The sequence below is a fragment of the Epinephelus fuscoguttatus genome, linkage group LG11, assembly GCF_011397635.1.
Source record: "Epinephelus fuscoguttatus linkage group LG11, E.fuscoguttatus.final_Chr_v1".
NCBI classification, from domain to species: Eukaryota; Metazoa; Chordata; class Actinopteri; order Perciformes; family Serranidae; genus Epinephelus; species Epinephelus fuscoguttatus.
Window position 1 is genome coordinate 10548168 of NC_064762.1, and position 144179 is coordinate 10692346.

General features: G+C 41.0%; 3 protein-coding genes across 5 annotated transcripts; 2 read left to right on the forward strand and 1 right to left on the reverse strand.

The window, feature by feature from the left end:
• The first annotated feature begins 2548 nt into the window (after positions 1–2548).
• Positions 2549–53901, forward strand: itpkb (inositol-trisphosphate 3-kinase B). Of its 2 annotated transcripts, none has more exons than XM_049589955.1 (12): positions 2549–3022; positions 14500–14695; positions 15172–15334; positions 16297–16581; positions 18854–19816; positions 40504–40603; positions 41435–41472; positions 41601–41776; positions 42790–42994; positions 45516–45617; positions 46209–46280; positions 48108–53901. In XM_049589955.1, exons 2-12 carry the CDS (start codon positions 14649–14651, stop codon positions 48315–48317), a joined length of 2361 nt encoding a protein of 786 aa, XP_049445912.1. In that variant the 5' UTR covers positions 2549–3022; positions 14500–14648; the 3' UTR covers positions 48318–53901. The 2 variants fall into 2 exon arrangements, with proteins under 2 accessions (XP_049445912.1, XP_049445910.1); XM_049589953.1 differs by having other exon boundaries at positions 15169–15334; positions 48108–53900.
• A 2010-nt stretch (positions 53902–55911) lies between these two features.
• coq8aa (coenzyme Q8A, genome duplicate a) lies at positions 55912–87716 on the forward strand. 2 transcript variants are annotated; one of them, XM_049589625.1, is made up of 17 exons: positions 55912–56262; positions 61977–62076; positions 64121–64203; positions 64341–64600; positions 64698–64875; positions 67075–67141; positions 74588–74653; positions 75680–75808; positions 79723–79808; positions 79906–80046; positions 80395–80476; positions 80577–80670; positions 81930–82071; positions 82380–82487; positions 82629–82694; positions 83873–83959; positions 84834–87716. In XM_049589625.1, exons 2-17 carry the CDS (start codon positions 61983–61985, stop codon positions 85128–85130), a joined length of 1980 nt encoding a protein of 659 aa, XP_049445582.1. In that variant the 5' UTR covers positions 55912–56262; positions 61977–61982; the 3' UTR covers positions 85131–87716. The 2 variants fall into 2 exon arrangements, with proteins under 2 accessions (XP_049445582.1, XP_049445581.1); XM_049589624.1 differs by having other exon boundaries at positions 55913–56262; positions 74588–74662.
• Positions 87717–97172: 9456 nt separating this feature from the next.
• stum (stum, mechanosensory transduction mediator homolog) lies at positions 97173–137986 on the reverse strand. The gene is made up of 3 exons (XM_049589621.1): positions 137064–137986; positions 110416–110598; positions 97173–101473 (listed from the first exon to the last, which is right to left on the reverse strand). Exons 1-3 carry the CDS (start codon positions 137272–137274, stop codon positions 101439–101441), a joined length of 429 nt encoding a protein of 142 aa, XP_049445578.1. The 5' UTR covers positions 137275–137986; the 3' UTR covers positions 97173–101438.
• Positions 137987–144179: the final 6193 nt, after the last annotated feature.

A 144179-nucleotide genomic window follows, 5' to 3' on the forward strand; every position in this document is an offset into this window, starting at 1 on the left:
TTTTCCCTGAACCTAACCAAGAAAAGACAAACTTCTTCCAACAGCTCACAAAGAGCACTACAGGCATGAGAAAAATATGTAGGCCTATTTTTGATTTTGGGGTGAACTATCCCATTAAGTAAGCAGAGAAGACTGCAACCGGTTTTATTTTGAGGAAACCTTCAGTAGGACTTTAAGGGAAATCTTAACTTAGGGGTATTTTGTGCAACTAATTTTCAAGTCTTTAACTAGGACTAAAATGAATCTTAATTTAAGGTCTTTTGTGCTATTGATGTTGTCTTGAGGAAACCTTAACCAAGACTTTAAGGAGAATCTTAACTTAAGATGTTTTGTGCAACCAATGTTATCTTGAGGAAATCTTAACAATGACTTTAAAGAAAACCTTAACTCAAGGTGTTTTGTCCTTAAGTAAGACCTAAAAAAAAAAATCTTAACTTAAGATGTTTTGTGCAACTGATGTTATCTTGAGGAAACCTTAACTAGGACTTTAAGGGAACTCTTAACTTAAGGATGTTTGTGCAACCAATTTTCTAGTCCTAAACTAGGCCTTTAAGGAAAAACTTAACTTAAGGTGTTTTGTGCAACCCATTTTATCTTGGTGTATTGTGCAACCTTTGTTATCTTGAGGAAACCTTAACTAGGACTTTAAGTAAAATCTTAACTTAAGGTCTTTTGTGCTACTGATGTTGTCTTGAGGAAACCTTAACCAGGACTTTGAGGAAAAGCTTGGCTCAAGTAGACTTTAAGGAAAATCTTACCTTAAGGTGTTTTGTGCAACTGATGTTATCTTGAGGAAATCTTAACAATGACTTTAAAGAAAACCTTAACTCAAGGTGTTTTGTCCTTAAGTAAGACCTAAAAAAAATCTTAACTTAAGGTGTTTTGTGCAACCGATGTTATCTTGAGGAAAGCTTAACTAGGACTTTAAGGGAACTCTTAACTTAAGGTTATTTTGTGCAACCAATTCTCTAGCCCTAAACCAGGGCTTTAAGGAAAATCTTAACCTAAATTGTTTTGTGCAACCGATTGTATCTCGGTGTTTTGTGCAACCTTTGTTGTCTTGAGGAAACCCAAACTAGAACTTTAAGGAAAATCTTTACTCAAGATCTTTTGTGCTACTGTTGTTATCTTGAGGAAACCTTAACTAGGATTTTAAGGAAAAATCTTAACTTAAAGTCTTTTGTGCTACCAATGTTATCTTGAGGAAACATTAACCTGGATTTTAAGGAAAATCTTAACTTAAGGTCTTTTGTGCAACTGATTTTATCTCGGTGTCTTGTGCAACTGATTTTATCTCTTTTGTGCAACCTTTGTTATCTTGAGGAAACCTCAACTTAGACTTTAATGAAAATCTTAACTTAAAGTCTTTTGTGCTACCGATGTTATCTTGAGGAAACATTAACCTGGATTTTAAGAAAAATCTTAAGGTAAGGTGTTTTTTGCAACCAATTATATCTTGGTGTTTTGTGCAACCTTTGTTATCTTGAGGAAACTTTAACCAGGACTTTAAGAAAAATCTTCACTTAATTGTGAGTAGTAGTAAAAAAAAAGAAAAAAAGAGAAAGAGAGACTCACAATTATGTGTGCATTATTTTTTATTTTTATTTATTTATTTATTTATTTTTTGGTCGTTGGGTAATGTTATTTACCTATTTTTTCATTTATTTTGGTTACTTTGGGGGTATTTGTGTATATGTATTTTAAGTTATGAAAGGTTATATTTTGACCATGCCACGTGGGTGAAAGATAACTAAAACGAAATATTGTGTCAAGTTATTTAAATAACAGGATGGGTATTGCAGAAATGTTGTATACTGTATTGGCACAATAAAGTATAAAAAAAAAAATAAAAAAAAATCTTCACTTGAGGTCTTTTGTGCAACCGATTTTATCTTGGTGGTTTGGGCAACTGATTTTATTTCGGTGTTTTGCGCAACCTTTATCTTGAGGACACCTTAACTTGGACTTTAAGGAAAATCTTAATGTAAGGTGTTTTGTGCAACCAATTTTATCTTGGTATTTTGTGCAGCTGATTTTATCTCGGTGTTTTGCGCAATCTTCGTTATCTTGAGGAAACCTTAACCAGGACTCTAAGAAAAATCTTAACATAAGGTGTTTTTTGCAACCAATTATATCTTGGTATTTTGTGCAACCTTCGTTATCTTGAGGAAACCTTAACCAGGACTCTAAGAAAAATCTTAACATAAGGTGTTTTTTGCAACCAATTATATCTTGGTATTTTGTGCAACCTTTATCTTGAGGAAACTTTAACCAGGACTTTAAGGAAAGTCTTAACTTAAGGTGTTTTGTGCAAACGGCCCCTGTTCATGAGCAGCTGATGTAATATTTCACTTTACCAACTGACTTGTTCCTTCTTATTGAGATACCTCGCGCGCTCGTGCACGCATAACTTATGAGGGCTTCCCCGCGCTGCACGTGCGTGTACAAACTGGAGAGCACGAGAGAGAGAGAGAGAGAGAGAGAGAGAGAGAGAGAGAGAGAGAGGGGGGAGGCAGTCTTCTTCTTCTTCTTGGTGTCGCTTCCGGCTTCAGACTCGGAGACAAACAGCGCTTTACTACGAGCTGAGAGGAGCCGAGCAGCAGCAGCGGCATGACAACACAAACTGACTCTGTGGACTGAGAGCTCACTGTCACAGGAGGAATTCACCGCTCGGTACCAAACCCTCTGAAGTTTCTCTCAGATATCCACAGACAAAACATCTGTAGAGGAGAAAGACATTTTGAAATCTTCTTCTTCTGTGGAGGAGGATTTTTTTGGGGTGAAAAGGTGAAGACCGGCGGCAGCGTCGAACAAGCTCGTCTGTGGAAGAAACCAAAAACACAACACAGGAGGAGTAGAGAAGTTTTGACTGCTGCTGCACAGAGAGCCGTGTCTTTGTGCGAAGAAGAAGAAGAAGAAGAAGAAGAAGAAGAAGAGTCATCCTCGGTTTATAGCTGCTGGGATCTGTCTGTAGTATCAGCCAGACCAATAAAAGTGTCCCGGAGCAGCCTTGGAGAGGACGGTAAGATAACACAGGGCCTGCTGCTGTCAGCTCTCAGCACATTATTCAGGTTATTACACTTTAATACCAACACCTGTGGTGCAGATGGAGAGGGTACAGTGAAAGCTGACACAATTATAGGCCTAGTAATGTATTCAGTGAGTGGGGAGAGGAGAAAATCAAACTATTTGAGTGGTTTTAAAACAATTTTATGTTTATTCTTAATTAAAAATATATAATTAGAGCTTTAAAGAGTATTTAGTCTTACTGGGTCTTGAGTTTTGTGATTACAGATGCACTCTTTTCAAATTACAGCTGCTTTTCCAGTGATATACAACACTAAATAATACTGTATACTACTTTTTAGCCACAGTATTACATAGATAAAGGTGGAGTTGGACAGGATTTAATGGCATCTGAATCCTTAATTGAAGCCACTTGTCAAAGCCGGATCATTGAAACACCTTACAGTAAATCAATTTAGCTTTCAACAACTGTATGTTACAATAGTTACAATACAGTTATTATAAAATATCAACATCCAAATTTTTATTTTTTTTTTTACTTTACTCGTGAAAAGACAGCTGCAGCACACATTTGTCAGACTCTTGTTTGATTTATTAGTTATTTTACCAGCTTGCAACCACATCCAAAATGGGTCCTGCCATAGGAACCAACCGCATGCATCAAATTTGACTGTGGTTTATTTCTGGGGCTGCAACTAATGATTATTTTTGCATTAATCGATGCAGTATTTGGCTTATAAAATGTCAGTGACACATGGTCAGCACATTTTTTAAAATATCTTACACAGAGAAATTCAATTAACGTTGACATCAAATCCTCCAACTGAAAAAGCTGCAACTGTCAATTCAAAAATAAATAAATAAAAAATAATATTTCACTGAATAATTTCTGTCAATTGACTAATTGTTGATGCTCTAGTTTAATTTTGTACAGGTCCCCCTCAAGTAGAGCTGCAATGATTAAATGATTAGTTGTCAGATATTGAATTAATCACCAATTAATTTGATAACCCATGTAAGCTTCTTAAATGTGAATATTTTCTGTTTTTTTCCTCTGGGTTGTGGACAAAACAAGACATTTGAGGACATCATCTCGGGCTGTGGGAATCACTGATTGACATTTTTCACCATTTCTGACATTTTATAGACCAAACAACTTGTATATAAAAAATAATTGACAGTTAAAGTAATCATTAGTTGCAGCCCACTTGAGGCTCTTTACCTTCTGGGAACCAGTAACCTTTAACTGTGGTTCTCTGCTTTAAGTATCCCATCTGCTAGCAGTTGGGTGGTGGCGCTATGTTAATTTAACATTGCAGTATTGATTGTGATATAGTAAAGTTTCCAGACATTCCATTGAGCAGATAGGGATTAAATAATACCTACGAATGTGTGTTTTTTGGCTGACAACGTTACATCACATTTGTGCAAAAAAATCATTTAAATTCAGTATTATCATAAATTAATCCTGCTCATTGATGTATAACTTTGCCCACAATGATCTAATACACTAATACAGAGATATAAATGAATGACTGCTCACAAGATAAAGAATATACTGGGGACACCCTCATAAGTGTCCCTTGGAGGAAGTTAACGTTACCTTTTTTTAACACCTCTGCTGTCTGAACAAGACGAGAGAGATGTATTTGATAGACATTAGACGTGTTGAAATATTTGCACCTCCTCAGCACAGAATATTCACAAAACAATGCCATTAACATCGGTTAAGTTACCTGCCAGTAGAGCTGTATCTAAAGAAAATATAAATGGTATGTCAAGAAAAAAAGGACTAATGTGAAGTGCATTTCAGAACATGACAGTCTGATATAGGCTGGCAGTCTGAAAAGCATCTGAGGCACTTTGATTATAGATAAAAATCCATATCAGTAGAGTTCTTGTGCTTAAAAATCAAAGTGCCTCTGATTGTTTTATTCATATATAGGCAAAATAAAACGTATTCAACAATTTGTCAGATTAGAACGTTATCTATGAGCTGCTCAAAATTTAAAAACTGAAATATAACTTGTCAAACTATGAAGCCTTTTGGGGAAATAAAAAATATTTTATATTATGATAATTTAAACTAATATATCTGAAAACTCTTCCCAGACCTCCTTGCAGAGTGTCACTGACCCCACTTTGAGAGTCTCTGTAAGCAGTGTGGCAACTTATCTGACGGCAGACAAAATAAAAATCATCTCTTTGTGTTATGTTGTCATATTGCCCCGCCATCTGCTTATGTAAATGTTAAGAAACAATCAGCATCAGCATCTTTGAAACTTTTTCTCAGCTGAGTTGCTCCGAGCGTACTGTACGTAGGTTTAATGCCCACTTGTGTGGGCGGGTGGACAGTTTGTATACTCATGCAGTCCCACTCAACCTGACATTAGGCTGCGCTCAAACACAGACAGCATTTACATGTGCTGTTATATCAGAAACAACACAACCAGTGTTTGCTGTTTAAATTTTAGATTTATTTATTTTGAATTACCAGTACGGAGTCATGGTCAGAGCTGTGGTTTGCTTCATCATCCTGCTTCATGCCTGTTGTTAATTAGCACTAATGTATCTTAAAGTGTTTGGAGTGTCAACATCATGGATACAGTGCTGACACATGTCTGTTTGGACAGTATTATCTGTGAGGGAGACGGAGACATGTGGGTGTCAGAGTGGGTTGGAGGAGACAAAATATGCAATGTGGTTCTGCTTTTTGCTGAATGTTTTCTCCCTGCATTTGTTTCTAAGCTGGTTAGAGCACAGTGGACGTTCTCTATGAAAGTATGTTCCTCCTCCTCCTTTAAGTGCATCTGATGGCATTTGCAGATGAGAAAGTCTGTGACCCGACCACCATGTTAAAAACAGTTGAGCTAAAACTAAGCCCACCCACAACTTTCTAATTTTACAGCTGATATTACACAGAAATAGGTTTATGAAAACATTTGAGGAGAGAATGCAGTAACAGAATCTTGTTTCATATTTGATCAGCGCTGCCTGGTTTGACAGTTTGACCACAGGTCACGAGCTGTGATTGACATGATTGACAGCTGCGTTAGAGGCTCCTCTGCATTGATGGGTTGTTTTTCTGAGATGCACTATGAGGTGGAGGAGGCAGAGGAGCATGATTTGTTCACAGACAATCTATCTCATGTATATCGATGGTAGTTTCGGTTAATTTTGCTTTGGATTGACCGACTCCCAGAAAGGTGCAGGGATGACGTTTAATTGTTGGTTTAACATGGACGATAGTGTCGCCCTGGTTCCCTCATTGAAAAGCCAACTGGATTTTTCTATTTGATTTTAGGTTATTGCTGAAAATAAGTTCTGTGGCAAACAAACATTTGTCACAGGGCAAGATAATCTTCATAAATGAACTTTTAAGATTTTTGAAGAGTGGATGCAGTCACAATCCAACCACACCACAGTTGTGTGATGTCACCAACAAGACTGTAAATTCATATTTGGCATGATGACACTCTGTTGTCTCTTTTAGCCTCTTGTTAGCAACGTTCTTTTTTAGGAAACGTAAAAGCTTCAGAATTCATAAGTGGGGTATTTACTTACATATTTTATGTCATAGAACAAAACGTGAAAATCTCTTAAGGCACCTAACCAAAAATCCATTGACCTCGAGACAAGGGAACCACAAGCGCAAAAAATGCAAACTCATTTCTGGGTTTTAGGGCACCTGCACCACTCTATTAAAGCAGCTGTGCGGAACTTTACGTTTTCGTTGATTATTGTGCCCCCCTTGGTCGAAGTGGTATGACACCCACAGCTTGGTGTCGTAAAATCTGGAGTGCAACCGGCAATTACAGCATGCATTTGTTTTGGAGAGCGAGAGGAAAATCAGAAATGTTCTGGTGTAGCTCTGAATTTCTTATAAACTGAGGACAACTGCCTGCTGTATATTTGTGTTCATGGTCACAGTCACAGATAATTTTGTGGCGTTTGTTGTAACGTTACTAGACAAAAGCGGTTCACATCAGCTAACGTTACATTTAGCTTGCTTATAACTTCCATGTCGTCATATTGAAGTGAAACAACGTCTAAGTAGTTGCGGTATAGTCTCTAAATAAAAACAAAAATTACATACCTGTCGATTAGGAAAAGGGCCAACTCGGGATCAGTTTTAAAACCTTTCAAATCTCTCAGCTCTCTCCACTTGGTGAATGCCCGACCGAGGTTTGCACGTGTTTGGGCTCGAGCCCTATCACTGTCCCGTTTAGCCTTCTTCTGTTCTTTTTCTTTTAGATGGTGCTCCTTCTTTATCCGCCATGACATCGAAAGTACAACCAAGTCCTTATAGATACATCTGGTAAAACTGTTATGTGTTCAGCAATGCCCGTTGCGTACCGCTTACTCGAAGAACACTCTCTGTAAACACGGCTCTTCTTCTTCTCTCAATTTATTGGCGGATCGCAAACAACTTCCAGGTGCATAGCACCACCTACTGTACAAGAGTGTGCAACATCATGTCATTTAGCCTGTTTCTTAAATCCTACTCGTAAACACGGCTCCTTCTTCTTCTGTGGTTTAATGGCTGCGGGCCGCTGCGGGCGTGCAGACTTACTTCCGCATCCGAGTGCCGTATTCTGGTTTGCTGACTTCCGCTGTGTCTGACCTGAGCGAGGCTACGCTAAATAGCCATATAGAGAAAGGCTTTTTTGTCGCTGTTGGGTTCAAATAAATATGCGGATCTTCAAGGGGGGGGTACGAACTAGGGACAGTTTTATAAATGGTAAAAAGTTCCGCACAGCTGCTTTAACCAGTAACTAACTGGTTAATTTTAAATAAAAAAACACAAAATGATGTGAAATGCAAGAGGCCTTTCCTTCTATCCTGGTGCTCCATTGACGTAGTTAGCTTTAGTGCCACATTTCAAAGCGCCAACCATTTAGAGATAGTGAAAATTTAATGTTCTGTGATGAAACGTCTTGCCTGTTATTTTACTTTCTGTTGGCTTTCCTTACAAAAGGCCTGCTATTTGTGTTGACGTGTGGAAAAGTAGTGCCCCCTACCCATCTTTTGGTCTCCACTGGGTAGCTAACATTACTCTATATACAGACTCTACATTCAGTGAGTCATAGAGCGGAAGAGCCCTGGTTTCCGGTTGCAGGCTGTTTGTAGTCCGCGTGATATTGACCAATCACGTTTGAGTCGGCTGCAGTTGTTGCCAGGTTAAATGGTCTGTGCGGTGAACTAACGAGGTGGAACATAATTGGCGTCACTGCAAACTCTGAATCCATCGCAATGGTTCAGCATATTTACTTATATATAAACAGAAGTCAGAAACGGAAATTCGCCTCCTCCGCCCAAATCAAACCGGAATGCCAAAAAATCGGGGGTCTGCCCCCAGAGGCTGTATCGCCGTCTGCCGGAAGTCAGACGCCAATTACAGCTGATGGGTTCCGAGAATGGCTAACATTAGCCTGACTGCTCTGCCAGGCCCCCAGAAAGCAGCTCCAGTTTTCCTAGTGGCCACTCGCAGTATTGCAGAAAAAAAAATCCCCTCTGCTGCCCAAAAACCACTTTCCCTATAGACCACCATTATAAATAGACATCTATAAAACTGTTGACAGGAAACCTCAAAGTGCAAACAAGGTTAAATATAACTTTCTATTCTAAATTCTATGGTGGTTTATTCACACATATTCAGTGGGCCGCACACCACGGAAGTAAACCCGGAAGGTAGAAACTTTTTTAGCGTACGTATAGGTGCCATCTTGGTGTCCCAAATCTAATTATTATTAAATCTGTGGATAGTTAGCTGCAACGCACATTCAGAGGTTACTGCTGCTGGTAACGCCATCCCACCACCTGGACACTGTTGCCATCCTCCAATCTCCATCAAGCATTACCACCAGTAGCTGTGCTGACAATGCTAACAGTGCTAAAGGAGGTTTGCTGCTCAAAATGGAATTGCTTACTCATCGGTGTGACCTGGGGGAACCCAGATGGTGGGCACACATTAATCAGTTAGCAGACTGACAGAAAATGATTTGACAATTACTTTTGAAGGACATTTAATTATTTTTTTCTGGTTTTAGGGTGTTTTGGTTGCTTGTTTTATCAAGTTACTTTTAATACCTAAAGTCGATATTCCTGATCATACTTACTTACTTTTACTTAAGTGACATTTTCAGTGCAGGATTTTTAGTTGTAATAATGTTTTCACAGTGTTGCATATGTACTTTTACTTAAGAAAAAGATCTGAATACTTCCTCGAGCTTTGCTATTGTTTCAGGTTTTTACCAACTGTAGCTTCAAGGCCTTTTCTCTTTGTGAAGATATTTAAATGCTCCATCAACGACAGCTAAGAGTCGAATCAGCCGAGGCTTTAAAATGTTCTTTGTTGTACTTTTTCATACTTTCATATGTGATGAAACTTTGATGGTCCCTGTGGAGGAACTGGACATTTTGGCGAGCTCTAAATTCAGACAAGTCGAGCTGGAGCTGTTGTCTAGTGCAGCGAGAGAAGAAAAAAAAGTCTTTGGATGCAGCTAACCATGCTCAACGGTGTGAAAATGTTTCCCGCTGCCCAGTGCTGCTTCATTACAACAACTGAGCCGTTTCACTGAAAGTAAATCCACTACTTCTGCATGAAGGATTCAGAACAGACTGCTGAACCAAAATAGCCTGTAAACACCTCTCTTTCCCTCCTCGTTCCTCTGTCTCTCACAGAGCTCCCTCGGTCCCTGTCCTGCTCTGTGTCTCCTTCCTCCCTCTTTATCTGCTCTCGGGGTGAATCGTGCTGTTTTCACTGAAGCTTAGAGAACATTAGCGGATAGATAGAAGTGATTATACGGTGTGAAAAAAAAGCTGCACTGGTGGTTAGTAAACTACCCGAGAGACAAGCCATTAAGTTTGTTTCCTGCCTCACTCGAACTGCGTCACTCCCCAACAAGGAAACCCCATGTTTACCTCGTAGTTCACGACCTGATGTCTTAACTTATCTGGAATCAAAACACATCCCAGGGCAGTTTTGGCAGCTCAGCACATGATAATAATGTCGGTATGCTTGAATGAGCCCCAGAACTGAACCGAAAAGGATTTGTTTTCTAGATGTTGGAGCTTGAGTTTAGATTTGCTGGCAGCTCTGTGGGACAGAAGTGATAACATGGTGTGAAACAATATACAAAGTGTGTCTGTACTCTGCAGCACACGTCTCAGTGCACTGCCATCGTCCTGGCATGTTTTACTGAGAGGAAAAATGACTCGATGTGTACTCTAATTTTTCATCCATTCCTGTGTGAGATGATCACTTGGCATTTTAAATTTCATGAGGATGATTTGCCCGCAGTCCAGACTTGTTATTCACAGCTCTGCACACCAGTAATGACTGTCTTGCTGGTGCTTATCTCACGTTATACAAAGCAGCCAGCCAACTCCGGATCATCACTCATCTGTCTGAATCAAATACAAGGAGCTGGACATCACTGCTGTTTTCAAAGCTGAAAAACATTTTTGGTCTGTCTAAGCTGAAACTCAATCCAGCATTGGGAAACTGGACGTTTCTGCAAATGTTGCGCAGTTTGACCGCTAAACGTCAAGCACCAGTTGGCATCTCACGCACAGTGAAGCTTATTTGCATAGCTTATTTCAGTTGTCACTGACAGGACTCGATACTACAACCTGTTGCTCTTGTTTAGAGTGTGAACCTAACCACATAAAGCACTTAAACTATTATCGATAAATGTCTTCGGCTGTGCTGTGAAGTGAGTGCTGGAAGTCTTAAACGTGTACTCGTGAAAGAACAGTTCCTCCCATAAAAATAATCAAGTAAAAGTGAAAATTATCATTCGAGAAACCTGCTCAAGAAAAAGCAAAAAAGTACATGGTCAGTAAATTACTCAGAGTACAAGTCGCTTTCTGTTTCAATATTTATAGGTGGTGCAGGCCTGTGCAAAATAATGCAACAAACTGCACTTGATGATAAAAATTGATGACACTTTTTATTTAATGGAGCAGGTAGGTCAATCAAACAAATCGGGATAACCTATACAATAGAAATATCTCCCACTCTGCATCTCTTCCTCTCCATGTTTCTCCTCTTTATCATAACATTACATTACACTTTCACCTACAGTATGTGCAATGACAGTGTGTTTCTGGACATTAGAAGAGGGATTTTCAGGAGGCATAGCGATCACTTCAGAATGAAACTGTTGTCTTTTTTAGATTTTAGTACATAGGGTTGCGGCATGGTGGTGAAGTAGTTAGCATTGGTGCCTCCTGATTTTAACCCAGGGTGGGGGAGCCCTTCTGTGTGGAGTTTGCATGTTCTCCCCGTGTCAGTGTGGGTTTCCTCCAGGTACTCCAGCTTCCTTCCACAGTCCAAAGACATGCAGGTTAATTGGTGACTCTAAACTGTCCGTAGGTGTGAATGTGAGTGTGAATGGTTGTCTGTCTCTATGTGTCAGCCCTGTGATAGTCTGGTGACCTGTCCAGGGTGAACCCTGCCTCTTGCCCAGTGTCAGCTGGGATAGGCTCCCTAACAGGATAAGTGTTTACAGCTGAAACCCTCTGCAGTGGAGGTGCTCCTCATACACTCTTTTCCCTCAATCTGAAGGTACAAATGGCAAATGCAGTGAAATAACAAGTAGATCACAAAATATATTTTCGTGAAGAGCAGAAGTACAATTTTAAAAAAGGAGTATGCCTCGAACATGAGCTTTTTACTCATGTGTGTTGCTTGAAATGAGGTTCTATCCACCGGTGGTAGTGAATGGAGCCAATGTGCGTCCATCTAATGCACCTAAAGAATGGATCAGTTTGCCTTCTGATTGTGAACACTGTGTTCTCTTAAAGCCAACCTGAAGAACTTCCTTTTTACTCAAGCATTCTCTTCAGTGACCACACCGTTCTTGAACATTATGTTTGTTTTTCTATGTCTGTATGTGTGCTGGACGTCTCTGTTTATTTGCACATTTTTGCTGTTTTGTTTATATGTAAAGCACTCTGAGCTGCTTAGTGCTGCACAGATGATTTTGAATTGAATTTCACTCTGCAAATATCTGATTTTTGACTATTTCACCCTGCAGCAGTCTTGATTCAGGAGCGGAAATGAAATGTTTCTAACAAGAGCGCCAGATCATTGTAGTATTGTAGTGCTTGAGACAAGTCTCAAGACCACTTTTTGAAGGTCATTTTTACTCAGCCTTCTCTGGGACTCAGACAAAGTGCACTCTGGATTATATCTGAAAACCGATCAAGGCTGAAACTGCATTTATATAACTAAACTGCCTGTGCATCGTTGATTTATGTAATATCATAACTGTGAATTGATGTTTTACATCAGTGTTACAAATGTAACCAATAACATGACTCATTTCTATTTGGAAATTTTAGTTACTATTAAAGGCGGTCATATGTACAGCATATGGCCACTGAAGAGAAGAAGAAAGAGGAATCATTTGTTTTCTGCGGATGTTTTTAAGGGAATGTGGATCTTTTAGATCAATTTGAGGAGAGCTTATGGTCTGCATGTTCCACACTCGTAACTGTAGTGTGTCCTGCAGTGTGGACTTGCGCTGCTTTTCCTGAAATCAAACTTAACAAGTTGATTGTAAATCAAATGCACCTAAGAAACAGTCACATTATTTTGACTGCTCTTTTACCTCTCCTTAGTGGCATTTAGTGGTGTGGATCACAGATTGCGACAAGCTGAGACCTCTCCCATGTGCCAAGTGTGAACTCCCGGTTAGAATTCCTTCAGTGTTTATTCTTCAGGAGGTTTTTACCAGGAGACGAATTATCCTCGGAGGTCTCTTTCTCTCCAAATAAGCCGATTAGGTGATTTAAACCGGTAGAAACACTGACGAAAGCAGTTTCATGTTACGAAATCAGTGATTCTCTGATGCCGTTCAGCTCGTCGTAAATGTACCGCTAGCCCTGAACCTGCTAATGTGCGCTCACCTTTTTTCTTCGATAACTTAAGATCGAGACGTTTGGAAGTAGTCTCTTCCTCTCCAAAACAAATAGACCTGGGCTCTCAGTTATAAAACACTGTGTAGGATCCATACAAGAAATGTACGTATGGACAAATGCCAAAAATAGCGTGTGCCAAAAAATATTCAGCAATTTCTACAATCAAGCTTCCACCTTACCGTCTGTGTCGCCAGTTTCCTGTCTAAGCAAGTTTTGCGTGGGAAGTGGCCTGCGCTTCTTTTAGGCCTCGTTTTGTGCGTACACAATAGTTATAAATGAGAACCCAGACTGCCCATCACACTGGGACTGCTAGCTGTGGTGACCAAATTGAAAATGTGAAAATGCAAATGGCCCTGTGTTTGGTTTGTCCATTCTGGGCTACTGTAGATAGAAACGGCTCATTGTAAGGTTATGAAAACACGATGATTCTTATTTTCAGGTGATCATATAATAAAGAAAACCTTTAAGACATCTGCCTAATTTACAAAATAAAGATATTCAAACATATGAGCATAGCTCTCCTGTGGTTACATTTCTTGAACCAATCTTTATAAATCGTACCACAACACCAAAAGAAATAGTAAACAAGCTGCCTGTCTTTGGAGTAAAAGGAGAAGTGCTTATTCAGTGACTCTGCACATCTTTATCTGCTTCGAGGGGCCGTTGTCTTTTCTCCATGTTTTGCCCCACTCTCTACCTTTCCCTCTCTGTCTGTGTTTCACTCTGCTGCCACTTTTTATCTGTATTTGCCTCTCTCTTTCTTTACCTCCTGCCCTTTCTCATTCTCCCTCTCGGCATGCTTCTCTGTATCTCCATCTTTTTTGCCCTTTTCCATGTGCCTCCCTCATTTTCTCCTCGAAAGAATGTTACCTTCAAGTTACTTTATTTTTAGACCGAAGCAGATTTCAAACAAACAGTGTGGTGCTGCAGCAGGATCGAGTGGAGCAAAAGTGTTGTCACAGTTTGGTCGGGCTGAACTTTATGTTTCGACTCCTTTTAGAACAAAGATGAGGAAAGCAAGAGCATGAAAAGGTTCATATGGTTAAATATGTAAAAGAGGTTTACTGGTGCGGCTTAGTTGGAGAGGAGGGTTGTACTAATGTAGTAAAACAGCTGTTTGATTCAAATAAGCATTGTAAAAATCTCGGCTTCTATGAAACATTAACAGGAGAAAAGGCAAATTATTTCCAGTGAGTGAAACACGTCCCTTCCTAATTTACTTCCAATATTAATCTCCATCTCTTTCTCTGTCTGTCTGTCCTCCTTTCACTTTCTCTTTTTTAATCCCAGTAGGAACAATGATATCTTTTATTTTGAGTTAACCACAGGACTACATGAATAATCTTCTTTGTCCATGACGCAGTTAGGGATGGCTTTCCAGGACTGGAAAATTGATTTTCCAGTGTCTGTCCTTTTTGAAAAAGGGCTGTTATTTAGTTTTCTCTTTGAAAAGAATGTTTCTCATTCTGATAGTCACCCGTGTTAGCACGTAGAGAGGTTAGACACAGCAAAATGAACTTTCTCGACTTTCTTATTTTGTAGTGGCCGAGGCAGATTCTGCAGCGGAGTGGAGCTGCTGACTGAATGCAAAGGAAACACTGAAAGCCGTTCTCCAGACCTCCCTGCAGCTTCAGGGGAGATTGTCAGATGTGTACCCAGCACTCAAAGCCCCTGGCCTGGCCGCGGCGGGGATGGCAGCCTCTGCCCTGAACCTGAACGGCCTTGGAGTCATGAACAGGTGTGTTCTGTTTTTTACAGTGTGTACCTTACTTTGGCTTTTATGTGTAAAGACTGCACCACTTTCTTGGAGAGTTGTAGAGGAAATGCCTACTTCAAACATGTTTGGTCAGCTGAGAACCTGTTAGACTGGATGGGAGAGATAACTTTTTATTTAAATCACATTACAGAACAATTTTTAAGCTGCCCTGCTGCCCAACATGTTAACGATTGGCATGAAAATATTGTATATATAATCACTTTCCAATCCTAATGCTTAGACGTTGTTTTATTGGGTGATACTAACATTATTTCAATTTTTTAACATATAACCAACTAACATTATGATATTTTTGTGTGTATTTGTTTCTGTAAAGAGGAAACAAAATGTTGTATTACTGTGAAAGCCTGGAAACACACAAACCAACCTCTCCTCTCCTCTCGTCTTATCTCCTCTCCGCTCCTCTCCTCTCCTCTCCTCTCCTCTCCTTGCAGCAGTAACCAGTTTCACACCCAGCAAGGCTCCTCTAGTACCACCTCTCGAACTAGAACCAGTCCAGTTGGTCGACCCGTGCTGCCGGTTCCAGATCGGAGCACCTACTGTCAGTTACTTGGTGGGGGAGCACCAGGCGGAGGTCTCTACAGCCCAACCAGCCCGAAGGTAAAAACACTCAAATAACTTGATAAAATAAGAAAAAAAAACCCTGGCAGTATTAAAAGAATAGTTCACCCAAGAAATGATAATTTGTATATCAGTTACTCATTCGGTGTTATGCTGGACTTGTGAAGAAAACTTTGTTTTTCTTGCATGCCTGTGCGGTGAATGAAGAATCCAAAAACAGAGAACATTCTTGATGAATTGAAGTCATTGGGGTCCACGTTAAATAACAGCAAAACTGTATCAAAACGAACTCTCACACAGGTCATGCAGTATAATCGAAGTCTCATTTATCCAGTCATATGCTCAATACTTCCCAAGCAGACAACTCCTTCTGACGGGGAACTGACTAGAAGTGAAACTTATCTATCCTCTCTTCAAAGCCAGACTCCATTGACAAAAACAATAATTCTACCTCACTGAACACAGGGGAGCTGCTGGCCTACCACTGCCTGGATCAGTTTTTTTGTTTGTGTTATTGTGTGACTTCGGTGAATCCGAATGAACCCTTTACAACCCCAAAGTCACACAATGACACAAACAAACTATAGATCAAGGCAGCAATAGACCAGCTCCTGTGTTCAGTGAGGTAGAATTTACTGTTTTCTCAATGGAGTCTGGCTTTGAAGAGAGCGTAGATTAAATTTCACTTTTAGTTCAGGGCTGTCTGTTTGGAAAGTACTGAGCATACATACTGGATAAATGAGACTTGGATTATAATACGTGTATATGATTCAACTGTTGTTAAACGCGGTTGACAAGGACTTCAGTTCATCAAGAATTTTCTCTGTTTTTGGATTCTTGGTTTGTCGTGGAGGAATGTTGTTTTCTTTATGAATTCAACGCAGCACAAAGTGATTTACAAATGGATATTACGGGGGGTTAGGTTTTCCTTTACATAAATTGATACTAATGAGTCCCTTTTGGAGCACCCCTAATCCCGTCTTGTGTGTCTCCTCTCCTAGACGAGCCCCCGCGCCCTGGGTCGGACCTTTGTCTTCCCCTCTTCGTCCTCGCTCTCCCTCAGCCCCACCCCTCGTGCTCGCTCCCCCTCCCCACGAAGCCCGGAGCTCTTGGGAGTCAATGTGGGCCAGCGGGTCCGACGACTGAGCTCTCCCGGCTGTGAGGAGAGAGGGGAAGGAGAAGGGCAGGAGGAGAGGGGAGGAGAGACGGGAGGAGGAGAGAGGCGAGAGGACAGGAGACGCCAGGCGCAGCTGCTGCAGATACACAGAGAGCTGCAGAACGTTGAGGTGATGTTACATGTGCCTCTCTTATTTTTCTATTTAACTTTATCTGTGTCTTCCTCTGTGTCATTTCTGTGTTCTTCGCTACATCTTCCCATCTCTGTCTTTATCTAGGAATGCAGTAGTTGAGTAGTGATCCAAAAGTACTACATTTACTCAAGCTTTGAAAGCTCAGCAGAACAAAAGAAAAGAGCGTCAACCACATGAGTGTTTGGACTAAGGTCCCCACATGATTGGATTTCCTATTCGTTTTGATGGAGCATCTATTAGATTAGGGATATTTCAATAACAGTACCAAATTTGCTTGAATATGAAAGAGATTCTGAGAGAAGTAAGGCTGTAAATTGTATAAAGAAATATTTTGAAATAGAACAAATTCAGAACAGGATTAGAGTTGAATGTTTTGGATTGATGCTCATACAGTGTTCAGCATTTAGCTGTGACCAGTAGCTCTATAGGTCACTTTGTTAGTTGGTTGGTCTGTCCACAAGAATATCCCCACCACCAGGTCCCCTTTCATAACTCATAAACTGAGTGTCATAGGGACACATCATTGGACCTGTGACAGATGTTTGTTAGGTTGTGTGTGTAAATGCATGAACACATGCATGTGCCTATGTGGTCGCAGCTATAGTGCTTGTTCTTTTGTTTCTACGATAAAAAACATGGACTATATAAAAATGATGGACGTAGCTACCGTAAAGTCACCCATTAGCACGTGGACTCCTGTTTTGAAGCCTCCAGTTTGGCATTTTGGCCGTCAACATCTTGAATTTTTGAAGCCAAAGGTGTCCAAGAGGTGTGGAGGAGTGAGGGGTGGATCTGACTGAGAAGCTGAGGACACTCTTTTTTCGGACAGCATTTCACTCAAAGCAGTCTGCCCTTAGTTATGTGGAACTTTAAAATGTAAATAGTGAGTTAAATAAAAATTCACCCCCTTTGCAGCTGTCATGAACGAGGAAATTAGCTATAGAGACCGAAACTTTTTTTTTGTGCCAGGCTGCAAACATGTTTATTTCTGCTGATAATTTGGGCATTTTAACAAGCCGCAACCTCCCAGGCTGAGTAATGAAGCCCACGCTCAAGTGCCAAAAACTGCAATTCCTCTAGTGGCCACTAGAGGCTGGCTCAAAAATAAGCTCAGTCCACATAGACCTGCCTGAGTTGTTTACAGCCTGGTACTAAAAAATGGTTTTGGTCTTTTAAGCTAATTTAAGCATTCATAGCAACTGACAAACCAAGATAGCTGTAATTCCAAACTTGAGGAATTAGAACGAGTGTCCACAAACCAATGGGTGATGTCATGGTAGGTACGTCCATAATATTATACAATCTATGCATTAGCTTCAGTGTTCAGCCTCGGAGGTTACTGCTTTGATTTTATATTTTGTCTTAAAGAATGTTTCATACTTCCTCCAATTCATTTCCAGTTGGATTTTCCTACTATCATCATCCATCATGCCTTAACTTTTGTTTTTCCCTTGGACTGAATCTTAAGTGGTATATCGTAGGCAGCTAGACTTGCTTGAGAACTCCAGAATGAGTCGAAGGGCATTCTTCCCAAATTGTTTAGCAACATGTTGGTGAAAATCGTCAGTCATCCAGGTCATGGTAATCTTAAGTGCTATATCGTAGGCAACTGGACTCGCTTGAAGCAAGTAAGCAAGTCCAGTTGCCTACGATATAGCACTTAAGATTACCATGACCTGGATGACTGACAGTCTTCACCCTTGGTCTGAGTATGCATTCGTTAAACTAATGATAGACCCAAATGTAATCTTCAGGGTTTAGTATCAATACAAACTGCTTAGAATGTAAATCTGGTGATTGATATATAGTATAGTGTAATGCAATGCTGTGCTATCTCCATAAATTTGAGTAAGATTTTACATAAGCAGTTTATTTGTTTAATTTTAGCTCCATGTTTGTACTCTTTATTGTATTTAGTTGAGAGTCAACCCACATTTGTACTGCAGACTGCAGACAGTCACACATTAAATGTGTAGCCTGCCAACTCATTTTTCAGTTTAGTCTGTTTAATGCCAAATATGGGAAAACTCTAGGAGCTCATTTCTTTTTCATTTTCTTAGTATTGGTTGTACACTATGATGATGAGTTGCTCTTGTTTTGTCTTGTTGGTTAATCTGTCAATAGTGCACCTGTGAAATGATAAGCACCTAACCCAAATAAGAACAAATGCACCCAACGTGTTTTCAGTTAGACAAAGGAAACCAAACTGTAGCTGCATTTAGACTCTCATTTTCTCTGTCTCTTCCAGGTCAGGGGAAAAGTGGGAATTTTCGAGGCCCACATATCCGGAATTCGTGCCCAAGTGCTTAACACTGAGCTCCAACGCAGCCCTCGGTCTCCAAGACGAGCGACTAGCCAAACCCCGTCCTCTCCCAGCCAACAAAACGCAGGCCTTGAATGCCCGATGACCCACCCGCAAGAAAGTAAAGTTCCCTGTGTTGTCCAAAATGGAAGAGAAAGGGAGGAGGACACAATGGAAGAAGAAAGGAGAGAAAGAGGAAAGAAAGACGATGAGGACAGTGATACTAAAACAAACACAGACAAGACACTCATTGGTCAAAATGGTCGGCATACAGAAATAATGCAAACTCCCTGTTTAGATGGACCGTTTGTTGCTCAGGGTTCCCTTGAGACATTAAACCCAGATGCAACAACAGATGGAGAGAAAAAAGAGGGAGAAAGACTGAGAGAAAAAGACAGAGGGGAGGTAGAAAACAAACAAATGTTGGGAGATGAAAGACAACGGACACAGAGGGATGTGAGAGATGAGACAACGGACTGGTCTTGTCCTGAGATGCTGACAGAGGCAAACAGGTCAGAGGTTAACCCAGAGACCGATGCTTTACCTCGGGCACAAAACAGTGAGAGCGCCCCGTGCTTACAGGACATCACCGATCACACCTCCAACCACTCGCCCTCCATGCCTCCCTCCATCCCTGCTGTCATAATAACTGACCACGGTTTGGAAAGCCAGCCTCAAACTTCTGAAGTTCCTGGCTCAGACCAGGGACTAGGCTGCCACCCTAGCCCCAGTTCTAGCCCTGTCCCGGGTCCAAACTCCAACCGCTCCCTCAGGAAGCTGTCGTCCTCCTCTGCCTCCTCGGCTGGGTTCTCCTCATCTTGGGAAGAGTCGGAGGAGGATATTTCCAGTGACACAGAGAAAGGAGATCAGCTTCTCAATCCTGCAGTCCTCACGTCTCAACAGAGAGCGGTAAGTAGAGCCAAGTGAGGGTGTATCTGCTTGTGTGTGCATGTATCCACAACCTACTTGTAATTCTGTAGACCTTTTGTAGTTTCGAGTGGTGATGACCTTTGGAAACTGCATGGGATTGCCAAATATTACTCACGTGGGGAAAGTCAGAGAAATAGATTATCCAGCAAAGGAATATCTCAGAATGTTATAAATTTTCAATTTACACGAATACACCAAATGTCTTTGCCATGTGACAATGGCATTGTTGGTCTTTTGGATGGCCCACCACTTTTTTCTAGACTGAATTATTTCAACAACTATCTGATGGATTGCCATAAAGTTTTCTGTAGACATTCATGTTCTCCTGAGGAGGAATTGACTGACTTAAGTGATTCTCTGACTTTTCCTCTTGCACCGCCAGATGGGCAAACATTTTACTTAACTTTTGAAATACCTCAACATCTGCTACATAAATTGGATTGTTGGAGATGAGCACAAAAATGGGCACAGTACTAATTAGCCAATGTTAGCATGCTAACATGCTAAACTATTTATAGTTATGCAGCAGACCTTAAGCCGTAGCCTATGCCGTTGTGAGCATTTATACTTGTGCGGTGGTGTGTCTGTGTCACTCTGCAGTTACACCTCCTCCGAAACACTAGTTGGCAGCAGAGGTTTCTGTGAAGTGCTGTAAAGTTTAGTTGATTCAAAACACACATTAAACACACATTAAACATGGCTTAATAGAGACAATTTCAAACACAAGTACACAAATCAGCTTCACTATAACTCACAGCATTCACAGACAAACACTTGTCTTTATCTGGACACATTTTCCCCACAAATACAACATGCTAATGTTATTAGCACAAGCCTATGGCATTTTACATTGTGTAAATTAGCCTAGCGGCTAATGATCTTTTCCTCTTCTTATTTAAAACCAGGGACAACAGCAACATTTAACAAAGTTAACGGTACATGATTACAAAAGATGATAAACATGGTACTTCATGAACATCAGCATGTTGTCACTGTAGGCATGTTAGCATGCTGGTGCTAGCATTTAGCTCAAAGAATAATTTCGCCTAAGTGCAGGCTCACAGCGAAGCTAGCATTTCTATAGATTCTTATGCTGCGTGTCCACCGCGTGGTTTGACACAGTTCTGCTCAACTCGACTTGTCCTTTTTTGGTTTTTCATTGGCAAATGTTGTGGATGGTACCTGCTACTTTTTTTGGAATAACCTCCGCTGAGGTTCCTAGCGCGCTGAGCCGATTCTAGAAGGTGGAGTTAAAACACTGCAGACCAGTGGCTGGTCAGAGAGAACTGTCACTAGTGCGATACTAGACATCAGCCAAGCTACCATCAATAGAGACTTTACAACAAAGTGCAGATGTCCCTCTGTTTAGTTGCGGATGAAAAGATCTAGCAAGTGTAGAGGTAAAGATGATGTCACGGCAGTTTTATGTGACGTCACTATTTTTAAATTTTATTCAATTATTCTCAGGGATAGTTCACATTGATCATCATCCCTGTGTGTGCCAGTAGTCAAAAAGCAAATTTTCAACTGTTGTCTCTCTGCCTAATGTTGATGGACGATGTTGAATTGGCAGTTGACTGTGACAGTCAGCTAAGAATCCCGCCTACATAGAGCTGGAGCCTATCCCAGCTGACTGTGAGTGAGAGGCAGGGTACACCCCGTACAGGTTGCCAGACTATCACAGGGCTGACACATAGAGACAGACAAGCTCTCACGCTCACATTCACACCTACAGACAATTGAAAGTCATCTATTAGCTAACCTGCATGTCTTTGGACTGTGGGAGGAAGCTGGAGAACCTGGAGAGCATATAAACACCACACAGATTCTGCAGTAGAAAACAAAATCAAGTACTGGTGCTAAAAATGAGTTGAGTCAAGCTGAACCATGCAGTGGAAATTATGCATCATTCTTGTTTCCTATTCACTGCATCAATTAATTTTATTAGATCATAGTTTTCAGTTGGCGCAATGTGAAGTTTGGTTTTGACCATTTTTCTCAGCAGGATATGGTTTGATAGTTTTCAATAATCTGAAGAGTTTGACAAAGGTCATGTATACTGAAAACCTAACTGGTGCAGAACTGGTGATTTTGCAACTAATCTGGCCAGATCTGGGAGAGGGTTTGTCTCGATGTGGGTCTCTGTTGTGCCTCAGAGTGTGTGTGTGTCAGTGTGTGTTTGAATGTGCCTGTGCATGTTGCTGGGTGCTCCTCTGTCAAATTGGCTGGAGCTCTCTGCCTGAGTAATGGTTGACATTCACAGTAACAAAGCTAGCTCTGTGCCCCGACCTGTGTTTGTGTGTGTGTGTGTGTGTGTGTGTAGGGGTGTATTTAGTGTGGGTAATGTGAGGGTGTGTGTGTGTGTGTGTGTGTGTGAGAGAGAGAAAGAGCACGGGTGATAGAAAAAGGAAAAGCAAGAGAATTTGCCAGTCACACACACTTAGGCTTTGCCTGCATTTTGGATGCCGTTCAAAGAGGAGGCTGAGGCCTGTTTGGGTCTGTGTGTGTGCGTAGGTGGGTGGGTGGATGTGTTTTTATTTGTAGCCAGGATGAGTTCGCGGGGCCATTTCACTTCTGCTTTGAAACACGATTTAAACAAGGATTGTATAACTGATTTTACCAGGGTTTCTTAAACAATGTGTCACTGCCAGTCCCTTAAGTTTCCCTTTTTAGGAGCTCTTTTTGACTTTGTGGCTTGAAGGTCTCATCTAACGCTCATTCCAGCTTCATAGTTGTATTCTGGGTTTCTACTAGAACATGTTTAAACACTTTAATGTTCAAAAACCACCTTATTTTTCTCATGTGGTTTGTCTGAATACACCTGTTATCTGTCTGAAACCCTCAATTTTTCTCTTTATCGGCTGTTTCACTGTAATTACATTGCAAGGCAACAGCTTGGGTCCATGTTTACTTCCTATCAGCTGATGTCATTCACATACACTGCAAAACATACCATACAAGAAATACAGAAACACCCTTTTATGTTCATGTTTCAAATGGTTTGTGTAGACCAAGTCACCGTGACGTCAAGCTAACAACAGCAATTACTGCCGGGTAGAAAAGTGGGAGATGATTACATTTGCAGAGATATGTAAAATTGGCAAACTTCTTGATTCCTGTTTTTAATTTTTAGCCGGAAAGATAAAGATATATAGTTAAGTATTGTGGTCCAACCTATCTGACATTTATGCTGTGACTATTTTGTGTACTTGTTGCTATGCTATCATCCTTGATAAACCAAATCTACTGGTCTGGAAGCAAAGCCATGTACTAATGTGGACAGAGGCCACAGCAAAGTGTGTTTTAGCCACTTAAAAATCAATATCAGTGTAAGGGCACGCTACATTTCAATATTTGCTTTGCTGTACCTGACACACTAACCAATGGATGCCGCCGTAGATGCAGCAGAACACTGAGTAAATGTGTCTGGTGGTCTGAATATAACAGCTTCAATTCCCTAGGTAAAACAGTGATAATACTCTAAATAAAGCGTACACTTCAGCTGATAGTGATTTTATTATGGTAGGCCTTTTAGGTGACTATAAACTAACTAAATGAGGCAGCGTCTGCTCAGCAGCATTTGATTTTATGTACATGATGCAAGGACTTTCTACCTAGCTACAAGTTATTAATGATATTAATAATGATAATGCATTTTATTTATAGGCGCCTTTCAAACAGCGATATATCGATAGATCATGAAATTAAACAATTCTGTAATATACAGTAAAATTAATTTAATAAAATGACAGAAATCGTAATCATTGCAAGTCTCAATTTGTGTGTCAGACCGAATATGCTAGCTTGAAAAGGTGTGTTTTCAGCCAGGATTTGAAAGTGGAAAGGGAGTCAATATAGTAAACATTATAAATAAATATTGCGATTCTATCTATAGTATAGTTGTGACATCACAAAGTCACAGAAATCCTAACAGCTCGTTTAAAGACACAGTTTCTAAATACGAACTTTGTGCATTTCTCTGTGGACTGAGCATTCTGATACTTTTCCAGTGTTTATATAGCACCTATACCTGTTTTATTTTTCAGAAGATGTGGAAATCTGACTTTTCATAATATGGGATCTTTAAGCAGTTGTATATGATGTTGTATATTATCTTTAGCACAAAGCAGTGTCCCCCATGTGAGTGTACAAGACTAATCATACAAGCATTTGAATACTTATCACCCTGCAATCAATACATCTACATGTTTCCATACCAGGTTTTTCCATGATTGCTTTCATTATGAGAGGCAGCAGCAACAGATTTTTTTTAATATTCTTGTCATTGTGCAGTTTTCTTGCATATTTAATCGAATGACCCCTCCCTAAACCAATGTCCTTGTTGTCCCAGGTGACACGGATTACAAAGCATTTGTTTAAATGGATTTGGCTGATGGATTTGAATACTGTTTGTATTGCTCTTTGCATATTTCCGGTCATTGTTTTTTGCTTAATCCAGTCAAAGAAAGAGGCAGAAGCCCCAGCTGGAGGTTAACAGGCAGCTGACTCAAGGACGACGCTTCATAGCTGCTAGTAAAAGTCTGGGTTTCCCCCCAGCAGCACAGAGATGTCAAACATGCGGGTTATTCTTGTTCTTGTCTGCAGCCTGTCACAGCTCCTGATCCGTAGTTTTAAGGATGTATGTATGTATGCAGGAGTGCGAATGTGCAGAAACACATAAAGCGTGTGTGGGAGGTGTGTAGGAAAGAGGAGAGGGACAGAGAGAAGAGGAGTGATACTGAGAGAGGAAGAACAGAGTGAGACTGGCAGAGACAAAAGAAAGAGAGTGTGAGAGGAAAAGCTGTACAGTATTTACTGCATATTAGCCATGTCGTCTTGACATGAAGGGAAACATGTCTCTTTTTCTCATGGCTATTTATTGCAGGAGTGAGCTGACTTTATTTGGCATTTAACATTGAGCACAACACTTTGAGGACATTATTCAAACTCTGGGACAGTTAAACATGTTCTGGGAAATGCAAAGATGTATAGCTCTGGTGTATACACGCCAAGGGTGCAGAGAAAGATGGATGCATGCTTGGTGAAAAATATAAAGATAAGACTAGTGCTCTGTGCTGAAGGCATTCATCACAGTTACAGGTTTACATCTTGGATTAAAGAGCTCTGCGTTTTTACCCTGACAACTGAGTTCACCCTCCATTCAGTGGTTTTAATTATTGAATGCCCCTTCGTGTGATTCTCCCAACTAAGCATGACATCTTCATTTTTTGTGTAAACATATCTATTAAGCTTTGGTCATCAGCTTTGGATACATCAATTCATTTTCTGAAGAGAGTACACGCTTAACTGGTAGAGGCTGGAATCTGAACAGAGCCTTATATAGACGCTGCTTGGCTGATCTTTTGACTGTCGGGCATCTCTCCAAGGTTAGAAGGCACATACTGCCAGTGTGTTTTCCTAGTTTGAGTAAATTGGCAGCGAAAGGACACCTGCAAAAGATTGGCATCTGTGGGTTTTGTTACTTGTACAAAATTTCAGTTGAGTTCTGGGGAATGAAAGGAGACGGATCTGCCAGCAGCATCTTGTTTTTTACCTTTAAGCATCAGCTGCACACCCATCAGAGTAGTTTTGATGAAACCTCAGAGAGATACATGGAAATGCAAAACACTTGGAAATTGGCTTTTGTAATAAGATATTCAATATTTGACTACAAAATGATCATATCCTCAAAACAGCTGGTCAGATGGCATTACAACTGAAGGTTATGTGTGTAAACAGAAGATGGCCCGACTTAATGTACAAGTGTACTTCCTAATAAAACTGAAATACCTATTTCATTAGTTCAACAATTAGTCAATGAGTCAATCATTATCGTCAGATTAAGATTAAAGGGGAACACAGCCTAAATTAGGAACTTCAGTATGTTATTTCCATGGTCAGGAAAAGTTAAATCAGTATTTGGGAACAAAAGTACTCTCTTTTAAAGCCAGAAACCAGAAAAGTCTCAAATTTGTGATGTCTGGGAGTCTGGAGCTGCTCTATAGACAATGAATGGAGAGAGTGAATGATTTTGTTGACCTGTAGATGGTTTGTTTTCTTTATTATATCCAAATGAGCTTTAAGAATTCTCAGTTCTGAAACAAAATGTACCCATATACTTGGAACATTTCCCTGGGTGCTCTCAGTATCATCTATAACATCTTTTACCATTCATTGCCTGTGGAGCAGCTCCAGACTTTATACAATATTACATCACAAATTTGAGTTTTAGCACTCTTGTTTTTGGGTTTTCTGAGAGTTTCTTATTATTGTTAATATTTTTGGACCGTTTTAGACCATAGGAATAACATCTATAACTTTTGAAAATGGGTGTAGTTCTCCTTCAATCTCCAACTATTTTTTTTCATTACCTTAATGATCAACATTTCCAGGCTCCTGCCTCTCAAACAGTGTTGAGTAACTTTACTTTTAATTGTAATTACAAGATTACTGCCATTACAAAGTAACTTGTTAGGTTACAGCTTTACCTAATTAGAGAAGTAACACGTTAGAGTTCTTTTGCAATACCAAAAATGAAACCCTATTTGCAGTACCTAGCAGTTGTTGGTTATATTGTCCAGAGAGCACAAAGCTTAATGAACCTGTGAATGTACTGAAATGTCAAAAAGGAAATATCTTTACATGTAGTTTCTTTATTAATCAGAAACAAAATAAAACTCACCAAAAGTGACTAAGCAAACTTGGTTAGACACCGTTCCAGCAATCATCAGCTTTGGTTCGGTTAAAATAAACCTTTAATTCACTGAGTTAGATGTAAAAAATATGTTGGCTCTACTGCTGTTTTACAGACCATTGATTGAGCAAAATAAAATGACAAAATTTGCCCCTGTCTGACAGCAGACATATAGGCACAGCTGACCTCTAAATAACAGATTTATTATTTTTAAATGTAAATAAGTGATAACTTTAAATGCAAAATTAACATGTTACATTACTTGTTGGAGCAAAGAAGTAATCTGAGTACTCAAACATGTTTCTTTTTAACACATAACTTCAAACACTGCTTTAAAGTATGACGGTTTACAGCTAGTTTCTGTTTTATGTCAAAATAATAACGTTTTAGTTTTGAAGTCTTCAGCTTTGGCCTTGAGTCATTGTTACTGGCTTCTTGTTTTTTTACATTCTATAGCTGTTAAAAGGGGTGTCAAACAAACGGCCTGTTGGCCAGAACCGGCCCACCAGTGGGTCCAGTCTGGCGCACTAGATGACTAAGAGGTGCCAGGTTTCAGGAGCAAATTAAACAAGTAGTAATAGTGTTGCCTTCTTCATGCTTCAGTTCAGAAGAATCTTTATCAGGAATTGTCTGGATAAATGCACGTGTAATGACAGTGAGAAGACGACTGACTGAAAGTGGGTAAACAGAGACACACTGTTGAAGTTGCACTTATTTTTCTTAAGACATCTCAGGCTGTTCGTCTGTTTTATAAAAGGATGAACATCTACAGAATGTACTTGTAATTCTTTACACAAAAAACTGGAAGATATTGGAGCTGATGGTTATTGTGTGATGGTTTTATTGGTCCGGCCCATCTGAGATCAAATTGGGTTGTATGTGGCCCATGAATTAAAATGAGTTTGACCCCACTGACAATCAGTAGATTAATTGATTGTTGCAAGATCATTTTCTTTACTCCACAACGACAGCTTTGATTGGTATTTATATATAAATTTGTGGTCAAAACTGAGTGGGAGCTGCACTTAAACCTACACAGAAAACCCCACAATCATGTTTCAACTTTTCAGAGAGACTGATGACTGAAAGCTAGCGGAGCAGAAGCTACAGTAGAACGGAAGTGGGGCAGGACTCACTATAAATGATGCAGAAGGTGTGGTGTTCCTCGTGCTGTCTGCACTGTAACTAAAGCTTGAGATGCATCACAGTTTTTGAGACATCTCGATGCACCTATGGTCCTTAAGAATAAGCATCCATTGTATAAACAGATTTGTCTTTTGGAATGCAGACTGCACCCTTACCATGAATGACATGCTCCCTTACTGTATGCTAACAGCGACACACCCTCTTTGCACACTGCATAGTTGAATTCTTCAGAACAACACAACACTGTATACACACAGATACACACTTTCTCTACTGTAACTAATGTCACACTGACTCACATCCCTTTTTTCATGACCGTTTGAAATGCGGCCACACACTGACCCGAACGTTAATCTTCACCTGCACTTGTTTATCCAGCCGTGAGTCTGAGCTCGTCTCTAATACCAAAAAAAGAGTTTCTGCAGTGGACTCAACGAAAACTCATTTTTATGTCCTGAACTGTAACTCAAGTGGGTCGGCACAAAATATCAGCACACACACATGCACACACACACACACACACACACACACACACACACTGTGTTTGCACTGCAGTGGAAAATCTTCTCTACCACGGCGGCCGGTCGCCTAGCAACCCTGTGACGTCAAACCGAGTTTCCCTCTCACAGCTGTATGTGTGTGTGTGTGGCAGAGAGTCTGTAAGTTTATGGGTGTGTGTCCAACTCTTGTGTGTGCGTGTGTGTGTTGCAGAGTGCCTATTTGGTTTACTGTGAGAGGGGAAACACCGGTCAATTCTCCATTTGGTGTTTCTGTGTGAGAGGGCATGCATGTGTGTGTGTTCATGCCCCCCTAACCCCTCCTTGTCCATGGAGGAGTCGGGTCGGCCTGCAGTTAGTGAAGCTGACATTTCGGGTGAAAGAGTATTGAGTCTGGGATCCAGTGCAGAAGTGAAGTGTGGTTTCACATGGTTTTAGGGCTGTCAGAGACGCACTGGGGAAACCCTGCTGAATACAAGAATACACGTGTTTGTGCAGAAAAAGGGATGTAAAGTACGCCTTGCAGACCAAGTGTCATGGCTTTATTAATAGAACTTGTTGAGACTTTTTGGCTAATGTCTGTGCCTTTTTTAAGTATGATTTAAAAGTTGCATATTAAAGCACTCATATTGCTGTAACCTACCATTATGAAGTAAAAGCTGATTGCACGGTGTAATAGCTTTACAGTAATGACACCAGCAGGTTTCAGATTGGTTCCCTGTAAGCTTTGCTTTGACTCTGCAGTTCTGCCTGCTCCAGGCACTGAGTACAATCTCCCATTTTTCCGCCATTCACCTATCTTTGTTTATTGCTGTGCGTAAATGCTTAAAGGTCAGTGTGTTGACATGTATAATTGAAGCAGGGGCTGGACCAGGCTCAGATTTATGACTGTTAAATCAGATTTGGCTATTCAGTATTTGACTAATTGTTCCATCTTTGCATATAGAGTTTGAGAGTTAACCCCCTTTTACACAGCCTCCCCAAGGTGCGAATGTCACGCTATTACTCTGTTTCGCCGCTCTGTATAAAAGGTTGAGTTGTGGAATGGGGGACAGAGTTGTCTCGCCTTTAAGCCAGCATCGGATGTAGTAACCGTGCTAAAGGGATGTCTGTATAAACAGGACAGCCGGTTGGACGGAATCATGGGTGGCACAGATGTGATGTTTTCATGACGTGTTATGTGTGCGATCCACTGCGGGAGATTTTTAAAGTAGCTGATAGCAGTTAGCAGCTAACTCAAAGAAGAAGGACGAGATCAACCACCAAATAACAGAGGCGATAAATGATTGTTGTTAGCATGTTATGCATTCTGTTTATATGAAAAGTGTTATATGAATAAAATTTGATGATTCAGGGTGTCAGCATAAAAAAAGTTAGCCCTCCAAGCTAATGCGTGCTACCTACACTAAGGATGGATCAGAAATGTGCAGCAACAGTTTTTGCCGACGCTAGATATCAAACAAAAGCAAGAGACTGTGCCGTATTAAGTTGCTGTGAGCTATAAATACAACGCTTCTAGGCAGAAGGAGGAAGACAGTGTTATTCCAGAGCCTGAACAGTCAAAGCCTCTCTTCCTCCAAACAGCTGCCTCAGACTCACCCTGTGTCTGACTCCACAGCTACCTGTACAGGAGGGCAGCATGAAAGTGAAGAGCGTTCACTCTGCAGCTAAATCTGGGGACCAAAATGTCGCTGGAGGTACACTGCTCACTGACACCCCCCCCCCCAAAAAAAACCAAACAAAAACAACCGAACAAAACAGACTGTTCAACTTGAAGGGGGTCCCTGACTGATGGTTTGAATCTTCGACTTCCAGGGGACAGCCTTTGTTGAAACCCAGATATTAATGTGATTGTTTGCTGGGCTCTAACGGAAAAAAGAGGGCGATCCCTTTCTCTTGTGAAAGTGGCGGTGCCAAAAAAAACCAAAACATTTTGCAGAGTTGAAAAGTTCTTTGTTTCCACTTCAGCATGACCATGTTTATGTAGCCAGATCCTGCTTGTTAGTGAGCAAGAGAAGAAACCCCCAAAACAATTCAGTTAATTTAATTTAGAGAATTTAGAGTGCTCTCAGAGTTGCGGCGAGATCTAAACTCCGATATGCTCTTTAATGTTCCATAGCGACCTCAATTTGGAAACAACTCTCGCTTATCAGACTACAGTATTTAGTTACAACATAACTGAACGGCCACATCACAAACATCTAAACCCTTTTTTCCTTTAGCTGTCCCTTTTCTCGCCTTTAGCTGACACTTTTGCAAAGCTGTTTTTCCACTGGCCGGCCTTGTTGCTAAGAAATTTGTCATGCACTCTTCAAGCATCTTTTGCACATTGTTTAGACTGCATCGCGCTCCCTGCAGTGTAATTTTGTCTGTGTGCGTATGTGTGTGTGTGTGTGTGTGTGTGCCTCACAAGTCTAAACTTTGCAGACTCAGACAGTTGCAATATTTGTATCTGCAAGGGGACCTTGTGGTGAGCGATATCAGGCTTGTTGTTTCCTCAGCGCTCCTCCGTTGAAAACATCAGCACGCATCAGTGTTTCCCCTGCTTCTTTTACACATTTGTAATCCAGAGTCACCCTTTGCCCCAAGTTTTTTTTAAACCATTCTCACCACTCTGCCTCGTGTCGTTCCTCTGTGCATGCAAATGAGTGATATCTGGTTGCCCTATTTTACCATTAGTGGAAAGAAAAACATCTTTATCTGTGCATATTGATTGCGGCAACACCCCTTCTCACTACTCCAAGTGATACTTTCTGAAATAACTTGTCTTGTGCAAAGTGCACGATAAAATGTATCTGCAGATGTTGAAAACCATGATGCACATTTAGAGAAGATAATAATCAAGGGGGCCAAAAGAAACTCTTTGCCTCAGTGCTTCTTTTTTCCTCCGTGCTCTTTCTGTTGTTTACAGAGGGCAAGGCCTTCTTTTTTTTTTTCTTTCTTTCTTTTGTTTGTAGTCAGCGGCGGATGTGGAAAATACTGCCGCTGAGGCAAGCGGCAACCCCCCCACTTCCTGTCTGCAAGAAGTTCCTTCTCTTACTGTTTCCTCTCTCTCTCTCTCTCTCTCTCTCTCTCTCTCTCTCTCTCTCTCTCTCTCTCTCTGTCTCTCCTCTCTCAATGGAAACTTTACTGTTTTCCTGCTCCCCTCCTGTCATCCAGCTGGTCTGGGGACAGAGATAGGAGAGACATGGAGACCGCCGGACACCAGTGAGTCAGAAAAAAAAGAGACTTTGAGGGAGGTCTTGAATTGTTTTTGTTTGCTCATTTAAGCAAAGCAAGCAAAAGGTTATACATCTGCCACATTTCATTCCAAGTGGAAACACAATGTGCCACAAAACGCATTAGCTATGAACGCTGTGTAGATAGTGTGAAGATAAAAAAATTAGATGCAAGTAAGCACAGCTGAAACAGACACATGAAATAAATAATGAATGTGAAGAAGTGGGGATAGAGAAAAGAGGTCCTGCACTGTTAATAGCATTGTGAATAACATTGTTAAAATCTGCTTTAAGGTTAAGATTTAAGACGGGACAGGACCGGTTTTTGCAATCAACATATTCTCCAGAAAGTCACAACTATTTTAGCTTCTACTGGACAATTTCTTGCAGGCGAATTTTCTCTTTTGCAGTCGTAACCGGTATTCAAAATCTTTTATTCCTTCTGCTATGCGTCTTTTTAAATTCTCTGTAAATTTTTGTTTTTATAGTTTTTATTTCTTTTTTTTTATTTCTTTATTTTATTTTTAGATTTTATTTATTGTATTCTTTTTGTTTTTTATTTTAATTTTTTATTGTTTTTTATCTCTTCTATGATAATCTGTCCATTAACGTTTATTATTTATAGATTCCTTTTTTCCACTGAACTCCCTGGCATACTTTTTTATTCTGTTTTTTTATTTTATTACTTATTTATATTTGTGTTATGTTATAGTAAAAGGCACATACTGTTCAAACAAATTGCCCCTGGTGGGATTTATAAAGTTGTTTGAATCTGAATCTAAATGTCTCATTTATTGCTGAAATTTTTATTTTCATTTTGATCCTTATGCCTGATGGTATGAAGTATGAAATAAAATAAATTCAGCAATAAGTGGGACAGTGTGAGGGAGCTCTTCTCTTTGTCTTAAAGATTGCAGCTCCTCTGATGCACCTGTCACATGTTCAGGTGTGCAGAGATTTTTTCAAAATAAAAAGAAGACGGAATAAAACTGGATGATAGTGGGGATGATAGTGTTGGAGCACACTTAACCTAATTGGGTTGGTTGGAATAAATCCGTACTTCACACAGTTAGATGTAAAATTAAGCTGGCTTTATAAATGCTAAAATTACTGCTAATTTCAATGGGGTCTGGCAGTGGCAGAACAGGCTGTGATATAACCACTTAGGGCATTTGTGCAATGTCAGTATATGTCTACTAACAAGCTTAAATTGTTATTATAAGTGTCTGACAACATTATGGAAAGGATCCCTACAGAGACAGACCTTTTTTGTTAAAGAGTAAGATTCAAATAAATAGTAATTTAATCATTGTAAAATACACTTTATTCAAAGTCAACAGAAATGATATAAAACTCACAGAGGCCATCTTGGTACATCTTTCCACTGTTCCAACAATCAACTCTGGTTTGGTTGAAATAAACCCTTAATTCACACAGTTAGATGTTAAAATATGCTGGCTCGATACGTGCTAAAATTACTGTGTATTTAAATGGCGTCTGGTGGGTATTGTGAAAGCACTTTTGGGGCGGTTTCTAATTAAACACTCTTGAACAGAAAGGTTGACGTGTGTAGGGATCCTTCCGACAAAATTGTCAGATACATATAATAACAATTTGAGCCTGTTAGTGGCAAAAAAAACCCCACTGGTAGTGGACTCACTAATGCCAAAGTGGTTACGATGCAGCCTGTTTTGCAGCTGCTGGATCAATTCTAAAAAACTGTTTCTCTCATCAGTCACTTAGACACAAAAACATGAGGAAATAGGGTCCAGGTTCAAAACACTGAAGTTACCCTTTGACGTGCTCTCATTTGTCTTGTTGGATTCGGCTCTAAAGGCAGGGTCAAAAGTTCTTGATTGCTGATATGCACACATGATTTCCTGCTTTGAATTTGTACATGGATATTTATCAATTGCTTTTTTGTTTTCAATATTTCGTGTATCCTGACCTCACTGCTGAAATAATTTGTGCCAAAATAAACCAACTAATTTATGGATCCTTCAGAAGTTTCTACAACTGCAAAATCTTCCCTGTGAACAAACTTTGGAAACTCAACTTTCCACGAGCATTTGTTATCTACATGTCACACATTTAGACACATTCATGCAAATTTTATTTTCACAGGCTCACAAAAGGCGATCTGGCAGCTGCGAAATTATTGTTCCACAAGCCGAGAGTCTCTCTAGAGAAAGTTGAGCCATAATCGTGTGCATGGCTCGTCTTCACTTTATGAAAAGTCAGATGTCAGAGGCTGACGGTGCATCGTAGTAGCTTTATCAGCTCAGTTTCCTTTTATCTATTTTGGCTCGTGTTGTAACTTCTGTCACAATCATTCTGTTTCTCACACACGCACACACACCGACACGGAGTCCTACTCAAGACAAAAACGCACAGGTTTACACACAAACATACGTGTACACTCAAACATACATAAGCAGAAAAACGCGTACAAACAATAAGTCTTAGTTTGCTTTTGTTCTCGCAGCCTCTACATTTACCCAACACTTAGTGTGCATTCACACTTGCACACCCACTCACACACACTTAGCTCCGTCTGTGTCTTTCAAATGCTGTGACCTGTGTGGAGATTTGCATGCCCAGATTATGCTTGTCCTCTGTTTTGCCAATCAAATGATGCACAATTGTTTATCCCTGCACACACGCGCGTAAATCTTGCCGGGCGTAGAATGAGGAGCCCGAGGTGCTTGGTTTTTAAAGGCAGAGTTTGGGCATGCTGCAGGAGAGCTGGACACATCATCAGTCTTGTCAGTAGCCATGATGTGGTCTGCATGGCTGTGCTCAGTGTGGAGTGTTGTTGTGTCAGTCGGAGCCATCTTTCTCATTACCATCATCCACCTCCGCACCAGCCATCGTCAGGTACTGTCACCCATACAGCCAGTGTTTGATTCCAGGTTCACAGAATGCTTTTTATCCCAGGATTTAGTCTTTGTTTAGGGATGTTTGACAGCTCTAATGTTGGATTTTATTGAGTGATAATAATCCTGTTAATAGTCGCAGTGATTTTAATTTTTTTATTGCACACAAACAAAACTCTTCTCCCTCTGATTGCATTTTAATGTCTCGAGCTCCTAAATCTACATACTGTGACAACGTCTGTTATTACTCACACTTGAGACAGTCCAGACTTTCTCTTTTCTCCCTCTCTGTCGCCCTGCACAGCTCACACACACACACACACACACACACACACACACACACACACACACACACCAGCTGTAAGTGGGCAACATGGGAGATGGATGACAGTCTGAGTTGACAGAGAAAGTGCAGAGCCTGGCTACTTACCAAGCTGTAGCCTGATACTCCTGCACTCTTGTTAACTGGCTAAAGATGGTGGGAAAAAATGAAAAAGGGAAATACCATTCACTTTGACTTATCTGTGCCTTTTGGATGGCCTGAAAAGCCTAATCAGTTTTGTATTTTCTGTAACTAGAAGCTAGAAAAAGTGGCTGAAATCTGTCCACTGATGAAAATGTGGATCTGTTGACAGTGAGGAGGGCAAACTGTACTCATGACAATTTTGGCCTTTTGTTTCATTTTAACTTACTTATTCAGAGAAAGCTTACAGTGCTCGTTTCAAGACATACCTACACATTAGGTGCGTTTACGTCGACCCTAAAATTGCACTAATAATCACAACAGTTGCCCAATCAGAGTATAAATTCCTCTTGTAGCAGAAGAAACCGGTCACATCCAGCCTGATCTAAAGAAAAAAAAAAGTTGAGTTGGGTTGAGAATGTGTAAACCCAGGATAGTCCATTCAGCAGGAAAATATTGGCACAAAAAACATCAGCCAAACATTTACTTTAGTCTGCCATTTTTCTGTGTAATATGAACTTAACTGGGCAAGTTGTGTACCAGCATTTTTGCTGAATTTGAGTTAGACTGACCTTGTGTGAATTTTTCCAGTGGAGAGCTATTTTTTCTGATTATTGCAACACCACATAAATGCAGGTTTATTTTTAAAATGTAGGGGGTTCCTGCACTGCAAAAGACAGGCTGCAACAATTGTTACTATGCACCTGCCTATCTGATTTCGATGGAGAATGGTTCATGAATCTTTTTAAAGTAGGAATGCACCGAATATTCAGTAACCGAATATATTCGGCCGAATATTGCAAAAAACACACATTCGGTATTCGGTGGAATAAGTGAAAAGCAAGGCCGAATAATAGCGGCGTGTTTTGATAACGCAATCAAACAGCGTGCTGTGACGGACGGATTAAAATGTCGGCAGTGTGGTGATATTTTACTCCGTCCGTCACCGCACTCGACTTTTTGCGGGCAAAATAAAACATTCAGGATGCTGTGTGAGTACAGATTTCAACCAGCAGCAGAAACGAAATGGCAAATCCCGTCAGTTGTGGGTTGAACGAGGGTCACAGACATGGACAGGACTACATACTCCTGTCAAATACGGCGGCGCATTATAACAGCTTACCGGTGTCGGAGAAGTCTGGCTCCAGGTGAATAAGTTGTTGTCACGACTGCCCAGAAGTACCTGAACAGCCGAACCATGGTGGTACACAGGTATGTGACGTGTCAGAGGAGAAAGGAGCCGTTCACATTTCTCTCTTTGTGGCAGGTAACGGTCCACAAACCTCACCGCACTTTAGGGACTGTTCTTTACTTGTCAGGGGAGGAGGGTGGCTGGTTGATTTTTATTTCATTTATTTATTTTATTTTGATCCCCCCTATGTTAATCACTTATTGATGCTGTTTTTGAAGTATGAATAAGTCAGTAAGTAATTTATTCCATTGAAATATCATTGATGTATTATAGAAAAGTGATTTATCTTTTTATAAATGACAAAAGGCACATCTGCCTCATTTTCGCTGTGGTATCGTGACACTACTCAGAACTATGATATTTTCATTGGTATCGTACAGTGGGATCCAATTTTGGTACCGTGACAACACTAATCTGGAGGGGGTTCATCTGCAAAAACTAATGAAAAACTAAACAACGGCATTCGGTATTCGGCCAAGCGTTTAATATTATTCGGCTTCGGCTTCGGCCAAGATATTTTTGGGGGCTTTTTGCCTGTATTTGATAGGACAACTTAGAGTGAAAGGGGGAGTGAGAGGGGGAATGACAGGCAGCAAAGGGCTGTGGGTTGGAACCAAACCCACAGCAAGGACACAGCCTTTGTACACGGGGTGCTTGCTCTACCAGGTGAACTGGTGGGTGCCGCAAATGGTTCATTAAATAAAAAAATATTTAGTGCTCTGATAGCGCTACGTTTGTGTGTGAGTACTTTTTGATTTTGAAACAGTAGCCCTATGCAGCATTGTTGCTACAGGCTGATTTGTGGAGTCCCTGTGCATAATAATTGTTTATCAGAAACACTGGTAAATTGTTGAATCTGCTAATAGTCTGCATGTGAGATGTGTATAGGACATCTGTAATTTGTAGCAACATAAAATAAGATGGGTTACACTTGGGTTACATATTTTTATAAATTAAATGACCAGGTGGAACCACTTCTTCCCCTTCTTACTTTATGTATTGAATGAATTTAATTTTGTCAATAAAGTTGGGGAAAAAACCTTCTGTTATATTTCTGGCAGGTTAGATGCTTCACAGCGGACTAAACCACTTACACAAGTCAAGAAGTTCTATTCTGAATAAATGCTTTAGGGTATGTAGAGGCACATCTTCTTGGATTGTTTTATTTAGCATCCATGTAGGGTTGCAGGGGCAGCAGGCCAAGCAAAGCACCCCAGACGTCCCTCTCCCCAGCAACGCTTTCCAGCTCCTCCTGGGGGATCCCAAGGTGTTCCCAGGCCAGATGAGATATGTAATCCCTCCAGTGTGTTCTGGATCTGCCCCGGGGCCTCCTACCAGTGGGACGCGTCCGGAACACCTCTAACAGGAGGCGCCCAGGAGGATCCTGATCAGATGCTCAAACCACCTCAACTGACCCCTTGCAACGCGAAGGAGCAGCGGCTCTACTCCGAGCTCCCTCCGGATGTCCGAGCTCCTTACCCTATCTCTAAGGCTGAGCCCAGCCACCCCATGGAGGAAACTCATTTCGACCGCTTGTATCTGTGATTTCATTCTTTCGGTCACTACCCAGAGCTCATGACCATAGGTGAGGGTAGATGGACCAGTAAATTGAAAGCTTTGCTTTCTGGCTCAGCTCCCTCTTCACCACGATGGTCCAGCAAAGCGCCCGCATCACACCGTATGATAACCGTCAATTTTGATGTCACAGTATACCTTGGAAACGGTATATCACTGCAACCCTATGTCCATGGAAACAGTTCATTGGGAATCTCTGATCTCTAACTGGATTGAAGAAATATTATCTACGTAACTGCAGTTATTGACACAGGAAGATTCCCAGTACGGCTTCTGCTGGATGACCCCTTTCACCTCCAGGCCACCGTCATCTTATTTTGAACCGTATTGAATCAGTGTTCTGTTCTAAAATAAGATTAAGCAAGTAACATCATTTCAAACGATATGTACCCAAGAGATCCTTTCAAGAGACTTCTAGAAATACTAAAGTTTTCAAAGGGCACATACCGAAATCCTCATGACATCCCAGGTTCAAGCTCCCTCTGAGATCTCAGCTGACCTGCCCTGCAGTCAGTTTCCACCATGTGATCTGTACACGTGTGTGTGTGTTATACTCTCCGTCAGTGGTGCAGAGAAAAACCCTTCATGTGACTCTTCACTCCCTCGGACAGAGACAGAGTGCGAGGGAGAGTGATGAGAAAGTGTGTGTCTGAAAGGTGTGTGTGTGTGTGTGTGTGTGTGTGTGTGCCTCTAACCATAGATAGTCATGCTATCAGATGATGGATTTTCATCAGGTCCAGATTATGTGACATGGGTTATATATCGCCTTCTATGGTCCTCTCCTCTCTTATCTTATCCGCCCTCTCCTACTCCTCCTCTTTTTTCTTCTCCTTCCATCTCTGTTCTTCTCTTGGTTATTTGTAGACATAATATTATTTCTCCTGGTATTTGCAGACCAGAGGAAATTGTCTGTGTGTGAGATCACACCATTAACAGATAATTTGCACCTGTGTAGGACAGGGGATTTCAGTATAAATATTATATTACTGAAGATGCACTCACTGACCAGATGTGATCATTTAAAGGTGGAATTTACGTCTGTGATAATGTCAACTTGATTCACACATATGAAAATCTATTATGAACCTCAGAACATTTCAGTTTTCCTCATTTTTTAGAGCTGCTGCATCCAGCCGTAGCTCACAGCGCTGCACAGCCAAGCATTGTTTAAACCCACAGAACAAGACATCTGGAGTTTTTCCATCTGATGTAATGCAGCAGGCATAAAAACTGTGTCTTTGGTTTGAGTATTTCACTCAAAAAGAGTGATAAACTGTAGCTTATCGGAGGTGTTGCAACATGCAGCAAGATAATAAATTCAAATCTACTAACAGGAGAATTTAGGAGAATAAAGAAAAGAAAGTTCTGGCTGGTGTTTTTGCTCATCTCGATATTTCACACTGTATTTTTTAAGACTTGTCACGCACTTGTCCAGTAAACATAACAGGGAACAGACAGTACTTTTAGTTTAACAGTCAATTATTAATATTTCTGTGTGGAAGGAAAAGTCTCTCCATCACAGAGACAGAGAACTGGACTGCAGAGCTGGAGGGAGTGAGAACAGGACTCGAATCAGTCTGAAGTCACTGAGATGAAAACTGTTGATATTGAAAACAACTTGCTGTGTGTGTGTGTGTGTGTGTGTGTGTGTGTGTGTGTGTGTGTGTGCGCGCGCGCCTGTGTCAGAGACAGCATGTGTCCCTGTTTGTCAGTGAGTTTGTGTGTGCTTGTTTGTGTGTGTGGCAGGAGTCCCGCAGTTCAGTGTTTCCCTGCCAGGGACAGGGAGAGCCCTTGGAGAGACTCTGTGTGTGTGTGTGTGTGTGTGTGTGTTACCAGGGGAAACCCCGACTTGATCCTCCAGAGTTTAGTTAAAATGTTCAAAAACAGCAAAAGAAAATAAAAAGGGAGTGTGGGAGAAGCAGACCGAGAGAGACTGAAGAGAGCTGCCCCCGGGGTCAGGGATGCCCCTCAGTGTGTGTGTGTGTGTGTGTGCGCATATTTTAAAGACGGGTTTTGCTCATGGCCGTTAAATGAAACAGTGATGAAGTACTGGATAAGCCGAAAGTATTAGAAGAGAACTTAAACTGTCGGAGCACTATTTCCTGGAGGATTTTAAGCTGACTGCTCACTGTCAGCTGAGGGATTCAGCATTAAGTAGACTGACCTTGAATCCATATTTTAAGGAAGTTTGCATGGAGTTGGTGAACTCTGCGTCATACCATCATCATATATGTCTTCAAAAGGGTCGAGAGACAGCTTGCATACCCAGAAAACACATGAGGGTTGGCTGTCGGTACTTATATAACCCGGTACCAAGTAGTATTGAAACTTCTCCAGTGGAACAATACCTGCATTCGATCCTTTCTGTACCCAGGTCTTGAAAAAATGACAATAGGTATTGGTATGACTTTGCTCGCAGCTATTCACTGCAAGCATTAGTGGCACGTGTTACTGGCTCACTATCACAGCAGCCACAACCCACACCCTCTATTGTGTGGTGAAGCCAAGCGCAGTATAAATGCTATATAATGCTATATAAATGTTACCATTTTATATTGGTTTGGAAATGTGTTCAGAATAAGGTGTTTTGTCAGTGAACCTTGTGAGTTGTAATGAAGTTGAATTTTTTAACGTTGCCTTTTTTTAAATGTTGCTGTTGTCCCTGGTTTCATATGAGTAGAGGAAAAGTCTGCTAGCTGCTAGGCTAATTTATACAATGTAAAATGCCATAGGCTTGTGCTAATAACGTTAGCATGTTGTATTTGTGCGAGTTATAGTGGAGCTGATTTGTGTACTTGTGTTTGATATTGTCTCTATTAAGCCATGTTTAATGTGTGTTTTGAATCAACTAAACTTTGCAGCACTTCACAGAAACCTCCACAGCTGACTAGGGTTTTGGAGGTGTAACTGCAGAGTAACACAGCATACACTTATTAATTTCCTGCTACAAAACTACATTGTAAATGAAACATCACTCTGAATAATCACTGATGTTGTGTTTGTAGCACAAGTCTTGGAAGAAGATCAAAAACATGGTCCACTGGTCACCGTTTGTCATGTCCTTCAAGAAGAAATATCCCTGGATACAACTGGCTGGACATGCAGGTACGTGCACACAAACAGCATCGTTCATAAGACTAACATGTCCAGGCAAGTTGTTGTGCTGTTTTTTGTTTTTTTTTAAAGAAAATGTGAGTTGCCACATTAGTCAGTCTTTGTTGCAGCTAGTTCTTAAAGGTCAGGGCCCTGAGGGGAAATGTGTGTGAGGATGGTCAGCAACAGGATTTGGAAACATCAGGTGGTGCCTCTTTTGAATAGGTGTCTTTGGGGTTAGAGGCTCAGCTGCATAAAATTAAGAGCCTGCAGCTCTTCCTTGCTTAAAGGCTAACTTTGAGAGAGCGTCTATCAACATTATGAGAAGGATCCCTACAGACACAGACCTCTTTGTTGAAAAGTGAGAGCTTTTTTGTTGAACCAGAAACAGCCCCCAAATCTCTATCGCCAAACCCACCAGACGCCATTTAAATAAACAGTAATTTTATCATCATAAAACACTTTTTATTCAAAGTTGACAGAAGCAAAATAAAACTCTGAAAACATGTCTTGGTTTGTCTTTCCAGTGTTCCGAGTCATTACACTGCAGCCTGTTCAGCTGCACTTGGTCTCGGTCAATACTGGACCAGTTTAAAAACATTGGTCACTTAAACACAAACAAGGGAAAATAGGGTCCAGGTTGAATAAAACACAGAATTTACCATTAAACCAGTTCACTTGTGTGAAGATGATTTACTGACAAACAAATGTGACAAACCACAATTGTTGGTTTAAACTTCTCACGTCAGTTTAACTCTGACGAACTGAAGCGAAGCTGTTCCTAGTTACTGTATTTAAAGGTTTCCTGCAACTGCTTCACAGTAAAATTGTGTCTTTTTACAGGAAGCTTCAAGGCAGGAGCCAACGGCCGTATATTAAAAGTAAGACACTCTTTCACACCAGTCACACCTTCTTTGTTACTGCACAGAAAGCTTCTGTGGTTTACAGTGTTTACACTGAGTCAGTGTGTAAGAGTATAGACTGACAATAACTTATTGATATCCTTTAGAAACACTGTGATTGTGAGCAGCGCTGTTTGTCCCTCCTGATGAGGGATGTACTACGTCCGTATGTCCCTGGTTACCATGGAGACGTAGAGAAGGACGGCCAGAAATATAACCAGATGGAGGATCTGCTGGCTGAGTTTGATTTCCCGTGTGTGATGGACTGCAAGATGGGAGTGAGGTGAGCAGACACATGACAAGGCATTAATCTAAATTTCCGTGTTTCTTTAATCTGCAAGGAGATGGAAAGTTAAAGGTGTATTTAAAGGAGAAGTGTGCAGGATTTAGTGGCACCTAGTGGTGAGGGTTGCAGATTACGAGCTGAAACTTCTCCCGTGTGCTGAGTGTGAACTCCTGGTTAGAATTCCTTGAGTGTTCATTATTCAGGGGGTTCCTACCAGAAGCCGAATTATTTGTAGAGATCTCTTCCTCTACAAAACTAACAGACCAGGTGATTAAAAGTGGTGAAAACACCAAATGAAGCAGTTTCATGTGACAAATCAGTGTTTCTCCGATGCTGTTTGGCTGCTCGCCCAGCCGTGAAGCCTTCTTAACTGTCATGGCTTCGTATGAGTCTGGACAGACATGGATATAAACTGTAGCTGCAGCTTGACTGGTTACACCATAAGGCAGTAATTCGAGTTTCTCTGATTTAACATCCAGACATTGAGGAGGTTTGTAGCAGGAGTCGAATTATCCGCAGAGGTCTCTTCTTCTCCTAAACAAACTAGCCTGGTGATTTAAACCGGTAAAGCTCTATCAGGAGTTAAAGGCCAAAGTGTGAGCACGGCTAATATCTGTAATAATTTCTCAATGCACGCAAAAACTGTGACAAGTCCTTTAAGTCAACGTTGAACCAGGAAGTTGGATTTCAGACTGTGACGGATGTTTTTGTGAAATGATTTTAACATTTGCCTTCATTTCTCTTCCAAAAGAGTCTGGCTTCTTAAAACCCGTCTCACTGCTCACGTTTCTCCCCCGGCCAGACTTCTTTTCATCGATGTCGCCTGTTCCTAGATCTTAACACATAACAGCTGTGTCATACTGTTTGGAAAGGGACGTCTTCTTCACACCTTCGCTTTCACCCTCTCTTCTCGTCCTCCTACCTCTCTGTGCTCATGTCTGTCACCCACCCTTTCTTCCTCTCTGTCTTCTTCACCGCCCACCACCTGTTCTTTTTTTCTCACCCTTCAGGACCTACCTGGAGGAAGAGCTGACCAAGGCTCGTAAGAAACCCTCCCCGAGACCCGACATGTATCAGAAAATGATCGAGGTCGATCCTGACGCGCCGACGCCAGAGGAAAACCTCCAGAAAGCAGTGACCAAACCCAGATACATGCAGTGGAGGGAGACCATCAGCTCAACAGCCACCCTGGGGTTTAGGATAGAAGGAGTCAAGGTAAGAGTCACAGAGAGGAAGGTGTGTGTGTGTGTGTGTGTGTATGTGTGCCCTTCCTTCCCTCCTTTCTTCCAGTATTCTGCGTAAGGGTGTGTGTGTGTGTGTGTCCTTCAAGGGCATGATCTAACTTCCTGTTTTGAAAGGAAACTTCCTCTGAAGTATATGTTTGTGCATGAGATCCTTTGTCGCACACGAGGCCTGTCCGTGGCAGCTCTATATGCCCTGGCATCTGGCACTGACATTGTACACACACACACACACACACGCACAAATCTCTCTGCTGTCTTTATTTGAGGGTTGTGGCTATATAAGGACATTCACGGCCTCCTGGTGGTCTGTTGCCATGACACTAAGGGTTATCCCCCAGAAACACAGATGTGTGTTTGTGTGTTAATATAAAGTATGGATGTGCAGTTCATGCGGTTCATGTGCAGTTCACCCTCTGTTCTTGTACATGTGTATGTGTCTAACTGTGTATTATATAGATTGTATAAGCTCTTATGTATGTGGAAAGCATGTGGTAATTAGGTATGTTTTGTGTGTGTGTGTGTGTGTGTGTGTGTGTGTGTGTGTGTGTGTGTGTGTGTGAAAGCATGAGAGAGAGCCGTACTCAGACCTGAACCATAAAGGGAAAAATAGTTTTGTCTCCAAACAGTATCTTGTTGCCTGGCAGCCAGCAGAATAAAAACAGCTCATTTATTTCTATTATTCTGAACCAACCGACCAGTTGGCTCTCCCTGCTGGTACTGCGTCTGATGCTAATCTACTGTACTGTTCCCACTACTGTATGTGCACGACTGATATTAATGCTGCAGCTCCAGTACTGCTACTACTACCACTACTGTTCCTCTGCTTCCTTGTGCTTCCACTTTGCTATAACCAGAGGTGGAGAGTAAAATTAATGTTGAAAGGAATACTTCACCCCCAAAATGATCATTTGTATATCAGTTACTGACCCTGTGTTACTTTGAATTCATGAAGAACACTTTGTTTTTCTCACATGCCTCCACAGTAAATGAAGAATCCAAATGCTGAGGAAATTTTTTTAATGAATTGAAGCCATAACGGTCCACATTTAACAACAGCAAACTCTGACGCAACTCGTGCAGTATAATCCAAGTCTCATTTATCCAGTTGTATGTTCAATACTTCCCAAACAGACAGCCCTATCCGTGACAGGGAACCGACTGAAAGTAAAACTTATTCAGCTTTCTTCAAAGCCAGACTCCATTGACAAAAACAGTTTACGTTTACATGACATCAGGGAAAATCGATTTATTTTAATAGTCCAAATAAAACCAGACTTTTCAAATACAGGTAAACATGTTGCTACGACTGATATCGTACCAAAACGAAATTCTCAAAGTGGGACAACACACCAGATAATGCAATTTGGAGTCGAATTATTCTGCATGTATACAATGAATTGGACCAGGGCATGTTCCACAGTGTCCGCCCCGGGCTTTGACCTGGAAGTCGAAAGCATTAAATGCGTAACAGAAGAAGAAGAAGAAGCTGACAACATGGCGAAATCTACATCCAGAGCCGTGCATTTTTGGACGGACCAAATGTACAGAGCTGTAAAGTTGTTCACCATGGTACCAGTTAGCTGCTAGCTAACCGTAGCTAACTTGTTTGTTGACGTAATAGGTCACCTGGAAAAGGTCCAATACTAACTAGCCTAAAGGGCATGTCGCCACCTATCGTAGCAGAGTCAGACATACTTCGGTCAATAAATCAATTCCCCTCCTGTGCGTCTATGCTAGGACAAGGACAGTAGTCCAATTAAATGGCCTAGTCGAGCTTGATGTGTTGGCAGAGTCAGAACTGCAGGTCACTTCATGCCCTGAGACCTATGATTGATCATCAGTCGCTCAATAAAAAGTTAATCACCAACTCTTTTGATTAATTAGTTGATAAAGTCATTTTTAAAACTGAATATCAAGACAAAATAAGCAACTCTGGGGAACCATTTTTCAATATTTCCTGAAAATGTCCAGATTAAACGATGAATAAATGAACTGACAATAATTGCTGATTGTTAGTTCCCATATCAGAATTCGGGAAGTGGCCACAGGAATGACGAGTTAGTGCGATTAGACAAAGTGTTCCTCTGTGTGACTCAGGTCAGTAAAACAGTCAGAGACCCTACCCTGCTTTAATTCCCGGCTAAATCTCTAAAAATAACGCTGGCTCCGTCCTTCTTTCCTCCCCTCATTGTTTGTTCTGCTTTTCTCATCCATCCTCTCCTTTGCTCCCTCTCCTTCCTCCTTTCCCATCCTTTGCCATGCTCCCCTCCCTCCCATGTCTAAAAGGAGTATGGAAGTTGTAGTTTATGAGGACGGAGAAAGGAAACAGTTATTTACATCTTAATTATTCCTGAAATTAAAATTTGTGTTACGCTGCCAGGAGAAATAAACCCAAGGGTGAACTCTAATGTAAAGTTAGTTCTCATGCTGATGTTTTTGACTCCTCTCCTCTCCTCTCCTCTCCTCTCCTCTCCTCTCCTCTCCTCTCGCAGAAGGAAGACGGGACGGTGAACAGGGATTTTAAGAAAACAAAGACGAGAGAACAAGTCACTGCAGCCTTCCACGACTTTGTCAAAGGAAATAAGGACATACTGGTGAGTGTGTTTGCAGTTTGTCTGTGTTTGCAGCTTATGTGTGTGTGTGTGTGTGTGTGTGTGTGTGTGTGAACGGCCTTGACCTCTGTATGGGACAAAAAAAAACACACGAGGAATTTCAAGTTGAACTGTTCTGCACTGTTTTAAGAACACTCACACATATGTACAAGCAGATGCACACATAAACAGTGTGACCTTAAGCTTCCTCGGCCAGAAGAAAAGGGAAGTCCTTGGGAACTCCCTGGGCCTCTTAACACACACAAACCCACACACACACACACACACACACACTCACACACACACTATTAGTATCTTACAGCACTGACGCATGTATTGTGTCACATGTACACGTGTATGCTTGTGAATGTGTTCATTGTTTGATTTTTTTTTTTATTAAAATGCATCAAGACAGCCATTTCATTTTGAAATTAATCCAACACACATGTTTTGATTGTAAAAAATATAAAAGCAACATTGTGTAACAGACTCTGCTGAGGATACATCACATGGCTCCGTCAGCAGCCCAGCTCTGATACAGACAACAGAATTTGGTGAACAGAAAATAAAAGCTTGTGTTTTATTTTATTCCAGAACGGTTATCTAAACAGGCTGAAGGAAGTCAGAGACACTCTGGAGATCTCCCCGTTCTTCAAAACCCACGAGGTAACGACGGACTGCTGCTCATGTGGTGCAACTCACAGACTGTCATGTATACATTTACCCAAAAAGGCAAAAATGAAACCTTATTCACAAAGAAATTATGTGAAAAATGTGTGTGTATGTATGTAATATCATGTACAGTGGAACTCAACTTGTGGCTTGCGGCAGGGTGCCAAGAGCCCGTCGGCCATTTTCTAATTCACAACGAAAATAAATTGATTCACACTGGTTATTGTTTTTTACTTTTAAAGTTAATAAGGTGCCAAAGTGCATAAAAACATCTAAACAGAGCTTGTTTATCAAAGAAAAAAAAGCGTAGGGATGTATCTGACTCAGATTTATGTCAGTCGACTTGGATTTGACCGTTCAATATGAATATTTGACCATTTTGAGTTTGAAAGTTTGAACTGGGTTCATTGACAGCAACGTTCACCGAAACAAGCCAAGTTGGTGGGGGCTGATTATTTATATCCATCCATTTTTATCCGCTTATCCGGGGCTGGGTCCCGGGGGCAGCACGCCAAGCAAAGCACCCCAGACATCCCTCTCCCCAGCAACGCTTTCCAGCTCCTCCTGGGGGACCCTGAGGCGTTCCCAGGCCAGATGAGATATGTAGTCCCTCCAACGTGTTTTGTGTCTGTCCCGGGGCCTCCTAACTGTTGGACGAGCCCGGTACACAGTGTTCGTTTATTAAAGGTTCTGTATACGACGTTGAGAGCATTAATATAGCAGTGTATATAATGGCGTCCTGATGAAGAATGAAGTCACGCTCCCCCTGGGCGTGTTGTATTTCGAGCTTCTCTCTGTGGTTGTGTTAGACGGTAGACTTGAGTGAATGTTAGTGCATGTGTGTATCCACTGGCGAGCTAATTTCCGCCCCTCTGTACTGCACCTCTACGGTGGTTATGGGTGGTTACTGCTGATAATGGTAAGTGCACCCTATGGGCCTCTATCAGGTGAGCACTTTTAGCTCTGTTAGCACCGTTAGCTGCTTGTTGCCGGCTCAGCCACCTCCATGTTGAGAACCATGTGCAGACAGCCCTGGTTCAGAATCATAGATATGGTCTGTATGTTGTATACAGCTTCTTTAACAGGCCTCATGTCATTTTGCAAGAGTTGAGAGCAAGTTGAGTATCCCCGATGTAGTGTGCGTGTGTGTGTGTGGGTGTTTGAGTTATGGTGGATGCAAGATTATTTTCAGCTTTGTTTGTGAGTACACAAAATACTAGGGGACATTTTTAGGCTTCATAATGTCAGTGTTAAGTCAAACTGTTCAAGTTTCCCATAAATTACCACCAAATCTCCAATGTGTGAGGATTTTCACAATATTTTTGAAAAATACAGACGTATATTTGGACCTGATAGAGTTTACATGTTTGGGCATTACTGCAAATGCTTTATGATGTCAGACTGGTCTCAGTTCAGGAGGTGTGAATCTCCATCTGCTGTCTCCTGGTAAACATGTGTTTTGCGTCACCATGGGTTCAAATAGTTATATATTGATTTTGTAATTAAGTATAATCTAGTGACACTAACTCACTCAAGCAGACACACCAGTGCACACACACAAACACAACACCTCTTGTCATGGAAACTGGACAGCAGCTGCCCTGACCACACATGCACACATTTAGTTTCACACTTACACACACAAGCACACCAGCAGACGTAAATGTAAGAAGTTGGTGTAAGAAAACAGGAAGTGAGATCATATTTTTGAGAGACACAAACTAACACGTAATGTTGAGTAAAAAGCAAAGAAAGAAAACTGTTTTAGTTGTTCCTTTCCTGTTTTCTTATTCATCCCATTGTCTCGCTGTGTCTCTGCAGGTGATTGGCAGCTCCTTGTTATTTGTTCACGACAGTAAGGGACGGGCCAAGGTCTGGATGATCGACTTTGGGAAAACCACACCTCTTCCTGAAGGACAAGAGCTAACCCACCGAGCAGCGTGGGTGGAGGGCAACAGAGAAGACGGTTACCTTTCTGGACTTGATAGTTTGGTGGACATCATTTTATCCATGGTGAATCCTGAGACTTGAAGTCTGAGGGTTTGAAAAAAAAATCCAAGTGAACATTTGGACACACAACAACCACTTCCATTCATTCTTCCTTTCTCTCGGGAACACTTTGGACTTCCTCAAGGATTCCTTCACAGACGTTTGTCGTCATGTTAGAAACCACATCATCCCGTAACAATGCGTGGTCAAATCCATTCATAGATGCAACCTTCCTGTTCATGTCCAGTGGATTTCAGGATCTTGCTCTTTCCCATCCATAGAACTTTTGATGTGATCCTTAAACCCTGAAAACCAACAGGCCTTTTCACAGCAAACATTTTAACTTTAAACATTAAAGATGGCTCAGTTCCATTAAGTGTCTCAGTAAGCCATCCCTGTAAACCAGCATTAACAGTACCTTTAATGTTATTTGTTTACAACTGTGTTTTTTCTGCGAGGATGTCGAAATGTCTGCTGTGAAAAAGGTTCTTTTTTAAAATGCATTTTACCTGCAAGACAACATTTTTACTAAAAGAATTCTCTTTTAAAGCAAAAAAAAAAGTAATTCAAATTGAAGGCTAAGGCTGGTGATATTTTTATACTTTATTTATTGTAAACAAATCCCACAAAAAGACCGTTTGTCTTCCAATATCTGCCCAGCCTGTCTGTGTCTCTCAGCCCCAAGCCCATCAGATCCTGCTAAAGACATAATATTTTTGAATTTTATTATTTTTTTAAAGATTATTTTTTTGGGCTTTTTGCCTTCAATATACAAGACAGTGTGAAATGGGGAGACAGAGAGAGTGGGGGGACGACATGCAGCAAAGGGTTGCAAGCCGGAGTCGAACTCGCGACCGCTGCGGTGAGGCATCACCTCTATATGTGGGGCGCCGGCACTATCCACTAAGCTACCGATGCCCCAATTTTATTATTTTTTTTTAAAACTAAAATGTCACTCAGAGAGCGCAATCCTCTGTCAAGACCAAATGCCCCATCTCACAGTGTTGAAGGTGCAATATACAACATTCAGAACATTAACTAAGCAGCAAACTACTATTGGATTCTAGATTCGAGAAGTTTATTGTCATATGAACAGTAACACCATACTATGAAATTCTTAATAATGCTTCTTAATGATAATTTCAATTAATACATTTAGGATTAAAGTTAGATTTTAAGAAAAAATGAAATAATTAATAAGCCTCAATGGCCAGTTTATTGTCGCCAGCATGCACGGGGGAACAGTGCTCAGTCCGCCATATGATAAGAGTGTTAGCTCTGTCAGCACTGTTGCTGTTGTTAGCACTGATGCTGTTAGCAACAAGGCTGTTAGCACTGCTGATAACAAGGCCATCCCACCACCATACATTGGGATGGCCTCATCTTTGAAGCATAACGCCCACCCTCCATTCCCTCCCCTTCCATGTCACCCTGGTGACTGTAAGCAAACCCTCATTAACACAGATAGCTCTGTCAGCACCATAACTGTTGTCAGCACTGCCCTGCCAGACGCCACCATTTCAGCTCAGCCGTATTCCATGTTTGCCTGTGACGTCCAAGATGAGAGCCATGTGCACTCCTGGCTCAGACTATGAATGCTGTATATTGCAAAGTGAAAAGTAGTTTGGGTATCTGCCCTGTGATTTGGATCCACTTCAAATTTCAGTGACTTCTTCATCACCCTTCCAACATGTTTCATGAAAATTGAGCCAGTGATTTTTGTGTTATCTTGCTGCCAAACAGTCAAACGAACAAACCGAGCCGAATATGTAACCTCCTTGTCGGATGTAAAAATGGATTGCAAAAATATATGTTTTAATGTTTTTTAAAAGATTAAATAATTCTCTGAAACTGCTGTACACTGCAGTTTTAGCAAACGTATCCCAAACAGGGAGAAATAGTGCATTTGTTGGCAACTATTTTCAGCTGTGGATTAATACACATTTTGGTGTGCTAGTGAATGTGAGGGATCAGCTAAAATAAAAAGCCCAACAGTGCCCATGTTCATTGTAATGAATGAATATGTCACCCAGTGCAACAGTAGGTGCGTTTCCATCCATGCATTACATTTGGATGAAAACCCAACTACAGCTCATTAATGTGTCCCTTATTTGTGTTTTTGGACAAAGATGGAGCACTATGGCACAGAGGAATAAGCTTCACCAGCCTTTTGATACACAGACAAAAGTGAAAGGATCGGTTGATTGTTGCTTTTGGTCTTTTTGTGGGATTTGTTGATAGTAAAAAAGATTCAGGAAGAAAATGTCACCAGGATTATAATTTAAAGCCACTGTGTGTGGAATTTGAACATGTCTGACTTTGCTGCCCCCTGGTGGTTGTAGCGAAAAAGACTAATTTTTGTAAATTCTAATTTCTAAACTTCCATATTTGACCTTAATGCACCTCAGCTCTCATGACTTTTATACAACGTAACTTAGATTAATCTCCATTCAGTCAGAGGTAGATTTTATTTTTCCTCAGCATATCTGAACTCAGTTTTATTAGATTCTTTTTTCACCACAACTTCAGCACACTGCCCGTTTCTTTTAAAAAACAATCTGCATTTGATTACATTTCAGTCTGTTAGAGATTGTACAGTTGAGTGTTTTACAGTGAAAAACAAAACTAGTCTTTTAAGCTGTTTTTAACTTCTGTTTTTAACTCGTCACACTTAGACTTTAGATACTGCAGGTTGGTCAGTGAGGTTTTCAGTGGCAGCCATGTTTGCTCCACAATAATCTGGCAATAACTGGCAATTATGTGGAGCTAAATGATACATCTCACAGTAGATTCAGTATGTTATGGAGGGCATTGTTTTACATGTAACATATTTGCAGCCAGCATGGCGTCTGGAGGACTTCCCTGGCCAAACACGTCTCACCCTTCTCACACTTTTTGTTGGGATTGTTCACAGTGTACAATAGAGTTTATTATGTTTGATGTAGTTTTTGTAAACTTATTTTTAGTGTACTCAAATCCTGTGGAACACTTACAGCCATGAACAATCTTATTTAAGCTATACAGTGCCTTGACATTACAAAGCCAAGTCAGACAACTGAAAATACGTTCTTACTTTAAATGTTACGATGAACTCTTCTCCTAGTCTTAACTGTCGGTTTCTGTGCGTAGTCTTGGGTGCATGTTTATTATCCTCTTGAAGTTTGGGCTTAATTTGTATTTCAGTCTGTTTTTATTTATAACATTATATTATGTTTTTGTTTTTTAGCTCATGGGATACTGTGACATTTTGAATTTTGGGCTGTTGTTTTGTTTTCAAGCATGTGTTACAGTATGAGAGAAAGTCCAACTGTGAGGCGAGACATTGTTCTAAACATTGGCTATACAAAAGATGGATGAAGTTAAGATAATGACACCCATTTATTTCAATGGGGAATGCAAACATTAATTTAGAAACTGGTCGGGCAGATAAGGGAGAAAAAAATGTCTCATAATGTAACAGGTTCTTGATGAATTAAAGGTAAATGGTATGTAGGTCCCACTCTACCATATATTTAAAATGCCATGGTTTTCAGTTGATGTTTGCAGTGACAGTAGACGCAGAAAGAGACTGATTATAATTCCATGCAGTGCCTTCTTAAAGAAGTAGTTCCTCATTTTGGGAAACGCTCATTTGCTTTTTTGCCGAGAGTTGCATGAGAAGATTGATACTCCTTTCATGTATGCGAAACATGAAGCTTTTGGCAGCAGCTGGTTAGCTTAGCTTAGCTTAGCTTAGCTTAGCATAACAACTGGAAATGGGGAAAAACAAGTTCCTTAATTAAACACTCAAGATATGATGTGTTAAAGTGGGAATAGGCATCTTGCCTTATCAGTATGAGGTAAATTCTGATTGTGCAATGTAATGGCAACAGAATAATGACATCATCAGCATTTAGATTGGTTCCCTGTGAGCCTTGCTTTCACTATGCAATTCTGTGACGCTGCATCCACATTCGTTTGAAGCCTACGCACAGTGCTGCCGACTCTTTTCAAATGAAGGTAGCTAGCATCAGCTCCGAAAGTCACCAGAAAATGTCACACTCTCATTTGGGTATTGGTGACATCTTTGTGCATTAATGGAATTATTAAGAGTTTGCTGAATCTGATTCAATAGAAGAATCCCCAACATAACATTTGAATCCATGATAGCTGTGCAATCGTGCAGCTCATCTCATCTCATCTTTCCAAATGTTATCGCACCGAATGGATCAAATTCTCATAGTGAAACGAGTCATTTCGCGGCGGTTGTGACACTCAGGGTGTCGCAGGGCGTCACTTAACGGTGTAATTCCACTGTTTGCCACTACGAAAATTGACCTCAATGTCCGGTGCACTTCCTGGGGACCTGGATTCTGTCTGCCACCAGGTATGATCTCCCGGGAAAATGAGGGTTTGATTTACAGCACAAAGGAAGTATGTAAACCATTGCGCAACCAAAACAGAAAGAGGATAGTGGTTTTGTGTTCTTCAATATCTATCAGTAGCTATCCTGGATTATAAAAGAGTACCAGTGTAAGTTCTTTGCAGTTACTATCCTCAGCTGTGGAAATGGTGGACACTGGAACAACCGAAGTAACTTTCAAGTTAGCGGGTTGTCGGTAGTTACCAGGTACTGAGGAAAATGAAAAACAATCCACTAACGGGGAAAAAGGATGCCTGTTTCCACTTTTATTTATAATTTTTGGAGTTATGGGTAGGCAGATTTCACTACCCTTGGACAGTGGCTAGCTGTTTTCCTGTTTCCAGTCTTTATGCTAAGCTAAGCTAACCAGCTCTTGCCTGCAGCTTCATTTTGAACAGACAGGTATTAATGTGCTATCACCTTTCCCAAAATGTTAAACTATTCCTTTAAGACCAACCATCTTAGCTCTTGCTTATGCTCCCCAGTGTGCACTTAGGGTTGTTTGTTAGTAGGTATTATATTGTTCTGGTTTTGCTGGCTTGTGTATTTATTTGAATTGTTCCTTTAAAGAAGTGTGTATTTGGTGAAAATCCAGCCTCCATGTGTGACTCTGTGAATTCCTGGGATCTTATCATTGAGCTCTGAGCATCTGTCAAATGTCCAAGAAATATCAAACTATTAGTCAAGTGAGCAATCACTACTAAAGCTATGTAGGAAAATGTCTTGAGCGACACAGCTCAGAGTGTTTAGTCCACAAGGACACAACATCTCATCCTGACCTGAGAGCCCACACTGACCACACACTGCTTCTTGTCCACATTAATTGCTTATTTGCATGGGGGTCATTTGCCATTCAAATCACACCTGGCCACAACAGCAGCAGCATCCGGAGCTGGTGGGAAAGAAAGGACCTGATTTAGGAGAGGTTGTGACTGAGGGAAACACAGCAGAGATGTGATTTATTTCATGGAGGGTGGCAGGGAAGGTGAACCCATAATGGTCTTTTTTAACATGCAGCTCCTAATGTACAAATCTAAAGTGATGTTAGCATTTTTTAAATACATGTTGTGACTAAAATATTCTACACACAATACTCTTTGCATTTGGTATGACCCCACATGACAAAGTCTGGTAGTATCTTGGAGCCTCACAGTGTGGGATCATTATTTATTCCCTCTAGTTTGGATCCATTATGTGAAAATTTAACATTGTCCACGCTCCAGGCAGTTTGGCAAGAGCTGTGTGTGGATTTGTGGCGCACTCTGCTGTCACTTTAATGACACTGCAGAGAGACAGTCAGGAACTAAATTTTCTGGGTAAATGAATTTTGACTATTTATACATTTTATTACAGTTGTTATTATAATTGCATACATATTACTGCTTAATTTTAAAGCACAGTAATGATTTATCTCAATTTCATTGTCAATTTTTTATGTTATTATTTTATCTATAATTTTTTAACCCAGTTTCCCATGTATTGACATATTTATTTACTTCACTGTACAGTGGCACACAGTGCATCCACTCAGTCCCTCTTTGGTTCCTGGTTCAAACCCAGGGTGGGGGAGCCCTCCTTTGTGGAGTTTGCATGTTCTACCTGTGTCAGTGTGGGTTTCCTCCAGGTGCTCCAGCCTTCCCATGACCCCTGACAGGATAAGCAGTTATAGAACATGAATGAATGTGCATCTGCATTTGTAAAACAGCCAATAGCAACACCCTCTCATTGAAATATAGGCTTTTCATGCTGCACTCTCTTAGCTCAGGTCTATGAGTTGACCCTGGGCTAACTTAGCCCCTTTTTCATACAAACATTTTTAATGCATGGTTAACATAAGTCCAGGGCAATACAATTCACATTGCACTTCTACTAGCCCTGGGTTAGATATTTGATATTTGATTTAGATACTATTTTTCACATTTTAAGATTCTCTTGTATACAAACTCCAGACTAAACCTGCAGGCAGGACCAGCAAGCCCTAGGCTGTAGTCAAAGTTAGGTTAGCCCACTCGGAATATGTCAGGATTGATCAAGTGTGAAGGCTTTCTTAGTGCCAGGGTAGCAGCTCCCTCATCCTGGAGCGAACATCAGTCTCCCATCACAAGCTTTATTTCAGGGGTGTCAACATAATGTTGATGCACTTGTGAAGGCTGAGAGGTTTCAGGAGCAGTTTAAACAGTGAGTAGATACTTCCACCCTGACTAGAATACAGCTCTCTGAGATAATAATAAACACTTCCTGTGGTCAGATTTAAAGATATCAAACATTGTAAAACATATTGTCATCTTCAGTGCAAAAGAATCTATATCAGACTTCTATCTTTAAACAGCATTAGTAAACCCCTGCTGCTGACCCACTGACAAAACTTCAGATTGTAAAAGGTCTGTAAGGCAGTGCACGACTTATCCTGCTTCTTCAGTAGCTTCACCCTGGAGTACCAAGAGAGGAGCACACAGATTTCCACCATGCTGTTGCTGGCTCCTCTCCAGCTCGAATAAAAGTACATTATTTCGGGAACTTTTTTAAAACTTATCTTTATTTTTGCAGCTGCGAGAGACAAGTTCCCACAGTCATCACCCAAGGGTCTAATAATGTAAAAATAGACCTCTACACCCCTGCTTTATTTTATGAAGCCTGAAAGTGAAGCCAAGAGGAGCTGCAGCTGTCTCATGTTAGTTTTCTCTCTTTACACTTAAATTACAATATGCTAAAAGTTTACTCTGGGATTTTGGGAACACAAACTGCCTCTAACTGACCAGCAATAACAAACAGGGCAGTGTTAGGCTGTTGCATTACTTCAACAGCAGATGGCAGCAGAGGCCAATGTCAAAGCAGAGGTACAGTTACTTTCAAGGTTGCCACGTGTGTTTTGTTTGCGTTTAAATCTCTGTTTTCACGTCTTTTTGTTGGCAGTGTGTCCAATATAAAACTGGATTTTCCTCTTAATAGCATGGTGTCAGGCTCTGGGGAGGCAGCAGTTTGTTTTTCTTGTGCGATGAACCAATGAGAAGCCGAGTTTCAGTCCCCACCTCCTGTCAACAGACAGCACGGACCAATAGGAGCTCAGGGTAAGAAAGGAGGGAGGAGACAGAGCAGAGCCATGTAGAGATAAAGTTAAGTAGGGCATGTCTGCTTGGAGAGATAAAGTGTGCTGCCTGCTTGTGCTGATTAAATGACGTCAGATTTGATTTGAAGTAGATTTAATGACCTCAGGGGGCAAACAGACAGGTATCAGACAGTATTTATGATTACATGCACATCTGCATTGTCTGAACCTGCACTTGAGGCCCTGTGCGTGCAGGTCAGTTGTGTTTGGGTTGCGTCTTTGCAGGGCTCTGGCTGCTCTGCGTGAAGTAAATAAGGTTTGACCTCGTGGTGGAGAGAGAGAGACAGACTGGATTAGACTCTGCCAGCAGCAGAAACAGCAGCAGGAGGAAGAGGAGGAGGAGGGTACATGCAACACACAACCTACGACTCTTGCTGCTCTCAAACCACATACACGCGCTTTTACATGCATTTATATTGAACACAGAGCGACGCGACTACCGTTGACCTCGCCGCAGAGGCAAGAGACGACAGCAGCTGGTGAGTATCTGAAATGGAACCATACATGAGCACGCATGTGCTTATTGAAGCATGTTTTTGCAGCTAGTATGATATGATCTCTTCCACCGTTACTTCGACCTGTCCTCCATGACTGCTCTGCCACTTCTGCAAACTTTACCGACCATATTTACTCGATTAAATGCCTGAAACATGTACAAACCTGCTCTCCTTTGCAATCTCAGTAGTTTAAAGCAGCTCTAATGTTTGCTATAATAACTCCCAGCTAAGAGCATGGCGTTTGTTTTTGCAGTCTCGTGCAACACACCCACGAGGAAGTCTCTGATCACAGATTTGAACTGGGGCTCCATTGTCAGTTTGGAGAAAGTATGTGGCTCAGCTTTCATAAAGTGAAGTGAAACTGGAGGATACGAAGGTGTTTTAAAGAAGTTGCAGAAGTCGAGTAGTTGTTTTTGATCACTAAACTAACTCCTCCTCATGTACAAGTGGAAACTGAATATTCAATTTAATATTTTGATTTACCTTCAGGTAGTCACTTAAAACATTGCTAAAACGTTCAAATATTAATAAAATGTTTACAAACAGTGTATGTTTACATAGTGTATACACATGCACAGTCTTCTAGGGTGTGTATAATCCATCCAGGGACTGCTATGAGGCAAAAAACAAACTGGCACATTTTATAATGTTCTTTTTTTATGTAAATTAAACATATAGTATTTAAACACGTGTGCATGAGTTTAAACTGCACTGAAAAGTTTGATTTTTAACTATAAAATGTCAGTTTAACAGCTCACAAACAACCATGTTTATTGGCCCCCCTATCAAAAAGGTATGCCTGTTATTATTATGTGATGGTTACAAAAGTAATGTGAGATAAGATATTGTTATTGGATTGTTTAGAGCTCTCAAATATTAATATTACCCCCATAAATCCAGTATTGATCAAGCGATTTACTGATAATTGCCACCATGTTGTGGCTGATACTGATGTGATAACTGTCAAAACAGTCATAAAATAATCAGTTATTAAGGCTTCACATCATCAGACACAGTTATCAAAAGAAATTCTGCTGCACGGTATGAGGAGTATATGTGACATCTTAGGGCTGCTGTAACACTGCGCCTACTCAGGGCAACAAAAAAGTTTACTTGGGTGTGACGGTACAATGGACAACCGAGAAAGGACGGCAGAGGAGACACCCACACAGCAGTGCAACTGGGGTGGACAGCCACACAAGGTTCACCCGGCTTTTTGTGCATGGATATCCTAAATAAATCGACTTTTTTATTGCACTGATGTCAGCCGGTGAAACTTTTGTGGCTGTCCAGCCCAGTTGCATTGGTTTGGGTGTGTCTCGTCTGCTGTCCTGTCTTGAATATATGTGATATGTTATAACTTTGTTTAATATCGATAATGATATTACTTGGTAAGTAAAAAGTTATTAAAGTAAACTCAATTCTGCCTTTCTGCAGCTTTCAGTATACTGCTAAAATACAACAGATTAATTGCTGAAAAAAAATGAAAGGATATTATTTCCATCTTACTTTTATTGAACAAATTGGACATTGAACTAAACACAAAAAGCACCAATAAAAAAAAGACTGAACGTTACATTTAAAGTGCAGTTTTCTACAGATACTCTCTTTCAAGTAACTTTAAAATCTGTAATATTGCAGTCTTTCTTAATGTGTTTATGGCTCAAGTTGACATCACCATGACAATAAAAAATCATATGTCATGCAGCCCTAAACTGTAGTAATAATAGTTTTACTTTGCACCCCTAACTTACATGTATTAGCACTTGTAAGTGTTTTAGATCAGGTTTTAATCACAAGAATTGTTTTTACCTGGGTTTTTTATTCAAATCCTAAGTGCTATATTGTAGGCAACTGGTAGAGTTTCTTGAAGACGTTTCACCCCTCATCCTGAAGAAGGATCGTCTAAGGAACTCACCCAAGTTCATTTTCCCATGATATAGCACTTAATAAGACACACTCATTCTCCACTGAATTACAGTCTCACAGGAAACATGGTTTTCCCCACGTTTACCCTGTTACTGGTGATGACGCTGACACTGTGATGGTTCACCACTGCACAGTAATGGGGGAAATATTTCCCCACTTTTGCCTCAGAGGATCAGCGGTGAAGGGCACTGACGGGAGGCTGTCAGTAAGTCCATGAGGTGTACTCAGATATAGACGCACACTCAGGCTTCCCGGCTATTTTCATAGCAGTGAGTCAACAGCTTGCGGAGGGACAACAAGGAGCCCAGACAACAACTGAGGCTTAGGTGCGTGTGTGTATTAGCCACACAATACGGTGTGTGCTTTATTTGAAGTGAGCTCTCACCCCTGGTCAAAACTGACCTTTAGTTTTCCTCTCCTCTCTGTGCTTTGATTTGATTCAGGTTTTGATATGTATAAAGTGTCCTTCTCTCTGTTTCTGATAGTTAAACTTGTTAGTATTATTGCAGAGGAAGAAGGCAGATTGTAAACACACAGAGTGGCGACACACCCACATTGACAAATGGGAAGTTGCTCAATCGATCACATTTAGCAATAAACAGTAACTTCTTCCCAATAGTATGCGATTTGCAAGTTTGGCTGATTTAACAGTGTTTACAGTTCTGAATCCCACAGAAATCAACACTGATTAAAGTATGTATTACATTTTAAGTATGTTGTTGTTGTAGCCGTGCCTGCAGCACAAGATTAAATATTTTCCATGAACATTGGCCTTTGCATACTGCGGCTCTGTGTGCAGCTTTGTGTCAGTACAAACTTCCTACTTACATTCCCGGCCCACTAGAAGATCATGCAGGATCATGCTGCAGTGCATGGTTGACTCAGCTTAGTGCTGTGGACATTGTTATGACAGTAAAGTACAAAGTACAGTCTGTTTACTATCGGTTATTATTATTATTGTTGTATTTCAAACGTGCCGATGCCTGCTGTTAGTCTGTGTGTTTGCAAAGTACTCGTTCCTCTTTAGGTCCAAAGATAATAATGTCTGATTAACTGGAGAAACAAATGGCTCATACAGTCATTAAAGGAATACTTCAGCTACCTCATTAAATTCATGAGGAAAGCTTTGTTTTTCACGCTTGCCTCCACAATGAACGAAGAATCCAAAAACTTAGAAAATTCTTGAAGAATTGAAGTGAAAGGGGGGGCTGTGTTTAACAACTGTACAACCATGACAACATATCAAAACACCTGTTTATGAACTCTGTCACAACTTGTGCAGTATAAACCAAGTCTTATATAGTAGCCCCGGGCAAGTGCATGTGTTTGAACTCCGCTCGTGTATTCCATTAAGGAGTTCAAGTGCATGTTCATGCCCAGGTGTGCTGCTTGTGTGCAGAAGGGTTTTGAATACAAAGTTTTCTGTGAAAATGCATGTGTTTGAGAAGTACTGAACATACTGCTGGATAATTGAGACTTGGATTCCGCTGCATGAGTTGTGTGAGACTTTGTAAACAGATGTTTTGATTAGGGCTGCAACTAACGATTATTTTCATTGTCGACTAATCTGTCGATTATTTCTTTGATTAGTTGACTAATCATTTTATCGAAAAATGTGTTAAAATGTTGAAAAATGTCGGTCTGTTTCTACCAAACCTCAAAATTGTGTCATCTGATGTCTTGTTTCATACTCACGCCAAAGGGTTTTAGTTCACCGTCATGGGAGAGTGTGTAAAGCTGCCAATATTTCAACATAAGAAGCTGCAGTAAGAGTATTTTGGGGTACTTTTATAGTACTTTTCTATGAAAAATGACTCAAACCGATTAGTCGATTACTAAAATAGTCACCGATTATTTTAATAGTCGATTAGTCATCGATTAGTCGATTAATCGTTGCAGCCCTAGTTTTGATACAGTATTGCTTTTATTAAAGAAATTCATCAAGAATTTTCTCTGTTTTTGGATTCTTCGCTCACTGTGGAGGCATCCGTTTTCTTCACAAATTTCACTTAACACAGGGTGAAAAATTGATAGATACATGACTATTTTGTGGGTGAAGTATTCCTTTAATTAGTTAGATGCACTTGTCCAGTGTTTTAATGGGACTTTAGTCACCTAATGATCTTGTTAATAAATTTGGGTGTAGATGTTAAACAAGGTAGGTCTGAGAATTGAGCCATAAAATCAGGTTAAAGCAAAATCAGTGATTTCTTTCTAAATGTTACACATTTATTTTTGCTTTACCTGGACTTTAAGACCCTTGGAGGTTAATAAGTCAGGAATACAACAGTTCTTTATTGCTGCTTTCCTGGGTTGCTGTCAACATGAATGTTAAAATAACCAACACTAACTTCAGACAGCAGTTTGGCAACTTGATCAAAAATGTTTGCAAAATATTCAGAAGGCCTGGGGCTGTTTAAGAGTACTGTTCGACTTGAGGAATTGAACGCAACATGTTCAAAAGAAGCACATTTAAATATCATTTGACGGCCTGCAGTTTCTCATTGTGCAAAGCTGAAGTGTTTCTTCTTTATTTGGTAATAATTGTTATCATCATAGGGAAAATTAATGTTAAAAGAAACACTTAGAATACACATGAATAGGACAGTAATAAACTTAAGAAATGCAAATCATCGTCCAAATATACAAATCTATTCTTGTAATCGCATTTCTGTTTCTATTTCTTGGCTTTTGTATCATGAAGTATGCCCACCCCTGGTCTTCAGTCCACTGTCTAAAAAACACAGAGCAGCCCTGAAGCAGGAAGGCTGACCCACTTACTGACTCAGAGTGTGTATGTGTGTGTGTAGCGCCACACACACTCACATACTGCTCCGACGCTCTCTGGAACAGCTTTTTCCATTGGCCCAAATCCCAGCTGAGCTGTGTTGAAGCATGTCGTCACACCCTCAGAAAAGCACCTGTAACACTCTCACAAACACACTCGGGAATACCGCAGATTGCGACAGAGACAGGAATGCAGTGGGAGCTCTGTTGTTTGGATAGCAGTGAATTGTACTTTTACTTGTGTCCTGTATGGACCCTGACATATGTTCACAAGTGTTATTGCACCACAGTTTAAGCTTAATGTGTAAATGTGTCAACTGTTGTACTTATTAAAGACATACCGGATTAATTCCTGGAAAGAAATGGTGGAATATTTGAGATGGGTCTTTTAATAGAGTTCAATCTCACAGGCCTATCAGTTGCAGAGAGAAACGGGAAGAGGTGACGGCAAACCTTGTACCTGAACCAAACGTGCCCCCACATTCACTCATGCACAGAAATAGCTGGAACAGGCAACAGCTAGCGACTCCGCAGCTCCTCCCTCCTAGTTTCCAGTGACATTTTCATATCCAGTCCTGGAACCACGTGCACATATCTGCACAGCACACTTGCATACACAGCATGCTTCTTTCCTTTTCTTGTGTGAGTGTGTGTGTGTGTGTGTGTGTGTGGCGCTCACACAGAGATTGGAGGTCACAAGTATTTTTAGACAAAGTATTAAAGTTGATGTGACAGCTGTGTGTGTTTGTGAGTGTGTCTGTTTGGCAGCTGAATGTGTTTTGACGACAGGTTTTATTTACGTCTCCATCTGCCTTGTTGTCTATCGGCATGTCTTTGTCTCTCACCTTTACTGGCAAGTTGTTATTTCTGTCTATATTAGTATGTACCTGTTCTTGTTACCGTGCTCTCTGTGTTTGGGAGGAGATGTACAGTAGCATAACTAACGGTTCTTATCCTCCTTTCCTCCTTTCTGTCTCTAGTCCATCATGGCAGGCGATATGATGTTACTGATGCGAGGCTTGGCCAAGTTGAGCCAGGCCGTTGCAGAGACTCAGGGCAGCACCCTGCGCAGTGGAGCAGGTAAGATCAACATACCTGTTTAGTTTCTAAAATTGACACAGACACATTGTCAAACCATAGGCTATAAAGATGGACGATATGACAGCTTCCCACAAGTGAAGCTGAACCATCTCAATCACTCCCTGGCAGCAGCCATATCAGGGATATTTTAGCTTCACCTCTGTATGGTGGGGGTGAGTGGAGACATGTCGTCCATCTTAGACACGTCATCCATCTTTATACACAGTCTGCGTGTCAAAGAAAGAAAGGGTTTCAGCATTTGTCTTTGAACCACTCTTTACTGCCTTGTTGGCATCCATTATGTTCTGCATTAAAACCTTTAGCTAACTTGCTCATTAGCTAACATGATGACAGGCTAGCTTGTGATTAGCTTCACACATTGGTTGAAAAGTAACAAGCAGAATGATTTGATAATACATTCTTTTTTTACATTTTTGTTAAACAAATAAAAGGTTTACAGTACACAGTACACTAACCTTTGGCTAGCATTACCGTTATACATTGGTGGAACAGTAATTTTAACGCAAATGCTAACAAGCAGAACGATTTGCTAATACATTTTTCTGTACTGTATTAAATAATAGGCTTATTTTTAAAAAAAAAAAAAAAAAAAAAGTTTAATGTGTAGTCACTAGTTTCTAAAAAGGTTAGCTAACATGCTAACTCCAACACAATACACTAAACTGTGGCTAGCATTACTGAAAGACGTAGGTTGAAAAGTAGTGTTAGCAAAAATGCTAATAAGCAGAAAGATTTGATAATACATTTTTGTTCTATATTGTTGAGTGTTTAACAAATGAAAGATTTAATATTAAAAAGTTTAGTGTTCAGTTTTTAAAAAATTAGCTAACCTGCTAACTCCAATACAGTACATTAACCTGTGGCTAGCATTACTGTTATACATTGGTTGAAAAGTAATGTGAGCAAAAATGCTAACAAGCAGAAAGATTTGATGGTACTTTTTTTTTTTAAATGTTTTTACTATATAATAAAAGGTTTCATTAAAAAAAAGTTTAATGTTTAGTTTTTAAAAGGTTAGCTAACCTGCTAACTTCAAGACAGTACACTAGCCTGTGGCTAGCATTACTGTTAGACTTTGGTTGAAAATTAATGTTAGGAAAACACTAAAAATCAGAAAGATTTGATAATAGATTTTTGTTCTATATTGTTGAGTGTTAAACAAGGTTTAATATTAAAAAGTTTAGTGTTTAGTTTTTGAAAAAATAGCTAACCTGCTAACTCCAACACAATACATTAACCTATGGCTAGCATTACCGTTATACATTGGTTGAAAAGTAATGTTAGCAAAAATGCTAATGGGCAGAAAGATTGGATAATACATTTTTTTTTTTTTTATGTTTTTGACTATATAATAAAAGGTTTAATTAAAAAAGTTTAATGTTTAGTTTCTGAAAAGGTTAGTTAACCTGCTAACGCCAGTACGATACACTAACCTGTGGCTAGCATTACTGTTAGACTTTGGTTGGAAAGTAGTGTTTGCAAAAATGCTAACAGACAGAAAGAAATGATGCTACATTTTTCTACACTTAAAGGGTTTAAAAAGGTTATTGCTACAGTACATTAAAGGGTCAGTGTGTGAGATTTAGGGAGATTTAGTGGCATCTAGAGAGGAGAATTTCAGATTGAAACCAGCTGAAACTTCTACCGGTAAAAACACTGAATAAAGCTGGCGTAGCACCTGCTAATGTGTAATCACCTTTTTTCTCTTGACACTTTAAGATCCAGATGTTCAGGAGGTTTTGACCATGAGCCAAATGATCTGCAAAGGTCTCCCTTTCTCCAAAACAAACAGACCCAGTGATTAAAACCGGTAAAAACACTGAATAAAGCTGGCGTAGCACCTGCTAATGTGTAATCACCTTTTTTCTCTTGACACTTTAAGATCCAGATGTTCAGGAGGTTTAGCATGAGCTGAATTATCTGCAGAGGTCTCCTCCTCTCCCAAACAAATGGACCCAGTGATGAAAATGCTACGAAGTGGAAAGAATTGATAATAAAGTATTTTTTGTTACCTATAACCCAGGTGTCCAAGGAGTTGGTGCTGCAGTCCAAAGTGTCCAATCAGCTGCTGAGCAAGGCCTGTCTGCGGCCATAATGAAAATGCAGGTGTGTATGTCTGTGTTTTACTTCTGTGAAAATTGGCTGCGTAGTTTAGCATTGATAAAGAACTGTATGTCGCATTTAATATCAAAAGAACACTATGAGTATGATTTACTTTTGTCTCCATGTATGTGTTTGTCCAGGAGCTGTCCGGCCAGCAGCAGACCTCTTCCTCCGAATTTGATTTTCCACAGGATGACAGCGCATTCACAGCTTCAGAGTTCAGGAAGGAAGATATGGACTTTACAGCCGATCACACAGGAGGTAGTGATGATGCCGCAGCCCATCGCAGCGCAGCAGCTGGAGAAAGTCATGCCAGTGGAAAACAGTCATTGTTTGAGGGATACAACGATCCCAGCAAACAGTTTAGTGGACAGACTAGATCTTTCCACCAAGATGCCAGGTATAAATAGTCTGTCACTCAATTGCAGTCTACCGTGTACATGTTTGTGCTGCTGTTAAGAGGATAAAGGTAATCATTTTTGTTTTGGGTGTGGCAGACATTTCTACAACCACAGATTGAACAGGCATTTGTGGGGACAGCTATACTGTCAGCATCAGGTCAGTCAGCTCAGGAGCTACCATCAGGACCCGTCATCAGTCGGAGGGCTGACGGCTGAAGACATCGAGAAGGCAAGGCAGGAAAAGAAGGCTCAGTTCAAGTCACACAAACAGATGGTAATTCCTCTTTCTCACTTTAAATTCCTAACATAAACACACATGGACATTAATGTAAACATTAGGCAGTCCTTCACCAGAGCTTGACCGTAAATTTGACTATTTTAAATGAGTAAAATCTCAGTTAATTGTAGAGCTGCATGCAGCGTATTGATTTGCTCAGCCCCTCCTTGCCCTGCTCTCTCTGTGTTTATCATGAGACTACTGCTGCAGGAGTGTGAGCTCTGTGCCTGGGACAGAGTCAAACACATACACTGACAGGGCTGAGTGTTACCATCACACAGCTAACATTACCCAATGGTTATTAACGGGTTTAACGACAGAATTGAGCCATTTCGGTGTCAGTGTGAGAATGTTGGGACAGTTTAGCAGCTCAGTGTTTAATGTTTGCCGCTGCTGCTTTGTTAGCTCGTACTAACTGGGCAGAGAGAGCAAGAAAAGAGCAGCTCATGGAGACATACCTTCAGCGCTGCTTTGAATGCCCGCCCTTGAATTACACTCACCCACACACACACATGCACCATCAAAAATAGATTCTGTGGTTAACACTGAATGCTCACAGGAATAGGCTCAGAATCCGAGGCAGTGGGGCGACCTCTGGCTCACCTGGCAGAGTATGCACCTAATGTAGGCTGAGTTATTTGCAGTGGCCTGGGTTCAATGCTGACCTGTAGCCTCTTGCTGTGTGTCGCCCCCCCCCCCTCTCCAACCTTTCCGGACTATCTATCCTATTAACAAAGGCAGAAAAGCCCAAAAATTGATTGACACAAAACAAATCAGAGACAGTATTGCAACTGTTTTTGCAGTTTTCATTTGGTTCCTGAATTCCTCTGCAAAAAAACCTATAAATATTGTTGGTGAAGATTCTCAGTAATATAGATCATGGTGAGCTTAAGTGCTCTATCGTAGGTCCAGTTGTCTATAATATATATTTTTAAATAGATTTTTTAATGGCTGAATCAAAATAATTTAAATTCACAGGGTTCCCATGAGACCTAGAAATCCTTGAAAGTTTGCAAATTTTAGGGAGAAAAAAAGTTTTGAAAATACCAGCAGACATAAATAGACTTGGGTCATTGAAAGTGCTTGAATTTGTTTGTTTTGTGAAAGAATGGAAATGATCGGTCTCTAACCCTCAATTTACACATTATATTGTCTTGCCGTGCTGTGTTTGAGAAGGCACGGGATGGCATATTTTTGCCTTCACTGTATCACACATTCACACATTCAAGCTTCTCTCTCTTTTTCTGTCAGCTTCTGTAAAGCCTGCTATTTCTCATTATAAATCCACTTTGTTGTAACAGTAGTTACCTTTGATCCTTGTCTCAAACTATAGTGTGTTGGGTCCTTGATTTTTGGGGAATTTGGCCTGGGAAGTCCATGAAAAGTCCTTGAGTTTCATGTTTACGAAGGTGTGGGAACCCCGAATTATATTGCTTCATTTTTGTCCATGCAGGGTGGGAAGAAGTTATCGCTTTTATTGTGGTAGTCTGTGAGTAAGGTGACATCATGAAATACAAGCGAGAAAATCATAAAGTCCAAAGACACGGACCTTAAATCTCCAGCAACTCTTCAGCATTCAGCAAGTACAAACCCCAGTGCTGGGCTTCTGATCCCGGCCTGCCCTTCCTGACAGATCAGCAAACTTTCTGTTGCTGCTGTTACACAGCCCACTGTGACAACTGGTGCTGGGATTTGCTTTAGCTGAATTTGAGTTGCTACAGCTGACTGCTAACAGGAGCTGCTGCCCGCTCACCTCCTGGTGAAGTGGTCTCCTAGTAACGGGGAGCGAAGGGGAGGAACCACAGAGTGCGTGGGCTAATCTCATTTTTGGTCTGATAAACTGAGAGTGAAAGCAGGTCCAGGAGGGGCTGAGCTAATCAATGAACTACACACAGCTCTACAATGAAATAAGATGTTATACATTTTATTTGGTAAAAACAAAAAGGAAAATCTTTATGTGGCAGTCAGTGTTGATATTTGGGCGGCCACCACAAATAAATCAGTGTATGGGAACACTGCATGGACAGCTAAATTCGAAAAGTATGTATTTTATTTGTTCTATTGTATATGTACATTTTATTTACCACTTTTCATTGCAGTATGATAGAAAAGCGTCTCAGCCTCAGTAAACATATACCTTTCAATACAACCTGACATTTTAATAACAAGTTTTCTTTCCTGGTCTGTCTTCTTTAGTTGAGTGAGAGAGCCAGAGAGAGGAAAGTGCCGGTGACTCGGCTCGGCAGGCTGGCCAACTTTGGAGGTACAGTAATACAGCTCTTTGTTACGCTGTATCAGTGTTGGCTGATTCATTGGCTGTTTGTTTGACTGTGTCTGTAGGTATGTGTGTGTGCGTGCAAATCTGCAAGTTCCAACTGTCTGACTTTATCTGCAGATATATAGTTTAGACTGTGCAGTTTCTCAATAGAATTTGGTAAAACAATCATTCTAGTATACTGAGCAGAAGAGACCTCATGGGGCCGACTCTGAAATCAATACAGAACGCAAGAGAAAATCAAACATCATGTAATTTCCCTCAGGTTAGTTAGCTGCAAGATGTTCTCACAGTTTGAAAAAATAGGTCATGCTTGTCACGTGACATTAAATTGTTGGTGAAGTTCTGGAAACCTAACCGTCTAATCTAGTCAAACTATACCCTTTCTTTGTGTCACTTGGCAATTATGAATCTGTGCGAACAAAGATTACATGTGGAGTTCCTCAAGGGTCCATTCTTGGGCCTCTTCTGTTCAACATCTATATGCTCCCTCTTGCTCAGATTATGGAATATCATAACATCTCCTACCATACTTGACACACAACTTTACATAACAGTGTCACCAGATGACTACAGTCCCCTACATCTGCTAAATAAGTGCATTGACGAAATCAATACGTGGATGTGCCAGAATTTTCTACAACTAAACACAGAAAAAACTGAGATAGTTGTTTTTGGCCCCAAGGAACAAAGATCAATAGTCAGTACTCACCTTGACGCCATGACACTAAAACCTACAAATCAAGCCAGAAATCTTGGTGTAGTTCTGGACTCAGACCTAAATTTCAATAGTCACATTAAGACAATTACTAAATCAGCCTACTACCACCTTAAAAACATAGCAAGAATAAAAGAATTTCTGTCTAAACCAGATACAGAAAAACTTGTTCATGCTTTCATTTTCAGCAGGCTGGACTATTGTAACGGTGTCTTCACAGGCCTGAGTAAAAAATCAATCAGACAACTGCAGCTCATCCAGAACGCTGCTGCCAGAGTCCTCACCAACACCAAGAGAGTGGAGCACATTACACCAGTGCTTAAATCGCTGCACTGGCTTCCTGTGTGTCAAAGGATAGACTTTAAAATCTTGTTACTTGTCTATAAAGCACTAAATGGTCTTGGGCCTAAATACATCTCTGATTTACTTGTACGTTATGAAGCATCCAGACCCCTCATATCATCTGGAACAGGTTTACTCAGTGTTCCCAGGATCAAAACCAAACAAGGTGAAGCAGCCTTTAGTTTCTATGCTCCCCGCCTGTGGAACAAACTTCCAGAATATCTGAGGTCGGCTAAAACTGTCAGCTCATTTAAATCAGGGCTTAAAACATTACTATTTACTGCAGCTTACCAGTGAACTAGATATGTATCTTATTGTTAGGATAATCTGTAGCTATTGTATTTATATTTGTCTGCTGTTGCTTTTGCTTTATGTTTGCTTTTTAAATACATTTTCTGCACTTTTTTTCTTGCTTTTAGCTTTTGCTTTTAATGATCTATTGTTCCTTTAATGTTTTATCTTAACATATTTCCCTTGTAAAGCACATTGAATTGCCTTGTGTATGAATGGTGCTATATAAATAAAATTGCCTTGCCTTGCCTTACCACCCCCTCAGTAAGCTGGGGTCACAGGGTTCAGGGCAGTGGGTGTTGTGTCAGCAGCACATGCCTGTCTCAAAGTCTATATTGATACTAATGTCAAGAGAGCACCACTGAATGTATACTCAGTAGGCACAGACATATTTACATGCCAATAATCACAAAACAGCACAGCGTTAGAAGGAAAAAGAAACACAACATAGAGGAATGTAACCACAATGTGTGTTTTGTCAAGTGCCCAAGCCCTGGACCTGCTCTTAAACAAACACCTCTTGAAATTAGGCCAACCATATCATGCCCTTATTATTGGACATGTGTTGCTTTCAAAATAAAAACACTTCCTGATGATCATCTACAGACTGAGAGAGCGCAGCAGCAGTTGTAACGAAGTCTGTGTGAGTGTGCGCTGCAGATTGTGTGTTGGATAATCTTCTGTTTGACCATGTTGCCCATTCTCTAAGCCTATTAGCCGGGACATATTGAAACACAAAAATGACTGCAGCCAGCTCGATATATCCAAAAACGAGTGAGAGGAAAAACGAGAACAACAAAATTCAAAATTGTAGCAGTTGTAAGCAAAGTGAAAGGCTGGTCTCACTGTACATGGCGTGCATTTTGTGATTATCTTTGGTTTAAGTTATACGCCAGCCACTGCTGATAAATATTGAATCTAATATTGACATGTTGGCAGGTGCAGAGATGTGAGTGTTAAAGTCATATCTAAACAGGATGTGCTCTCAGCGATAAGCTTATTCAAAGGCTAAAACACACATATGCACACAGGCACATTGAAAATCTCCCAACTAGCTCGAGACATGGTTTAACATGACACGTCAGAGCTTGCAAGTCAGCAGCTCGTAGCTTCGTTTCAGACGGATGATGGATAAGTTAACAGGTGGTGTAAAGATGTGCAGAGAAGCTAAAAGCTCAGAGTGAGGGTAAACATGAACTGTGTACAAGAGTGAACCTCGAGCAGAGACTCAGATGGGTCAGACAGGACTGCCAACACAAATAATACACTAGCAGAGTTCAGCCGCAGCTCATACCAAACAAATGGGAGTTACATAAGCCACATACAATGAGACCCTGTTTACGCCTGGTACAAATGTGTGTCCTGGGTGATTGGATCACAAGTAGCTCTAAGTACAGGTGTGAATGCAGGGTTTTCTCTGGGTTTTTTCGAGACCAAGGTGGCAAAGGCCTGTGGCGGGGGGCATCTTGACAGCTGTACTTTTAGATACACACACAAAAAAACAAGCGCGTCGCACCGAATGCGTGCCGCTACGGCATCGCTTTGGGTTGTGAGCACGCATGACGAGCATCTACATTGAAAGCAATGGGTTTGTGCGCGCAAAAGACGCTACATCTGAACGCCCCCCATGCACAACCACATGCTTTAACCAAGGCGGCGGCCAAAATCACCCAGGTGACCTGCCTTTGTCTTAGATATGCAGGGAAAACCGTGGAATGCACCCAAAACACATTTTGAGGTGGTCTGGGCTGCATATGGCCATATTCTGTTAGCAGTGCGTACGCTCATGTGTCCTAGGCTACATTAAAGGGCCGCCTACTGAGCTGACATACTGTGTCAGTACGTACTCATTTAGGTATGAACGGCATCATTTTAAAGTTTGAAAAAACAAAAAGAAGCCACAAAAATTAAAGAGCATGATCCCACCTATATTGATTTGATTTTGCCTGTGTACTAATTTCTTTGCAAACTTCTTCCTCCTCTTCTTCTTGGCTGGATCCAAACGTCCACCCTTGCAGACTGAGCCCTGGCTGACTTCAGTTGTTTGTAGTGTGACGTATCGCGTCATCACGTAAGGTCTGCGAGGGCAGAATCCCATATATAGCCTTTTTTGTGACTGAACAAAAATGTATTAATACATCTCGGTGTAACTGTTTTACCCATTCATAAGATATTTTATTTGGCAGTTGAAAACAATGTCATGTGGGTATGGCAATGAATTATTGTGGGTTATTAAATCAGTGAAGTCTGATAAGTCTGCACCCCAAGTGGGCTCTCCGGAAGTCTGCAGAAAGTCCACTTGAGGCCCCGTAAGGACTTGATGAATTGTGGATTTGGACAGCCCTCAGCACTCCCAGACTTCCTGGGAACATGCCCGCAAAATCCGCCAGCCTGCAAGTGGGGTGAAGTCTGGACATTTGGATTCAGCCCTTCTTTCTTCCCTTTCTTCTTGTTCTTGTTCTTCGTCTTTCTGTTCTTCATGGGAAATGCAATTCTTCTTCCTCTTCCTTTAATTTCCAGCAGACTAGGCATGGGAAGTGCACAGGAGGTTGTTGTCATCTTGTTCTTGTTTGTCGTCTTCTTCTCCTTTTTCTTCTTTTTCTTCTTCCTCTTAATTTTCAGCAGACTATTCACAGGAAACCTTCTGCTTTTTCTTCTTTGCACCAGAAGTCTTCCTTGTCTTTTTCATTTTCTTCTTCTTCCTCTCCTGCTGCTTCCTTCTTCCCTTTCTTCTTCTTCCTCTTTCTTCCTCGTTCCTGTCTTCTTCATGGGAAATGCAGTTCTTCTCCTTCCTCTTGTGTTCATTTCCAGCAGACTATGCACAGGAAGTCTTCTTCTACTTTTTCCTTTTTTTCTTTATTTTTTTCTTTTTCCTCTTCTTCTTCATGGGAAATGCACTACTTCCTCTTCTTTTAATTTCCAGAGGACTATGCATGGGAAGTCTTGTTTTTCTCTTTCTTTTTCCTTCTCTTTTTCTTCCTCTTCTCTTGCTGCTTCTTCATATTTTTCTTCCTCTTCTTCATGGGAAATGCACGTCTTCTTCTTCTTTTGATTTCCAGCAGCCTATTCACAGGGAGTCTGCTTTTTTCTTTACTCTTTTCTTCTTCATCTTCTTCTTCCTGGGAACTCCACCACTTCTTCTTCCTCTCTCTTTACTTCCAGCAGACTAGGCACAGGAAGTGCATTCCTGCTTGTTAAAAACAGCAACACATCTGGCCTTTGCAAAGGAAAATGATGCATGTGTTTATTTGTATGTAGAGCAGGGACATAAGATCTAATCACAAGTGGTCACTTAGGACGTGTGTAGAGATGTATTCTAATAGCAGGTGTGAACTGACGTATTTACAGCTTTCCACTTGTGATCCGATCACCCAGGACGCATGTCAGGACCAGGTGTAAACAAGGCCTGAGACGCAGAGGGCAGAGTGGAGTTGATTCAGCATGTTGACAGTGGTAACATTTAGAAGGTGTCAGATACAGAGGGGAGGGGCGGAGGAACGTGGCCTCTGTCTGTCCTTCACCTTCCTGCAGCAGTTGTTGACAAAGTTACACATGTTTTATCTCGGCTGATCTTGTGTTATTCACAGCCTTGTGTGGAGATAATGAATGCAGGTCTAGGTGAGAGAAAAAGCAGAAAAGTACTATAAATATGTTGACATGTTTCCTGGCAACAGCAGTTTTAGCAACCTTGCTTTGATGTCTCACTGTTGGCACGCATAGAAATACTCTCTGTGAGGAACAAGGATTGTTTATTTGAGCTTTTCTTGTCTTTGTTCTCCTGAAATCAAATGAAAGAGCAGGAAATCATGTTTCAGAGCTTACAAGTGGTGTACAGAGTTCAGTCTGTACACACACACACACACACACACACACACAAAGAATCAGATAATACTGTATCAGGTTACACAAGGTAGCACACACTCTTATGTAGTAAAAAACTCAACACGTTTTCTCACAAAGTGTGACGCACATCCTCATTCCCACTGGTCAGAACCGTCTCCAACAATAGAGGTGCTGACACATAGTTGACCCATGAAGAAACCCTCAGCCAGCTTGGACACAAGACACTGAAGCACGCTGTGTCCTGATTTGTCCATCTACCATTGGATCTCAGATTTGTCGCTTCAGAGACCGCTGACTAACTGATTATGTAATGCTGAGTTATGTAAGCGAGAGACCAGGTTGGGGAGAACTCGTGCACAAACAGCCCCGAACGCACTCGCTCTTTATTCTTGTCATTATCTGCCAAACTCGCCGTCTAACCTTTACAAAGGATTAAGTATTTTTAAGAGCTTAATTGTTGATACGATTAAATGATGGATGTTATTTCCACGTGCTCCGTTGAATTAGCAGTGCAGCTGTTAGAGTTCTGTCATTGCACACTGCCGAGGTAATGAATGTGTTTATCTGCTTATGTTTTATTTGGCTCTGTGTCATGTTATTTTAATTGGAAAAGCATTCATTCCCACTGAGACACCTGACTGTTTATACACGGGTAAACTCACCAAAGGATGTTTTTACAGAGTCACTGTATGACTGTGCTTTTATGTCTTGTTTTACAACCTTTTTATGCTCTCTGACATATGAGATTGTTATTGTTTGTCTGGAGTCTGAGGTAAAAAAGTGTAGTCTACATATTGTTTTAGGTCAGTAGAATCATTTCATTGCTCCAGGGCTCTGCTTCCACTGTTTTAAAACAGAGCTTCTAACAAACGGAGAGATTGTTTACACACTAAATACATGATTTTAGCACTATTTGAACTTACACAAAGTTCGCATTGATCATTGAAAGTGCTGCTACTTTTACACCTGATTTCATCACTGCAGCTCAAAATAACACGAGACACCTATGTGAAGAGAACTAGGATAAACAGATAATATTTTATCAGTAAAGCCAATAATCCACACACTGTTAATCAGCTCCCGTTATTCTAAAGCCTACACTACGTCAGATAGACCTCATCAGTCTTTCTCTAGGCTACCTTTCCAGCCATGACTTCAGCAGCAGAAACATTCTGGTGTTACTTTAAAGTGTTTTATGTGACATATTCAGAGTAGTTTCATCATCATCCATCTAAACAGCAAGAAATACTCTTTATTGATGTCACGTAGCATTATAACTCACTGATACCTGCACGTAATTAAGTCTTGGCTGACTGTAAACTTTTACATAGCATCTACATTTCTACATTTCCATATTATCCGTTAAAAGTCACAGTCAGTTGCAGACACTGTCAGTACCCATGGAGAGAGACTCTCACTGCAGCCTGTTCTATTTTGTTCTGGTAATGTTGGCGCACAGCCTCGTTCTGTGGACGATAAACGAGGTGCAGACTGCTAAAGGAAGAAATACAGTGAGTGCTGGACGGAGCAGTGAGTGACAACAACCCTGCCCACATTTAAGAGGACTGTTTGCAGTGGGAACACTAGGGTCTAGCTACCATGTCTGAAGGGTTACTGTTGGTTCCAAAGGTACCATACTGAAAGTGTTTGGTGGGAACGGGGCTTATACTGTAATGGGAAAATGCACAGCCCGTCAGCGTTGTTAATATATTGTTTTTTTCAAAAGCCATGGACCTCTACTTAATGAGTGCATTATGACTGTTTTACAGTTTTTTAAAAGCAATGACCACACCTGGAGTAAAAAAACTGCCATTTGCTTGTATTTGATGCCAGTTTTTGATGCCTTTGGAAATTCACCATAATCAGATTTTTTTTGGTGAAATCTGTCAGCCTGTGTCCACATACAGGACCTACATTTCTGTCCAGTTTAGACAAAAACAGGACAAAAGGTTTAACAAAAAGGTCGATCTCTGTTGGGATCCTTTCCATAATGTTATCAGACACTTATAATAACAATCTGAGCCTGCCAGTGGCAAAAACAAACAATTTTAGTGGGTGTAAATCGACAGTGTGAGCATGCCAAGTTGTTATTTTGCAGGCTGCAGCACTCTCCCTCAATACTGGATCAGTTTCAAAAGTTACTGTTCCCATTAGTCCTCCAGGTTGAAAAGTACCGAAGTTACCCTTTGTGCCACTCCACATTAATTGTGTTGTTGTTGCTGTCTTTGTATTTCCGCCAGGCCTAGCTGTAGGTTTGGGGATCGGAGCACTTGCGGAAGTTGCCAAGAAGACCATGAGACATAATGGTGCGGCAGGTAACGAGACTAACACACCCACGCTTGCACAGCTTCCACGGCTAACCTTTTCTTTACCACACAGCTGCACATAAAAAGGCTGTGATTGCATTTGCATCGATGTTCAGGTATTTATGAGATTCAAATGTTTGAATTCTGTGTTTAAATTGTGAAATTTTGAAGTCTTACAGCAGGTTAATCCTGTCTAGGACTGTACAAGGCCAGTTTCACCGTTGTCATGCTGCATGGTTTGGAATGCGTTGTGCCATGGCTTTGTGTGGGCAGAAAAATGAGCAAAGTAAAAAAAGTAGACCGCGTCTTGGCCGAGTTTTTTGCCTGCAAGGACCGGTTTTTCTGTTTCTGTTTATTATGAGACTTTGCAGCTGCCTTCCTGATGAATAGCACCACTGTAAAAGCTAGCGTCATTCACTGCCCATCCTTCTTGCATGTTGGTACACGCTGCACACGTTGTATATGTCAACAGAACGCAGTTAGCAATCAGGCCGCCTCCCACACCAACCTGCCAGCTAAACAGACATTCTTGCTCTGCACAGCGAGCCTGCTAATCCCAAAACAGAGCTAAGCTGAAGCAGCGTACGGGCGTAAATCTGTGGCATTTGTGCGTCTGTTTCTGAGCATTTGTCTGAGTGTGAGTTAATCCCAGCAGGAACGAACTCAACACACTCGTAAGTGTGTGTGTGTGTGGTAAATCTCTGCTAAAGCCTCTGAAGGCAGCTTCAGACACACTAAAACACACTACCTGACGACCTACTGACACATATACACACAGACACACACATCTACTAAGGCAAGGCCGTACACACATGCACATATTTTATATAACCTTGAACCTTAAGCTAGTGATATTGAGATTGATTATTCCAAATCACCTGTTCATAAAACAAAAGAAAAGTTACATAGCTACAGATGTAGATAAAACTTTAGCTCTCAAGTATGACTTCAGTGTTGAGACAGGCTGTCAGAGGAGGCATTGTACGCAACAGGAACCAACATCCTCTCTGTTTTGTTCTTTTGCAGCTGACTCTAAAAAAGCTGTTCTGGACTCCAGCCCCTTCCTGAACGAGGCCAACGCCGAACGCATTGTCAGAACCCTGTGTAAAGTGAGAGGAGCTGCATTAAAACTGGGACAGATGCTCAGCATTCAAGGTGTGTGACACACACATACTGTACATACATCAAGCATGCCGCAGAAGTCGGTGTTACCAGTGTTACATGCAAGCGGCACCCTCCAGGGCTGAATAATGAAGCCCATACGGAAGTGACAAGGCTGGCTCCAGAAGCCAATTAAACCTCATCTACCCCCATGTTAAAATGGCCAGCTTTATAGTGGAAATAAACATGTTTACAGCCTGGTACAAAAACAGTTTGGGCCCCTTTAGCTAATTTCTCCAAGTCATGACAATTGTATTAAGTTGAATTTGAAATAACTCACCCGCTTACATTTTAATTAAGGCTTAAAGTTGCTCAAAATGAAGGACGTGGTGGCTTTGAGTGACAGGCTGTCTGCCGATAGCATCCTTGGCTTTTCAGTCAGATCCACCCTAGCTCCTTCACAGCTCCAGCCTCTTGCCCAGATATGCTCAAGTCTTGCCCAAAAAAGCAAGATGGCGACGGCCAAAATGCCGCAGCAGCTGCAGCCATTATTTTTAGAGTCTAAGGTTGCGCCCACCACCCCCACCATCATTTTGACTGAGTAGCAGAAGTCAGATTTCACTCATATGGTTGAGTTGACTGACAGGAGAATTTGGTGTTTTAAAAAAAACCAAATTCACCTATTTGGAAATATTTTGGATTTAAACCCCAGTGCTCATAGGGAACCTGAATATGCTAATAAAGGGAAAGGAGTTGGTTACATCGCTAAGAAGTTGGAGGTGTGCAGCTTCTCTTCTTCCATTACTCCCTGCAGTATTTCAAACTGATCTATTGTCAACAAATGCCAAAAATGACCATTGTCTTGTTTTATAGGTGCACTTTTGTTGAACAATAGAGGTAGTGCTAATCTCACTGACCCATCCATTGCATTTCCTGTGAATACTACATAATAAAAGTCAACTCGTGTTTCGCCAGTTAAATGCTTTTAAACTGAAGCTGCAGCAGGAGGAAATGTTCGGTTTGCATCAGCAGTGATGTACTGCAGCACTATTTTTGTGTAAAATTAAGTAAAAGCTGTAATTAGGGATGCATTGATGTTTAAAATAACAATTCTGGCCAATACTGATTCCGATGTTGTTTTGTTGTTGTTTATTTTGTTTTTGTTGTTATTTATTTCCCCTTTTCTGCCAGGGAAACAAAAAATCTTTCTCATACATTAGAAAACATTACACTAACTTTGAATGAGCACAATTTCTCCTTCAAACAACCGTATTTATTAAAGTTTCTCACCAAAAACTACATTTTACAGGATTATATTAGAACACATCATGAGAATGTTGTTTTAACTTACCTTCGACCAGTGCTCATTTTTACAGAGGAGAGCTTAAATGCACCATAATTTAACTCGGCACAACCTGCGTTAGCTGTTAATTCTGGCCATCAGCTGCTAATAGCTAACGTTAACCAGCTCTCCTCCTGCTGATGTCAACATGGATATGTTGTTCACAATGCAGCTTTATCAGGGAAACAATAGAGTGCGTCCCCTGGTGCACAGAAAGTGAGTGTACTGCATCCTGTCTTCCTGGGAAGATCTCTCCCTGTCCCAAACATGTTTTCTATTGTCTCCAGGACGACCAGACACTGAGAGATCGGAGCCCTGCTTTTAGCCTGGGCAAAATTGTTGTGACACAACGGAGAAACATCGGCCGCTGCCGTTAGTGAATGTAATCTTATTTGCTGACAGGCCGATGGCAGTCAACAAGGCAAATACTGGCTGATAGTAAAGTGTGACCGATGATACGGTGTTCCCCTAATAAGACGATCAACTGTGGGGAAAATGTCCTCACTGTGCATCTCTATCAGACATCTGACTCAGTACAGATGAAGTGGTGTTTTGGTGAGCTGTAGATGCCTTCCTGTATGCTTTGTCAGTGCTTTGATATCGACCCTTTCCCGCACACAAACACGCAGGCAGCAGCAGCTGAGAATCAGCCGTAATGTAGGTTAATATTAGCTTGTGTTTGGCACACATTCACCAGACAAAGTTCAAGAGCGACAGGCCGGTGGCCGTAAACATTCTGGCACAGAGTTTGCCTGGATCATGTTACAGCACTAAACACATCATTAATTTTGTTTATCTCTGTTGTCCCCGCTGCCTGACCTTGGCTGCTGACCCTTGCTCTTTGGCATTCACATACTGAGCTTATAACATGTTAGTGTACACTTTACACAGACAGTTAAGCGCAGTGAGTGTGATAAATCCCCAAAATTGTAATAGGTGAGAAAAGGGCACTGGCAGCCCAGTGTGTGCTAACCAGGACTCAGCACACTGGACTGACCTTGTGTACATGAGTGTGGTTATTTGCAGAACTGGCACAGCTTTACTCTGTCGCCAAGGTGGCAACAAGTTGATTCTCAAATCTAAAATGGATAAAAAGGTCATAGTAATCTACCGTGGCTAGACACACACACTCAAGTCCCAGCTCTACTTACAGAGAGTGAACAAGGTTGAAAGACTTAGAGAATCTTACAGAATAATAGAGAACACTAAAACATGGCTGGAGTCAAGTATATCTGCATGATGAAAGTCACCACAGTGGCCTTTGTGCACTGCTGACATTTATCTGTCAGAGCAGGAATTCAGTTGTGGCTGGATGATTGTGCGTCCAACCATTGTGCCCTTTAGCTCCGCTCCAAAATAGTGTCAACCTTGAGGGGACTGAAGCTATTTTAAAACTGATAATTGAGTTTGAAGTGCTGATTATTTATATCATCAGCACTATCAGCCAAGATAATATTTGTAGCTGCCAAAATAAGCTTTTAATGGAATAAAGTATTATTGACTGTAATTAAACCTGGAATCTTTAGCCCTGTTTCACCGAGAAGTTCAGTTCAGTTCAGTTCAGTTCAGTTCAGTTCGGTTGTTTTCTGTTTCCACTGTGAAAAGTTGTGGATGGTACCAATGGGACTGTTCCAAACATCCCCATTTTTGGTCCCCCCTCTGTTGGGGTACCTAGCACACAGATCTGGTACTAAAAGGTGGAGCTGTGAACACTGCAGTCTGTTGATTGGTCAATAGAGGACGGTCACTCTGCTCTGCTTTTATTAGTAAACTGTAACTATAAAATTAAAGCATGTTTTGCTGCGTCTCACAGCGGCTGGAGTCAGAAAGAAAATAACTTAATTCACTGGGCCGACTGTTGGCGACTTTTAAGGTGGAACGCTAACTTGTAATGTTACTCAATGCACGAGTTGATGATGTGAATCCCTCAACACACCTTAAATATCACTGTGACAACTTTGACCATCACTTTAGTTTTTATATGACACACACTTTTAGTAATGAGTGGATCTTTAAGTGTTACTATATATTCATTTCGACTGGATTATATGAACTGCATATATTCTAATCTTCACTCTTGAGGAAGAAGAAGAATTGCGGAGAGTCGTTCCTGTGGGCTGCAGCAACACTAAACCCCTGAGCTTGCCTGAGAAGGACTAAATGCACAAACCCGCTATTCTTAAATATCACATGGCATGGAGAGAGACTCTCACTGCAGCCTGTTCTATTTTGTTCTGAACATGTCAGCATGCAGCCTCGTTCTGTGGACGATAAACGAGGGGCAGACTTCCATCTGTGTCACCAGTAATGAGGAAATATAGTGAGTGCTGGACGGAGCAGTGAGTGACAACAACCCCGCCCACATTTAAGAGTACTGTTTGCAGTGGAAACTCTAGGGTCTAGGTACCATGTCTGAAGGGTTACTGTTGGTTCCAAAGGTACCATACTGAAAGTGTTTGGTGGAAACAAGGCTATAGTGATTTGATGAAAATACACAGCCCATCAGTGTTGTTAATATATTATTTTTTTTAAAGCTATAAACCTCTACTTAATGAGTGCATTATGTCATGTATAACCTACATTTCTGTCCAGTTTAGACAAACGCACGTGTGTTTCTGTATTTCAGATGACGCATTCATCAACCCCCAACTCGCCAAGATCTTTGAGCGTGTAAGACAGAGCGCTGACTTCATGCCGATCAAACAAATGACAGTAAGGGGCTTTTCTTTTTCTTTATCTGGGGAATATAATTGGATATGGTATATTTTAACTGGTGATATAATTATCAACTACTTGTGTCCCTCTGTAGAAAGCACTCAACAGTGACTTGGGTCCTAACTGGAGAGACAAGCTGGAGTCGTTCGAGGACCGTCCGTTCGCAGCCGCGTCCATTGGCCAAGTTCACCTGGCGAGGATGAAGGACGGCAGGGAGGTGGCCATGAAAATACAGGTACACTATGAACGTGTGTGTACACGACAGTCTCATGTTATTAAGAGAAACACTGTAACTGGAGAGGGTGTCACATTTGTTTATCCTCTTTGTTTTTCTTAAACATGCGGTCAGAGAGAAACCACACATTATCTGACCTCTCTGGTCTGTTTACTGACTTTGTTTACAGAACACAGATGAGTGTAAAAATCAGAGGCATTAAAAAACAGTAAATAGATTATGCGTAAAATGTGATTACGATTAAGGAGACCACAGAAGAGTTAATGACATGTCAATTTGGTGTACTTCCCCTCCACATTTTATGAGCACATTAAAGTAACAAATGTGTCTTCCTCTGTTTGTACCCAGTACCCCGGTGTGGCTCAGAGTATCAACAGTGACGTCAACAACTTGATGACGGTGCTGAATATGAGCAATGCCCTGCCCGAAGGTACACATTCAAATGCAAACACAATCACGCTCACCTTCTCATTAATACACGAGCAGCACACACGTGCACAGCTGCCCTCATTGTCTTTGTCTCTCTTTAGGTCTGTTTCCAGAGCACCTGATAGACGTGATGAGTAGAGAGCTGGCGCTGGAGTGCGATTATGTTAGAGAAGCCCAGTGTGCAAAGAAGTTCAGGTGAGTGTTATGTAGCATATGTCTAACATGTGGCATGGAAGCTACGTGGCACATAAGTGGAGCAGAGTTGGTTTTCACCTGCTTCACAGACTGTTTCTTTAGTGTGTGGTTGCTGCCAGCTTCACTGTCTGTGTATTGAGTTTTGCCAAGTGATGATGCAGTTGGTTATGGAGGGTTTGGAAGCCACTGCATCTGTGTCCCCTGTACTTTGGCTGTTAGGGCCCTGACACACCAAGCTGACGGTTGGTCCTTAGTCAGTGCCAGGCTGTTGTCCCTCATTGGCCCCTGTCAGCTTTTCTTTTGGCCGATTCAGCATGTTGAATTGGCTTTGGTGACGGCAGAGCCCGTTGGTAAATAAAATGACTCTGATTGGCAGTTCAGCTCAGCTCATGAGAAGAGAAATGAGGGTGAGGAAAGTAAACAAACAGCTTAAGTTAAGAGGGAGTGAGACCAAACAAACTTGTTGCATCAGTTAAGATTATCTATCTTTAGCCATTGAGCTCCTGAGCAGAATGTTTCGTGATGGTTTGTGTTGTTCACTTGTGCACGTAAATGCGTTGTTGTTTCAACACTGGGTTGTGTTGTTAATGTGCTTACTGGCTAACTAGCATCAAAGACGGTCATCCAGTTTCCCTATTTGAATGACGATTACCATCTGCTGGTATGGAGAATTACTTCCTTTCATGCAGGGCCAGAACGTACATGCTGGTTGGCCGTCAAAAGACGCAGCAGCGGGCCTTTGTCGCCACTAGTTTTCTGAAGACAGTTTGGTGTGTCTGGGCCTTAGATTCCAGCAGCCCTCTCTCTCAATACTGGGCCAATTCCATAAATTGTTGTCCCCATTAGTCACTCAAAAACATGGGAAAATAGCCTACTCTTGAAGCATCACTTGTTATTTTCTGACAGTGTTATACGTTGTACATATGTTTATATTTCATCAGTGCTCAGGAATTAAACACAAAAACATGGATAAATAGGATCCAGGTTGAAAGGTACTGGAGTTACCCTTTAATTCTAGGGCTAACTGCACCCTGACCCACATTGGAGCTTAATTTATGGCTTGATATGACTCTTAACACCATCGCTGCGGTGCATAATGTGCTGTCGCTATGTTATGGAACACACAGCAGTACAGAGATTCATATTACACTCTTTGGTTTAAGGTCAGAATATAGATATAGATTTACAGACTCTGGATGGACTACCTGCCTACCTAACCTGGATTTATGTCTTTGTATCTGTTCATCTGTCTGACCCAGAGAGCTACTGAAGGACCATCCGTTCTTCTACGTGCCAGAGGTGATAGACGAGCTGTCCGGTGGCCATGTCCTGACCACAGAGCTTGTCTCAGGGTTTCCCCTCGACCAGGCTGAGAACCTCACACAGGAGCTGAAGAACGAGGTACAGCTGACAAACCAGACAGATGAAGGGATCATTAGATGTTTAGCTGACTAATGTGTGTGTTCATCTTGAGTGGAAAGCTAAGTCAATGTGTTCAGGGGGTGTATGTGTGTATGTATGTGTGTTTGTGGTAGACAGAACTAGTTTCTTTCTGATCAGTAAATACAAAGGTGGATGCATCTCTGGTGGCAGAACTGGGAACTCTTTTCTGCCGCCACCTGTCTCTGTTTTTACCCCCTCCCCTCTCCTTTCATTTCCTCCCATAAACCCCAGCTTTTCTTACATCCTGGTGTTTGTGTCTGTTTCAGATCTGTGAGAACATCTTGATGTTGTGCCTCAGAGAGCTGTTTGAGTTCAGGTACATGCAGACTGACCCGAACTGGTCCAACTTCTTCTATGATCCACAGACACACAGGGTGAGTCTGCCTACAGCCTGAATACCACTGTTACTATAGTTACTTCTACTATGATTAATGATAAATACATCAATACGGCATTAACAGAGAGATTTGAGAGTAATGAAAATTAAAGGTGATCACTGGATTGTGTCTCTCCAGGTGGCGTTGCTGGACTTTGGAGCCACGAGAGGATTCGATCAGAGTTTCACAGATGTCTACATAGAGGTAAAATCAGTGAACCTCATTCTTACTTTTTTTTTAACTTAGATTTCCAACAGTGCCGTATTTTTGATCACCAGAAACAACGCCCTCTGTTAACACACCTGTCACATCCCTATTGTTCTTGTTTATGTTTTGATTTGTTGCAGAAAAGACAATTTGAAACCTGAAGTGGAAACAAAACCAAAATTGTACTGTTTTTTTTAAAATTCCAACAGTGTCTTTATTGATTTTAACAACAATAAACAAAGACATACACATTCACGTGTACCAGTATGTGTATATATACATCCACAAACACGCAAAAAAGACACTTAAACAAAATCTCGTTACAGCCGCTGAAGATTTAACACATATGTAATCCAACCCCACCACTAAAGTGTATATATATATATATATATATATATATATATATATATAAAATTTAAAAATGAATAAAATTTAATTGTATTCATTTAATTTAATTTAATTAAAAATTAAAAAATAAAATAAAAATATAAAATGAAATAAAAGAAGTCATAAATTACAGGTTGAGGATCATGTTAGTGCAATACAATACACCTCAGTTTAAGTACACATTACAGTGACGTACAAATTTTGATAATAATTAAAGAAAAAAACTTTGACAGATTTGGACATTGCAGAGGTTCACTTACAGCATATCCTCTGGTGCTTCCATCATGAACGGACCCCAGATGTTGTAGAAATGAGTGATTGATTACCCCTGATAGCTTATATAATTTTTTCCAGGGACAGAGTTGTCGATAGTTCAGAAATCCATTTCCCCATAGCCGGCCTACTGATTTTCTTCCAAGAAAGAACAATAACTCTTTCAGACAATAACAGGCCCATTTCATTAAAAAAATGTGTTTTCTCCTTCTACTGTTGTGATTGGCTGGATATAAACCAAGTATAAAAAGCTTTGAGTCTAGAGGTATTTTTATGGATAATATGATGGATACTCTGTCTCACTGCTTCCCAGAACAGAACTTTTTTATTTGAGCACACTGCCAAAAGCAGTGGAAGAGTGAACTTACTGTGGAAGTGAATTCTTGAAAAATTGAAACATACCTCAGTTATAAGATTTTTTTTGCCATGCATGAGATATTGAAACATGCCTGAGAGATGGAGACCGAGACATTTAAGTGATGGTGGTAACAGTCATCACCTGTTTGTGATTGTAGATAATCCATTCAGCTGCCGAAGGAGACAGAGAGGGAGTGCTGAAAAAATCTATCGAGATGAAGTTCCTGACTGGGTATGAGTCCAAGGTAAATATCTCTTTATTTGTCTGTGTACTCCACACATACACTGGCTGTAAATGTTGGCATTGGTACAGCTGTACCAAGAGAAACAGGACGTAGCGGTGACAGAAACTGAAAACAAAAACATCAGTGGTTGTAGTGAAACTGACATAAGCATCCAACGAGAGATGTGGATTTGGAGATTGTTTCATCTGTCATGAAAGAATAGTTTCACCAATTGAAGTGGGTTGCATGAGGTACTTATCCATAGTCAGTGTATTAGTAGATGTTGGTCAGCACACCCCCAGTACTGCCATGGAAGCTAAGCAATACACTGCTGTGGATGAGGGCAGCAACAAAATATATTTTAACCATCTAATAAGTCCTACCTATAAAATATAAAACAGTACACGTTATATTGAGAATATTTTCACTGCTTTACCTTGCTGCGACAGCGATTTCTAAAGAGGAACTGAAACAATTTTGTCGCCAGACTCCATTGAGAAAAAGAGTAATTTTAGCTTGCTGAACACAGGAGCTGCTGGTCTACAGCTGCCTCAGTTAGTTAGTTTGTTTGTGTTATTGCGTGACTTATGTGTTTAAAACGGTTAGTTCAGACTCCCCAAAAGCCACATAATAACACAAACAAACTAACTGTTTGAGGCAGCGGTAGACCAGCAGCTCCTGTGTTCAGCAAGCTAAAATTGCTGTTTTTCTCAATGGAGTCTGGTGGCTTTGACGAGAGCATAAATAGGGAACTGATTAAGTTAATTCAGCAAGGTAAAGCAGTGAAAATATTCTCCTTTACTCCTTTTTTTTTTAAACCAGACCTATTTGACTGTGCAGACTGGTCATTAGCTGAGACGAAACATGCAACGTGTTTTTCTCTCCCTGTATCCAGGCAATGATAAACGCCCATGTGGACGCAGTGATGATCCTCGGAGAGGCCTTTGCCTCCACAGAGGAATTTGAATTTGGCTCCCAGTCCACCACAGAGAGAATCCACAACCTCATCCCTGTGATGCTCAAACACCGACTCACCCCGCCTCCTGAGGAGACGTACTCACTCCACCGTAAGATGGGAGGCTCATTTCTCATCTGCTCTCGGCTGGATGCAAAGCTGCGGTGTAAGGACATGTTCCAAAAAGCATATCAGAAGTACTGGGAAGGACGCACGCCACCCTCTCAGTCAGCCTAAGCTCATCCCAAGTGTCAGGCGATTTGATGGACGGATCCTGGGGCCAACGGACGGCAAGTGCAAGTCGGCAGCGAGATCGTGGTGTGGGGACGCACAACTGCAAAGCGGAGGCCGTGTTACCAGCTAGTAACTGGTTATCGAGCACCAGCATATGTTTCCCATTTTAGGTACCCGGCTACGATTGAGAGGCGCTTATTTACAGCCATCATGTCTTTGTTTGAGAGGCAGCAGCAACATCTGGAGTGCTTTAAGACCAAACTCTATATATGGCCCTGCGAGGACAGACTGAGAAGACTGAGGAGGATGGAGGGAGAGAGACAAACAGCCTTGCGTTAGTAGTTAATGTGTAAAATGAATGTAAAAAAGTTGGAATTTCATTGCTTTCAAGATGATTCTTGTATGTTCATGTGTTTTGCTTTGCTGTGTTTTGAAAAATCAGTTTGCAATCTGCCAGAAACATCACAGGTGAAAACATCAAACAATGATTGTATTAAAGAAGAGGACTAAACTCTTTATGTAAACCCACAGTCACATAATAGAAGGGGTCAGTACAATACAGAGGCAGTATGAGTCACAGAATTGGCCAGGACCAACATGTCTGGGAAGTTTGATTAGCTTGTCTGGATATGAATAATAAGGCTTGGTCTAAATGTAGACAGCAGAATACATGTTGAAGTTTTCATAAGAACAAAATTGTTTTTTGAGATGTTGCCAAGCGATCAAGTTCGAGATGATTTACCCATTTATAGAAAATGTGACAAACTGGAATTTGTCAGCATTCACACACAAGGAGGGCTAAGTTTGAACTCATGTATGTGTAGTTCTCTGTCAGTGTAGCCATAAAGATTTCAGTTGCTGTTAATAGCTTTTAGCTTTTAAGGGAGGCTTTCTGTGGGCAGAACATTGATTCAAACTGTCGGTCTGTTTCAAATGAACATTAACATGACATTCAGGATCTATATGTGTCAATGAACCTCGGGTTAAAGGTACAGTGTGTAGGATTGAGGGGGATATACTAGCAGAAATGGAATATAGGTTTTGTTTAATGTATAAGCACTATTTTTTTTTTTTTTTTTTTTTAACGTTAAACTGCCTCTATTCAGTGTTTTTACCGGTGTAAATCACTGTATCTGTTTGTTTCGGATAGGAAGAGACCGCTGCAGAAAATTTGGCTCCCAGTGAAAACCTCCTGAACGTCTGGATCTTTAGTTATCCGGGAAAAAAGGACACATTTGCAAGTGCTTGGCTTGCGGCCCGTCTTCGACATGCCAAACAGTGTTGGAAAAACACATTTTTCTAATGTAAAACTGCTTTATTCAGTGTTTTTACCGGTTTAAATCACTGTGTCTGTTTGTTCAGGAGAGGAAGAGACCTCTGTGGATAATTTGGCTCCCGGTAAAAACCTCCTGAATATCTAGATCTTGAGTTGTCGAAGAAAAAACGTGAGCGCCAATTTGCTGGTGCAGGGCCTGTCGTTGACATGCCGAACAGTGTCGGAAAAACAGATTTTTTTAAAAATGTAAAACTGCTATATTCAGTATTTTTACCTGTTTAAAACACCGTGTCTGTTTGTTCCGGAGAGGAGGAAACCTCTGCGGATAATTTGGCTCCTGGTAAAAACCTTTCCAATATCTAGATGTTCCGTTACCTGTGAAAAAAGCTGACCATACATGTGCAGACGCTGGGCCCATCTTCAACTTGCACAACTGTTGGAAAAACACAGGTTTTTAAATGCTTTAAAGCAGATTTATTCAGTGTTTTTACCTGTTTAAATCACGGCGTCTGTTTATTTGGGAGAGGAAGAGACCACTGCGGATAATTTGGCTCCTGGGACAAACCTCCTGAACAACACACACCAAAGGAATACTAACCTGGAGAAGTTTAAGTTGTTTGTAATCTGCAGTCCTTTACTGCTGGGTACCACTAAATCCCCCTAAGTCTTGCACACTGTTTCTTTAAATGATGGTTTTACTCAGTCTTTGGGGATGAAATCTTTATATCTGTTCTTGTAGATTTTTTGTTCTTTGTGTCCTATCTGATAATTTGTCTTCAGCAGATTTAGCTCATGAATTCCAGTTGATTACATGTGTTAACTCTTGAACTGTTGCAACGTATAGAAATGAAATCATATAGATCCATGTTGCTTACTGTAAGAGGTCTGACAGAACGACAGAGCACAGCCCACATCTACCTGTGTTTAGTCATGAATGTTAATGAGCTGCCGGGATGGATGGAGCTCATCCTGATAGCGCACAAGCTCAGCTCGTGGGCTCACCTAGTTTTCCACAAGTCTGTAATCTCTCCATGCCTCCGTGGGTGTGAAATCCTCTGTCACCTGGCTGGTGTGCAGCTGTGAAACTTCTCTCAACTCTGCTGTGTGAATACAGTTATTATGGTCTCTGGTGTGAAGCAGAAAAACTGATGAAAAGAAAAAAAAAAAAAACAAGGTGCCTGTAGTTTCCAGATGATGGCTTTTAGCTTCTCGACTTTATATTTCATATCAAGACTCGGCGAAAAGATGGTTGAAGATTTCTAATCAAACTGAAAGTTGTGTATGGAAAGAGTAAATGTTTGATCTATAATTGTCATGTGGCTCTGTGTGGTTTTGTGTGTGTGATCTGAACCTCTGTATTTTTCAGCTTGGACCCTATTTTCACACTTTTTTGTTTGTTTCAGTGACTAATGGGAACAACAATTTAAAATGTCACTAGTGTCACATGATAAACAAAGACCCTTGGTTTTCTGTCCCTAAAAGTGGTGCAGCTTTGACGTTTTGCAAAGTACGCGTATGTGCCGGTCTTGTCCCTTGCCGGCACAAGGGAACACATACTGTATGTAACCTAGGTCAATAGAGTGTTGCAGGGATGACTTTTTTTGGCAGGCTCACATGGAAGTTAGTGTCACCCTGGTTCCCTTATTAAAAAGCCAATGGGATTTTTGGATTATTGCAAAAATTAAACTGTGTGCAACCAAAAATTCATGATATTATTATGTTAAGCAAGATTATCTTCATAAATGAACGCTGCTGTCATGATTTTTGAAGCATAAATGCAATTGCCATGAGTAAAAAGCTAACGTTAGGCTATAAACGAACCACAGGACCTAATTTTGTCACCACAGCAAGACTGTAAAGCCGTGTTTGGAGTGACGTTCTGTAGTCTCATTTAACTCACTTGTTAACTGCCTTTTTTTTTAAGTCACCTGGTTTCAAAATTCATGATTTGGGTATTTACTGACAAATTTTATGTCCCAGAACAAAATGTGAAAGTCTCTTAAGCTTGTGTTAACCACAGACCTAATTCAAGGCATCCAACAAAAAAAGACCCATTCAAAACATCCACTGACTTTGAGACGAGGGAACTGATAGTGCTAAAATGCTAACTTATTTACGGGTGTTAGGACTCATTCCTGGGGCACTCCATATAGACCATTATTGAGTGGATGCTACAGTTGCATCACAGGAGTTGCTAGTGCATCTTGGCAGCAGAAGAAACAGTGGAAACCAATAAGGAACAGTTGAGAAACCTGGAATAAAAATGTCTGCTGCTGCTGCTGGGTTTCAGAACAATACAAAAAAATAGAAAACTGTTGCAGAGGAAGCCGTTTGAAGCTGAAAGAATACCTTCACAGTAGCTATTATTTTATGGAAACAAAAAAAAAACTATATAATGTTGCAATTTGTAGAGCCCCACTATTACAGAATGAAATAATATTAAGGCCTATATTTACATACACATTGTTCTAAAATGCATTAAACAATGAAATATAAGCTTTCACAAATAAATATATTGTAGGCAAATAAATGACATTTTTATATTATTTAGTATTAACACTAACAGTATACATAGTGCAACTGTTATTTTACTCTGTGTACTGTCCCTTTAAGAAATGCTGTCAGTGTGCCTGTCTGTAGCGCCGCGTGCTGGTGACGAACAAATGCGCGAGCAAGTCGCAAACAAAGGACAAGAGAAGGAAAATAGGAGCAAAGAAGCAAGTTAAAGTTTTTTGTTATTTTTCATTGTTTGGGGATTTTGTGTTCACCTGCTGTCTATATGCTGGATTCTGTTCTTTGTTCAAGCTTCTAACGAGGATTCGGTGAGTTAAAAACTATTTTTCCTGTATTAACTTAATTAGCATGCTATTTCTTTGTTTTACAAGCTGAATGTGTAACATTAGATGAAAATGCCCGTTGCTAAACTACGACAGTGCAAATTCGATTATATTGCGTATTTTTACTTTTTTTTGACTTGTGTAAAGCGAATTTAGAAGCTATGTGCAACAGACACGGTCAAGTTTAGCTTTGTTAGTAAACTGAGGTGAGCGGCGCCGCCATTTTAGAATGCGGTTCAGATTTATGCTGCATTCAGGTGTGTCTGGGATTGTCCGATTTTCCGTGTCCGGAAGTTGTGCTTCCGACTTTGTTGTTTTCATGAGCTTCAAGTTGAAATTGAAACACTTTAACGCTTAATTTCACAAAGTGATTTTTCTGAGACTTGTTACCGTACCAGTCTCTCTCTCTGTAAAAGTTCTAAAATATTGCTTTACTTGACTAATGCCAATAAATAACCCACTAAAACTAATTAAGGTCACTCTACGTGAACATCAACTAACGTTAACAGTTACAAGCCAATACCACATTGCAAATTATATGTGAGCAAACACTGACATGCTGAATGTGAATAATAAAAAATAAATAAAATAAAAAGTTTATTACCATCAACAGAACACTTATTTTAGTTCACCATGCTTATGCACATATGACGTCAACTCCATGGATGTATGCGTGGGGCCTCATTCATCTCTATGAAAGTTGCTCAGTGGCACATAAAGCCAGAAAAGCTCAATTTACGCAGCATGAAATTACCTTAGGTGTATGATAATACCAAGATGGTGCCAAAAAAGATTCTTGCTTCCGGTCTTTACTGAATAGGCTACGTGCAGTAGCCTATTGTTTATCCCACTGGCCCCGTCTGCAAGTTTCCGTTTGGCTCATAGACTTTATATTGTAATGATGTCACAGACTTTTAGAATGCTTTTTCTTGGCTCCAGGAAGGTTTTACAAATACAAACCTTCCATGGATCAAAATTTCATAATAGAAAGAGTTATATTTGACCTTCTTTGCAGTTGAAGGTGTCCCGTCTACAGTTTTACAGGTGTCTCTTTTATAATGGTGGCCTACAGAGAAAGTGCTTTTTGGGCCGCGGCCCGCAGGAGATTTATCTCGGCAACACTGCGAGTGGCTGCTGAGAATAATTGGCTGCAAGGTTGAGCAGGGTTCCTGGGGGCCTGGAAATGACCCAGATACATTGTGGGGCCCATAGAGCAAGTGCACTAAGGACTTAACGCCTGCTGAGCGCAGCCAAGTGTGACGGAGTGGTTAACTTAGGTCGGAAAAACGACCAACTTCAGGTTTAGCACTCCTTTAAGTTGAATGGTGATAAAATGATTAAATTGTGTGGCTTTTCTAGACCTCCGAAAAATTACAGGACTGAATGGATAAAACCGTGATAGTAAAACGAGTCATTTTGCGGCGTTTGTGATCCTCAGAAAAAATGTATCCACTGATTTACAGATGCCTCTCTCACAATGTAAGTCTATGGGAAAAAGTCTTTTTGGGCCCCATGGCATCATGTTATGGACGCAGGTTTGTAATTCCATTTTTGGCTGCTCTGTAAGAATGGCTTCAAACCCCAGTGCTGTTCCTTGGGGCTGGGTCAACTCTGCAACTCATGTACCACTTTCCAGGTTGTTGTTCCAACTTAGGGGGCGTTAATGTGAATTTTCCAGCCGGGAACTCATTTTCCTGATTATTCCAACATTACATGAATGCAGGGTTGATTTACCATTTACATGTATTTTGATGCTACTCCTCCTCAGGCACTTTATTCATCACGGAATCTGTAAGACTAAAACATATGTACGTATAATGCTCTGTTACATACCAGGTCAGTATTTAGCTTTGAGGATCCTTTGGTGTTTTCACACCTGAAGATGGAGCCACCTGTAGGAGAAATCATGTTGGATAGACGTCTACTTCCGCAGGACCAACCTACACTACAAGGATAAGGACACTGATTCATACACCTGAATCATGGTAGGACTAAACTTTAAATATTTTGCTGCAGTGTGCAGTGGAACTCATTTGAGTTTGTAAAGGACATAACAAAAAAGACTGATTCCACACAGAGTTGCGAAAGTTGAGTTTCTTGATCATATCTGTAAAAATTTGAGGGTTTTGTTTGTTTCTTGATTCTGTTAAAGATTTTATTATTTTCCATTTATTCTGTGTGGAATTGGTAATGCAAATAGGTTGTGTTCAGTTCAAATCTTGTGTACTCGTTAAGTAAACCAAAGAGAAGGTAGGCCTAACTAAGATAAAATGTCAACTTAGAACTGATTGAACTCAAGAAAAACAAGAAAGTAAAAAACAACTTAAAAGATGCAAAGTTGTGAAATAGGGAAATGTTATGTTTTTCTGCGATTTGAGTTTTATCCTGGATGGTTTTAGGTAGAGCTTGACTGATTTATCGGTCGGCCAGTAATATTGGCTGATATGGGCCGATCACAGATATATTGGTATCGATGTATGTGTTTTTTAGTATGTGCTGATATGAAAATATTTTTTTTACAGAACATAGAATGCTTGAGGTGATTTAATAAGGGCCTCTTCATAGTTTCCACATCTGTGTGTTTCAAAGGTTCAATTTGTTATGTGTGACGTAAATGTCATCGTTCATCCACGTCCGCCAGGGTCTGCACGGACTCTAAATGGACGTCGGTGTGCAGCCCATTTTTGTCACCGCACGGATTGCATGCATAGCAAGCGCACCTACTGCGCATGCTCTGATTTCTTGTTCCACACTCCACTCTTCTTAGTGTTATTTTCACCCAGCGTTCGCAGCCTTCCCATTTAGTGCTGGGGGCTGACGCAGACCCTCACTTGTACTATGAATACAACCGCATGTGCATCCGTGTGACTGCCACTGTCTGCGTACGTTCAATTCCTTAAGTATGTCTGAGCCTTAATAGTATAATTGCATAGTTTGTCCAGCAGAGGGCACTCAGACTTCATTGTGTACAACACTCTTAGTCTGCTAATGTGAGGTTAGCAGAGTGCATCAGCTGATCAGAGTCTCGCGGTCTGCTCACAGTAAGTTAAAACAGACAGTTAAAATAATCTGAAACTGTCAGTGGCTAAGGCAAGCACTTTTGGTGGACGTAAATTGATGGTGCACAATTGCCTGTTGTTCTCGCTCAGTACTGGGCCAACAAAAAAATGTTGTTACCATTAGTCACTTAGACACAAGAATATGTGAAAATAGGGTCCTGGTTAATAATACCAGTTACCTTTTAATACTTTCAGTCTATTTAAAAGGACTGCAGCTCTCCAAATAAACATACAGTTAAAATAAACATAGATCTCTATCTAAAATATAGTCCAGATTTTGCTCATGTACGCTGCACTGTGGGTCAAGAGGTTGTAATGTGTATTTAGAAGAGATAAAAACAGAGAGTAAGTCCAGTAGGGAGAGGCAGAGAGAGAGTATGTCTTCCTTATTTAGCAATGCCTTGGCCAGCTATGGGGAAACTGGCAGAGAGCCTTGGAAATGATAACACACACAAACACACACACACACACACACACACACACACACACACACACACACACACACACACACACACACACACAGAAACATTCGCAAAATATGTGCATGAAAATATTTTGGCAAATGAATCATGCTCACAGGAAAGTGAGTTGGATGTAGATTGACATGTAGACACACACTGTCCCTTTTCCTCTCCGAGTCACCTTCTCTGCTGTGATCTGTCCTGTTTTCACACTTTGAGCAGTTACTCTGAACTGCTGGTTTTAAGTGTTGTACTCACAGCCTGTTTGTGATTCAACTCAGTGTCCAGCATGTGGCGCTGTTGTGTTTCCACACAGTGACTTCACAGGTCATGTGGAATAAAGCTCCATCAGTTGCTGAAATACAGACATCATCCCAATTAAAGAACAAACCCTAACCAGCCTAAAGCCAGTCAGATAATGATGTGAAGCCGGCTGTAAGAGTGTAATTTCTGCTTTATTAGACAATATCCTGTGAGAGGTTGGAGAAATTAGAGTGAGGAATTATTGCACAAAGCAACAGTGGTCATTAGGTGCACGTACACTTACAATATTGATAGCAGTGTGCCGAGGCCGCCAGAGCCCAATGACGTCACGTGTGCTTGAAACACTTCAGGGTAGAACTACGTATTTGAGGCTGAAGAAGCTAATCAAACATATTGCTCTCATTTTGCGGCTGGCAGTGTCATAATCTAGAGCATTAATTAAGTATATTTTTCACTGCAAGGATTTAATATTCTCATGGAAACATAGGCGCGCCGAGAGATTGATTCCAGTCAAATGCCATCTGCTGTTTTCCCAGAATACATGTTCTAAAACTGTTTTCTAGAAACCACATTTGACTCAGATTGCCAGATTTCTGAGAAACACTGACTGCCCTCAGAGTATCTAAACCACGAGCTCAGGACCTAAGAACAATTTATTTTACATATATTGTCATTAGAATTCTCTAAGGAGGCCGGGATGTTGAGCAGAGTTTTGGTCCCTGGTGGAAAAGGCTTTCTACCCAGCGTTGTCACTGTGTTACATCTTGATGACCTGAATGTGTTATGACATCGCGACTTGCTGAGCTGAGATGGAAACAACTCAACTCTGGTCGTGTTTACGCTACAGAGAGGTTGGTGGGAGTGTTAAATCGGATGCTGTGCTCCTAGTTGTCTGTCCGGTCCGAGAGAGCACGCAGTGAGAAACCTTATTTGGCGAGAGAGGACAGTCAGCAAGTGTGGGCACAAGCCTTAAAGGCAGACATGCTCACATCACTCACTTTAGCAGTTTTCCTCAGTGTGATTTACATCTTTTTTATCCACATCACCAGCATCCCTGTGCAGATGGTTAATGAGACTATTTTCATAATTGCCATGGAAACTGATTTTATATGGTTTTAGTGTGGAGTACTCAAGAAGCACTCCTCTGAGCCTTTAAGCTAAATCTGATAAACTCACCTCCTAACTGTGAGAAATGTGAAGAAGGTGGAACTCAGCTGAACCGTGATATTGTGTAGATATGCCAGTTTCACTTGAAAGGTTAAATGCAATTTTTTCCCACATTCATCCGTTTCTACTTTGAGTGGTGATCACTGGGGTGGCCTCTTTACCACTGCTCTCTATTTTTGATACATCCTTTCCTCCTGACCAACCTTTCTCACAAAATCTCATGGAAATAAATACCCTTTATAGGAATGAGTGAGCAAAGACAGAGTGAATAAGGCAGTATACCATATGGACTCCTTTTTAGTGGTGTAGGGTCAACTGAAGAGATACTTTAAATATGTAGGGGAGAGCGGGGTCAGTTTGGACAGTTTTGTATTGACATGACATAACCTTCCACCACTCACAGACTACTTGAACAATATTTTAAAAAATGCAACACCGAACAGATACAGGTGTCTGTTTAATGTACAAGGAGTGCATCTCCCCAAAATTAGGCCTTCCCTGGTTGGTTGGGACACCTTGTTCTAGACTTTAAGAAATATAATTAAAAAAATTTTTGCTAAAATTGCAGCCTGAACTTGAACACTTGACACACTAAACTGACGTCGGAGAGCTGCTGGCAACAAAGGCCCCCTGCAGTGTTGCCTCTCGTTGCTGTGTCTCGGCCAACTAGCGCGTGTGTTCTATGCCAGTGTGAGAGGACGTACTCCTCCATATCAGCAACCTTTGTTTACATTTCTTGTGCTTGCGCCAATTCAGCATGCTAAATTGGAGGAAAAGAGGTTAACTAGCATCAATGAAGGCCAACTGTATGGGACACACCGCATCAATGAGGGTGGCAAACACTCACCAGTGGCCCAATTTTGACCAACTGCCAACCGTCAGCTTGGTGTGTCGGGGCCTTTATATTTACAATATCACTTGTTCCCACATTTTTTTGAGAAAAAGTAAACATTTCCAAAATGATTATATTTTCATAGATTAATTAAAACATGGAATTTGGCTGTCTTCCATGTAGGAATGTCAGCTTTAGTTAATATTGCTTTCAATAACCCAACACACATCAATTGGTAACTAACTGGTTAATTTAAAAGAAAATGCAAAATGACGTGAAATACAAGAGGCAGTTCCTTTTAATACCGCGCTAGTACCCCATTTCAAAGCACTATACATTTTAGCTTATGTTTGCTCCCATCAGAACCCTCTGGTGTGCAGTGCAGCAAAGTGAAAAGTAGAAAAATCAACTTTTTGACTGACTGCATATCCGGCCAAAATATTCTCTGCAGTTCAGAGTTGACTGTTGGCATCCCTACTTCCAAGTCTTCATTTTAGTGGCACCTATCAGCTCAGTGTGGTTACCACAGGCTACATGTAACCCATTCTCGGAACCCATCGGCTGTATTCGGCCTCTGACTTCCAGCAGACGGCGATACAGCCTCTGGGGGCAGACCTGCGATTTTTTGGCATTCTGGTTTGATTTGAGCGGAGGAGGCGAATTTCCATTTCTGACTTCTGTTTATATATACTAAGTAAATATGCTGAACCATTGCGATGGATTCAGAGTTTGCAGTGACGCCAATTATGTTCCACCTCATTAGTTCACCGCACAGACCGTTTAACCTGGCAACAACTGCAGCCGGCTCAAACGTGATTGGTCAATATCACGCGGACTACAAACAGCCTACAACTGGAAACCAGGGCTCTTCCGCTCTTCTTCCGGAGGCAAGATCTCCGGGGTTTGCCTACAGACTCTACATTCACTGAATGTAGAGTCTGTATATAGAGACTACATGTAACCAAGAGGTTTATGTAAACTATTGGATTTGTTTCATTTTGGTAAAAAAAGTCACTAACAACAACTTGAGTGTTTTTAAAAAAGTTGAACTTGGCACATTTAAAATATTGGCAAGGGTTGAAATGTAGGCCTTAAAGTTTAAAGTTTTTTAACATGGCCTAATAATTCAGTTTAGCAGCCTAAATCTCTTAATAGGCTGAACAAGCTAAACTAAGAAATCACCAAAGTTCTTACAGTTCATCCTGAGGTGGACATGAATGTCTGAACCAAATGTCAGTGGTTATTGAGACACAGATGTCAACATCATGGTGATGCTAGATTAGAAATAAAGGAATCACCAAAGTTATTATGACTTTTAGCTTCGACCAGCGGCTCTATAGTTTGCTCTGCTGGTCTGTTGGTTGGTTGATCGGTCCACATAATTTTCACTATCCTTTGGCAGCCACAAATTTTCTCTAGGAGACTGAAGTTGGCATGGAGGTCAAGTGTATGTGTGTTTGTGTTCATACTAATTGGCTAAAAGAGGACATGGCAATAGAGGGGTGCATGTGTGTACATGGTTGCAGCTATTGTGAATTTGTGCTTTGCTTTGGGGACCACAGCAGTCCATTCAGTAGCCGTTGAGATATTTCAGTGTTAAACCAAACTGGTGGACAGACTGATTGACGTTTTCTATCCCTCCTTTTTAACATGGCAAAAAAAAAGATATTTGAATAGATGAGTGCGTCAATGATGTTGTGAAGCAATTAAATGCTCTCCATACTCACTGACACACAGTCTGTATATTTTGAATGAGAAATTAGTTCAAGGGACATACTGCCAAAAAGTGAATTCAGAGCAAATTTTGGAGCAAAATGAAACATGGTAAATATCAAAGATACCACAGCTTTGGCAGCTTTGATGTCATGGTCTGTAGTGAGCTCAGTAGCCACATTCAGAAGGGAATGTTTATTCATGAGTCTGATGTGAAGTGACACATCATATATTTACAAAATTTGCACATATTAATCCCACAAAGATACGGGCGAGTCCAAGACTTTGCTTTGAAAAACAGTGACTCCACAATTTCTCAGTTTCACAGGGTGAACAGTCTGCTCATGAATCCCTCAAAATGCTGATTCACGTTGAATTAAAAATGCACAATTCAGTCACAAGCACTGAGCCATTAGAACCAAAACTTTTTTAATTGTTTTTTTTTATCAGTCACCTCAAACAACTTAAAATAAAACCAATGTTGCAAAGTCACAGAATGAAGCTACAATCTTAAAATAGCAAAAGTTAGTCTGTGTTTGTGTTAATCTATACAGTGACTCGACACCAAAGCGTTGCATGCAGAAAACTGTACATGGCAGTATGTTTATCCTACAATCAAAAAGCTAGCACGACACCACCATCATTATAATAAAGTGTCCAAATAACAGTTATTTCAGATCTATAAATTGCACCCAAACCTCAACAAAGCAAAAAACTCCAGCATCACTGCTACAGAAACACTTCTGGGAGAACACTTGTCATTGGTAAGGCATAAAATATTGTCACAGTTACAGACATCATCCTCATCATCTGTCTCACACACACACAGTGTACAACACATACACAGTCAAAAACAATGTTGTCATTGAAAATACAGCAATACTCTTAAAAAAGGCATTTGGCAAAGATAATGAAGATAAATAAAACCTACAGGGATATTTAAAACAAAACAGAGAAACAGAACAGGTAGAAAATCAATTGAACATTGTGAGTTATGCACATGGAGTTTGATTTCTGTAGAGGCACAACCGCTATCATGATTTCACCATAATTTATCTCCACTTTTCTCCAGAAATGCTGCATGGCATTTGCTCAGTCTATCCCTTATTACACAAGAGGTAAAAACCTGCATTTCTGTTTTTTAAGGTGTACTGTATGTATTTTGTCTAACAGTGCCATTTTGGGCCCGTTCCATTTGTTCAGCAGTAACTGAATTTAACACCCACCACTTCCTGCAAACACACCTGCAGTGATTTTGAAGTGCACCACTTTCTATCAGTGTTGCATCTGAGGCTAAGCTGGTTTAATTCTCTTTGTTTAAAGCTCTTTGACTTTTGATACTCTTGGAAAATTTTCAGGGAAGTGAGCCAGTAGTACAGCGCGTGAGAAAGCCAGTGCGGCATCATGGGAAAGGCTTTGTTTGGATCGACAGTTCCAAGGCAAGCTGTGATAAATTATACAACCTTTCGATTGAGTCTTGTACGCGATAGAATTGTTCATATTAACTTACAACCTGCACACCTTCCCACATAGTTATATTCTCCAGTCCCCACTTCCAATATTGCACACTACCAGTCACACACAAACACCCACATGTTAATATATACACAATGTACACAAAAAAACAGTGAATTCAACAACCTAAAATCTTTATGGTTTTAATATTCATCTAGTCTGTTCTGTGAATGATGCATGATCCTTACTGAGTCAAAAAAGGCTGTTCAAAAAAAGTCAAAGTCAAACCTAAATGACATCACTGTAACTGTGTCTTTGTCATGATGTGACAGACAGGGTGCTAACTATGGTTTTCCAGAGTGGCATATTGTTAATTAGATACCATGTTCTAATAAGGTTTAATATCCCTCTGCTGATACTGTTTTACATGTTTAAGAGGTATGAAAATTCAAATCAAACAATTATCAGGAGGCGTGAGTCAATTTTCCACACAGCAGTGCAATTTTAGGATGACACACATCTTGTGACCAGCAGTGAGACTCATTGTGTTAAAGATGTGTTTGCTATTAAACTAAAACATTGCCTGGAAAGTAAAATTCTGTAGCTGCAATAACTATAGGCTGATGGCAAATTATTCCTCCAACATAATTAAGTTAGCATTCAAACTCACTAACCTGAATATTAAGTATCAGAGCCATTTATAGTTTGATCCAGGCCAGTCGCAAGAATAAAATCTCGGTATTGTACATTTCTGCAAACCACAGACATGTTAGATGTGTACTTTTCATACGTATCATATCAACATTTCAAAAGTGATGTAGTTCAGATTATATGTATATGGCTGAGTTTCTCATCAGGAGGAGGAGGAGCAGGAGGTGGTGGATGGAGCAACACCTGGGCGAGACAGCTGTCAAGCTGCAGACCACTGTTCAAGACCAACAAACAAAACCGGCTATTTTAGAATGACATGTCGCGACATTTCCAGCTGTGTTTGTCGTGACAAAGCTGGAGATGTTTTAAACGACACATCAGGACATTTTCAGCTGTGTTTGTTGCGACAAAACTTGAGATCTTTTAAAAGACATGTTTGGATATTTCCAGCCATGTTTTTTGCGACAAAAGTGAGTATTTTTCTTCGACACGTTGGGATATTTCCAGCTGTGTTTGTTGCGACAAAGCTTGAGATCTTTTAAACGACATGTTTGGATATTTCCAGTTGCGTTTGTCGCGACAAAACCGGCTATTTTAAAATGATACACTGGGACATTTCTAGCGTGTTTAATGCAACAAAACCAACTATTTTTTAACAACACATCAGGACATTTCCAGCTGTGTTTGTTGAAAAGTTGGATATTTTTTGAACGACACTTGCCTGGACATTTTTCCAGGCATGTTTGATGCTACAAAAGTGGATATTTTTCAACGACATGTTGGGATATTTAGGGACCTCAGCTGAAGGACGAAGTCCCTCTTGTTCTAGTTGTGTTTGTCGCGACAGAACTGGGTATTTTTTTAACAACACATTGAGACATTTTCAGCTGTGTCTGTTGCGACAAAGCTGGATATTTTTTTCAATGACACATTGGGACATTTTCCAGGCATGTTTAATGCGACAAAAGCGGGTATTTTTTAACACCATGTTGGCATATTTCCAGCTGTGTTTGTCGCGACAAAACCGGGTATTTTTTTAAATGACACGTCAGTATATTTCCAGGTGTATTTGTTGTGATTTAAGTGGATATTTTTTAAATGACATGTTAGTACATTTTCCAGGCATGTTTGAGGTGACAAAAATGAACAACATATTTCCAGCAGTGTTTGTGATGACCAAACTGGACATTTTAAGCAAAAACACAATTAATTGCCAACCCTAACAAAGTGTTTTTTGTGCTTCAGCCTAACCACACATTAAGCGCATTATTGTCACAGCATATAATTTGAAAACTGAAACATAAAGTTTCAACATATCTGCTACATATGAAAAGTACAAATTTGGTCTATCTAGGCTGCAAATTCTTCCCAGCTCTCCCTTTGCATTGTCTGTGCAGCTGCTGCCCTGCATCAGTACTGCTGCTCCCTCTTTCAGCCCCACCTCCCCCCCCAACATCCACCTGCAGGCTCCGGCTAAAGGGGAAAGTATTTAATCATCGCTTTCCAATGTCTTATGTAAACATCTGCAGGGAGTGATGAGGCCGGAGTCTAGACGTCAAACTCTAACTATGTTCTGCTGTTGAAATGAACATTTAAGCGTGAGTTGTCTGACTGAACTGTGGTTAGCAGAAATGTACAATGCAAACTTTTTTTCTGTCGACTGGGTCGTTGGATGACATGTTCCAGTGGAAGACATGTTTGCTCTACATTCATCACTTTAGTAATTTTTGATTTTGTGCTCAGGGATTGTCAGATTAAGTGGCAAATCAGCATGATTTTGTACTGGCTGTAAACACAATATTACTGAACAGTTAGAGATGGAACCACACAATGGAAAGGCCACTAAATCCCACTGTAGGCTAATGCTAAAGTCAGTCTTTGAAACAGATAAACCCAGTGACACCTAACACTGAAATTAACTTCTTTAAGCAGATTGGCTGCTGCACAGGGCAGCCAATTGAGAGGCAGTGAAAACTCTGGTTACGCTGGTTCTGGAAAAACTGTTATGCGCCACATAACGTCAGTGTTTTTGTTTGATTTTTTTCCTTCATTTTTTCATCTGTCAAAATTCACAAGCCAAAAATACGGAAAAAAAGCTTGCAACTCAGCATCTAAATTTCCTCAGTCATGCCAACACATTGTCCTTCCTTCATTTCCTTCATCCTGTCATGTAGATAACATGTAGTCTGCTCTACAAGTTTTTACATATTAACTTTTTTTTTCAAATACATGAAATAATATCAAAAGACAGAATTCAAAAATCACTGTTACTCACTCAACAAAATACAAACACATTGTTTCCTTGTGACTGTACAGTTTTAGTCTCTCTTTCCTTGTCTTGTTCCTTTTAAATTAAATGTAGAAGTGGGCTCAGCCAATCAGCAGCGTGCAATCAGAAGCAGTCAGCTGATTCTTTCCTTCCTTCGTTTCCCATGTGCCAAATTTACATTTCACGTCTCTGCTTCTCTCTGTGGGCCGGCGTTTGAAATATAGGCAACGGCAGGTCATCACAAAGCTAAAGGTCACCATCAGGCATCAGAGAGGGTAAAGAGGTCAGACTGTCCGTGTGATCCATCAAACAGGAGAGCGACCTCTTTCAGACGTCCTGAGGAAGCCCCTGGTCTCTGTAGCCTGGGGAAGAGAAGAGAGAGAGACTTCTGAATGCTTGAAATAGAAATAATTGTGAAACCTATTATCTGGCTTTTGTGGCCCCAGTTAAGGGGGGTTTAAAGTGCTACATGTAATTACTAAACATTTATTTTGAACTTTTGACAATAATTGCCTTTCTCCATTTCATTTAATTGAGAGAAATGAAAGCAACAACCAAAAAGGAGCTCAGCTGGACCATTAAGACCTAATGATTTATCAAGTATCGTCTGGCAAGCCATTAACCCCGCTTCTCCAATACCAGGGAAATAATACCAGTCTGCCTTTTATTATGCTTTTAAATAGACTGGAAACTTTGAGCCTGAGTCTTGGCTAATTTGATCAGAAGTGGACAGCTCTACACCCACATCATTTCTGTTCCCAAGACCAATTGCATTTTTAAAGGTACCCTGTTGAGTTTTTGACTACTAGTTGTACAATGGAGCAATGTTTTTTAAGACTGGATCCCTGTTTTGTTAGTATCACATTCACTCACATGTGGGCATGCATGCTTTCATGCTTCGTGATACACCATCCCGCTGATTGTTTCACACTGTGCCACTGATCAACAGTTGTTCAGTTGTTGGCGGACGCACACCAAGAAACTGAGAGATGTGGCAACAAAGGGGGGAAGAAGAATAATGCTACCAAGCAAACATGTAACAGGTAAACTCTTTAAGTTTGAAATTGTTCCAGAATCAGTTTTTGCAAACATTTTGTGAGGAGGAAATTTTATTGAACATGTCTTTTAGGCCTCTTTATTATACATGTTTTAAAAACAACCAAACATTACTTTATTTACAAAAAATCCTCAGGGCAGCTTTAAATTAGTTTTGGCTGTTAAGGAAACATAACATTTCTTATCAATAGTTGTTGTTGTTGTTGTTGTTATCATTATTATTATTATTATTATTATCTGTTTGAATACTTGCTTAAAAATTTAAATCAGCAGCTTTCAACTGGTCACATCACATCACATGGTCTTCATCATTAGACAGAGCAATTAAACAAATATCAACTGCTGATCAAGACTGTCGTTGTCTGCGGAAATTAGATGCTAATGTACTACATACTTAGGCCGCAATCACACCAGGATAGTCTGGGGGACTCGGTTCGATTGGGTGGAGAATGCCGAAAAAATTTCACACCTTCATTTGGTTCGGTTCACTTTCACACTGCACTTTTTAAAGCTGACCAAACCGCCTGGAGAACGTCATGCAGTTACAACAGCTGCTATTTTGGGGGCGGTGTTGCCTGAAACGACCACTGACCAGGAAGAAAAAAAAGCATGAGGAAGAAGAAAACCCAGCTCATCGATTGGCCAGTACTGAAAGCGAAAATCCATTCCCTTAAGCCGTCACCACAAAAACAGTGAAGCAACACCAAATTTATATCGGTGACGGTCTGCACCTCCTCACTACTCCACGTCTGCTCAGGAGACATTTTCTAACTTTTTCTTTTTTTACCTCTGCTTCTCCCAGTTTGCGTTGTTGGCTTTTCTTTTTTTTTCTGCCCAAAATGTGCTGCGCTCTACATCACTCTTTGGTTCATTTTCTCTCTATGGTTCGCTGGTTAGTCCGTTTGCATTTCCCACTGAAAGCGAACCGCACCAGGGTTCACTTGCAAGTGAACCGAGACCCCCAGTTTTCAAGTGGACCAGGGTTTGCTTGTTTGGTCTGCACCAGAGTTCGAATGAGCGTTCACACCACTCCAAACAAACTGAACTATCCGGGGAAGCGGACCAGGGTTCGTTTAAAGCGGACCAAACAGAGCCAGTTTGAATGTGTCCTTAATCTGTATGTTCTGTATCCTCCTGAGACCAGAACTTTTGTTTGGTAAGCATTTTCAATTTCTCCTAGCTATTTGGGATCAGTGGGACCTGATGAAGATAAAAAACTAAACATTGTCAATAGAGTTGTACCGATACCGATACCAGTATCGGAAATGCCTCAGATACTGCCTAAAATGCGGTATCGGGTATCGAGCATCGAGCATCGTTTAAAAAGCATTCTACCGTAGCCTTTAAAATGCCTTTTAACAAAGAGTTTTATGGCATTCATTCTACTATTATGTATTTATTTCTTAATATTTTACATCGAGTTTTAGGAGTTGAGACATACAACAGTTCATATCCCATCCATTTTTTTTTTATGCACTGGTATCAGAACGGTTCTCGGTATCGGCAGATACCTAAGGTTCAGGGATCGGAATTGGTATTGGGAAGGATAGAGGTATCGGTACATCTCTAATCAATGTCAATAATAATTAAGTCCCAATGTCCTCAAACGAGATGACAGTAAAGTCCCAATGTCCTCAGAGAAGAACTTCTAATTAACAGTGTCTTATCTTATTACTGTTGCTAACATTGGTCAAATTTGTTGCCATATCAAACTACAAGCATCAGGTTTTGGACCTTGTCAACCTTTGTGTCAGGATCGGCTGCAGACTGACTTGGCAGAGATGGCTGCCATCTTGTTTTTACATGGATTAGTGTATTGTGCTTTTACCACCACTAGATGGCACAAAAAAAGTGTCCACAAACGAGGACAACGGGTCTAAGTTAAGCAGAATGTAGTATAAGGTCAGGAAAACCCAAAATGTGGATTCATAAGGACAGAGGGTCTCAGGAGGGTATACTGCCTACTCAGTGATGCCGTTGCCAATATTCCATTACCAACAAAACACGTATTGGTTATCTAAAAAGTACTGTCTTGCAGGAAAAAATATCAAAACTTAATTTACCTTTCACTAAGACCCGCCCCTTTGTGATGGTTCGTCAAGCTGTCGGTGCGAGCATGGAGTGCACACTCTAACCAACTGCACTCCTTGAAAAAACTACCAAATATCTGCACATCTTACGTACATAAAATCCACATACTCTGCAGAGTAGGCGCTATACATAGTAGGGATGGGCAGCACAAGCAAAAACACTATTCGAAAATCATGGCAACTATTCGACAATTTTTCGAATAATCCCCCCCCCCGGCACACAGAGATCCATTCATCTTTAAAGGCCTGAACATACTCGGGCGGATTGTATGCGTAACGGACTCCGCGGAGGTCCGTGTGGACTCAAAGTGGACGTCCGCAAGCCCTGTGCGCGCACACCATGACTGCTCGGCATGTATTTTTCACATCGCGGGGATTTTTCACGGACATTTTTACAGGAAACTACAACGTGGAAGTGCGCTCGACTATGAAAGCCCGAATGACTGCGGACATTCCTCACGGAGTAGTGTCTCTGCATGTTTCTCCTGTTTGTAGAAGAGCATCAAACTAGCTGGTAGCCCATCTCACACCGCTGTAGCAATCCTAGACTGCCCTCGTGTGGTTAGGAGCTGAATTGCATGTCAAATAAAGGGGGGAAATAAGACGGCAAATAGTAATAGTCGCATTAAAAAAATCGATTTTTCAAAAATATAACGACTATTCAAAATTTGAAAATTGTGACCCATCCCTAATACATACTCAAATTTACATAATACTTATATGGATATTTTAGCATGTGATTTCAAACACAGCTAGTGAGATAGAGGCTCTGGAAAAAGCTGGATCTATTTTCAGGGTCACGAATGACCTTTGATACTCAACTTGGGCAGCAAACACACATGAGAAGTCTTTAAAGTGCTAATGTGTCATGAGAGCCACCTCCATGACAATTCAGCAACTCTGTCCACTGACAAAAACTATTTCAAAGGTCAAGAATGAACTTTAATGCTTAAGCTCCTGAGTTTTTTGTGAAGATAACCAAACATAATTAAATGATGACCAAGATCAAAGATCATGAGAAAGTTCTGAATCAATGTTTTTGTAAGTATTTCCAAGCCTGGGAGATGTGATTTATTTGTTTTGGCTTATTTGTTAGCGATGTTAAATTTAGTAAAGCTGACTCTTCGTATTTTCTGAGACGTGCCTCTGTACACATAACTCTATGATTTTATCATCTCGCTGCGGGATTGTTTGTGAGCATGGGCAAATTATGAGACAATGGACCCCTGGGAACCGATATCGGTATGCAAAGGACCACACCACCTCTCCATCATAACAGCAAGTCACACAGACGTTGTGGTGGTTTTGTGTCTCTTTGTAGTCATTACGCATCTGTTTGTCGTTTTGTGTCTCCTCGTTTCTCCCCATGGTTTTGTGTCTTTTTGTAGTAGTTTTGGTTTCTTTCAGGAAATTTGTCTTATTGAGGTAGTTTTGTGTCTCTTTGAGGTGATTTTGTCTTTTTTGTGGTCGGTTTGTGTTTCTGTAGTCAGTTTGTGTCTCCTCTCGGTTGAATTGTTTCTTTCTGTAATAGTGTGGGTCTTTGAGGTATTTTTTTTGTCTTACTGAGGTACTTTTGTGTCTCTTTAAGGTAATTTTGGCTTTTTTGGAGTCAATTTGCGTCTCTTTGTGTCTCATTGTGGTTGTTTTGTGCCTCTTTGTGGTAGTGTGGGTCTCTTTAGAGGTATATTTCTGTCTAATTGAGGTACTTTTGTGTCTCTGAGGTAATTTTGTCTTTTTGGGTTTTATGTCTCTTTGTAGTCAGTTTGTGTCTTTTGGTTGTAGTTTGGGTCTCTAAGGTAATTTTCTGTCTTATTGAGGGCCTTTTGTGTCTCCGAGTTTTTTTTTGTTTGTTTGTTTGTTTTGGTGTCTTTGGAGTCAATTTGTGTCTCTTTGTGTCTCCGAGTTTGTTGTTTTGTCTCCTTTAAGGTCATTTTCTGTCTTATTGAGGTACTTTTGTGTTTCTTTGAGATAATTTTGTCTTTTTTTGTCATCATATGTCTCTGCAGTCAATTTGTGTCTCTTTTTGTCTCCTCGTGGTTGTTTTGTTTCCTTTTGAAGTAGTTTAGGTCTTTTTAAGGTAATTTTCTGTCTTATTTAGGTACTTTTGTGTTTCTTTAGAGGTAATTTTGTCTTTTTTGGTTGTTTTATGTCTCTTTGTGTCTCCTCGTGGTTCTTCTGGTTTTTTTTTTTGTTATAGTTTGGGTCTCTTTGAGATAAATATCTGTTTATTGAGGTACTTTTGAGTCTCTTTGAGGTCATTTTGTGTCTTTTTTTGGTAGCCTTGTGTTGCTTTGTAGTCATTTTGTGTCTCTTTGAGGTTGTTATGCCAATTGTTGTATTTATTTTGTTCTCCTTGCAGTTCTTTGCATCTCTTTTGTGGTCATTTTGTGTCTCCTTGTAGTAGTCTTGTGTCTCTTCGTGGTTGTTTTGCTGTTTTTTGTAGTTATTTTGTGTCTCTTTGCAGTACCTTTGCATCTCTTAATGTCTTAAGAGAAGCCACGGGGCCCCCTGACACTTTGGGCTCCAGGGTCTGTGCCTGGTAGTTGAGTAATCCATTGAGTAATCCATGCATGTTAGTGAGTAAGGAAAAATAGAAACACCTACCATCAGAAACTTCAGTTCGTGAGGAAGGAACAGAGGGAGGAGAGAAGAGACAAGAGAGACAGTGAGCTGTTTCATACTTTTCAAGTATTATCACACAGAAGTTGACTCTATTGAAGCAACACAAAAGAGGCTTTTTGGACAAAATGAGAAATCCCTGCAGAGCAGTCCTGTTACTTTCAAGAGAAACAGAAAACCTTTGAACAGGAGCTGACCTCGCTTTAACTCAGATACATTACATGATCAAATGAACACACATACAGTAACATAACCCTGGTTTACTGGATCGATGAGCAGAAATATGGAGACGGGGACGCAAAAACAAAAAAACTGAGGCGAGAGGGAGACGGGGAGGTGGGCAGAGAGTGGGAGGAATAATGTGAGAAAGAGAAGAAGAGGGAGCAAGATCAAATAGGAACAATCATTAGATAGAGAGAGGCAGAAGTAAGGCGATCAGTGGGAGGAAGATAATACCATGATCATTATATAGATAGGAGCAAGAGAAGAGAGGGAGTGGGGTTCAAGAAAGACAGAGTGGAGATGGAGGTATGGAAAGAGCGATGATCACACAGGCTCATCAGAGAGCGAAGGAGAAGCAAATAAATATGCCGCATTATCAGAGTGATTCATTGCACAGAGGAGAAAAGAGGGAATGGCTGAATAAGAGCATCTCAAAGCTACAGAAACGTGTATTGTGGTGATGAATAGTTGAATAATAATTGATCTTAGAGGCAAACAACATGCATGAATTGAGCCAGGCCTTCAGTGCTAACTGGGAAATCGTTTTCATATTCAATATAAATATTCAATATGCGGCTAGCTGCGAGCGCGGGGTATGGATTTTGAGCAGCAACAATTGAATAAGGAGACGTGTGCCTGGGGGCCTGAAAAACAGTGGGGCGCAGTGAACAAAAACGCACCGTGGGGGGGCTGCTCACTCCCACACACACAATTACTGTACCTCACACACATAAAGACACAGAATCTCGCAGGCATGTATGTACCAACACGCATTGGGTTGCACGAGCAGGCAGCAATTACCTCACAAATGCACACTCGTACACACAAAGGGGAGAGCACTGTGGTAATTCAAAGGCTGCCTCGGCACAGAGGGAGAATGGTGACTCCTGTGTGTGTGTGTGTGTGTGTGTGTGTGTGTGTGTGTGTGTGTGTGCGCACTTGTTCATGCATCAATGCCTGAGGAGAGCACACTACACCCAACCTCTCCCATCTCTGCTCTTTCTTGCGCTTTCCTTTTTCTTTCTTTCTTTCTGTCTGACATTTCAACGAGAAAAATATAAAACCATTAATGTCGTGCAGAGGTGCTACAACAAGGCTGGCATTATATTATTTTTTTGTCTTGAGTGTTTTCAAGGACAGACTGTCCCAAAATGAATGGTGTGTGGCTTTTAGCTCGGCCACTGAGTGTGACCATTTATAAAGGATTCTAAACATTTTAGATATTTGGACAACACATTATATAAACTAGTTTTAAATGAGGGAGAAATAAAAGTACTCATAGTCTCTCAGTGCTTTCTAACCTGTCTGTGGCACTCAGACTCAAGCCTGTTGGTTCCCACCGAAGACATAAATCTTTAAAGTTCCTCTCTGGGCATTGATTTAACTCCCAAAACCTCATCTCTGTTCAGCAGAATTACATATTTAGAAGTGCTTTTACATGAAAAAAATCCCTTCATGCCTTAAAATGTCTCTACACCTTTGCCTCATTGGGTATGCGTGGTTCTACCTTTATCTCCACCAGGCGCTCGCCTACAGCTGAAGCGTACCTGCTCACCTTCGACTCTGCTCGTTAAACACACAAACCTCTGCTTGTAAATGGTAATATAAAACATGGCCCTTCGGCTTGACTATGTTATCAAACAGCTGATAATTGGTTTCTAATGTCAGATAAACCTTGTTCTGGATCACCGGCTCTGACAGCCGTTGGGAGACGCTTGCCTTCAGAAAGCCCTGTTTTGGTTAGGTTAAGGAAAAAAATACTGGACATTTTCCGCAACCTCACCCATTGGTTTGTGGACTGCCATTTTGAAGCCTCGATTTTGGCATTTCAGCTGTCGCCATCTGTTTTTTTTTCTTGTAGCCAGAAGTGACCAACTTTGGATGAGAGGTTGGAGTGTTGGAGGAGCGAGGGTTGGATCTGACTCACAGACTGTAGCGACGCCCTGCAGACAGCCTGTCACTGAGAGCATCCCCGCCATGAGCTGACCTCGCTTTAAGTCAGATATATTACATGATCAAATGAACACACAGTAACATAATCCTGGTTTACTGAACCAATGAGCAGAAATATCGAGATAGGGCCTCGAGTTCTGCATTTTGGCCCCGCCCTTAATTATGCCCTGCACAGTTGTCATGATTGTTGAAATTAGCTAAAGAGACCAAAACCATTTTTTGTACCAGGCTGTATAGATGTTTATTTCTGTTGGGCATTTGAACATGGGGATCTATGGAGATTGACTCTGTTTTGGAGCCAGCCTCAAGTGGTCATTTGATTAACTGTTTTTTGGCATTTCCGCATTAGATTTCTGCCAGAAATCAGCTTCCTGCCTGAGGGTTAACTTCTCCCATGTGCGCTCTGATAAGTTGAGGTTAAGAAGAATAATGTTTATCAATGACCTTTTTCTAAGACTAAGATAAGATGTTGATGAGCTAAAAATAGATTTTTATAAGTATGCCAGGATGAATGTTTGTTTTTCATTGGCGTGACGAGACATGACTAGTGGTGGGCTATCAGACCGTATGCAGTGTGATATTGGAGCACCAACAGGTTGGCAAAAGCCAATTAATAGTTGGTGCCAGGATGTTTCCCCTGCAAAGCATTTACACTGAAGCAGCATCAGCTGTTGTGAGTTTTGAGCTGTAATTTGACAGTAAATAAGCAGTCGTGTGTGTCCGACTGTGGATGGTGGGACTCTTGAATGGATTTTGTTGGTCTGTTTTTTGGTTGCAGCAGAGGCTATTAGCCACTAGCTCTGCTTGTTAGCCGCTGAACCGCAGCAGCATCATACAGGCAGAGCGAGCATCGGTTGATCCCTGCAGGACTCCACTCAGATCCAGGCTGTCTCGAGAAAGTTTATGGTTTGTTTGCTGTTTGACAGGCAGGTAGTAGGCTCGGTTATCTGTGAGTGAAGCTGTGCTGTAAACAGTCTGAACCCAGCAGAGTTTTCTCTGTAAGAGCTGAAAGTCCAGTTTTAATCACTGACTGAGACAACATGAGATTAAACTTCCAAACTAACATGCTGCACATTATAAAGAACTCTGACAAAGTTATTTTTCTGCTTCTTAACAGTGAGACGGATAAGTCAGAGTTTACAGTGACACATGGGACTCAGTCCTTAATCGTATACACTCCTCTTCCATGTGCGCTTGTCATGCACTCATGCAGTTTTTATATTGCACGGATGAACTCCTACCTCTGCATGTCACATGTGCGAGACAGACAAACAAAAGAAAAGGAGACAAGACTAAAAATAAAAAAAAGAACTGGAGAGAAGACTGTCAGACGGAAAGGTAAACACAGCGAGACAAGTACTGACTTGCCAGGATGACCATGTCCATTCCCCAGAAGATGCTCATGATCCATCCAACCATGATAACAGCTGTCAGTATCTGAATGAGGGCTGCTGCCACGTTGAGCCAGAACACACAACAAACACCTCGCTCTGAGATCAGCTCGCTGCGAGCTCCACACAGCACTGTGAACGCTGAGATGAAAGTACCTGTGGGACACAAACAGCAAAAACATCCCATTACCAAAAACGACATAGTTCATTAAAAGGTTTGTTTTTTAACAGTCCCGATGTGGTGCTTTGGTGTCAGTGCATTTGGCTCCGGTGATGTGTTTAGCTCAACATGATGCAAAGCCTTGGAAGGAGTTTTCCAGTCTGGTTTATTTCCCAATGAAATTTACCAGACACCAGACTTTCCAATGAAATAAACCAGAAGAGATGTGTGCTTGCCTCTAATGAAAAACACAGCTCAGTCGCCAGATGAAGGCATTGTACATTTCATATATGTCAGCGTTACTAAAGTGAGGTAGTATATGAGTTGAGTTTGTCATTGGGAGGAAGGGATGTGCCATATCATCTCATTCACGATGATACTGGTATAATTTTTAATAACATATGGAAAATTCATATCGTGATACTCACAGTATTTATACTTGTTGACATTGACGTCATACTGTTAACCACAGCAACAACAAGCATGGCTGAAAACATAACTGTCACCGACTCTGCAGTGGTTCTAAAAAGAGGAGCAGCTTCAGTAGTGTGGAATAAACTGTGGCGTCCTCAATGTTTTATGAACAGTTTATGAACGGACTTCTTAGACTCTTGTAGTGACTTGCCGCTCAGAGGGAACTCATTCAGCGGCTCCTCTGGCAGCAGCACAGGGTCTCAACAAAAACTACACATATGTGAGTGTGCAATAGTTCTGGTATCATAACAGCCTGTCACAGGTTACAGTGTGATGATTAGAGGAGAAATGGCAGAGCATAAAGGTCCAGAATATCAAGAATATCATCATCACAATAATACTCTGAAATATCATGATATTATTTTAGGGCCATATCGCCCACCCCTGTTGGGAGGTGGAGGGGATGGCGGACAGCGCAACATCTAGGCGAGGCAACTGCCAAACTGCAGACCACAGTTTAAGACAAACAAACAACACAGATTGTTTTTTAGTGACCCTTCACTGCAGCTCCACCAGTGTGACTGATTAGAACGTCATTAGCTTTGGAGGCATTTGCATATAAAACCAAGTATTTATTGACCAGAGTTTTGTTGCTTTAAAACCATGAATATCTGGACCAGATGTCATTACAGTCTGTTCAATAGCTGTCAAGATATTTTACTAAAAATATGTATTGTGAAAAGTCAGGGGTGACAACAGCAAAGTTCCATTAGCCAAAATAAAAGCATTGGAAACAGAAAAACACTCTCCACTGCCCAGAAGAAATAACAGGTTCACATTGTGGAGTGAAGCCGTTTGACACAGCGATATCTCACACCATCCACTCAGTGTCCCAGAGTAAATGTGTCAGTATTTAAGTGGCCGCCGTCATGAGTATCTGGCCACGGCAGTAGTGGATCTATTCCTTGGAAAAGAGCACAGAAAAGTACACACACACACACACATCGCTGCTCACATCCACTTGGCTGAAAATGGGATTGTCTCTGTGGACAACCCTCGTATGCCTGATGAAATCCAATATTATTCCTTATCTTGTTATCTGGAGACCTGGACCTTCCCAGGCCCCGCTCATTGTGGAGTAAATGCATTGTGTATGTGTGTGTGTGTGTGTGTGTGTGTGTGTGTGTTGTGTCATACAGAGACGTTTGTGTATCTCAGTTCACACCAATCAAATTATTTCATTACAGGATGTTTCCATGACAACATATCCTCAGGAATAGGATATATATAGAATATGAATTTTACTCTGTGTATCACGGGTCTACCTCATGTTGACAGTGAAATATCAAGATTTACCTACTTAACTATCATTGTACCAGCCGGCAGCGTTTCGTTGGCGTTATTTCACATTGATTCTAGCAGTGTCTATTTATTTTTTTGTGAATGGGGCGACTGCTCTTATGTTAGTATTACAGCCTTACACCAAGCTCACTTTTTTAAAGGGACAGTTCACCCCAAACATCAGAAGTACATATTTTTTTCTCTTACCTGTAGTGCTGTTTATCAATGCACATTGTTTTAGTTTAAGTTGTAGAGTGTTAGAGGTATCAGTCATAGAGACGTCTGCCTTCTCTCCAATATAATGGAACTAGATGACACTCGGCTTGTGGTGCATAAAGTGTTAAAAAAAAAGAGGAAAAACTCAGCAGCAATGTCTCTTTACAGAAGTCATGACCTGGTTACTCAAGATAATCCACAGACCTAGTTGTGAGCAGTTTCATAAAGGAACTATTTTTTTTCTGCTGGACTACACCTGCCAACTGTGTCACTGCGCAGAAGGAAGTGCGCATCTACTGCTAGCTCACGTAGACCCACTGAGCTAGTTAATGTTTCGGCTTAGCCGAGGAGGACACCATTAACATCCACATCTTGAGCTGTCACAAGCACAAGCCTCTCGTCCATGAGTCGATGCACCCTTCCTTCTGCGCAGTGATGCAGTTGATTGGTGTAGTTCAGTGAGCACCACAAGCAGCCATTTAGTTCTGTTATGCTAGAGAGAAGGCAGATGTCTTTATGGCTGGTATCTCCAGCACTCTCCAATTAACACCAAAACAACCTAGATTGATAAATAGCATTACAAATGAAACCAGTCTTTCAGTGATTACAGGAACACAGATAATACTGCAAAAATATAAAGTTTTGGACACAATACAAACTGCACATTTAACAGTGAATCACCATCCAAAAATGATTTTGGGAAATGTTTGCATTGCATGAAGTAGCATACCCTCGACTACTCTACATTTCCAATGGGCTACAGAATGTTTTAGATTTTGTCTCATTTATCATCAAAATGAACCCAGATCTGATTCCTAAACATATTTTAGGGCAGCAGCAATCATCCTTACATTCCCACCCAGGGCTGAAAATTAACACCCGCCAAGTGCCAAATGCGGGTAGATTTTCCATTTGGTGACAAAATCTCGGAGGGCTATCCCCCACGTTGGAGGGTAAATGTTTGTACCAAAATAGTCATGTAATAAATTATATATATATATAATAGCTATTTGACGGTGGCTAATAACAGACCGGCGCTCTGTTTGTTTGTGTGTCGCGCTTAAATTGCTCCCCACTGCATCAAGGAACCTGTAGGCCTACTCGGAGGACACGTGCGCACGTAGGCATATCGCGCGCCTAGATCCATGATCTGCTGTTAGTAGCAAGCAAGCTGTCACCGCAGGCATCATGTGGCAACATTTACCAGGTGTAAGTAAACCACCGACAAAACGAAAAACACAGACGAGGACGAAGCTGAAGCTGAAACGTTACAGAAAAAAAGACAGTTTTGCGAGAAATGGAGGTTCAGTGATAACAGCTTTAAGGAGGCAGGCTACACTATGATGCTGAGGGTGCAGTAATGAGCTGCAATGTATGTCGGCAATATGCTAAAGAAAAAAAAACGTAACAACTTGTTTGTCATCGGTAAACAATGAAGCTGGAGAACATCCGTGACTATGAACGCAGCAAGTGTCACATAGCCTCTTATGTTACTGTAAATTATTGTTATGTTTGAAGTACAAATGTTTGAAGTACAAAATGCAAATGGAATTTTGAGCTCAAAACTTGATAATATTAAACTAATTTTACTTCAGATTTCACTCTGGCCTCTCCTTTAAGCTTCTATTCAACACAATGCTGTATTATCTCAATGAAAAGTACTGAAACAAATATATATGCGACAGAAAAAAGGCAATTCATTATTTTAACTGGTAAAAAATATGCTTGGCCGGTGGATTTTTTTCATCTACCAGTCCTCTTGGCAGGCGAGCCAAAAAGTTAATTTTCAGCCCTGTTCCCACCCAATTGAGAGAATAAATATTGACATTGTATGTTTATGCAAACTACAGGTATGTAGCGTTTGTAAATTATTACGATATGTTGAAACTACATTTAAATAACACTGCGGGTAATGTGTGGTTAGGTTAAGGCACAGAAACCGTCATGTTTTGGCTCAAAACACCTGGTTTTGGTGGCACAATCATGGCTGGAAATGCGGCCATTGTCCTGCTAAAAAAACCAACCGGTTTTGTTTTTTGTTGGTCTTAAACACTGGTCTGCAGCATGACATCTGTTGGGTGTAGCTGTGACGCCCTCCACCATCCCCTCCTTCTCCCGACGAGGAAGTCAGCTCATAAACATTGCATTAGAAATGTTGATGTGATATGTATGAAATGTGCAAATGTCACAATTTGTTGTTTGCAGAAATGTACAATGCCACATTTACCTCTGGTGACTGGACTGCATTTACCAACAGCATTCTTAAATAACTTCACATCCATGGGGTTTGTATAATTGAGCATATTTTTAACTCAAAGGGGGTGATCACACAGAAATGAGACACTAGAGACACGGATGCTTCAAAGACGCTTGAAACGCTGGAAGTGCTTATTCAATGCACGCTAGCTACTGGCGTCTGACGCTCAGAAAGTTGAAAATATTTTAACTTTTCAGCGTCTATGCGCGTCTAAAAAAAGGAGTCTACAAAAACGTGCGTCTAAAAAGACGCCGGAAAAACGTCCGTCTAAAAAGACGCTTGAATGCTGGTCAGACGCGCTCTATCATAGGAAAACAATGGTTTTACTGGCGTCTCGTTTCTAGCGTTTCATCTCGGTGTGATCGCTCCCTAACTCTGATTTGTGAGACATGCCAGTCATTGAATTCAGACTGAGTAAACATCCTTGATGGAATTCTACATTACAGCAGTTATTGTTGATAAAGTGTCCCTTAACTGGCTTGTTAACATAAGCTGAATCAAATAAAATATTAGAATGTCTTTTGGTTCCACTCAGAATATTACAGAACCTTTTTTTAGATTGTGTTTATTCACAAAGTCTCATTGAGTATAAACAGGCTTTTGCAGAACTGTCTGAATGTGAGGTGTTTTCTTAATGATTGAGTCATAAAGGCAAAGGAATGTTTTGATTTATGCAAAAATCATAAATTATACACAGAGTCAGCTGATGTTTAGACCTGCTCTTGGCAGGCTTTTTGTACCCTTTTGCAAATACTGAATTGACTGCTGCGAACACTGAATGCCACACAAGAAATGCCTGGTGGGCGTTGTGTGCCTCATGGCCTTGGTCCCTCTCTTTCAGCTAGCTCCATTTCTTGTCACATTGGAGGAATTCAAATAACGGAGCAAGCCGAGCAGGTGGGGGGAGGGAGGGACGAGAACGGCCCGGCTGCCAGCTGCATCTTGTTTCTCGGGAGCGAGTAAAGGCCAAAGTCGACTCATGTAGAAGTTTCTTATCAATTTTTTCTCTCTCAGTCTGTTTCTCTGGTTTTCTCTCTGTCTCCGTCTCTATTTATATCGCTCTCTTTCTCATTAGCTGTAATAATACATTTTATTTGTATAGCGCTTTTACAGCTCTCACAGACTATAAGTTATCAGGCAAGCTAAAACTGAGAGCTCTGTCAAAACAATTCTTTCTATAGAAACACAAACATACCAGATATACCCAGTTGGTCCCGTAATATCTGGTAAATCTTTATGTGCACCATAATATTTACTTTCACATGCCCTACACTGGCCTTTTTTGGAATGGTCTCCAAAAAGTCAACTGTGGTACAAGCACAATCCCAGAATAGTAAGCAGCCCAGTGAAAAAGGAACTGCAATGTTTACATGTGGACAAGGAAAGATGAATTGGAAGTTTACTTTTCCTTTCATGCTTTTAACTGATGCTCATTTCAAAGCATCTCACAGAAAGAGCAGCAGTGGGCTAAAATGAGATTCCACCCAACGCTGTTATGGTCTGATCAGACAGAAACATTTTCAGGGCGCAGAGGCCACGCCCACCAGCAGATGCTCTGGCTGCTGGTGGAGCTGCCCACCTCCACACATGGGCCATGATTGACAGCAAGCTGGTGGCTGAATGGTTACACATCACTTCCATCTTTGGCAGGATTTACACGTTCTGTTATGTTTTTCAGATACCAGTCATGTGCGCTGCGTTCATCCAACAGTAGTTTTCTCATCATAAATGTTGGAAGAAATTGGTATTTGCTGTACCTGCAAACATGATCAATGTTTACATTAATTAGGGCTGCGACTAACGATTATTTTCATTATTACATGTAAAATGTCAGGCATAGGATTTGCCACAGCCCAAAGTAACATTTTCAAATTGCTTGGTTTGTTTGAGAGTTCGTTCAAGAAAATGAGCAAATAATCACATCAGAGAAAATAGAACCAGTAAATATTTTAGCTTTAAAAATGCCTTACACCTGCAATAACCAATTATTTGGCCACATGAGGGCATAGCCACGCGAATGCAGTCTGAACAGGGGTGCTATAAGAGAAGGCAGAACACTGTGGCAGCACAGTAATAAGATGTGTCACAGTGGCCCTATACTTTTTGGATGTTCGTATATCCTGTCTAGGTTGGAAATGAGCAAATAAAACTCTGCCCAAATTTGTTTTTGTATAAACCCAAAGTTGCGCATTTACCTAACCACTGAGCTACTCGGAGGTCATGGAAAATACATAAAAAAAAATGCAACTTTTTAGGTTGTAATCGCGCTCATTGCCAATCTAGATATGAAAACGATTATTCAGATCTACAGACCAGACTCAAAATCACAAGAACAGGAACATAACACATAGCCAAAGCCCAATCTCCAAAGACATATGCAAGCTGGCCAGCGGCAGCTAAAAATTACATTACAGAAAGGCCCTCATTAGGGCATGAGTGTCCAGACTGTCCAAATATTGTCATGAACATGAAGGAGAGCAAGGTGTTTCAGTCATTTTTGAGTCGTCAGATGGCACAGAGTGGAAAATGTTAAATTTATTTAATTGTATTTATAGGAGGTAGGAGGCCCCCGGACAGACCCAGAACATGCTGGAGAGATTACATATCTCATCTGGTCTGGAAATCCCTTGGGGTCCCGTAGGAGGAGCTGGAAAGTGTTGCTGGGGTTAGGGACGCGACCTGGCCCCGGATAATTGGAGGAAAATGGATGGATGGATGAGCTGACATATCATCCATCAACTTTAAGTTCATATGGTGAACCTGTTAGCAAACTGTTGTCTATCTACACCCAGCATTAGCATTCATCTGCAGTTGTGGTACTGGCCATCTGTTGAATATAGGTCCAAAATTCACTCCAGTTTTAGCTCCGTTTTTGGTCTCTACCAACTTCTGATGGAAATATCTGTCCCTTTAGCTTCCAAATGCTCCACTTTGTTCACCAGCTTGTTGTTAAATCTCTGCGGTAAGATATAGAGTGTGTGAGGGAAGACAGATTGCGTTAACGTGGAGCCATGTTGCTTTGATGCCACATACGGATGCCTATACAAGTTGCACAGTCTGGATCGACAATAACAAAACATGACACTGCTGTTTTCCCACTTGCCTCCTACTAGTGACTCCTGTCACAGTGCACGTAGTCATTTGATCCCTTGTTGATACACAAATATTGATTAAAGCATCTTTAATTCACTGTAAACCAAACCTTTTAGCTCTGATGTCCAGGGAAAATTCACCTGATATGTGTTTGATCAGTGATGCTTTTGCAGAGCAATGCTGGTCTGGTGTTGTTCCAGTTACTGGCATCCAAGAGATCAGCATCAGAGTTCTGTGCTTTCTCATTATCCTACCAATGTCTCCTTTGTTTTATGATTGGAGGTTAATGAAACAGAAATAATTCATGGCTTTGAACATGGTAGCTGTTGGATGTTACGGGAAATATGCCATATCATTTGAAGGAAATGTTTTCTTAATGAAGATGAAGTCTAACACCGCAGGCAAATTATCAAAGCAGTAAAAAAAAACAACAAACCTCTAACTGTTCCTCACTTTGTGGCTGCTGACCTCATACGGCACCTTTTAAACTGCACTTTAGTTGATCTGAACAAAGCAAACCATGAAGGAAATAGCTTTCTGTGAACGCAAATGTGCAGTTAGATAAAGAATAGAATATACATGTGCTCAATAATCCTCCGCTGCGACAATAAAGGTTCATTAAATCTTTAATCTTCTCGGTTTGAAAAGTCTACTCTAACAATTCTGCATGTGTGAAAAGTTCTTGGATCCCCTGTGTGTCACATGTGGGAGATGTGTGTGTGTGTGTGGGCATGTGTGTGTGTGTCTATGTCTGTGTGCCTAGATATTACCCAGACTAATGACTATAATTACACAGAGAACTCCACAAAGCACCCACTGGTAGTGTGGGAGGTTAATGATGGAGTCTAAGAGTGTGAAAGACAGAAAGACGGAAAGAGAAGGAGACATATAGGGAGAGAAAAATAAAGGGAGAGGGGACAGAAAGAGAGAAATTCAAGGAAAAAGACAGGTGCACTGTATATCGTTGTTGGGCAAGGTACTTTAAAACATAATTTTTCAAATTACATTGGACCAGAAGGATCAGATTCTGATAACACAATAATTTAATTTAAAGTATCATTGTTGTTTTATTCTGTAATAATTGTGTATTTGTATTTGTGTTTTTGGCCAGCGTACATCACATGTCCTTCAGTAACAACTGTTTTATCCACAAAATTTTCAGCAAATCTGCAAAAGGCAAATGTATGCACTATTCCTTCCACTACTGTTGCGTGAATACTAGGAGTTGGTCCATTGAGATAAGCAGTAGAAGAAGAGGGTGTAACAAGATCATTTAATTCAAAAAGTGCCAGTCAAACCTCAAAGAATCGAAAACAATGGATGTTTACAACAACACAACATCATATGGTTCCTATGACATCTTACAAATTAGCACCCTACTAATGGTGTCGTCACATACATAATGTAACATTGCATCCTTAAAGTCACATAGGTTAGGTTTGGGATCAGTGGGATCAATAAGTTGATCAATATGATGATTGACAATTAAGATGGCTGGATCAATTGGCCTGACTCCAGATTCTCTGGAGACCGTAACAGAGCAGATAACCAGATGGAAGCTCCGTAGTATTTTGTCATGTCATGGGACGACCACCCCATGCACAGTATCATTAAAAGGAGCAGCAGGAGCAGTCAACTCCTATTGCCAAAAGGCTCCATTGAAAGGTTCATGATTAATTTGGTCCTGCAGCAGTTAGGCTTTGTAACGAATAATGCTCTCTTTTCTTACCATCTATTTATTCATTGTGTCTATTAATTTAGTACACACAGAAATGAATGACGCTGTTATTATCTGCAAATTGTTTGCATGATGGTACTTTGGCATATTGCACTTTTGTGTTGGTATTGGTTTTTGACTGTCCTGCTAATTGTTGCAATGGAACTATGTTAGCTATGCCTTGTGTTAGCTAATGTGTGGATTCTGTCTATGTCTTTTTGTTTATGGTGGTCAACTAGTTTCCCCCTCAGGGATTAATTAAGTCAATCCTATCCTATCCTATCCCATCCCATCCCATCCTAGCCTATCCTACCCTACCCTACACAGGTCTTCAACCTGTCTCCCTATGCAGACTTTCGCTTTTTATACAACTTACCTCTTCATTCCCGTCAGTGTGTTGGTCACGTGATCACAGACCTTCACATTACATGGCTTATAAACAAATGCTGGTGCATTACTTTTCGTAGGTAAACTCACAAACATTGCATGAGAGCAGCCTGATGTATACTAGAAAGACTGGACAATGCCAAAAGAGAGTTTTAAACCAGTGGTTCCCAACTGGTAGGTCGTGGTCCAAAAGTGGATCGCGGGTCCATTCTGAAAGGATTGTTAGTGACTCGCACATGTGTCAAGTTTGTTAAATACATGCTTTATTTTGAAGTATAGTGAATTTCTGGCACAAAGCTTTTATTTTGAAGTCCCATTCCCAGAGTAAGTGAATAACAGACAGCTACTTAACAGAGGCAGCAAACTAGCATGACGACATGGCCAAACACAGTTATGACAGTTGGGAATCACTGCTTTAAACAAATAATATCACAGCTATAAGCTCTTGGAGGAGTTCTGGCAACAGCCCAATGGACATACATAAGTGCAGTAAAAGCCATCCAAGGATGACGGAGAGATCTGACAGAGGCGTATGCAATCATGGTTCATCATCATTCATTCGCTCAGTCTCTTTCCATTGCACTTAGTTGCATTTACCCTTTATTGATATACCAACTTTTCCACCTCCCTCAAACGTATATTTCTAATCGTCATATTTTGAAATGTTTTTTTAATTTTGGGCATTTCTGCTCAGCTTCTCTCATGCACAAGTGAAAATGCAAATAAAAACAGGTGGATGGGCAACTTGTGACGGCCTGACAGCTTAGCACTGCTCCCAGTGCTTGCTCTACAACCATGCATCTTCTGTAATTACCACGTGTGGAAATAGAAAACAAGACATTCTGGTTTAACGAGCAGCCTGTCTTTGATTTAGAGGAAACAACTGACTTCCTTGGCCCTAATCTACAAAAACAACATCAGGAGCATTGGAGATGAGACGGAACAGGTCACAAGAGACATCAAACCATCCTGCTGTCACATGGGAATGTTTGTACATCGTCGCATCTCTGATAACACCTCAGCAGCTGCAATTAAATCAGCAGTACGGTCATGTTGTGCAGTATAGAGCCTCTTTTAAGCCTTGCAACCATTCACAACTCCGTATAAGTGACTGATTCTTGGTGCTGATTAGAGTCAGACTACACTATGTGGGCGGTGAGGTCAGGCATACCTTGCAGCAAGTTTAAAGTTAGACTTACTAATAAGTTGTAATTAATTTTGTTGAAATGAGGACGAACAATAATGTCCTCAGTTTTTTCTTATATTCACCATGAACTTATTCGGTCCTCGTAAAGACAGAAGTCCTGAACTGCACACACACACACACACACACACACACACACTCCACACATCCAGAGGCAAGATTTCAACATGACGGCGTACACTGATGCAGTGTCTCCACAATCACATACCGTCAGTCACACACACATGACCTCTGCCACCCACGCACTCACATCCAGGGTCAAATCGTATATTCACTGTAGCTGTTGGTGTCAAGCCTCACACTTTCCAAACCTCTTATGGCAAAAATCGTAACACATCTCAAGTGGTGAGCTGTGGTGCCCTTCACAATAAGTATGTGTAATTATTTACAAGCCAACAGCTTGTTAATCTGTTTACACTACAGCGACTAACAGCTTCTCTGGTACTCAATAGATATTTGTTTAGTCTTCATTACATTGCAGGGGCAATCTGAGGTGATGGCAGCATGACGTCAGGCAGGATTAATGTAAAGTTAAAACAGGCGGACCAAAGAGAAGTGGGTTGTCAGATTGAATCTACTGCCGACTGTAAAGCTCTGAGTGTAGAATAGACTCCTGAAACATCGGCCTATATGGCATTGGTTCCCAACTTGGGGGTCCTGTGGTGTGTCTTCCTCAAGCTTGGGTCCTGTACCAGAGTCCTGGGAGTTTGAGGGTTCTGCACAGTATCTTAACTGTTCCTAGGACTGCACTCTTCTGGACAGAGACCTCAGATGTTGTACCTGGAATCTGCTGGAGCCACTCTCTCAGTTTGGGGGTCACAGCCCTCAGTGCACCGATCACTACTGGCACCACTGTTGCCTTTACTCCCCACATCTTTTCTAGTCCCTCTTTCAGCCCTTGGTATTATTTGAGCTTCTCGTGTTCCTTCTTACTGATGTTGCCGTTGCTCGGATTGCTACATCTATCACCACTGCCGCCATCTTCTTCTTCGCCATCTTGTCGATTAACATGACGTCTGGTGGGTAAGCCATCACTGGTTTGTCAGTCTGGATCTGGAAGTCCCTCAGGATCTTAGCTCGGTCATCTCAGCCACCTTAGGAGGTGTCTTCCATTCTGACCCTGGGACTTCCAGCCCATACTCAGTGCAGATGTTTCTGTGCGCTATGCCAGCCACTTGGGTATGGCGTTCCATGTACTCTGTGCCTGCTTCTTACACCCTGATATTATGTACTGAACTGTCTCAGGAGCATCTCCGCACAGCCTACACCTTGAGTCCTGTCTGGTGTGGTAGACCCCTGCTTCTGTTGATCTTGTGCTAAGTGCCTGTTCCTGTGCTGCCATGATTAGTGCTTCTGTGCTCTCTTTCAGTCCAGCCTTTTCCAGCCACTGGTAGGATTTCTTGATGTCGTCCTCCTCTTCTGCATTCTTGGGTTTCTGCTGCCTGAGGTATTCACTTAGCAGCTCATTTTTGGGGGCCATGTTCCTGATGTATGCCTGGATCTTGGTTGTTTATGTATATGTATATATATATATATATATATATATACAGTACAGGCCAAAAGTTTGGACGCACCTTCTCATTCAATGCGTTTTCTTTATTTTCATGACTATTTACATTGTAGATTCTCACTGAAGGTATCAAAACTATGAATGAACACATGTGGAGTTATGTACTTAACAAAAAATGGTGAAATAACTGAAAACATGTTTTATATTCTAGTTTCTTCAAAATAGCCACCCTTTGCTCTGATTACTGCTTTGCACACTCTTGGCATTCTCTCCATGAGCTTCAAGAGGTAGTCACCTGAAATGGTTTTCCAACAGTCTTGAAGGAGTTCCCAGAGGTGTTTAGCACTTGTTGGCCCCTTTGCCTTCACTCTGCGGTCCAGCTCACCCCAAACCATCTCGATTGGGTTCAGGTCCGGTGACTGTGGAGGCCAGGTCATCTGCCGCAGCACTCCATCACTCTCCTTCTTGGTCAAATAGCCCTTACACAGCCTGGAGGTGTGTTTGGGGTCATTGTCCTGTTGAAAAATAAATGATCGTCCAACTAAGCGCATAAACCGGATGGGATGGCATGTCGCTGCAGGATGCTGTGGTAGCCATGCTGGTTCAGTGTGCCTTCAATTTTGAATAAATCCCCAACAGTGTCACCAGCAAAACACCCCCACACCATCACACCTCCTCCTCCATGCTTCACAGTGGGAACCAGGCATGTGGAATCCATCCGTTCACCTTTTCTGCGTCTCACAAAGACATGGCGGTTGGAACCAAAGATCTCAAATTTGGACTCATCAGACCAAAGCACAGATTTCCACTGGTCTAATGTCCATTCCTTGTGTTTCTTGGCCCAAACAAATCTCTTCTGCTTGTTGCCTCTCCTTAGCAGTGGTTTCCTAGCAGCTATTTGACCATGAAGGCCTGATTCGCGCAGTCTCCTCTTAACAGTTGTTCTAGAGATGGGTCTGCTGCTAGAACTCTGTGTGGTATTCATCTGGTCTCTGATCTGAGCTGCTGTTAACTTGCGATTTCTGAGGCTGGTGACTCGGATGAACTTATCCTCAGAAGCAGAGGTGACTCTTGGTCTTCCTTTCCTGGGTCGGTCCTCATGTGTGCCAGTTTCGTTGTAGCGCTTGATGGTTTTGCGACTCCACTTGGGGACACATTTAAAGTTTTTGCAATTTTCCGGACTGACTGACCTTCATTTCTTAAAGTAATGATGGCCACTCGTTTTTCTTTAGTTAGCTGATTGGTTCTTGCCATAATATGAATTTTAACAGTTGTCCAATAGGGCTGTTGGCTGTGTATTAACCTGACTTCTGCACAACACAACTGATGGTCCCAACCCCATTGATAAAGCAAGAAATTCCACTAATTAACCCTGATAAGGCACACCTGTGAAGTGGAAACCATTTCAGGTGACTACCTCTTGAAGCTCATGGAGAGAATGCCAAGAGTGTGCAAAGCAGTAATCAGAGCAAAGGGTGGCTATTTTGAAGAAACTAGAATATAAAACATGTTTTCAGTTATTTCACCTTTTTTTGTTAAGTACATAACTCCACATGTGTTCATTCATAGTTTTGATGCCTTCAGTGAGAATCTACAATGTAAATAGTCATGAAAATAAAGAAAACGCATTGAATGAGAAGGTGTGTCCAAACTTTTGGCCTGTACTGTGTATATATATATATATATATATATATATATATATATATATATATATATACATATAGGGAGAGTAGGCTTATATCTCAACATTGCATTCATTTCTGTAAAGAAAACTAAATGAAATTACTTTTAAAGTTTAGATGATTATTCAAGACATTAGACCTGAACACAAGCTATATTCACAGAGCCTTCACTTTGTGTGCAAAAGCCTCGTCCTGCATTAGAGAAGTACGCAGTTGAAGAAGCCAAAGAGCTAAGAGAGCAATGGCCAAGCAAATGGAAGAGGACAACACTGATTTTTTTTGAAAGAAGCCTTAAAGTATGTATGATGGTTAAAAATTTAAAATGAAAATAAAAATAACACATAATACAGAGAATCCATTAAAAAGTTCCTACAGATATCAAGAAAACTAATCTCTGATGCAGTATTCTCAGGAGATAATCTGCAGTTAGGTGTTTTGGTTAATTGTACAGTGTATCTGTTGCTCTGTGCTGTTACTGTTATGCATTGAATGTAATATAGAATATCCACAAAATATGTCACTTAGTCAGGAGTCAGCAGTTTACTGAAAAAAGAAAAGGGGTCATTAAAAGAAAAAGGTTGTTAACCACTGCTATATTGTGTTAAAACACACCTTTTCTTTCTCACATTTAATAGTCACTGAGAAAAAAATGCTCTTTAATTATATAATTTATATTTGTAGACACAGTTATTTTATTTTGAACTGTCAGAAAACAACACCTCTATTTGGCTCCATCACACTGTATATAAAATACTGTTTTACTTGAGTCTGATTTTGACACCAGTAATTGCTGTTTGCATCCTCACTGTCTCATACAGCACCAACAGTCAGTGTTTGTTTCTTTTAATCAGGATGATTGTTTTCTAACCATGATCAAGTAATTTTTGCTGTGTAATCTCAAAGGAATATTTCAACATTTTATTTCTTGGGGAAGAATAATACCACTCCCAGACATGAGAGCAGAATTAATCTTCTCATCTAACTTTTAAGGAAAAAGTGTGTAAGGTTTGTAGAACGTAGAACTGCTACTTAGAAATTGATGTTGACTGTTGTGGAAGACAAAAATGTGTAGACTGGAATTAGCATCCTGGTCTCTCATGTCAAAGTGAGACACTTTGTACTGCTCATTTAATTTCTTGCTGAGATTTAGATGAGAATATTGATACATCACTTCATTTCCACCATGTCGTCTCTGCTGTATATTGACTTTAATCCGTGTTGTGTGGGGGTGTGTGTGTTGAGGAGCTCAGCCCAGAGAGCACAGGTGAGAGTCTGCAGGATGACAATGAATTAAAACAAAATGTTAAAAAGTACTGATAAAATAATGGGTAACGACGGAGCCTATCAATACTGCGGTCTTTAAAAAATTTAGCCCTGGGGCTGTTTAATACCGGGTTTTGGTACCCATCCCTAGTAACAGAATTCCAAACTAAAAATGAAGACAAACTAATAAAGAACAAAGGAACTGAGCAGGTAAAGGTATGGAGACACTAACTGGGGACGTGAGAACAGGTGAGTAGACTGCAGAACTAGTGAGGGACAGGTGAAACTAATTATGGCGGGGCAGACAATCATTCAGTGGGAAAACACAAGGGCAGGAAGTGAAATAATATAAAACAAGAGGGGAATTGAAAAAATAAAACAGAAAACACTAAGTATGACTGCGGGGCAGAATTAAACAAAGGAGAAAACATGGCTTCATCATGATCAGGGCAGATCACGACAGCAGGTAATTACAGTGGCTTAGCATAATGAGTGGAAGCAGGGGAAACAACTAGCCTGGCTCTGTCCAAAGTCAAAATGTATTCCTACCTCCACAGCCCTGTAACCACATATCTTGTTTGTTTAATCCATATAGGCCAACACACAAAATGTAAAAATTACAGGCTGTGGTGGTGGGAGTGAGACGCTGTAAATGTTCCTTTGGTGAACTGCCCGGAGCAGCTGAGAGACCAGGGGAAAGGTACAGTACAGAGTTGCATGGGCGGACAGATAAACAGTTGTTTGTCCAGGAGTAGTTGCTTGTAGGCTCGACACATTTAAACTTAGGACAAAGCCACACTATCTGTTTCCCGATTCCAGTGTTAATACTAGGCTAAATCGATGCCTAGCTCCAGCAACATACTTAACACACAGGCTGTAGGGCCATAAGCTTCAGCTGTCAGCCAGTTAGCCTTGAGTAAAGACTGAAACAAGAGGGAAACAGCTTGCCTTGCCTCAACTGGCAAGAAATAGCTTGTTAAATTGGCAAATTTTGTCATCTTTTGAAAGAGCTAAGCTAGCTAAACTGTTTGGCTATTAGCAGTGTTAGGGAGTATCTCTTTTATTCACATTTTAAGAAATGATATGTAGTAGTAATGGAGTTACAAATCATAAAAGGAGAAGGAACAGTAAGTAAAGGTAATACAGTATAATGAAAATAATGAAAAAAACAAATAAATAAATAAAATAAACACATAACAGAAAAAAAAACATGTTTAGGGAATTTTAATATTCTTTATACCTTCATACCCAGAAAAAAAAGTAAAAGCTGAGCTGCTGGTTATAGAAGTTATAAGAGCATATATGTCATTGTCTAGCCTAAAATGCTGTGTTTCCAGTATGCAATTAGCCTACTCAGACAAGTCTTAATGGCTTTAAACACTTAACGGCCCATAGAATAATGACTAGATGGGAAATAAGTGCCCTGCTTGCTGATGACACTTGTTGCCGTGGCAGATACCAACGCATCTGTGGGCTACATGGAGATGATGTGTTGAACAAAATCATGTGGTTGTAGTTTGAAGAAGTCTGCTCAAGATAAAGTTTTATGTGACAGTACTCCCAAACAGGGGCAGAGGCATCTTTCTTTAAGACTAGTCTTGTAACGTTTTCCCCACCACTTGCAGTCGCCATCTTTCTCAGCTCATCTTTCTGTTCCACTAGTTAAGCTGACCTCTGGTGGTGTGTGCTGTGCATTACATCGCTTCAGTACAGCATCTCCGTATCAGATTAAAAGACACAGGAGCATCTGTATTTTTGGCGGTATTGAATATCACACCTTCTGGATTTCTGAATATACCTTGATACCACCAGTAGTGATACACGTGTTGACCCATACCCCATGTTGCCTGCAGGTTGGCCTGCAGTTTAGGTAAGCTTGTTGGAAAATAATGTGGGTTTCAGACAAAGCAGTGCTCTTTATAATCAGTGCTGCTGCGCTCGGGCTTTCTGTCATACGTCTGCTAAATTCTGAGATATTTAAATCTCTGGACATAAGGTCTGGTAAAAATATTTCTAGCTGAGAATCCGAGAATATGTAGCCCTAACAACATGTCCTAACAGCAAGCGAGCAAGTGTCGCTCCACGCTGAATCCTTAGAGTATGCATATCTGTAACATCATGTTAACAAACCACTGTACCTATCAGCTGTGCGCTCATTTAAACAAACCATGAAGGATATCAGCTGTGCGCTCAACATCATACTTGGGTGAATACCTGCTGTCTTCCTATATTTGTCCTTTTTAAAACAGAAAACACATTTAATATTGTGATATTTACTGGAAATGACACACACTAGAGCCAACAGTGGGAGGGTCAATAGCTACGGTCAGGAGTATGGGTCAGTTTTGGGTCATTGATTAACACATATGATTATGGGTCAGGCAGGGCGAATTGACTCTCATAACGGGCTGGGTTGACGCGGGTTTTAAAATCCCTGACTTGTGCATCACTATCACACAACCCCAATTGTAATCCATTATAGATATATAGATACAGGAGAAAAATATGTCAGTAAATTACAGGTACTAATCAAAATGTTGGCGATTATAAAGAGATTAGCCTACATCCGAATATTCTTTTTTGTATAAAGACTCATATGTTGAATATAACATTAATTATGTTGCTCTGAAACACAGATGAAGCAATCGGGGTACACTTGAGTGTAACTTTCATACACTGTTTTTAGGACTTTTCAACTTTACTTTCCAGTTTAAAACATTTGCTAGAAAAATAATCAAATGTAATAAGTACATTAATGAGTTATTAAGGTTGTTACATTACCTATTAAATATTTAACAGGGTAACTAATCTGTAACCTGTTAAATTTTTAAAAGTAACCTTCCCAACACTGGCTATTAGATATTAAGTATCTCAGCGCAGCCACGTATGATAAATGAGTACTTTCAAACACACAACATGTTTACCATTTTATCAATGTTAGCCTCAGAAAATGTGACTTGAGTTTTCAAGTTTCAGCCATCCAGTTAATGCTTCTCAGCAAACAGATTCTTCTTCACGGCAATGTTACAGCAGCAAACATAAAGCACAAAATGCCCGGAATTGACTTTATACATCTGTTGTGCTACACATTATTTGTCATTTTACAGCACTGCAGTCGGTTGAATAGAACAAGCCACTGTTTTCAGTCAATTAGACCCAAACGGCATTGAGACACACTCTCACAAACACATGCGTGCATTGTGTTCATTTCAGTCAGCGTCGTCATGGCAACTAGCCGCAGCTATTCAACGAAATGTCAAGGTATTCAGGCCAACCTACATACACACTCGCACACCTAGACGAGGCGCTGCCTTGATGCTTTTCATACATGTTGGGGACAATCGAGGCAACGTGTCAGGAAAACCTTCTCGCTAAAAGGGGGGAAAAAAGATGTGGGTCACGGTGTTTTTTTTCTGACCTTGTTTTCTTACACGTGTTTGTGACATTTTCAAGCAGTCGGTGATTGGATGCCTACTAAAGACAGGTTGCAGCAAAGTAGACTGTTAAATGTGTGTAAAAGTGAGAGGAAAAGAGTGAATGAATCAGAGGAGAGATTCAGAACTTGGTATCTAAAGCCTCCTTCAGCAGATAGAGAAGATAAAAGAGATGACAAACCCACACATAATAAGTCTCCAGAAAGCTGTGACCAATATATCAGAGGCGAGGGGTGGAGAGAACACATCATAGGTTATTTGGTGATAGACTCAGATCTGAGTGATTGCTATGGAGACACCGGTCTTATAATTCTCTTAGAGAACAACATCTGAAGTACCTCTGTTGATTTTGTTTCTTGTTTTCTTTATCTCCGTCTTCTCTTTACTCGTTTGATCATTCACACAATGTGATTTTTACTTTCTTTATTCTACTCTTAAAATAAGTTCCTCTTCATTATCATTTTAAGTGCTGCAGCTTTTGAACTGAACCACTGAGTTAATCTAGATTAGTGAATGACTGTGTGTGTGTGTGTGTGTGTGTGTGTGCGTGTGTGTAAGTCAGTCTAGCTCCACAGGCTTTGTCATGTAGGCTACAAAGTAAGGATCAACATATCGATTAGTCTGATGCTGCGTGCTGTGCTTTGCTCTGTGTGTGTGTGTGTGTGTGTGTGTGTGTGTGTGTGTGTGTGTATCAAGTTTTACGGCTCATTTATACTCAGTATCAGATACAGAGACAGACGGTGCCTTCTGTCCATAATCTGTGATCATGTTTTAGGGATGCACAATGTTGGATGTTTTGCCGATATCCGCTATGCCGATATATTACAACTTATTTGACCGATAACCGATACCGATATCGATATATTTACTTTTTTCTCCACCTAACTTTAGTGATCATCAAGTGTCTTCAGTAGTGGAATTAACATCATACTATTCATGAATACTCTTATCGTCCACCAGCAGATGGAGACAAGAAAGGGCATATTGGCCGATTCTAAAGACGACATCTGCCGATACCAATGATGTGCCGATATTATTATTATCCCTACACTTTGTCCGTATGTGTATGTTTTCTGAAAGCTTATGGATATGGCAAAATTAAACAGAGCCTTTGGAGATAGTGGAGGCAGTGTAGTGTAGTTCAAGCGAGATAGGAGATGATGAAAACATTTAAACAATGGCAGAATGGTATGAATCGGTAATATATAATCATATGTAGTAATATACAGTAAAAATAGGGAAAAGTATCCTCCTTTCAGGTGTTGGGATGTACATAGACCCTTTTACTGTTAGTAAACAGTGACCTTTTTTGGTGGGCGTGGCTTAGCTGGACACAACACAATTCTCCAGACATTAGCCAGCGCTAGCTAGCAAGTTCTGTTGGTTTGTTTTAGACAATGGAGGAAGATAATGCGAGTCATATAGAAATACTCATTCCTAGCAGAGTCCTGCACTGGGTCGGGGTACCTGACGGGTACCTGCAAAAACAAGTGATTTGCGGGTGTTTTTTTTTTTTAAATTTTTTTCCCGGGTTCGGATCTGGGTGGAAAAAATAACACGCGGGTCGGATCGTGGGTTTTAGATAAACACATCAAAATTAATATAAAATACTAAACTACAGATAACTATCTTGGTCATTATTTACTCTCTGAGGATCGCTTTCGCTATTTCGCAACGGTCATTGGTTCAGCTGTTTACACGCGTTTCACCATCTAATAACACAATTTGTGATTGGACGACATAATCAACATGGCTGCCACCGTCTAACAAGCGCCGCTTCCAAAACACTAAATAATTATTTAGGTATTTGAGAAATAAGTGGATAAAACGTACAACTATCACTTTATAATGTTTGTGAAGTGTTTCCCTGATGGATTACTTCTCTAAAACACGTGACGGCTCGTAACTGCTGAACGTCGCTCTGGACAGAAAGTAAGTCTATTATTACACATGTAAAGTTCCTTTACATAGATTAAAAGTTTAAAAGCATTAAACGTAACAAACGAGTTCTTTTACACTTGTATGGGAGAAGAACACAGAGGGTTGATGATGGAGCTAAAGTCAGGTTTTTATTGTGAGAGCTGCTTCATTCAGGTCGTTGTTTACTCACTGGCACCTTAACTGTGGCGATATGCTGTTCAATATTCAGCCAATATGACCCAAAATGATTACTTTAAATCCAGGTTACGGGTCGGGCTGCGGGTCGTGCTTCAACGGGTCGGACTGGGTTGCGGTACTGATGCGCGGGTTTGCTGTTCAGGTGCGGTTTTGTATGTCTGCAGGTCGGGGCGGGGCGGATCTTGAAAATTGGACCCGTGCAGGACTCTGATTCCTAGTGCCGGAGCGACTCTGGCACAAGTTGAACTGTTCATAAATTCAGAGCGCTGCCTGAATGTAAAGTTCGATTATCTGAAGCACCGCAATCTCAGAGTGGCAGAATGTACTCTTGGCACTCTGTCTGAGGACACAGAAGCAGAATGCTGAGAGTGAATGTGTGATTAACTTAACCGTCTCCGTCCAGTCCTTTTTACTTATCACATTTAACCATAGTTGTCTTTGTTTTTATTGACGGGCAATGGCAGCTGGTACGTGATAAAATTTAAGTTTTGAGCCATGACTCCTTCTATTCTGGCTCCCAGTAACACAACAAGATGACATTTTAAGACACCTACGTAGCCTACAGCCCTGTGGTGGAGAGGCAGGTTTTGCCTCCAGCTAATAAAATTACGTCATTGTGTCTGGCCCTAAAAGGGTCTATAATTGTTTCTCAGACTGTCTGCAATGCTGCATTTGTTTAAAGGTACAATATTATGACCTCTACCCCAGTTATCTCATTTGTTGTTGTGTTTAACTTTTGACTCTGCCCTCTCTATGCAACCAAAAACGACACATGGACATCTGAGGGCAATGACATTTTCAATGCTTGAAACAGACCTATCTATTTTTATATGTGAAGGGAGTATAAATGGACCCTTAAGCTACATTTGGGGACATATTTCAGTCTTAAGACCAGTTAATTGAGTATGGCTTGTCCAACTGGGGACAAGGCAGTTTCCCCAAGCAGAAAAAAGCAGATTTTTGGGTCAGTAATTAAGGTTGGCATTAGGGTTAGGGGGGATGAGGTTAGTCTCCAGGGAATTAAGGAAATTAATGTGAGTGTATGCAAATTCCCCAGAAATGACCTAAGTAAATATGAGTTTGTGTGTTTGTGTCTGTGAGTTTGTGTATATAAAATTGATCAAACCAGAGTGAGTGTTTGTGTGTGTCTTCACCAGATGTTGTTACATAATCTTACTATACACAGACATTCAACCAAGTGAGGGATTAACTGGAAATTAGATGAGGGGAGGACAGAGGCATCCTAACAATAGACAAAAATCTGGATCTGCATCAAATAGCCTACACAAAGTTAAGAGAATAAGACTGACCCACTTAGAAGATGAAAATCTTAAGATTATTAGGGTTTTATAAATACAACCACAAAACATTAGAAAGGTTCTCAATATAATGCAGTCCACTGCAAACTACAATCTCAGTAGTAAGTATAGAGATTAACACCTCTCTGACAATCAAAACTTAACATTGAATTGGCCACTGAGTTTATGTCAAGAATAAATATTGTATGTATGAAAACCCAAAGGGCAGACATACTGTTTTATAATAGGTCACATGATGGCATGGTGCCTTCAGCACAAGGGGTTATCTCAGGCCCCAGGAACGCTGCTCAGCCCTGCTTTCATTTTTCACAGTGGCCACTCTCGGTATTGCAGCAGAAAATCTCCTGTGGCCTAAAAAGCATTTTCCCCATTGACCGCCATTATAAAAGAGACGTTTGATAAGCAGCTGACAGGACATGTTGAACTGCAAACAAGGTCAAAATGACTCTTTCTATTACGGATTTTTTTCATCCATGAAGGTTTTTTATTTTTAAATCTTTCCTTGGGCCAGGAAAAGCAATTTTAAAATCCCATTGAGAGTAAAATAGACAGTAAAGCAGAGTATGCTTCAGAGCGAGGTAACCTTGTGATTGACAAGTCACTACCACAGCAGTGTCCTCAGATTCTCAGTCAGGTCCATCCATGGATATGTAATGATAAGTAGATACCAGACCCCAAGATGGCACCTATTCAGAGCAATGAATAGGTGCCATCTTGCCATCAGATACGGCGAAAAAAGTAAAGTGGTGTTTCTTCCTTTGGCCCTGCCCATGAGTTCCCGCTTGGTTCGTAGACCTTACACTGTGATGATGTTAAGGATTTTTAAATCACTTTTCACGGCTCAAAGAAAGTTTTACGGGGGTGTTGGTGGCTTAGTGGATAGAGCAGGCGCCCCATCTACAAGGCTGTTGCCGCAGCAGCCCGGGTTCGACTGCAGCCTGGGGCCCTTTGCTGCATGTCACTCCCTCTCTCTCTTTCCCCCTTTCACGCTTGTCTGTCCCATCAATTAAAGGCTAAAATGCCCCCCAAAAAAATCTTTAAAAAGAAAGTTTTACAAAATAAAAACCTCTATTCATAGAACTAAGACTCTTAATTGTTTGCAGTTTGAGGGGCCCAGTAGACAGTTTTATGGACATCTTTTTTACAGTGTTTGTCTATGGAGAAACTGCTTTTTGGGCCGCAGGAGATTTTTCACTGCAATAGTGTGAGTGGCTACTGGGAAAAATCAGACACAAGGCTTAGCTCCTTTCCTTGGGGCATGGATCTACCCCTTGCTCCCCTTCAGCTTCATCCTCTCAGTCATCTTCATCCGTCATTTCAAAAAAACAAGATGGTGACGGCCAAAATGCCAAGTTCCAGGTAGGGTTGGGTCGGTTCTCAGCGTGGACTCCGCTCCGCGCACTAGTGTCACACAAAAGACTGCTCGGCATGTATTTTTCACATCGTGGGGATTTTTCACAGACATTTTTACAGGAAACTACAACGCGGAAGTGTGCTCGACTATGGAAGCCCGCATGACTGCGGACATTCCTGGCGGAGTCCACTCCACTTATAGTACGCCCGAGTCTGTGAGCACCTGTGTCTGCCTCTTCGCCAAGCGCACAGCGAGCAGGAGAGAGAGGAGGGTGGGGGTGGGGCAGGGACTGAGCTAGGGGGTGCGAGTGCGCATGCGCCAAGGCCTCTGCTGTAGCCTGGGGAGTCGATAATGGCGGACAATTTAGTCTCGAAGAAATCAAAGAATGCGCCACTATGGCAACACTTTGAGCCAGACGAAGGAGGCAACCCTTGTTTGTACTGATTGAGTAAGCTGCAAAATTTATTTGTAAGGAATAAAAGAAACAACGTGTTACTGTCACTCTGTTGTCCTATGGTCGTTTTTTATTTTAAATGAGTCAATTGCGCCCCAAGTGGCGAAAATCCGGTATTACCGACTTGATGCGGTTTTTCACAAAAACCGGACCGTTTTTTTTTTCTCATACCGACCCAACCCTAGTTCCAGGCTTTAAAATGGTCGTCTACAAACCAGTGGATGATGTCATGGTGGTTATGTCCACCTTTTAGTCCAGTCAGTGCTTCCATATTGTGATCTTGAGTGCAAAAACCACAGTAAATGTGGTGATTAGATGGCTGAGCAAATGCCCAATGAACCTGCATCTTGGCCGCAGAGTGGATTATCTTCTATGATCTCAAGGAGGCAACTTGAGTTTATCACTGCGGGCTGATCAAGAGCTTATTTTGCTTGCTTTGAAATCGTGACCTTACTCCCAAAAAAGGAAAGGCTTAATTCAACTTAGAATTATAAGCAGAATCAACATTATTTCACAGCTTGAATAGGTGGAAAAACATGCCAGAATCCACGATGTATGTAATTATATTTCCCTGACACTGTCTAAATGTCTTCTAAAATTAGCACATCAGTGTCAAGATTTCTACCCGTGATAATTGCACAAATGTTGAGTCTGCCCACACTGATGCTGTCTCTACCTGCTGTGGTGATGTATCCGCCCACATCGATGATGACACTGCTCATAATGATAACACCTGTGATGAATTTTTATACCCGGTGTCATGTGATTTCACCCCACCACACTCACTGTGTGTATTAACACCTGGCAGACTGAAGCTGTGCATATTTACACCCTGACACTCTTATTATAACACGAGGTGTGAATGGGGTCTCTAGCTTTCTTGCCCTTTTTCCTCACATGTATGCATGCACACAGGAAAATACACACACATATACGCATAGGCAGATAGAGCTTTGAGTTATGTGTAAAAACGGAAGAGCAATGGAGAGACTTCTAAGTTGGACATAGTTCGTTTCCCAACTAAATTGTGGCACTGCGTGAGACTTTCCTTGCTATGTTTATGGTCACTCTACATTCCCCTCAGATTGCCCCTTGTGTTTGTTTATCTTGTTATTGGCTAAAAGTCAGTGTTGGTCCTCCAGTTTCACAACTGCTTGGTCTCTTGTTTTACTGTTTTCTCTCTATTTTCTTCTTAAAGAAATACTTCACTCACAAATGACCATTTTTATATCAATTACTCATCTCGTGTTACGTTGATTTTGTAAAGAAATGTTTGTTTTTCTCACATGCCTTCACGGTGAATGAAGAACCTAAAAGCAGAGGAAATTTTTAAGGACTTGAGCAACACTATATCAAAACATCCGTTCACAAACTGGGTCACAACTCATGCAGTATAATCCAAGTCTCATTCATTCAGAACACATTTATTTTCAGTAAAACCTTACTATTTATAACCATACTATTTAAAAGTGTGACTGTAAGTGTACCTAATATTTAGAATATTGACGTTAGGCCACCTACCTTGCCTAAGTGAAACATATCTATGCTTTTGTTAAAGCCAGACTCCACAGATAAAAACTGTAATTTTACCTTGCTGAACACAGGAGCTGCTGATCTACCATTGCCTCGATTTGTTTGTTAGTTTGTGTATTATGTGACTTTTGTGTTTTAACAACATCCCCGCCATTGACGAGATTTTTTTTGACAGGACACTCCCCTGCTATTGATGAGATATTCCGGCAATCTGTGTTGTCACTGCTATAAGATAGGGGGCACTGTTGCACATTTTTTTGAAATAGACCAGCACTGCCGTGTCTAAAAACAACCAACCAAGAAGATCCACTGGAAACCCGATGTTGTTTACAGAAATGTAGCAGCTTGTAAACTGCACGAAAACGCCTGTGCCGACGAAAGAGTCTACGGTTGCACAAGCCACGGAGATGTTGACGGACTCAGACTCCGACAAATCCTGTTTTGATCAAACATTCTGAATCCGATTTGGACAAACAAGCAAACGAGTTTGGTGAAACGAAACAGGATCTCCCTGATGGTGACAGTGACACACTGACGAGACGACCACAGAGGAAACTGAACGATCACTCAACGTGGTCCCACTATACTTCAAAAATGCTGGCGGTGGCTCGCAACTTAAAAATAATACTCTAGCGGGGAAAGTGTTTAGGCTTAGCTCGGATTCACCAAAGTCACACAATGACACAAACAAAATAGGTGATCGAGGCAGCTGTAGATCAGCAGCTCCTGTGTTCAGAGAGGTAAAATGACTGTTTTTCTCAGTGGAGTCTGGCTTTGAAGAGAGGATAGATAAATTTTACTTTATGTTCCATTTTAAATACTGAGGTTTTAGCATGTGTCTGGGAAATACTGAGCATACGACTGGGTAAATGAGACTTGGATTATACTGCATGAGTTTTTTGCTGTGTTAAAATTGGATCCCTGTAGCTTAAATTCATCAAGAATTTTCTGGTTTTGGGTTCTGCGTTCACGGGTGATGCTTGTAAGAAAAACGTTTCACAAATTCAAGGTTAACATAGAAATTATCATTTTTGTGGGTGAAGTATTCCTTCAACTTCACTGAGTTTCTGTCTGTCTCTCAGTTCTGACTTTTACAAGCACATGAACACTGAATTCAGAGTACATTACAGATGGGAAGAGGAGGGAAGTGTGATTCACAGCTTACCGAGTCCAGGTATGAAGGTGTTCAGAAACAGACAGATGACAGCCAGAGGGAAAGGCATTGTGGGTATCGCAGCCCGCAGAGGTCCCTTCTTCTCCCTGACCTCCACCACCACTCCTCCGCCTGCTGTTGGGCCTCCAACAGCAGCTTTGGCTCCAGGCTGGTCCTGGTCCTTGACACGCCCCTGCTCTTTTCCTCCATCTATCTGTGCCATCTCTCTGTCTGCCTCTCTTCCTCTTTCTGGTTTATGTATTAATAATGAAAGTGGTTGGTACTTGAGGTAGGTTTCTGCAAGTGATTTTTCCTCTCAGTCACTGTCCCTCTGGACTAAGTGGAAGAAGCTGAAAATGATCGATGTTGATTGATTGTATCCTTTGATAATAGATGAAATATTTAGCAGTACATCTCACAGTTGGCTCACCACCTACAGTAAGTCAGATTCACGAGCAAATAAATATCAACAAGTTGTCTAAAAGTAGTGTAAAGCTGTTTTAAATCTGCAAAAAAGTCTTCAAAATAACCAGAATTTGATTCTAATCCCGAGGAATACAATTAAATATCCTTTAATATTTCCCCAAAGTCAACTTTGAAAACCTTCACACTGATCCAGCTGTTGAAGTCCCACCAAGAAACAGTCAGAAGTAAAGCAAGACTTTTTCTTGAAGAAAATCTTGTAAAGACTGTTGACTTATCCTCATTTAAATCCCTTCACGTCCTTAAAAGTTCTCATCAGAGATCAGTGATATCTGCCATTTGTTTCCATGTCCAACATGTTGAATGAGTGACAGTTCCTCCAAGAAAAAAAAATCCTCGAAAGATGTTCAGCTCTTTTCAGTAATTCCCTCTGAAGTCACTTTCTGTCTTACGGTCAAATCACGCTCAACCCACACACCTCTCCAGGACAAAGAGAAAGTGCACACAACAACCCCCCTTTTTCTACTACGGCTCCCCTCTCCCTCTCTCCTTCTCTTCTTCTCTCTCTCTCTCCCTCCGCTCCTCATCCTCTCCCCCCATTTAAAGGAACAGTGCACCAATCTAACGTTACCACTCAGTGTGGTCACATTCAACAAGCCGTCCTTCAGTGAATAAGTGATTGAAGGCAAAAATTCATTCAACTCTCATTCAGATTGTTAGTGTATAGAATAGGCATGACAAGAGAAATATTTTCTATAGCTTGATGTGAAGAGATTGTAGTTCTGTTTGTTTCATTTATTAAATTCATTTTCACAGATATTGAAGAAAGGGATTAGTCTGTCACAATACTGTAGTAAATATTGTAAAACATGTTTTAAAACCCAGTTCTGCTCATCCATGTGGATATATGACTAGATTTATAGCTGTAAACACAGATAATGACAGAGACATAGACCCTATTTTGCATTGTGCAAGACAAGAAAAAGCATGTTGACCGATTGATTTTAAAGCCAATATCTGCCGATACCAGTGATATGCTAATATTATAGTACATCCCTACATTTAGTCCGTATTTGTGCACGTTTTCTGAAAGCTTACAGACACGGCGAAAGGAAGCAGTACCATCAGCGATTGTGGACGCACTATAGGGTAGTTCAAGTGAGAAAGGAGATGATGAAGACATTTAAACAATGGCAGAACAAAACAAATTAGTAATGTATAATAATATGTTGTAATATGTAGTGAAATTTGTGACAAAAATTCTCCTTCTACATGTTGGGATGTATACAGACCCTTTTACAATTAGTAAACAGTATGACGTTTATTGGTGGGCGGGGCTTAGCTGGAAGCAAAACATTAGCCAGCATTAGCTAACGAAGTCTTTTGGTTTGTTTTAGACAATGGAGGAAGATGATACGAGTGGTGCGTTCAGAAATACTCATTCCGTGTGTCGGAGCGCACAAACTTCAGAGTGGAGTCAGGATGTTTGGTTAACCAGAGCACCGCACTCTCGGAGTGGCAGAGCGCACTGTGAGCAGCAGAGCGCCAAGCTGAGTGAATGTGTGATTAAGTTAATCGTTAATTCATGTAGAAATATAACGCTCCATTTCTTCGATTAACAGGGCTCTCATTTTAGTGTAGAGCGTCAGACTGAATTTACGAACGCGCTGTGTCAGGTCACTCACTCTCCTGGACTGCGAGTGTTACTTGAATAAGTAAACACTGACCAACGGGACCAGACTGGCCGACCTGTATGCTCTCACTCAGTGGATGGATGATGTCACAGGAAGCCAGTCTTACAAAGGAAGGTGACACTTGAACTGTTTCCTCCAGTTTGTTTTGCTATGGAAGCTAACGTTAGCTAATGTGCTAAAAAGTTAGCGTTCCAGAGAAATCCAATATTCCTCTTAATCCCTCCCCAGTTTCTGATGAGGTGGACATGATAACCCTTAATACACATAACGTTATTCATCCCTACAACAGGAAATACTTTTTCCCCTAACCTGATTTTAATGATTGCCTCCGTCCAGTCCTTTCGTCTTACCATTTAACCATAGTTGTCTTTGTTTTATGGTGACGAGCAGTGGCGACTGGTATGTGATAAAATTTAAGTTTTGAGCCATAACTCCTTCTATTCTGGCTCCCAATAACACAACAAGACCACATTTTAAAATTCTTATGTAGCCCACAGCCCTGTGGGGGAGAGGCAGATTTTGCCTCTAGCTAGTAAAATGATGTAATCGTGACGTCGGCCCTAAAAGGGTCTATGGGGAAGGAAGATGGGGAAAGTACACAAAGATGGAGAGAGACAATAAGGAGGAATAAATCAGGACAAGGAGAAGAGTGAAGGGAAGCTTGGACAAAGTGGAGGTGGGATTATAAAAGATAAAAATGAGTGGAGGGCGGTCAGGACGATGGATGACAGAAAACGCTCAGGAGGAGGGGGAGCCGTGAAGGCAGTATCAATATCTCAGTAATTATTCATGCAACCAAATCCCCTAAAGACCAGACATATCTTTCTGTCCCCTCACCCACCCTCCTCCCTTCCTCCCTGACTTTCATTTAATTCCCTCTATCTCACTTTTTCACCTCCTCTTCTTCTCTTCACTGTCGGTGTGAGCTCTACTTCAACACAAGTGGCAAAAAAACACAAAGAAAATCAGTGCAACCCTGAAATTATTCTCAGCCTCTCTCTCTGTCTGTCTCATTCGACTCTTTCCCTCTCTCTCATCTCCGTTTGGTCTCCTAGCAACCCAGGAAGCTGTAGGTAATTATATGGAAGATATCGATCTGTCTTTCTCCCCCGTCTCTCTCTTAATTTCTGTTCAATTCCCACTTTTAATTTCCTTTTAATCTTCTTTTGGAACACAAATGATAGCTGCTGCTGCTGTAGAAGGTGGTTTTACTCCTCTTTGTCATGCAAAGCAGGCGTTATCATGTGTCTCACAACGAAGCACTCAGAGAAATCTGGACCACTGAACTCAGATCATCATTGGACTGTTCAGCCAAAGGCACGCAGTGTCATGTGCTGATGCTTATTACCATGACAACCTGATAAGAAAAGTTATAAGGCGTCCGTCTTAAAGTGACACGTTGGTTTTGAGAGATGTAGCACTGACTCAGACATGCACCTCTGTTGGGCTTGTTAGATTTACAATATAATGCCCCCTTCTGTACTTAATGGTGAGCATAGTGTGTGTTTATGTGTGTGTGTTTGTGTGTGTGTGCTCCAGATGACATCCCCTTGTGTCCTTCACCCTGGACTAGTTCATCACCACAATGACTCCACTGCTCACACTTTGTTTTTCTCTCGCCTTTCTTCTCCAGCTGACTCTTGCTGGCTTTTATGTTTCCCTGTTCTCCCTTTTCTTCATTTTTTCTCCGTAACAACACAGATATTCCCCAGACGAGTGTATCACAGCGGTTTGTGCTTTTTAGTCTGCTTTTTAGGAACAGACATGATTTTATTGTTCGGATAAAGCAGCAGGAACAAGCTCTTTTTGTGCTCGCCAACAGTGGAGCTTCTTTAGTTCAGACCGACTCATTATTTTGGGGTTTACATGTGTTCATGTATCACTACATCTAAAAAAAAATATACCAAATAAATCTGCCCTGACAGACACACACGTTTCTTTAGAGAAGGTAATAGTCCTTTCTAAAGCTAAAACTGAAACTTAAGGACTGTGACCAAGTACATTTACCATTGTAAGTATAGCTTGTTTGCAATCATTTGACTGTTATGAAGCATGAAATTCAGATAAAAGGCAGGAAGTGATAAATCCATATACTGTGTGAACTGTAAATAGAGGAACGTAGCTACACAAAAAGGTTAGATGAACCTCCAGGCAGCAGGTATTGTCAGAAAATTGAAACTCAGGTTGGATGTGATCCATACAAAACGAGGTTATTTTTCCCTTGACCCATTTGCCTGGTGTGAACATGATTGTTACAAATTACCTCATCCCCCAGACTTCCTGATCTTACTAACGTTAAACGGCTAGCCGATAGAAGTGTACAAGAGTCTAGCGGACTATGACAAGGTATTTTGTGTGCGGTTGGATCCATGGATCCATTGGATCCATCCATGGAAACAACTGCTGTCTTGTTTGTTGCAGGGTGAGTAAATGTGATTGAGTATAACTGTCTTTTACATTTAAACTCTGCACTGCTGTCAGGCTAATGTTACCTAACTACTATTAGCTAGCTATTAGCTACTATTTTGTACCTACCAGGTCCACCGTTCCCAGTGAAACAGTGGCCAGTGGCCCCCCAACAGGACAATGCACCATGCTACACCACAAAAACTGCTGACAAAGAGCTCAAGGTGTTGACCTGGCCAAATTTTTTGGATCCCGATCTGATCAAACATCTGTGGGATGTGCTGGTACCCCACCTCACGTCGTACAGAAATCAAAAGATCTGATGGTAACGCCCTGGTGCCAGACACCAGTTGACACCCTCCAGAGTAGGGATGGGTCACGATTTTCGAATTTCGAATAGTCGTTTTATTTTTGAAAAATCGATTTTTTAATGCGATTGTTACTATTCGCCATCTTATTCCCCCCTTTTATTTGACATGCAATTCAGCTCCTAACCGCACGAGGGCAGTATAGGATTGCTACAGCGGTGTGAGATGGGCTACCAGCTAGTTTGATGCTCTTCTACAAACAGGAGAAACATGCAGAGACTACTACAGTCATCAAAAAGTTCCGTGTGGAACAACTTCGACAAAATAAACGAAAATGAGGTGCAGTGCAAACTCTGTGAGGCAAAGCTTGCGTATCACAAGTCTACAACAAGTACGCACAGTCATTTGAGAGCGAGGCACACAGGAGGCAGTGAGGGACTGTAACGCCTGGGTCACACCGCCCACGGAAGCGCTGCGAATAGCCTCGAAGCGAGGCCAGTTTCCTTTCGCTGCCCATGTTAACTGATTGTGTCATCCACACCGGCGGTGCCGCGCCACGCGGCTCTGTGGCTGGCTCGCGCCCTGCAGTGATCGTTTCGGTGTCTGGTCTATTTTCTGCGCGAGCCGCTAAGAAGCCGGGTGACGGAGACAACAGCTGGGAGCAGAACCACTTGTCGACCAGCGTGGAGAAATGCGCGTCTGATGTGAACAGAAGTGCTCCTGCTCGTGCGAGAATTTCGGTGCGCTGCGCTTCGCAGCACTTCCGCGGGCGGTGTGGCCCTGGCGTAATGATGAATGGATCTCTGTGTGCGTGGCTCCGGGAGGTGGCAGGGGGGCGATTATTCGAAAAATTGTCGAATAGTTGCCATGATTTTCGAATAGTGTTTTTGCTTGTGCTGCCCATCCCTACTCCAGAGGTCATGTGTCCATGCCTTGACATGTCAGAGCCAATTCCTGTCCAGGCAGCACTCACCATGGATCGAGGGGTACCAGCACGTCCCTCAAATGTTTGATCAGATTGGGATCTGGGGTATTTGGAGGCCAAGTTAATGCCTTGAGCTCTTTGTCCCATTCTTCGGGTCATTCCTGAGCAGCATTTGTGGTGTGGTATGATGAGTTGTCTTGCTGGGGGGCACTGCCATCAACAAGTGCTATTGCCGTGAGGGGGGTATATTTGGTCTGCAATGGTGTTCAGGTGGGTGGAGTGCATCAAGTAGCATCCACATGAATGTCAGAACCAAAGGTTTCCCAGCAGAACATTGCACTGTAACAAGATCAGTGTTATTCACTTCACCCACCAGTGGTTTAATGTTTTGGCTGATTGGTGTATTCGGTGTATATTCTGGACTTAAAGTTATTTTTTCCCAATCTGATCAAGTGAACAGCCGCAGACAACACAAATCCTAGGCAGTTGTGCAGTGTTGGTAGTCTTTGCCTCCAGTTGCCTGCCCTCCATCTGGACAATGCATGATGTATGACTTCATTTGCAAAGGACCTTTGCATTGACAGTATCGGATCATTGATTATTGAATCAATGCATTGACCCAGATCAATGGATAGTGGATGGATTCTTGTATATCTTGAATTTTTTGACTGATATTTAATACTCTACTGTAAAACTTGGCGGCACAGTGGTGCAGTGGTTAGCATTGTCGCCTCACAGTGAGAAGTGTGGGGCTGGAACCCCAGGGTGGGGGGGCCCTTCTGTGCAGAACCTGCTTGTTCTCCCCATGTCACTGTGGGTTTTCTCTTGGTACTCCAGCTTCCTCCCGCAGTCCAAAGACATGCAGGTTAATTGGTGACTCTAAATTGGCAGTAGGTGTGGAGGTGTGTTAATTGTTGTTACTGTAAATTCTTCTTCTTTTATCCATCCATCTTCTAACTGCTTCATCTCACAACCCCTCAGATATATCTTGTGACCCTTATATTGGACACCTGTTATAAAGTAGTAGCTTTACCTCGACTGCCAACAACATTAAAATGCTGTAATGTTGCATCAGTAGCATACACAATCTAATAATGCCATTTACTATAATGAAATTCCTCACAGAATGAGTGCTTCTTCTTTTGATACTTAACTACATTTTGCTGATGATACATTTACTCGAGTAGGATTTTAATGAAGGAACTTTAATTGTAATGGAGTAATTTTACTACTATTAGTAAAGTACTATACTTCAGTACTATTACTACCACTACTACTGTATTTGTACGTTTACTTAAGTAAAGACTGAATACTTCTTCCATCACTGGTAACTGTAAAACCCTCGGGCTGCTTGCTTGTGTCCTCGTTTCTT

Coding starts and splice junctions, on each gene's coding strand:
- coq8aa (XM_049589624.1), top strand. CDS start 61,983: ATGGCAGGCGATATGATGTTACTGATGCGAGGCTTGGCCAAGTTGAGC. Junction 64,601..64,697: donor TCTTTCCACCAAGATGCCAG/GTATAAATAGTC, acceptor TGGGTGTGGCAG/ACATTTCTACAACCACAGAT. Junction 64,876..67,074: donor TCAAGTCACACAAACAGATG/GTAATTCCTCTT, acceptor TGTCTTCTTTAG/TTGAGTGAGAGAGCCAGAGA.
- stum (XM_049589621.1), bottom strand. CDS start 137,274: ATGGCACAGATAGATGGAGGAAAAGAGCAGGGGCGTGTCAAGGACCAG. Junction 110,599..137,063: donor CACCTTCATACCTGGACTCG/GTAAGCTGTGAA, acceptor TGTGTCCCACAG/GTACTTTCATCTCAGCGTTC. Junction 101,474..110,415: donor GGACATGGTCATCCTGGCAA/GTCAGTACTTGT, acceptor TCTCTTCCCCAG/GCTACAGAGACCAGGGGCTT.
- itpkb (XM_049589953.1), top strand. CDS start 14,649: ATGGCAGCCTCTGCCCTGAACCTGAACGGCCTTGGAGTCATGAACAG. Junction 15,335..16,296: donor ACAGCCCAACCAGCCCGAAG/GTAAAAACACTC, acceptor CTCCTCTCCTAG/ACGAGCCCCCGCGCCCTGGG. Junction 16,582..18,853: donor GAGAGCTGCAGAACGTTGAG/GTGATGTTACAT, acceptor TGTCTCTTCCAG/GTCAGGGGAAAAGTGGGAAT.